The 144,179-nt window shown below is 35.3% G+C and overlaps 3 long non-coding RNA genes across 6 annotated transcripts; 1 reads left to right on the plus strand and 2 right to left on the minus strand.

The window, feature by feature from the left end:
- Positions 1-12,533: 12,533 nt before the first annotated feature.
- LOC122199174 lies at positions 12,534-16,319 on the minus strand. 2 transcript variants are annotated; one of them, XR_006193393.1, is made up of 4 exons: positions 16,179-16,319; positions 15,859-15,926; positions 12,934-13,070; positions 12,534-12,571 (listed from the first exon to the last, which is right to left on the minus strand). It is a non-coding gene; the product is annotated as an uncharacterized LOC122199174 (long non-coding RNA). The 2 variants fall into 2 exon arrangements; XR_006193394.1 differs by lacking the exon at positions 12,934-13,070 and having other exon boundaries at positions 12,536-12,571.
- A 33,417-nt stretch (positions 16,320-49,736) lies between these two features.
- On the minus strand, positions 49,737-83,306 carry LOC122199180. Of its 2 annotated transcripts, XR_006193399.1 has the most exons (3): positions 83,180-83,306; positions 82,819-82,915; positions 49,737-50,037 (listed from the first exon to the last, which is right to left on the minus strand). It is a non-coding gene; the product is annotated as an uncharacterized LOC122199180 (long non-coding RNA). The 2 variants fall into 2 exon arrangements; XR_006193397.1 differs by having other exon boundaries at positions 82,819-83,306.
- LOC122199179 lies at positions 83,296-105,500 on the plus strand. Of its 2 annotated transcripts, XR_006193396.1 has the most exons (5): positions 83,306-83,348; positions 90,721-90,781; positions 98,424-98,508; positions 100,828-101,072; positions 105,358-105,500. It is a non-coding gene; the product is annotated as an uncharacterized LOC122199179 (long non-coding RNA). The 2 variants fall into 2 exon arrangements; XR_006193395.1 differs by lacking the exon at positions 90,721-90,781 and having other exon boundaries at positions 83,296-83,348.
- The last annotated feature ends 38,679 nt before the right edge of the window (positions 105,501-144,179 follow it).

The raw sequence follows: 144,179 nt of genomic DNA on the forward strand, positions 1-144,179 counted from the left end.
TCTCAGGCTTATTATACACAAAACCATCATCTCAGATCTCAAGGATGTACTCATTCCCAATTATATCAGAGATTTCCAATGCTGAGAAGAGCTTCACTAATTCCTAGGATATTTTTTCAAGTTACTAGACCTTGAAAAGTCTTCAGAGGATCAATCAATGTCCAAGAAAGTAAAGTTTGTGTAGCTTGACTGGAGGTTTGGATGTCAAAAATTATCTAGAATATATGCATTTTGTACATCATCAGAACTCAATGATGAAGAGTGTTTCCTTCACTTTAAAAAAAAGTATTCATACTAAAATATGTTCTCTTAACTTTAATTTTATTGTATATATCATATAGAATTTTTCCTTGGGGCTATAAAAATGTCAGGTTTTTGTTCTCTCAAGAAGAATCTTTTTAACTTTTCATTATGAACTCCACCCACAAGGGCTCTTTGGCAGATATCAAGAAATACCCTAAATTGTAGTGTTGAGATAAAGATCAAACATTTCTATTAGAAACAAAAAAGTTTTTTGTAGGATATAAATTCAAACTGAGAGATTTAAATTCTGTATACCTGATATATGTTAATAGAAGCAGGGATAGATGCCTCTGTTTTGTTAAGAATTAGAATGAAAATAGGGGCACCTGAGTGGCTCAGTTGGTTGAGCGTCTGACATCAGCTCAGATCAAAACAAGATCCCATGGTTCATGGGTTTGAGCCCCACACTGGGCTATTAGTGCAAAGCCCTTTTCAGACCCTCTGTCCCCCTCTCTCTTTGTCCCTCCCCAACCTGCACACACGTTCCCTCTCTGTCTCTGTCTCTCTCTCAAAAAAAAAAAACACAAAAAACATTAAAAAAGAGAATTCAAATGAAAATATACCAGTATATTTCAACTGAATAGGCAGTGGCATGAAAATCTACAACATGCCTAAACTATTGTTAAAGAGAAAGTAATCTCCTGGGGAACCTGGGTGGTTCAGTTGGTTGAGTGTTTGACTTTGGCTCAAGTCATGATCTCACCGTCTGTGAGCCCAAGACCCGCGTCAGGCCCTGTGCTAACATCTCAGAGCCTGGAGCCTGCTTCAGATTCTGTGTCTCCCTCTCTCTCTGCACCTCCCTCACTTGTGCTTGTGTGTGTCTCTCTCTCAAAAATAAATAAACATTGAAAAAAATTATAAACAAAATAAAAAGTAATCTCAAAAGTTATAACAGAAACTTTATTCAATTGATTAAAGTAGTCCCTAAGAGTAGTTTTGTTGTATTTCGGTTGAGTTTTGTTTGCTAGTTTTGTTTTATGGTATAACAGAATAAAAATGACATTATAAGGAAAGGCAATATGTTGATTGATAGGAGGAAAAAGTGAAAAATAGACATGAGAAAAAAGGGGGGCTTTCTTCAAAAATAAAGTATTTTCTGTTAAGCCTCTCTTCTAAGCCCTGATCCTGTAAAATACTACCACAATATAAGCGGGCCTCAAATTTTAGGATTCAACCCCAGTCCCCGGGGCTTATTTAACAGAAAGTGCTCTTTTTACCTCTTTTATTCTCACTTCTTGGGGGTCACCCTTGACTGCACGTGAAGCAAAGAGCTCTAGAAACACTCTAACTTCCTTTACACTGTTGTCAACTCCAGGGGCCTCTCCTCTCTCTCTTGCCATTCCTGGGTGTGGTTTGCAGAGTCCATTGCGGTTTTTTGGCAAGAGTGTGAAGCTTCTGCAGTTTTCATAAAATGAGAAGAAACAAACATATAATATTGTCTGAAGAAGACAAGAAAAGAGAAGCCAGAGGGTTTTTTTAATCTTTTTTTCCCCCACTACTACACTACAGTTCAGAGAAACATTTCTTGAATATAGTAGGTACTCAATAAATGTATCCAAGGGAAAAGATGCACATTCATACTTCGCACAACCCTCTAATCGCTAAAATACAGGTCACAAATGGTTGTACTCTAAGCCTGACATTGTTTTGACATCAAATATCCTGATATTCTTTTCATATCAAATAAGGTGCTAAACACTAAATACAAAGCAAGCAAAAACCCATGAAAAAACTCAACACAATATTTCTATATATGAGATATATCTATACAGTTTCATGTGCTTAATACAAAGTCATTAAATCCCACTGAAAAAAATTACCTATAAAAAAATTAATTCAACTCTGCTTAATCAAGACTAAATAGCATTCTCCCAGCTCACATCCCCGATTAAGTGGAGTCTCCATTCCTTTTATACCTTCTTAGATTTTTATATTTTGTAGATTAAGCCAGTTTATTGCCTCTATAATAGTCCAATTATAATAGTCGTCAGTGTAATCTTTTCGAAGGATTCCTTTTGTGAGCAAATCTTAGACCACTACCATCTCTTACAAACCAGAAGGGAGGTATTTGAATACTGTGATTATTTCAAATTATCAGGTAAGGTAGCAGGAAGGTAACGTGTGTTACTATCTTTGTAACGATAAAACCCTTTCCTTAGCTAGTATGGCGTAGAACAAATGGGTTACATATAGCCAGACTGTTTTCTGTCCAACTGCATGTTTAAGAGAGGAGGCAGGGTCCATGCCAGCAGGAGGGAAACCCCTCAGCATAGATTTCCCAACCTAAGACTTGTTGTGAAGGTCATGTATGATGTTATATAATTGTCACCTTGAAAACTTCTTTGATAGCTTGAACTTTACGACTTGCAAGCAGTGCTGGGCTGCCAAGTAGAGCACATTTTCCAGGTTTCTGAGTCCACGCTTGAGCTAAATAAAGTGTGACAAATCCCCTGAGGCCAGCCCAGGCTTTTCATGCCATGAGAACCTCTGACTCAAAAGTTACACACTCTTAAAGTAATATAAGACTGCACAGCCAACTACAGAGGTTGCCTGCAGTAGGAAAGAAACTCTCCTGAGACCATGTCTACATGATATCTCCAGAATCCTTCAGAAGTGACCATAAAATAAAACCTCTGATGTTTTCTTCCTAAAAAAAATAGCTAATTAAATAAAATGAAGAGAGTGTGATGGTCTGGATTTTGAATTTTTTCTTTGTCCTTGCCAGCTGACTTACCTGACATTTGCAGGAAACCAATTTGAGATGAATTGATGACTATACAAAGCAAGTTTTAACCCTGAAAAACCAGCACTGAACCAGCATCTCCTCATATCCTGGGGTGCTCGAGACATGAACTCTTGACTGTAAGCCTTCTCAACTCCCAGTAAAAAAACACAAAAACAAACAACAAACACAAAAGCTTGTTGCGTTTTGAAATGGTTTTTTTAGCTACCATAATAACACGGGTGGGTTTCTTAACATTGTTTGGCCAGCTTTTAAATCTAGCTTTCTCTGACAATTTGTTATGAAAGTGAAATGAGGGTGTGGCTAGCATATCCATCCATCACCAAAAAACTTTTTTTTTCATATTTCAAATATCAAAACCCAGGAAGAATTAGCATCATTGCAACTAGCTGGTTAAGAAATGTTAATAAAAGTGGTGACTAAAAACGTACATTATTGGTTTTCTTTTAAAAGGGAGCTACAGCATTCACGCACAGTCTCAGAGGCTGGGACAATGAAATGGCTCAATGTGAAGCCAATTTTTGATACCACATTTTTCTACCCATTTTTCACATAACACATAATAATTTGGCAATTATTTTCAGAGTCAACTTCAAGTGTAGCCAGTGAAATTAACAATTATGCCGTATAACCACTGGGTTTCTAGGTAAACCTCCCACCCCCTTCCCACTTTAGGCCCATCCAAATAGGTGTTGCATCAGGAGCCCCATGTCTCTCAGACCTGCCTGAAACCTCAGGAGTTTATTCAGAGGAGAAAGTTCCATCAAAGCAGGAATGGATATGAAGATTCACCATGTGACAAATAGAGAGCCAACTGTACTTTATATATTATTTAATTACATTAGACAGGTATTAAAAAGAATATTCTGCCAGCAAATAACTTCCCAGACATTTCCAGAGGGTGGAAAATGCATTTTTTGTTGAAGTAAGTTTGAAAATGTATTGTTATTGTTGTTGATTTACCAGACACATTTACATATTAAAGGCTTTGGAAAATTTGCAGTAAGAAAAATTGTGTAATAGAGTTAAAGCAATCATTTTTCCAAATGCATTTGACAAATGCATCTATCTCACGTTTTTCAAACAATACTTATGAGCATCCTATTGTTTCCTGTCCCATGAAGCGGGAGCTGGGAAAATCAAGAAAAGAATATTCCTGACTTCTGCCTGACTTTTGGAATCACTCCATCCCCAGGACTTATTACAAAGTGACCAAACAATACTAAAGAACACTTACAAGCTAATATTTTCTCAAATTTAAAAGGAAATAATCCAATTCCAATTTTATTTTTATTTTTTTTCTTTATCCAATGTGGGGCTTGAATTCATAACCTGTATCAAGAGTCACATGTTCTACTGACTGAGCCAGCCAGGGGCCCCACTTCCAATTTACTTCAGAGATACAAGGAAATGAAGAGTGTCACTTCCCACTGTTCCAAAAGAAAACACTGGACAATCTTCAAACTAATGGTTTTCTGAAGCTCATCAAAGAACTGAGGTCGCAGAACAAACTAACCTGAAATCTGGAGAGGGTGCCATGAGGTAGAAAGAAACTTAAGCAATTCCTTATGCAGGTCAGATGCCACTGGCCATCATATAAGTAGGAAAGAAGATTCAGTAAGAATTTATTTATTTATTTATTTATTTATTTATTTATTTATTTTAGAGAGAGAGAGAGAGTAGGAGCAGGGGAGAGGGGCAGAGAGAGAGAGAGAGAGAGAGAGAGAGAGAATCTTAAGCAGGGTCCACATTCAGCATGGAGCCTGAGGCGGGCTTCATCTCACGACCCTAGGATCATGACCTGAGTTACAATCAAGAGTCGGACATTCAGCCAGCTGAGCCAACCAGGTGCTTCCAGTGAAGAATTTTTAATAAATTGCTAAACCTCTGTGGGCTCTCAAGACAGTGTAAGGCACCTGAGGACCACGGGCATAGGTAGGATTCCCAACCACATTCAGGCTTCCTCTCTCAGGAGCTCCACTAATTGATCAATGAGAATATCAGGATGAATCCTGAGAAAGCTTTCTTCATGGTGTTGGCTGGATGAGGGGACACATACCCACTACAGATACTCTGTCCAGATCCAATCCTTATGCACTAAAGAAAAAAAAAAGAAGAAAAAGAAAACACCTTAGGAAGGAAAACAAAAACAGTAGCCTGTGGGCTCTGGTAGAAATCTTCAGTGGCTAGAGGAAAGGAGAGAAACCCTGTCCATACCCATTTGTCTTATATCACCTGAGGCACAAAAGCCTTAATCTACAGGAAGGAAAGAAACGAAAACTGAAGGCCTGGCAGACACTTAACTGCTGAAAGAGGGGGATATGAATAAAAAACTCTCTATCCTTGGGGGAAGAGTAGTGGTATATGTTGGGTCCAAGCCTACAGTAGAAGAGAAGTAATGACAGTTGTGCAGGCTTTACCTGGAGACCCAGGTTCAAGTTCCAGTCTAATGGGTTCAATAAACTGCCTAATATTAAGGCTCACTCAAACAAGAGAGTGCATTCCTCACTCCCATCACCCTTCCTCGCTAACAATTATTAGGAAATAATGGCAGTAGAATATGGCTGAAAGTGCTGCAAGGCATAGAATCTCTCTAAGAAGCAAAAAGACTTAAAATCAAGTTCAGTGCAAGCAGAGAGAAAAACATGTGACACATAAATCAATATCATAAACACAAGATATCACTGGAATAATTTGAAGCTTCTGGTGCAGTGATGTTAAGTATAACAATATGCTTCAAACCCCACTCCTGATCCTATTAGCCACAATACTCCCAAATTAAAAGTTTACAGGAAGGAAAGGCATATTCAGCTCCAAACATAAACATGAGATACATCAGTATAAATGGTCCTATACACCATGTCTGGCATGCAAAAAAAAAAAAAAAAAAATATGTTGCATATAAAAAGGCAAGAAAAAACACAGTCTAAAGAAATAAATCAACCATCAGATCAAGACTCATATAGGACAAAAATCTTGGAACTTTCAGGTAAGGAAGTTAAAATGCCACAATTAACAGTTAAAGATTTTGATTAAAAAATGTAAAGATATGCAAGAACAGGCAAAGAATTTCAGCAGAGATAGAAACTTTAAGAAAAAGTCAATTGGAAATACTAGAAATCAAGAACATTAGGTGGAGGTAACGAATGTCTTTGAAGTGCTCATCTGCAGACTAAACACAACCAAGAAAATAACCAGTAAGAATGAAAATAGTTCAGTAGATATTATCCAAACTGAAGACTATAGAGAAGTTAGTGGAATGGGATGGGGGGAGAAAACACAACAGAGCATTCATTAACAATACCATATGATCTAAAGAATACATCATCAGAATTCCAGAAGGAGGAAAAAACAAAAAAACAAAACAGAAAAATTATCTTAAGAAATAATGGCTGATAATTTCCAAAGTTAGTAATAGTGTTAAACTTCAGATCCAAGAAGCTCGGGTAAAGTCAAACAGGATAAATACAAAGTGCACACACAAGTATATATCTTCAAACTGTTGAAAACAAAGACAAAGAGGAAATCTTGAAGACAGCCAGAGAAAAGCATATTTACAGGTTCTGGGGATTAGGAAAGGGACATCTTTGAAGGATATCATTTTGCATAACACAGTACTCCTCTCTCCAGGAGGTGAATCTTAATTAAATCCACCCCTCCTTTAAGGGTGGGCTCAATTCAGTGATCAATTCATGCTAATAGTGTGGAAATGGAAAAAAGAATAATTATGCAGTGGAGAAATCATGCAGAAACCATCGTAATCAAGTGATCAAGTTTAACACCAACAGTAATCAGTTATGTTGATATCATGTACCCTCTGATGTTATGCAATGAGAAGGTAGCTTCACCTCTGTGGTGGTCTTTTTATTTATTTCTTTTAAAAAATTTTTAATGTTTATTTTTGAAAGAGAGAGAGAATGTGAGTGGGGGAAGGGCAGAGAGAGAGAGAGAGAGAGAGAAAGAGAAAGAGAGAGAGAGAATCCAAAGCAAGCTCCAGGCTCTGAGCTGTCAGCCCAGAGCCCAACACGGGGCTCAAACCCACGAACCATGAGATCATGACCTGAGTCGAAGTTGGATGCTTAACCAACAGAGTCACCTAAGTGCCCTGGTGGTATTCTTTTTGAAAATCTATAACCCCAATCTAATAATGAGAAAATCCAAATGGAGGGCCAGTCTATAAAATGCCTCATGAGTACTTTACAAAAATGTCCATGACATTAAAAACAGAGAAAGATTTAAGAAATTGTCCTAATTTGCAGAGATTAAGGAAACTTCATGAACACAGGCCATGCAGTAAACTAGATTGGATTCCCTGGAATACAGGAATGACATTACTGGAAAAACTGATGAACATTATACAAAGTCTGTAGTTTAGCTCACAGCATTGCACCAGTGTTAATTTCTTAGTTTTGATGAAATGTTTTTTTAAGATGTGAACTTTAGGGGAAGCTGAGTAAAGGTGTCTAATAGCTCTCAGTACTATCCTTGCGAGTCTACTGAAAATCTAAAGTTACTTCAGGATGAAAAATTTAAAAGAAGAGAGGTAATCACTTACTCCCCTTCCTGCCATATCTAATGGAACTTTATAAAAAGTCACTTGCATTTCTATTTCTCTCATATCTTGTTTAGGATTACAGCCTAAGGAATGATGACAGCTATGGGTGCCTTTCTTCCTTTGAGACTTTTATATTTTACAAATGTATCAATGTGCTGAATCAGAAAAAAAACCCACAAGAGTTCATAAGCTCAATTAATTATGAGTAGGATCTTTTTTCTCATACCTTATTCATCTTCATTGCAGTACATAAGCCCAACATGATGTACCCCTACCAAGAACATGTTTCTTTTCCACTCAAATGGATTTTTACAATTTGACATTTCTCTTTCCTCTCTAGTCTTCTCTTCTTGTCATATTTTTAATATTGCATGCTTTTTTCCAGCCTCTATACCAGTGCTATTTAAAGAAGATTTTCAGTGAAGTAGTAGTTTGACTGCTCCTGAACTGTAGCATATACTACTAGAAGAACCAAAGGTGTTTTTTCAAACCTTGCTGTACTTTAAATCTTAAGACTTGTCATAAAAAGACAAAACTTGGTGACATCGGTTTAAAATCTATGCTTGGACTTTATTGTCACATCATTTCTCGTATTCTGTTTTTGGAAAATGCCTTCCAGATTGATGAATTCAAGGGAAGTATTACAATAATCATATTAAAAATATAAATATTTGAAATAGGCAATATGCACACAGACAAAGCCAACATCACCTCAACTTTCCATGACATCAAAGAACTGCAAACTAGAATTTAAGTTAAATTGACTCTAAAGCCCAAAGATTTCAAGTCTGAAAATTAAAATTAGATCTATTAGTTTAATTGATATGTATTAAAGATCATAAGGTCCCATATAGATTCTCATATGGAACAAAGTGTGGCTAATTGACCACACTTAGCATCATCTGAGAGTTTATTAGAAATGGATACACATTTGCCACAACATGGACAGACATATATATATATATATATATATATATATATATATATATAACCTAAAAAGTAAAACAAAGAAACAGAAACAGACTCATAAATACGGAGAAAAAACTGATGGTTGCCTGAGGGGAAGGGACGTGGCGGGGAGGGGGCTGGGTGAAATAGGTAAAGGGGATTAAGAGATACAAACTTCCAGGGGCACCTGAGTGGCTCAGTCAGTTAAACGTTGGACTTTGGCTCAGGTGATGATCTCACCATTCCCAGGTTCAAGCCCCACATCAGACTCTGTGCTGACAGCTCAGAGCCTGTAGCCTGTTTCAGATTCTGTGTCTCCCTCTCTCTCTCTCTCTCTCTGCTCCTCCCACACTCCTGCTTCTATGAGCCTATTTTAAATTCTTCAAATAGGTAAAACAATGCAATATTTGTCCTTTTGTGACTGGCTTATCTCACCTAACACGATGTTTTCCAAGGCCATCTATGTTGTTGCAAATGGTAGCATTTCCTTCTTTTTAAATGCCAAATAATATTCCACTGTATGTATATATTACATTTTCTTTATTCATCTGTCAATGAACATTAAGTCTGCTCCCATATAATATCTTGAAATGCCATTTTTCTAAATTGTTTTTTAGATTTAAAAAATCACCCTATCCAGACTAGCCTCAGTTTACAAAATGGTGGCTTTGGGGAAAGGTTATAAGTTGATTATTTAGAATTTAGGATCCATTTACTTTACATGCAAGGTTTGTGTTTAACTTAGAATTTAAGACTGTATATTTTTAGTGAAAAAGTTATCAACATTTTAACATTATAATTAAATGAGGCAGAATGAAGCAGAATGACAATTTATATGGGTAATAAAAGTATTAAAGCAGAAATAAGGAAGGATTTTGCTACAACTTTTAGAAACGTTAAAGGAATGCAGAAGTTGGTAACACTCAATGATTATTCTTCCTAATATTAAGGTAAGGGTAATATCTTTTTTTTTTTAATTTTCCTGGAACTATATTTACACTAATTAGCCATGATAATTAGAATTCTCTCTTTCTCTCTCCATGTGTGTGTACGTGTGTTTATGTGTGTTTACTCTCAAAATTAAGAGGAAAAATAAAAGGCTGACCTTCCTGAGGTAATGGTGCTAACAGCCGTTATTGACCAAGCAAGTTAGGTTGGGGGGCACCTGGGTGGTTCAGTCGGTTGAGCGTCCAACTTCAGCTGAGGTCATGATCTCACAGTTCATGAGTTTGAACCCCACATTGGGCTCTGTGCTAACAAGCTCAGAGCCTGGAGCCTGCTTTGGATTCTATGTTTCCCTCCCTCTGCCTCTCCCCTCCTCACATGGTCTCTCTGTGTCTCTCAAAAAAATGAATAAATGTTAAAAAAATTTTAAAAAAAGTTAGGAGGAAGAATATATGAAACTATGTGAAAAAGAAACTGCTTTGTGATGAATTTACCTTTTCTGGGAGAGGTAAAAGGCAGAGAGATAGGGAAAAGGAGAAAGAGATTACAATACAGTAAGACTCCCATTGTGGCTTGGGGAGAAGGAAACGAGGGCAGTCCATATTAGAATCTTAGAGGAAGGTCTGTGAAGCTTGAATACACACTTTAAATATTTTGTATTTAAAATTTTTAAATGTAAAGAGATAGTTTTCTGTCACAGAACTCCCAATATCAATGCCCAACACATGCTTCATGGGTAGCAGTAACACTATTCTTAGTGTCACAAATAACCCTTAAATCTTATATCAGCATCAGCGGCAGAGGCAGAGGGTCCTTGAGATATATCTTATTTATTCAAGAAAGGCATGGATTCTAAAAGGTTGAGATAGACTTCTTTAGATAATAAGGGAAGAGTAAGCTTTGAAACCAAATTTCAATTTCAGCTACCAGGAAAAGCTGTCAGCCTAAGTCAGGGAGCTGTCTGGAATGTGTCCGGGGGAAAAGGCCTATCCACCTGGCTCTCCATATGTATCACCCGTCCCAGAGCTACAGGACTTAGCAGAAATTGAACTGGGGGAAATCGAACTGGAAGAAAGGATGAGCCAGACTTGGCTGAAAACGGTGTCTGAAGTGGGCAGCACAGTGAGCTCCGGACTTCTACAGAAAGAGGTACTGAGAACAGTGTCAGAGAGGACTCCAAAATACTGAACCCTGTGAAAACTGGGTGAGGAGCCAGCCAAATACTTCAGATTAGGGCAGTGGGGGATCGGGATACAGAATTTCTGACATTTTGCCCAAGTCTTCACTGCTCACAGGCAGCTCCTCTTGGCCTTGCTGGGGTGCTTATCTCTAGTGTATTTTCGGGGAATTGAACATCCTCAAGAATTTGGAGGACGTAGTATAGGAATCATACAAGGCTTCCAGGGTCAGTAAAATGCTGCTGCATTGTTCATGAATGTTCTATTTGAAGTAACTTTATTGAAATGATTTCCTTTTTCACTGTTTCAACCATAACACGCATATGGAAAATTAATGAAATGCTCTCTTTTCCTAGATAAAAACTGCATTATTATTGTAAAACACGAGCCTTTAACAGTGCTGTGGAAAAAGAGCTGGACCAAGAGCCAGGAACCCGGCTCTGCCATTGTGCTCCTGGGCATTTCACTCACACTGTCTTAGATTCGGTTCTCTCAGCTGTAAAATGAGCAGGTTGGGCCAGATCATCTCTGAGGCCTATTCCACATGCATAATTGTACAGATCCATCATTATTATCACTACTTAATGTGAGCAGCTATCTTGTCAGCGTGTACATATTCCAATTCAAAGCTGTTGGCTTAATATAATAAGACTTTTTAAAACATCGATTTAATTTCCATGGGAAGAAAACTGAAGTAATTGATTAAACAAATTTTAAAATAATATAATTTAGCTTGCTGGTCCTTTTCTTAGAATGGAAAAAATAGTTTGATTTCCTATAAAATCTATTCAAGTTGCACCTTCTTCCAATATTTTGTTACAGATTTTCCCTCTGCCAACAGCAGTCACCCATTTTAATTGAATGGAGGAAAACAGTTCTGATTGTCTATGTCATTCTATTGGATTTTATATCATTGAATTTCAAGCCGGTTTCACTGGGACCTGCCAAGAGTGGCTTATGCCAACCTCTGAGTCTCCTTGTTACACTTCTATCCTGGGTAGCATTGTTTGCCTTTTTGTCTGCTCTCTGATTAAACTGACATCATTTTGCCTTTTGTGACTCTGGTGTCATTTTCTGTTGACAGTGTCTAGTAATGGTAACAGACTTGTGTCCTTGTGGAATGGGTAGAAGTCATTGATTGGTTAGGTGTATTAATGCAGGCCTGTTAAATGACATGCAGACTTGTCTTTGTGCTAAGTGGCAGCTGAATGGGTGCCAGTGAGAGAGGTTATTAAGCACAGATAAGAAGCAGCACCTCTATTCACTGGCAATGTCACTTTCTCCCACTTGAGGAGAGACATTTGTTCAAGACATTTTTTTTCTCCTCTCACTGACGATATTTAAGGCAGAAAGTTGCTAAGGTGCTGCTGACTGCAGAATAGATTGTTTTGAGAAGGTGAACTCTAGAGAAAGATCCGTTTAAAACGGTTATTCTTGAAAACCATATTGCATTGAATGGAAATGTTTAAATAAGAACAATTACATTGTTAACACTATCAGAAAACAAACAAACAAGCAAACAAACAAAAAGCATAGAGGCCCAGTGACAAGATGTGCCATCGATCATTGCTGTATATCATTTGGAAATGAAAATAATTTTAAAACGATTTTATCTTCTGGGGTCTTCAAAGAAATAAGAAGATAGCAAAATCTAGTCAAGCCTGTGAAATTTTTCTAAGTAATTAAATTAGAAATAAAGTGATGATGGGGCGCCTGGGTGGCTCAGTCAGTTGAGCGTCCGACTTCGGCTTCAGCTCGGGTCCTGGTCTCGCGTTCTGAGTTCTAGCCCCACGACGGGCTCTGTGCTGACAGCTCGGAGCCTGGAGTCTGCTTCCAATTCTGCGTCTCCCTCTCTTTCTGCCCCTCCCCTGCTCATGCTCTGTCTCTTTGTCTCTCTCTCTGTCAAAAATAAATTGAAAAAAAAAAAAAAAAAGAAAGAAAGTGATGAAAACTATCTTTATTTTTGTATTATTGTTTAAATATCCAGGCATAGATTGCATATGGTCTAAGTTAACTAGGGATGTGATAGTATAGCATTAGGCTGTAAATTACAAACTTGTGAAAGTCTTTCTATTCACAAGAAAACATCTTGACCGGTCTTTCTTTGTAAATTGAGAAAGGCTGACATTTTCTATGCAGCTTTAACTGATATTTGCCAGGCTTGTTATTTGTGGGTTTTTGCTGTACTTTGAAATATTCCACAAATCCTAACTTAGAATCAATCACACCCTTCAGTAGTTTAGCCTGTTGCAATGATTTACCGCTTCTGCTGTCTTCCTTCAGTCTCCAGCTTCACGTATATATACACCCTTTTCTGTCTTCGCACAAAGCAGTTGTAAATGTTTGTTTATAAAATGTATCAAATTTAATTGGTAAGTTCAAGTCACTCTCTTAGGCACTAGAGGCAGAGACAAATGCACAATATACATCAATCCTCTATTTCCATTATGTAACCTCTTTCAACTTCCATTCTATCTTCTATAAAATGAGGATTACAATAAATCAGAGAGTTGCTCTACGAATTAGCTGAAAAAGTGGATAGAAACATCTAGTTCACTGCCAGCCACAGAGTTGATTATTAATAAATGTAAAAATATCTTTATCTCCAAATCATTATGAATGTGTGAAATCACAGCATCTTGGTTCTACTCTATTTCACCCTGAATCAGATTTGCCCAGTAACTATTCCTTACTGATAATAAATGAAAGCTCAAGATAGGAGAGAAGATCTCTGATATGTTTATCTTTTTGTTCTACAAAAGGCGGAAGTCTAACATAAGAACACACATAAAAATATATGCCTCTTATTTACTCGGCGACTGATATTTCAAATGCACTGCTTTGTTTCATGTCTCATCTCAAACCTTTGAAGTATTATCTTTATTTTAAAAATAAAGAATCTTAGCTGTGAGATGTTAAGTAAATTCTGTAAGATATCCTGCTTGGGAACAAACCTGAGCCTCACGTCTCCTAATTTCAAGCTTTTTATTACTTAAAAAGTCCTTTTGAACTATGCTCCAGCATCAACCTCTAAAGACATTACAGCTGTTTGATACTGAGCTATCAGACAGTATTAATAATTTCAAGGAAACTAGCAGAAAGGAGGCCCCAAGAAAACAGTGAGAACTGAAGACACAGACATTAGTCATGGCTCCCAGGTCTTTCCTTTCTGCGTCTGACATTCTTTCTCTGGGCCAAGTAATAGAAATTATTTCTAAGTGAGGTTTTTGTCACCTCATACAGCAACAAGTGTTTACATTACCAATGTTTCCATTGTATAACCCAGATAGTTGTATAACTTATGTGACATCAGAGAGCCACAACTCATAAATCCATAGATTTTAGGATGGGTTACTGTAAACAATCCTAAACCAAGGACTAAGGGCTCCCCTCCTGGCAAATAGAATTAGTCTATTTATAAGAAGGTACAATTACCAGCGTGCTTACACAGATACTAGACAGGATGACTTATCTTTCTTCCCCCCCCAAGTGTGTCACCAGATGTGTATGTTTACTTGCTCTCCAACCCAGTTTATATTATTGAGAATATTAATTCCCTTTCAGAGAAATGATACAAAATATGTGTGTGTGCGTAAAATAGCTTTTTAAATATATTTCTTACAGAATCATAGGATTGTAAGTTTGAAAAAAAAAACATTAGCTGATCTGCCCTTTCATCTTATTGTTTTGAGAAAATTAGAATAGTTATTCTTTGGATCAATTTTTTCAGCACTAAATTCACTTTGCTTTGTATTTCATCCAGTTTGTTCATTTATTCATGCAACAAATATTATTCTGGGCCTAATATACAGCAAATCAGACAAACATCCCTGCTCTCGAGATATTTATATTCTACTGAGGAAAACAGACAAAAACTCAAGTAAGGTAACATCTATCTATACATAATATAGCATGTTAGATACTAAGTAATAAGAAGAATACAAATTAAGCAAGAAAAGTAGAGAGTAAGTTGGCAAGGGCCAGGATGGGGAGACAAAATCTAGATACATTGGTCAGGAGAGGTCTCTGTGAGAAGATGGTGTGGTGTCAAGAACGGAAGGAATGAGGAAGTGAAATGTGTGTCTTACTGGGGAAGAGAATCCCAAGCAGGGATCAGCATGTACAAAGGTTCTGAGACAGGAGAACCTCTGTTCTGGAGGAATGGCAGTCTAGTGTGCCTGGAACAGAATCAGGTGATAGATCATAAGGTCAGACAAATAATGGGGTGCTATGTCATGCAGGATGAGCACTGAATATGTATCTGTATTCTTCATTTAACTGAAGTTTCTAGAAGTCAGTGTCTTTTTAGCATGCTAAATCTATTCACCCAACGGTCTTGAATCTATATGCCTAACATAATGTCTTCCTTATAAATCTCAGATCCAAGTTTATTGGTTGAAAGAACAATGTTTTAAAATCTAATTTTTTTGACCTATTGAAATGAGATTTCATTAGTTCATGCCGAAATTTTAAGACATAATAATTATTTGAATAAATACATAATTATATCACTTTCAAAATTGTTAACTGCCTTGCGAACTACTTTATGATTTTCTGCATATTCTCTTGAGCATAAAATTTCAAAAACTTCTTGGTCATAGAGGCTCACATACATGTCCAAATTACAGAAGCTACTAATTATTTATTAGCCACTACTCTATATGCAACTATCTTCCCAGTTCTATTCTCATTTCCCAAGATCTCAGGTAAGACTTGGCTTATATATTAAATGCATGTTTGGGAGTAAAAACTAGTTCTCCCTAATTCAGTTGGGATTCAGCATTTTTAGGTTTGATTAACCACAAATCATAATGCTTCTCAGAAATTGATATTAATATATACATCTCTTTATACTATCTTAGATTCTGTAATATTTTCCAGAATATGCAGTATTGTTTCTTGTACTTTTAAAACTTACTCTGATAAATATAAATGAACACACGTCTCTTTTCTAGCTCTCAACTATATTGTGCTTCCTAACGACATAGTTTACCATTATCTGTAATAATAAATCAGGCTTAAAGAATTCTGGCTAAAACATTGCCAGAAACAACAGAATGCAGAGAATGGCAAGATGCCATAGTGGGCCATATGACTTACAGTAAGTTGTCTGAAGAGCAGTTTTTAAATATTCTTACAATCTCCTTATGCACTTTCTCCTTTGATGCAGAGGAATGAATACTTACTCTGAAAAAATAACCTTTGTTGAATGTTTCTTCTCACACATTCTGACATCTGCCATACAGCTATGGTGCTGAAATAGGATTTCACATCAAGTATTTATATAATAATATATAACAGTAGAAAACATTATTAGAGACCATTTACGAAGACCCAAATTGCGTAACATTTTCGTTTAAAGAAAGCTTAGCAATTCTATGTAGATAATATTAGTTATCTTACCTCTGTAATAAAAATGTACTAAAAATTAAATTTTACATCCTGTAATAGAACTATTAACACACACACAAAAAAAATTGCACACCAAAAATACATGAAATTGAACCTGAGTTGTTTCACTTGGTGCGTGTTACTCTACTTCATACATTTCTCCCAGTCTGGCACATTTGAGAAATGCCTAGAAAATGTCAAATTAAGAAAAAGCCAATGCGGCATCTTCATGTTATTCCGATCCCTGCAATTCTCATGTCTGGGTGACATAAATGGAATGGCAGCTGTTTCTTCAGTGCATTTGATATATACTCTCAGAGTCATTTCCTGATGGATATTTTGGTTGTTACATTTCCAGTTGTTGCAGCAGCGATGATGACTCTGACACTCTTCTTTCGAGGTAATTAAACTTTCAGCCCATCTGTGCAGTAACTTTCATAATATTTTCAAAGGGCACGGAATGCTTTTAATATTTGTACCACTTCACTGTTACTTGCTCAGGGACCTATTATCTAGCTGAACATTGTTGAAACAAGTTTTTCAAAACCTGGCTAGTGAAAGGGGACATGAAAATGTCACATGAGCAGGAAAGTAATGCAACTGATGCTGAATTTTAAAATAACCCGAAGGGTACCGTGTTTACCAAAACCGCAGTTCGCAGTTAGGCATTTTATCTTTGACTCTCTATGATGTCGAATCGTCAAGTGAAACGACGAGTTCTGAGTATGATCTTTCTTGTTCTGGAGATACTGTGTGCTTTGAGAAGTTTTTAGCTTTTGTGTACTACAGGAAGAGAAGTTAAATTAGTGTTAAAATAGTGAAGAAATGATGAGGTAAGTAGACACAGAAAGACGATATGTTTATAAGACCGGAGTGTTTCAAAATCATATACAGCATAAAAAAATAATGATTATTGTCTCTAGAAAGTAAACTTTAATGCATCAGTGTCTAATAACAACTTAGATGTAAACAAGGTCTAATAGAGAAGAGGAACTTTTATATTTTGAAATGTGCTCTTAATTGAGTCACTTTTTTCTTGTTATCAGTATTTATTGTAGGAAGTTTAAAGATAAAGGTATGAAGGGGCACCTGAGGGTCTCATTCGGTTGAGCATCCCACTCTTGATTTTGGCTCAGGTGTGGTCTCACGGCTCCTGAGGGGAAGACCCAGGTCGGGCTCTGCACTGACAGCACGGATCCTGCTTAGGATTCCCTCTCTCCCTCGCCCCCGCTCATGTGTGCGCACTCTGACTCTCTCTCTCAAAAGAAATAATAAAATAAACATTAAATAAAAGTTATTAAAAATTCGAATTTTAAAATCTTCTCTAACTCCAATATTCTCATTAATTACTATTATCAATTTAATTTTGTACATACTTAAGTAGACACAAATTAGCAGTCCCCTAGGCATTTTGTTTTACTGCCTGCTGTTTTATCATTAACATTTCGAAAGATAAGTCACATTTCTTTCAATGTCAGCATAGACTTTCATCAATTGGAAATAACATGTATCATTTAGTGGATCCCTTTTTATTGTTATACAATGTCTATTTTTGATGACCTGTCCTTTTCTATGACTTTTCTTATTTTATATTTAGAAATATTATTCTTTTATAGACAAAAGATATATATTCATCCATATTTTCTTCTGTTTATAAAAATATGTTATTTAACTAAAAAGTATTTAATTTATTTAAATTTATTTTTGTGAAAAGAATAAATCGGTAATTTCATTTTTTTCCCTAAACTGTCAGAATGATCTAAATGCCATTTATGTTATTTTTTATTCTTGCCTCTAATTTTCCAGTTGCTTTGTTTATTAGCACTTTCACACTTTATCATTCTTCTTGACTCATTTTCAATGATTTATAGATCATTAGCATCAAAATAGAATATCAAAACTTTTATAAATATGTGACTAAAATCCTATGATAGAACATTTATAAATACTAAACACTTATAAATAACTAAAATCCTGTAATGGAACACTAAATCGTCTTTATAAAAAGAGAACACAAAGAACTTTAAAATGTATCATTAAGTTTTTAGATAAATATTAGTATGTTACAAGACAGTGAGATCAAAATGAGTGAATTCAGTGTATATGTTAGCTTCCTGGTATGTTCAAGCTCTGCTGTGTACATGTGTCCCAAAGGTGAAGAAGATATAGTCCTTTTCCTTAAGATACTTTCAAGGAGATAATGCCATTTGGAAAGGTTGTGATAGAATTGATGTACATGTAGGTGATGTGAAAGTAGTTCATTCAACTCACCTTGGCTGTCAGGAAAGAACTCCTGGAAGAGACACATCTGAACTTAATGATAAAGGATGAATAAGAATTTTCCAGGAAAACAAAGGTAAGCCAGATACCACATGAATTAAGCCGTGGAAATGTATAACAAAAAGTTTAAGGGAACTGGAAATAGCAATATTGTAAAACCACGTGAGTTCAGCTATTCTCTGATAGTTTGGTAACCAGAAGCAGAAAAGAAAAGCGTCATCATACCCAAATGCCTGTCTGGCTATCATCTGTCTGTCTGTCTGCCTCTCTATCTATCCAGCCACAAATCTTATTTTTGGCCAAAACAATAATTGCAGAGAGAATAAGACAGAAAGAGAACCTATAAGAAAAAGAATATGAATAAGAAGCATTACAATGTTTGCTAACACAGAGTTGATCAGCATAAACTAAAATGATATTTTCTTTTAGTTGTTCCTCTGCTTACTACTTACTAGATGTATAAAAGGAAGCTTACTGAACTTTGTAGAGTACTGGCAATCCAACAGTACAGGAATAGAATGGAGGAAAACCAGCAAATGCCCTCCTGTAACATGGTATATGCAGCAAGAGAGTGTTTTATTCTAAAATTTTAAATAAAATACTCTTAATTTATCTTTAAATCAAAATGCAAGAAAAAAGGTCACAAGAATAGAGTAGCTTAAGTTAGTGTTAGTCATTCTATATATAATATTATACTGGGTTTGGTGAGGAAATTGAAATAGGAAATTATTCCTGATCTTGTGGAATTTACAATATGTTCACTTATTATACAAACGGAAAAATAGTGAATATTGTCTTTATCAATGTTGGCTTTGTTAGGAGACACATACCACTAGTTTCAAACAAACTCCATAATTTGTAATTTATTAGAATTTTGATATTTAATTTTGAAATTCCAATGAGTGCTTTCATACTTAAATATGAAATATATGACATATATAGTTAATTTCTATCATAATGGCTGCATTACTCTTAAAAAAACATACATGAAACACCTTATGTTGACCATCTTATTACTCTAAATTTTTAAATTTACTCTAAAAATTACTTTGAATTTTTGTCTTTATTTTTTAAAATATCATTAACTACAAAGTGATGCCATTATGTAGGTTTTGTCATTCTAACTTTTTCAAAGAAGTAATAAAGATACAGCCCAACAAAAGTAAAATTATGCTGTGGAAATGGCTTATTCTCCTACTCTTTGCTCTTGATTTGTGGGTAGATTAGCTCATTCTAAATCTTCTCTCTCTCCTCTGACATTTCTCCAAGGTGTCTACATTGTAAAGGAGACTGGCTTTTCATTGGTCCCAAACAATCATGACATAATTTCTTACTGCCTTATCCAAACCATCTAAAAACACTCCAGTTAATTTTCTTATATAGAAAGAGATAGAATGAAAACAAGTGACTGTTATACACACTCTGATTTTAACATGAAATTCCACTGCATTTTAGGTGAGTTTCATTGAACTGGAAACAGATGGCTACAGTAAATCAGGTTGTAGAGCAGTTTGCACTATGCAGTACAGGATTTGTAGCACGAATCTCACAAAGATAAGACATTGTTTTATAATCAGATTCATGGAAAGTCACTATTCATCCCTTATCTCATGAGGAAAGGGGATAACGTGAATTAAACAGTTGATTTAAAATATACATCTAGAGAAACACAATCACTAAATATTTGAATCGCTTAGTGGGCTGACAATCAGCAGGCCCGTTCTTCATGAGGAATGCAGCAAACAGGACACAGTTACTTTTCTAATAATGTGGATATACTAGTGACATGCTATCTGGGGAGTAAAGAAAAGGCATTTGTCCCTGTTCTTTTGAGAAGTAACGAGATACATCTTACCTCCCCTCTCAAAAACAGACTTCAAATGATTAGGCACAAAATGTCATAATAGGCATAATGAGTATTCGCTTTACAGAATTTCTTTAAGAATCCTATGTTACAGGGGCGCTTGGGTGGCTCAGTCGGGTAAGCATCTGACTTTGCTCAGGTCATGATCTCACGGTTGGTGAGTTCAAGCCCCTCGTCGGGTTCTGTGCTGACAGGGCACAGCCCACTTTGGATCCTCTGCCTCCCTCTCTCTGCGCCCACTTGCACACATGCTCTCTCTCAAAAATAAATACAAACTTTTTTTTTTAAAGTCCTGTGTTACAGAAACTTAACATTAATCTAGACTCCTTTTTAAGTATTCTTTACTTTACTTCCTGAGTTAACACCAGAAAAGACAAACTATATTTGTCAAGAATCTGGTATTTAAATGAGTACAAATATTAACAAAATTTACTTTAATTACCTTAACATGTTTTCAGCATTAAATGCAATTCATTATTTGAAACAATTTTCAACCACATGCTATTTTTGTAGCTTATTCACTAAATTTTACTTACTACATTTAGCCAAGTTGACAGAAAAGAAGTTCACAGCAGTGGCTTTCTTCATGGAGGGAAATTCACTTTATTTCTCCCACAGGGATCTCACTAGAGGTTCAGCATTTACATTTCTCAGGAATCTTAATATTCTCAGTGGGGTCAAAATAATTGTTTTAGGCATTTAGTGCTTGAATAAATCAAGACTGGCCCAAATTATCTGAACACGTACAGAAGTCATGCCAAAACAGCACCATTCCGTATTTTAGAATACATAGTTATCTATAGTCTTCTCTTGTTCCTCCCACAAAATCTAAAAGCTTGGTTCAGCCTAAATTTTACACATTGGCTTAACTTAAACTTCCTGTGCAAATATGAAAATGTATACATTTTAACTAGACATATTTACAAATATTTCAATGAAATATTTCAGGGATTGCTAATCAAAAAATAAATTATGTAATGTGGTAGCTTATTATTAGAACTATAGAATATTCATAGGAAATCTGAAAGTAAATATCCTTTCTCATAACCAAGGACGTAGCCAATATTCAAAATTTCTGATGGTCATACAGCCATTGAAAGAGGCACCTCAACTGGTGAGCACTATTATTAACAGCTTTATATTCTTTATTTATGTCAAGTAAAATCCACATTGTTCATTACTATGATGCCTGTATTGGTGCCTGTATTACCCTCCTGAGCACACAGTTTGAGGCACTGCATGTTACAACTGATAACTCTTACTGAAAGAGGAAGAAGAGGTGGGGGCAGTTTTCAAGGGACCCTACCTCCCTTGATATGGAAACTAAAGGCATAGTGGAAGGCAAAGCTAAAAACTAGGCAGTAAGGGATGAGGACCATTCTCTTCCATGGGGTGACAGATGGGATGTTAGTGACGGGTGCACAGCCACATTTGGCAGTTATATGGGGAGGAAGCCCAAGAAAGTTGGGATCATAGGGAGAAAGGAGGTTTCCAGGCAGTTTCCCACAGAACTCAAGACACATTTTGGATTCATTGTGACTAGGTAGGCAGGTGGAACTAGAAATGTGGATTAACCTAGTTTAAGGAGACAGTGATAGAATGAACATACTTGTGCTTTCTCCTATTCAGCTAAGGTCTCCCATTAGTATAAAAATATCCTTGTGACATTTGCTAGTGTGTCTCTTTACACAGAAAATGAAGTGTATAGAGCTAGATAGAATATTCCAAATGTGAGACGATTCCCATGTAGTGCAGTAGGATTACCATATCCTTTTGTATTAATAAATGCATTCAATTCTCTATACATGGTCCTGGGTGTTTTCTGTATATAGATCCCTTCTGTAGTTCTGCAACCCATAAACCTCTGAGAAATGAAAGCTCTTTCATATGTGATGCAAACTTGTTTGCACAAAACCTGATTTGACTCATGAAGAGGTATTTTATGGTCTTTATTAATCCCATCTGATGTGAATATTGGCAGCTTTCACTACAAAAATGTCAAGCTGCCTTGTAACTCATTGGGAATATTTCAGTATAAATACTATTTCACTCTTCTGAAATTGGAAAAATTGTGAATTCTAAAACACTTCTGCGTCTGAGGGTTTTAGGTAGGTGATTATAGATATGAACTCACCCCTTTAAAACTCACAAAATTAAAACATGAAATAGGTACCATTTCTGCATTACATATATGTTGATGAATTGCTCAAGGTAATAGAGCTAATTAATAAACTTTCTAGAATGTAAAACACAGCAATCTGGTTTCAGAGTCCATTCTTCTCCTTCTGAAACTTCATGATCACCTGACATGACCTTATATAAAGGTCAATATCCAGTATGATAACATTCTGTTCAATGGACATCATTTAATGTGTATTTTCTTGGCCAGTGAAGTCTTTCATGTGCCCCAAGCATTTGCACGTCTTTTTTTTTAATGTTTATTTTTTTATTTTGAGAGGGAGAGAGTGGAGGGAGGGCAAAGAGAGAGTGGAGGAGGGGCAGAAAGAGAAGGAGAGAGAAAATCCCAAGCAGGCTCCACACTGTTAGCGCAGAGCCTGACACAGGGCCTCGATTCCACAGTGTGAGATCATGAGCCGAAATCAAGAGTGGAACACTTAACCGACTGAGCCATCTAGGCATCCCAAGATTTTGCACCTCTAATAGCCATTTTGTCCAAGGATTTGATTTCTTTAAGCCTTACTGGACATCCTAAAGAAATGTTCAGATGATGTAATGAGGAGTCCTTAATACTATGATTCTATTCTGGAAGCAATAAGTAAGACAAAGAAGGGCAAGGTGTTCTTGATTTGTTTGTTTGTTGCTGTTTTCCAAAACATCTCACTTAGCTATGTGGGAAAATAAAAGTAAGATATTGGAAAATCTCTTTCTCTTAAACCAACAGAGAAGAAAAATATTATGCATTCATTTTTAATTGGGAGGGATCTTATTATATTTTATTTAGTCTAAGTTGCTTTTTAGTCCAAATTTTGAAAAGCTCCAAATCTCCCTTACTAGAGGTAAATTCTTAACACCACCGACATCATAGAAGAAAATAATTTCATCTCAAGTCACATATTATATTATACATATATACACATATATGTGTATATATGTATATATTACACATATATTACATGTATATGTAATATATGTACATATATATTACATTATATATGTACATATATATATATCTGCATATATTCATATATATATTCTTAGTGCTGCCACAAAAATATCACGGTGTATATAACAGCACGATAATTACATAGTAAGCACTTAATCTTTTCAAGAGCTAAATTTGAAGTATGTAACTCCTTATGGAATATAACTCAATAATGCATTAGTTTTACATGTATTTCTATTAACTATTCTATTTTTTTTCTTTCCAATTATTAAGCTTCTCTTTCAGCATAACTTCAGGCTACAAATACTCTTTTGTCTATTGCCTTTAGTAGATAATTTATATTCTTGTGATTTGTTACATTTGCATGTTATGCATTTATAGTTACATTACCCACTAAAAAAAGATTAGATTGTTGGAGAAGTTAACAAGGTTATGAAACTAGTGCATTGATTAAGAGGTGTATTCATTTATTCAAGAATTATTTATCAATTTTTCTACCATTTGCTATGTCCACCGTCATCACTAGGAATAAACTAAGAAATTAATACAAAATGTCCCCTCCCCTCACACAGCTAATGGTCATTTCCCTATTCCATCAAAGACACCTAAATAAAACAGAACTTCTTAATAATTTCTGTCTTTTTCTTCCTAAAATAAATTTCTCATTCTTAAACCTCTGAGGTCTCTTTGATAGACATATTCATATTGGCTTGTTATAAGAATTCCTATTCTTTTAAAGTGGACACCAAACTGTCTTGATTATTACAGCTTTGTAATATACCTTGAAATCCAGAATCATGATGCCCCAGTTTTGTTTTTCTTTTTCAGGATTGCTTTGGCTATTTGGGGTCTTTTGTGGTTCCATACAAATTTTAGGATTGTTTGTTCTAGCTCTGCAAAAAATGCTGGTGGCATTAAATGTGTAGATTGTTTGGGTAGTATAGACATTTTAACAATGTTTGTTCTTCCAATCCATGTGCATGGAATGTTTTTCCATTTCTTTGTGTCCTTTTCAATTTATTTCATACATGTTGTATAGCTTTCACAGTATAGATCTTTTACCTCTTTAGTTAGCTTGATTTCTAGGGATCTTATTGTTTTGGTGAAATTGCAAAAAGGATTGATTCCTTGACTTCTTTTTCTGCTGCTTCATTATTGGTATATAAAAATACAAAAGATTTCTGTGCATTGATTTTATATCCTGCGGTTTTGCTGAATTCCTGTACTCTAGTAATTTTTTGGTGGAAGTCTTTCAGGTTGTCTACATAGAGTATCAGGTTGTCTGCAAACATTGAAAATTTGACTCCTTTTTGCCAGTTTGCATGCCTTTTATTTCCTTTTATTGTCTGACTGCTGAGGCTGAGCAGAGAAAGGGGAACCCTCTTGCACTGTTGGTTGGAATGCAAATTGGTGCAGCCACTCTGGAAGGCAGTATGGAGGCTCCTCAAAAAACTAAAAATAGAACTACCCTACAATCCAGCAATTGTTCTATTAGGTATTTACCCAAAGGACACAGAAATACAAATTCTGAGGGGTACATGCACTCCAATGTTTATAGCAGCATTATCAACAATATAGCCAAACTAAAGGGGTGCCTGGGTGGCTCAGTCTGTTAAGCATCTAACTTTTGGTTTTGACTCAGGTTGTAAGTCTGAGCCCCAAACTGGACTCAGGGCTGTTCATGGGGCCTGCTTAAGATTCTTTCTCTTACTCTCTCTCTCTGCCCTCCCCCTTGCATGGACACATGTGTGCTCTCTCTCTTTCTCAAAATAAATAAATAAACTTAAAGAAAAAAAAAAAAACAAAACAATAGCCAAACAGTGGAGTGAACCCAAATGTCCATTGACTGATCAATGGACAAAGATGATGTGGCATATATATATGTATATAATCATTATATCTATCTATCTATCTATCTATCATCTATATGTATATGTATGATCATGGAATATTACTCAGCCATCAAAAACCAATTAAATCTTGCCATTTGTAATAATGTGGATAGAAATAGAGTGTATTATGCTAAGTGAAATAAGGCAATCAGAGAAAGACAAATACAGCATATGATTACATTCATATGTGGAATTTAAGAAACAAAACAGATGAACATATGGGGGTGGGGGGGAAGAGGAGAGAGGGAAATAAATTGCAAGAGACTCTTAACAATAGAGAACAAATTGAGGGTTGATGGAGGGAGGTGGATAGGAGATGGGCTAGATGGGTGATGAGTATTAATGACGGCACTTGTGATGAGCACTGGGTGTTGTATGTAAGTGATGTATCAGTGAATTCTACTCCTGAAACCAATAATGCGCTGTAAGTTAACTAACTTAAAATTAAATTTTAAAAAATACACCCTATTGGAAGAGGCTGAAAAATATTCTTGTGACAACTATTCTTTTTTCAGTTTTGTCAATGTTTGCTATGTATATGAAGTGATATTGGGTAAATTCATCTTTTAAACTATTTTGTTTTTCTGAAGAATTAATCATTTTATAATTATGATCTCCCTCTTTGTCTTCAGCAATGTATTTTGGTTTGAATTTCATTTTGTCTAATATTACAATAAACACACTTGCCTTCTTATGATTAATGTATGCCTAATGTATTTTTCCAACATTTTATTTCTTTGGTTTTCTTTGCCATATTTTTTATTTTTTAACAAATACCATTGATAATTTTAGTTTCAATTTAGTGTTTGCAATTTTAGGCAACTCTTGGCATTATACCACATTCCATTTTATCAGTCATTAGTTATCAGTTCATTAATTCCTTCCTCAGATATGATAGTGTTTCTGTCACCATAATCTCCTTCATTGGATTCTTTTAAGTTTTTAATTCCAATTAGTTAACATACAGTATTGTATTAGTTTCAGGTGCACAACATAGTAATTTACCACTTCCATACATCAGCTAGTGCTCTTGTACACTCTTTAACATCATCATCTATTTAACCCATCCCCATACCCACCTACCCTCTTGTAACCATCAGTTTGTTCTCTATACTTAAGAGTGTTTCTTGATTTGCTTCTCTCTCTCTCTTTTCCCCTTTGCTTGTTTGTTTTGTTTCTTAAATTCCACATATGAGTGAAATTATATGGTATTTGCCTTTCTCTGACTTATTTTGCTTAGTATAATACACTCTAATGTCATCCACGTTGTTGCAAATAGCAAGATTTCATTCTTTTTATGCTGAGTAATATTCCATTTTACATATATATGTGTGCACATATACACACACACGTACCACCTCTTTTTTATTCATTCATCAGGCAATGAACATTTGAGCTCTTTCTATAATTTGCCCATTGGGGATAAAGCTGTATAAATATTGAGGTGCAAGTATCCCTTCAAATTAGTTTTTTTTAATTAGTATTTTTATATTCTTTGGATAAATATCTAGTAGTGTAACTGAAGGATCTTAGTTTAGTTCTATTTTTAACTTTTTGTGGAACTTCCATACTGTTTTCCAGAGTGGCTGCATCAGTTTGCATTCCCACCAACAATGCAAGGGGGTTCCCCTTTCTCCACATCACTATGTCGTACAACTGAAGCTAATGATGTGTCAACTATACTCAAATAAAAAACAAAATAAATTAATTAAGTGCTAGGCTTATTAAATCAGCAGGCAATATTATGAGAAGATATTGTACTCCCAGTTCCTCAATTTATTCATTAAAGACATCACAGTATATCTAGCTTTTGTGTTTCTCCTCATTGTGAAAATATAGATGTGATACTCTCTGTACCTGTTTACATGCTGCTGAAATTGAAGTTATTGGATAATATGATAGCTTAAGTTATTATCCATGTCTCAGGATAAAAAAAAACAAAAAAACAAAAATTACATTTTAATCATACCCTGTCTTATATGTTGCCGTTGGCATTTTAAACTATTCAGTATATTACCATTTATTAGCACCTCCTATACAACATACTAAGCAGAAAAATAAAAATATAAATTATTTTCTCTTCCTAAAAAGTGCACAAACAAGAAGGGACTAGTAAGTAAGTAAACACCATGAACATAATATGATATGCTAAAATACAGATACAAATAAATTACATTAAGAAAAATTCCACATGGAATTTCCTAGGAAGCTTTTCAAAATCCAAGAAGTAAATATTCCTATTTCTACTTCTAACATTTCTTAGCAAAGTTGTTTGAATATGGTAGGAGAGAAGAACCCAAATTGTAGTATAAATGCCTTAAGATTTGCTATTCTGGAGATATGCAGTGGGTTACTTCACTTTACTGTTCATATAACTTTCATTATTTTCAAAATCTCTTTTCTCTCCATCCTATTCCTTGTTCTTGCCCTATTTCCTTTTCTCCTCTTTTCCTTTGTCTTTGCTTTTCAAATATGGCAAAGGCAGTCGCTTTTTTTTCCTCAGTGATAGAAATCTTGTTGACCCTTGAACAAGAACATTAAGTTATTCCAACAAACTTTGAATTGGGCAAATAATTTTACCATTTTTATTATTATTTGGTACTTGTTTTACAATTACGTAATGTAGTCAAAAGAAAATTAAATTCTGACTTTTGAAAACATTTTTTCTCAAGTGTATAAACAGATGAGAAATCACCACAGGACCCAATTAAATATTGCAATTGGTTATTGCAATAAAAAGCTTCCAGGCTCCACTATTGCAATAAGAACCTTAACAAATGTGTAGTTTAATAAATATTTGCATAAGTAAAGTTCCAGAAATTTTTTTAGGAGAGTGGCCCAAAATAACTAATAAAATCATCATCATATTTTTTTTTGGAGGGGGAACAGTAGAAAATGAATAGATTTACTATTTTATGAAAGTTGATGTTGGGTTTTTAGGATTTTTTTTAGCCTATTAGGGAATAAATTATGCAAATTTAGAACTTAGAGCAATATCTACCAGGTAGCAGTAAATGTTTTAAATAATAAATCAGTCTATACTGATTTTTACCAACTTCATACCAAAAAATAATTTAATGTAAAAATTTTTTTCTGTTACAAAAATATTTACTTTATATAGTTACATCTTTTAAATTTTCTATAGTTCCTAGCATGAGTCTAAACTGATAGGAGGATTACATTTAAAGAAAAAACATTTAGAGATTATCCTACACTATTCCCTCATACTACTGTGATGGAAAATTAGGACAATGGAACACAAAAATATTATCCATGACTTTTATTAGAGGGAAAACAAGAATGAACACATACTGCTACTGACTTATTTATTTCTTGTATTATTTTAATTTTGTTTTTATTTTGTACATATATTATTAACATTATATTGAGTATTCTTAGCTCATTTTTCAAATATTAGTTGACCATATATGTGTAAGTTTGCTTCTGGGCTTTTGCTCCTTGTCCATTGGTATATGAGTCTGTTTTTATGTCAGTGAGAAACTGTTTTGGTTACTATAGTTTTTATATTTTGAAATCAAGAATTATGGTACAGGTTTGTTCTTCTATTTCATTATTGCTTTAGTTTTCAGACACTTTATGGTTCCATACAAATTATAAGATTTTTTTTCTATTTCTATAGAAAAATGCCATTAGAATTTTCTTATTTTGCATTAAATTTATAGGTAGCTTTGGGTAATACGGATATTTCAGCAATATTAATTCTTTCAACCCATGGATACGGAATAGCTTTCCATTTATTTGTCTCTTCCTCAATTTCTTTTATCATTGTCATAGTTTTCACTGTATGGGTCTTTCACCTCGGTTAAATTTATTCCTAAGTATTTTATTGTTTTTAATGTTATTGTGAGTGGGATTGTTTTCCTTATTTTTTTCAGATATTTTGTTGTTAGTATATAAAAATGCAACTGACTTTGTATGTTCATTTTATATCCTTCAACTTCACTGAGTTTATTACTTCTAAGAAATTTTGATGGAGTCTATAGGGTTTTCTCTATGTATACTATCATCTGCAAACAATTTTACTTCTTCCTTTACAGTTTGGATGCTTGCCCTTCCTTTCTTCTTTCCTTCCCTTCCCTTTCCTTCCTTCCTTCCTTCCTTCCTCTCCTCCTCCTTCTTCTTCCTCTTCTTCTTCTTCCTCCTTCTCCACCTCCTCCTGCTCTTCTTCTTCTTCTTCTTCTCCTCCTCCTCCTCCTTTTTCTGCTGCTGCTTCTGCTTTTCTTCTCTTTCTCCTCCTCCTTTCTTCTCCTTTTTCTTTTTCTTCTTTTTATCCTTCTTCCTCTTCTTCCTCTTCTGCTTCTTCTGCTTCTGCTTCTTCTTCCTCCTCTTCCTCCTATTCTTCTGGTTCTTGTTTTTTTTTATTTGTCTTGTATGTTTTGGTTTTGGTTTTGGTTTTTGGGTTTTGTTTTTGTTTTTATTTTGTTTTGTTTTGTTTTGTTTTTATGATTGCTCTGGCAAGGACATCCAGTGCTATGTTGAATAGGAGTGGTGAGACTGGATATCTTAGTCCTGCTCTTGATGTTAGAGAAAAAAATGAGCCTTTTAGTATTGAGTGTAATGTTAGCTGTAGGTTGGTCATACATGGTCTTAATTATGTTGAGGTGCATTCCTTATATACCCAATTCGTTCAACATTTTTATCATGAAAAAATGTTCAATTTTGTCAAATGCTTTTTCTACATTTACTGAGATAATCATATGATTTCATCTACCAGTCATTAATGTGATGTATTACTTTTATTGATTTGCCTATGTTGAACCATTCTTGCATCACTGAGCTGCTATATCCTGCTAGATAATGGTGTCTGATCCTTTTTTATGTGCTGTTGAATTTAGTTTGCTAATATACAATTAAGAATTTTGTGAATTTTCTAGCTTCCCACTTGATATTGGTTTCTCATTTTATATCTTGTGGTTAAACAAGATATTTGATATAATTTCTATCTTCTGTAATTCATTGAGACAGGTTTTGTTGCTTTTCATTTGATCCATCTTAAAAAATATATCATGTACACTTAAGAAGAATGCATATTCTCATGTTTTTGGACAAAACTCTCTGTATATGTGTGTTAGGTCTGTATATGTGTGTTTGTTTGTTTGTTTATGTTTATTTATTTTGAGAGACAGAGGGAGCACAAGAGGGGAGGAGTAGACAGAGGGAGAGACAGAACCTCAAACAGGCTCCACACTGTCAGCACAGAGCCCGATGTAGGATTCTATCCCACAATCCATCAGATCGTGACCTGAGCCAAAATCAAGAGTCAGACCCTCAATTGACTGAGCCACCCAGGCACCCCTGTTTGGTTAATTTAATATTATTCAAGTCCACTATTTCCTTATTGATTCTCTGTCTGGATGATCTATTCATTTTTGAGAGTTGGGCAATAAAGTCCTCAACTGTTATTCTATTGTTGTTTATTTTTCCTTTCAGTTCTGTTAGTATTTGCTTTATATATTTAGGTGCTTTGATGTTGGGGTACATGCACATATTTACAATTATATCTTCTTGATGAAGAGCTCCCTGGTCTGGCAGGGCTGGTGGCTGTGTTTCACAGTCAAGTGGGCCACTGACTGGATTCTGCAATTACCTCCAGTCAGGCAAGGTCACAGGCTCTCTTTCCTTGTAGGGTAGTACCACTGGTTGTATTAACTATTTGGCAGGGTTGCAGACTGTGCTATTTGTGTAATCACTCCTGGTTGGGTGGGCTGAACTCCCTGACCAATGTTTCTACTGACCTGACTCTGTTCAAGAGGGGCCTCACACTGTGCCTTATGATTAGGCTACACTTTAGGATGTGTCCCAGAGTTTGGTGGCTGTACTACACTTTGGGGTAAAGTCACTGGTCTTTTCTGTAAAGTTTATTATCAGTTATGCTGCTAGACATTGTGATATAGAAGCATAGGTCCAAGTTTCTATTCTGACTTTAATTCATGAACACACACATATTTTTTTTATTAAAAAAGAATTTGTGCCAAAACATTATCTAGTAATTCTTTTTTTAAAGTAATCTCTTCACCCAAATGTGTCTCAATTTCACAATCCCGAGATCAAGAGTCACAAGCTCTACCGACTAAGCCAGCCAGGCACCCTGATTAATTCTTATGATTAGGAAACTATAAATTCATTGCAAAGATTAGTACTTCCCTTAAAATAAATATGGATTTAAAAACAATAAACACGTTTTAATTTTATCCCGTGCCTTTAAACTTAATTTTTTTAGACTAGTGTGTAAGAAGTAAACAGTTTTAATAGCTGTATTTCAAAAACCACCTCTTCCAAGGAGTGTATATTCTTCCTTAGCTTTTATGCATAGACAAGCAATGTCTCCACTGTTAATAAAGAATTTCAGGTGTGTCTGGGTGGTTCAATCGGTTAAGCATCCAACTTTGGCTTAGGTCATGATCTCATGGTTCGTGGGTTCCAGCCCCACATCGGGCTCTGTGCTAACAGCTCAGAGACTAGAGCCTGCTTCCGATTCTGTGTCTCCCTCTCTCTGCCTTTCCACCACTAGACTCTCTCTCTCAAAAATAATAAACATTAAAAAAATAAAGAATTTCAAAGGCATATTGATTTTATGAAAAATTGTAGATACAGAAAAATATGATTTTTATTTTATTAAATCCCATTTAGGTTTTTCAGAAATGCCATATGCACAAAAAAAATAATAATACAGGAAAGATCATCCAAAGTTCTCTAAGTATCTTTCTCTTCCAATAATTTTACAGCCACTACTCAGTGACACAAGTTGTCATTCATCGTATTCAATATATTCAGTTTCTTCTGATGCAAATGTCCTTATAGCATTCACAGAAATAAAGATGAAGTCCTCATTGACAAAATACAATAATAAATCCCATCTTATTTTTGTAGCACTTTAGAATTTGCTATTTGATTTTATATATGTGACACCATTTGATAAGAAATTTCCTGTTTTTAAGGCAAATTGATTCTCTCTCCTTCTCTCCCTCCATCTCTCTCTGTCAATCTCCCTCCATCTCTCTCCCTTTCTTTTTCACCCTTCTCTTCTTCCCCCCTGCATCAAATTTATATATGTGAAGTTTGTGCCTATGAATTTCAGATGAAAAATTCCCAGAACTATTCTTTAATACCATGCAGAACATTCTTTAAAGTTGAATAAATACACTTGCATGGCATTGGAATACAAATGACTGACATTTCTGATACTTTGCCAATATGTTAGAGTGTAATATTTATTGAAAGCTACCTTCTTCTAACCTAACCTTGTAAGCTCAATAACTAAAATGGAAATGGAAGTGGAATGATTAAGCCAATTCTGGTGTTCATGGCAATGTAGGAAACTCCCTCAATTTCCTATGTATTTATGTAAATATAGCTTACTTTGTCTTGTGGGCCTTATCATAAAAACAACTTTTGACAATTGTTTGTGTGCAATGACATTTTTGTCTTGTTTAAAAATAATCAGAATTTTTATATTAATATTTTCTGTAAGTACAATTTTATCTCTCTTTTTTTAAGTTTATTTATTATTTATTTTTGAGAGACAGAGAGCAAGAGCAAGGGAGGGTCCCAGAGAAAGAGAGAGAGAGAGAGAGAGAGGGAGGGAGAGAAAGAGAGGGAGGGAGAGAGAGAGAGAGAGGGAGGGAGAGAGAGAGAGAGGGAGAGAGAGAGAGAGAGAGAGAGAGAGAGAGAGAGAGAGAGAGATTGAGAATCACAGGCAGGCTCCGTGCTATCAGCACAGAGCCCGGCACGGGGCTCAAACCCATGAACCATGAGATCATGACCTGAGCAGAAATCAAGAGTCTAATGTTGAACCAACTGCGCCAGCCAAGTATCCCAAATTGTCTCTCTTTTTTCATAAAAAATATATCATATAAACTACTAAAAAAATTACTATGTAACTTTCTGTCTTATGTAGCTCCTTAAATTTTTCAGTCTTGTAGAACTTGACAGAGAAACAATGAGGAATCTGTTCTGCTTGGTAGGAAAATGTTGATTTCTTTTCATTGAAGTTCATTCATCTCACAGAGTTAACTCTTCCTTAATATGTTTGTATGTTACAAAAAGGCTGATAACTCCATTTACAAACAGATATACTTTATGAGTGCATACTTAAGTCTAAACTGACAACCAACAGTCTATATTTTGTTGAACTTTTTCAGAGACCTTGCCATATTTGAGATTTTTTTCTCTACTGAACTCAGTTTCTAATCTAGATCTTTTGTAACAGACTCCTATCTGACTTCATATATGAGCTTGATACATCCACAATTACCATGAGTAAGTCAACTTTGTCAGCAAGTTACTCTAAAAACAAAAAAGCTTTACTTACATTAATCCATTGCTCAAAAAATTGTGATGGTTTCATACCAGACATATCTTCCCTATAAGTCAAACTCATGGAATCCAAGACCCCCTACAGTCAGGCTCCAACTAATCTTCTAACACTTACTCCATCACACTCCATTAGACAAACCCTCAGGTCACCCTGCTTTCTCAAAAAACAGACATTCCAGATACAATTTTTGTGATTCTTTTATATTTCTAACCATATCAAATTTTTATAAAACCTATCAGGACATTTTGCACGAATATCCACAGGAAAAATATAAAACAATTGTGCAGAAAAAATGAAGATTTTTTGCCTTTATGGGTCATTTCTCTTATGGATATGAGCTAGCTACTCAATAATGCTTGCCTACTACCAATGATATTAGCATATTTACTAGACAGATTACGTATGAGAGAAAGTATTTGATATCCTTATTATCTGCCCCAGATAATGGGATCAATCCGCACTCAACAATACATAGTCTGAGCTCAGAGTCTTTACTATAATTGGAAAATAAGTGGCCTGCTTGCCAAAAACTTAGGAGCCTCTGACTATATGATGTGATTTAATGAGTATTTAATCCCACATCTTACCACTGAAGAGCTTCAAATTCCCTTGATTAGTACACATTTATTGTGAACTGGAATTTTAGTTTTCCTATTTATCTGTTCCCAGATCTTGCATAGTATTTGTCATATAGCACTTAGTCAACACATATTTGTTAATAAAATTCTCCTAAGGTGTTTTTAATCTGCATATGCATTTCAATTAGATTTAGTTATTATTGCCTACATTGGTAAAACTTGAAACTAATATATCCTCCCTGGCCAAGGGTACTGGGAAAGAGGGTAGCTAATTCGTGAAAGTTAGAAGAGGGACAGGTCTACATTATGGAAATTTCTAGGAGGTCGTATATTGGGGTGGAGGAACCTTAAAGCAAAGCGAGGGAGGCTGAGAACAAAATGAGTAGCCTTGATTCAGTGGGAAGATGCTGGGTTCCTATTTTGAAGATAGAGTAAAAGGGGAAAACTGAAATTAGAATTGTGCTATGGACTGAATTGCATCCATTCAAAACCCATATGTTGAAGCTCTAACCCCTAGTATGACTATATTTGGAGACAGGGCCTTTATAGAAGTAATTAAGGTTAAAAGAGGCCCTAAGGGTAGGGTTCTGATCCAATAGCATTAGTGTTCTTGAAAGGAGAGACAACAGAGACTTTCTATCTCTCTGCTGAGTGAGGACTCAGTGAGAAGGCAGCCTCCTGCAGGCCTATTAGAGGGCACGCTCTAAAACCCAAACATGCTGGCATCCAACTCTTGGAATTACAGCCTCCAGATTGTGTGAAAATAAATTTCTGACGTCAAAGCCACCTTGTCTATATTTTGTTATGGCAGCCAGAGTCGTCTAACACAAAGTGTAAACAAAGCCAGAGGTTTACGATGAAACACAGCAGATTAAATTCATTTATTTACCTCAAATGCCTTCCAAAATGGAAACATTCACACACATGTGCGCACGCACACACACACGCACAAGAAATATCAAAACCTGTGGCAGGAAAGCCCAAGTGCTGGCTGCATTTCCAAAGCTATGCCCCAGAGAACAAGGAGGGAAAGCACCCTGACATGGAGAGAACTAAGAGAAACCTCACCACGGCTGTTGTAGGCAGGCGTGTGTACAGGGGAGGACGTATGTGAACGGAAGGCAGCCCTGCCTCCTTGTGAGAAAATAAAAATAGGAAAGGGGTTGTTGGAATTTGGTTTCTGCTTCCTCCCACTCTGCGTGGGACCAGCAATGCCAGAATCCATACCAGCAGTGACTCAGGTCTCTGGGCCAGTTTTTTCTGGAGTAAGATCACAGCCACACAAAACCATGGATGGATGGGGAGCTGAGAAAAGCGGGTGTTGGGGATCTAACATGCTTTGGACACGGGCTGCACCACCTCTGTCTTCTACACACCTCCAAGGCTGGTAAGCCAGAGTGAGGAGGGCATCCTTTTTATTCTGTGTCTCTTTGCTTAGCTTGGGAGAACGCCTTGATCTGAGGAGTTGCTAAGAAATGATTATCTCTGGTTCTCTGGTGTTTCTGTGCTTCAGCCTATTCAGCACAAACTTGAATCAGTCGGGGTTCAAGTAGGAAAGGTCAGCAGTTGTTATGGCACAGGAGAACAAGGCAATTGTTTTAGGAAAGTTACCCAGAACCGTTGTGGAAAGAGCCGGGAAGTGAAGATCTGAAAGGAAGAACTGGAGGGTCAAGGTTACTGAGTCAGTCATTCTGAAGGGGGGGCTGCAAAGGAGGAACATAGTTCAGAAGCATATTGGGTGTATGTTGTTACTGAGGATCCTCAGCCAAGTGTCCAGCGATAGGCCTAGAGCTATTGTTGCTCAGCAGAAGCAACATGTTGGTAGAAGATCTGAGAACAGAGCTGGGGAGAGCAAGGGCAAGCTAGACCCCTGGTGACCTCATGTGTGTCTCTCACGTCTATCTGTAAGGATGTCCAGAGAGTGATGGTGGCTTCTTCACTCCCACCTTCCAAATCTTGCATAAATTCCTCTTTTGACCAACTCTAATCTAGAATCAAAGAGAGCAAAAGGTTCAGGGAAATGCAAGTTTGACTTAGCCAAATGGACAGAATACAAACCACTATGCTGCTCTTTGAGATCGCTGGACTTGGCACAGGTTAGGGCCTTGCCTGACTGAATACTAAATAAGCATATAAGCTCATAAGTTGGTAAAATCTTACAAGTCAAAATAACCAGGCATTTGCAGAGCACAACTATTTCAAATGAGAGACAACATACTGTGTTTGATTGCATATAAAGTATAAGTATTGGATTAGAGGGACTAATGATTCAAAAATAAGCCAAATAAACATGAAAAAAAGGGGCAAGAAAGATATCAGCAATACGAAACTAGAAAAAAAGAAAACAGAAAAAAAAGGACAAGCATATCATTAGACTGAAAAATGTAATGATTGAATCAAAGAAGACATTTGTTAGATAAATAGTGGAGAAGAGGAAAAAAAGAATATACAGTGGAAAGATATGCCTGAAGAATAAATTTGTGTATCAAAGGGAAATTTGAAATGATGCATTGCTGAAGTATTTGTTGAATCAGGGATACAGTGTGTTTTAATATGATGAGAGAGAACCTGACGAAATGTGCTGGCTGTCCCAGACTTCTCCATAATTTATCCGTATCTCACCATTACCTGTGTCCTTATAAATTATTAGCAAAATTTGATTTCTGACTTGTGGGTCTCATTTAGCAATCCTATACTTTATAGTATTTTGTGATAAGCCTTTTTATTCTTCTCTGACTTAAATATATACATGTATTTACCATATACATATGTATTATAAGAAATATACAAGTTTGGATGTGCATACATATGTACAATTGACCCTTGAATAATATGGAGGTTAGGGTTGCTGAACCTTCATCTGCACAGTTGAAGATTCAAGTATAACTTTTGACTCCCCCAAAACTTCTTAATTGATAGCCTCCTGTCGACTAGAAGGAGATAGATGATAGAAACTGATGATAGAAACGATCGACTAACACATATTTTTAAATGTTATTTGTATTATATACTGTGTAACAATAAAGTAAGCTAAAGAAGAGAAAATGTTATTAAGAAAAATTGTAAGGAAGAAAAAATACATTTATAACACTGCACTGTGTTTATTGAAAAAAAATTCACCTAGAAGTGGACCCATGAATTTCAAACATATGTTATTATTATTCCCTTTAATGCAGACTATGTAACTATCAAAAGTAGCATTATGCCTACAACTTAAAAATCTTGAGATATTAAGTGAGAAAAGCAACTTACAAACCAATATATTTAGTACATACCAAATTTTGAAAAAAAATCTATATGTGAATATTCTTATGCATGTGAGTATTCTTATACATTTTATATATTCATTAAAAATTTCTGGAAGTGCAAATATTTTACTGTTATGAATCATGGGTTTGGGAGGAGGAAAAACAGCTCTTTATTTTTATTTTAAATAATTTCAGGTTATTTTAATTATTTACTTATAACTATTATTGATATTTGAGAATATTCCTATATGCAAACAAACAAGGCAGAACAAATAAAACCTTCTAAATTGAGGGTCAGAATTTCAAGTTTTACCTGTCTCATATAGCTAAAATCTCTGTGATTTTATTTATTTTTATTTTTTATGTTTATTTGTTTTTGAGAGAGAGACATAATGTGAGAAGGGCACGGGCAGGAAGAGAGGGAGACACAAAATTTGAAGCAGGCTCCAGGCTCTGAGCTCCAAGCTATCACCACAGAGCCTGATGGCAGGGCTCGAACTCACAAACTGTGAAATCATGAACTGAGTCGAAGTCTGGCGCTCAACCGACTGAGCCCCCAGGGGCCCCTCTGTGTGATTTTAAGCAAGGTGATGTTCCTACTTGCGTGTTTGTTGTAATTCTTGCCTTGAAAGTTTTTCAAGGGTTAATATATGTGTACTTTGCAAATAAAAAGGCAATTCACCAGAAATGCTCATTTCTTTACAAAATAAAAAGAGAAGGAGGAGGAGGAATAACTCCTTTCTCTAGGATATTTTTGCTTAAAGCCCTTGAGGGAGTTAGAATCATTCCAAAAAGCAGATTTTAAATAAAAGCAAATTAGTACAGTGCTAAAGCTATAGCTTTACTCGCCACCCACTATCAAGTGTTATTTGTGGAATTCTATTGTATAAAGATTAACAAGGGAGAATACAGATGGGCAGAGCTGCAATTTTATATAGATACGAAAAATGAAAAAGACCTGTGAATCGCAAGTTGACTGAACTTCATTCAAGATTATTTTACACTTGGGCAGAACCGAGTGGATCAGGGGGACAGTCAGTCCATGGAGACGCTTCCCTATTGTTACCTCTCTGTAAAGCACTTCTGTCATCAATTCCATGCTTAGAAATAGTCCCTGCCAGTGGAAATTAGGAAAGTAATTTTAACAGTGGGAATCAGCAAGTAAAACTCATCAATCAGTAGTATTAAAAGAGAGAAATATAATCATGGCAGAAAAAAATGGGAGTCAGACCCCTGAGGGCAGTGGGAGTTTGGTATAAAGATACATATGATGACTTGGCAATAAGGACGTCGTCGTGCAAAACAATTCTAGATTGGCTGTCCTTGTCAACTCAGAGATGTCCCTAGCCTGTGGTCTTATAATAAGATCTCATTTACAACATAAAGATATTCAAATCATGGTGACTGATAAACAAGAAATCCACTGTATGACTAGATGTCTTTTCTGAAGTACTCCTGAGGATATTTACTTTGGCCCCTTAAACAGTTTGCTTTGCTGTACCAAGAAAGCAGAAATTCTTACGTGACCACTTGCGCCAAATTTTGTAAATGCTGGCCTCTGGAAAGTCCACTGTTTAAGCTGCATCCACAGCAGCCACGGTGCCATCTGTCACATGGAAGTCAGCATATGCTGCTGGACCTGAATAAAAAAAAAAAACTACGGCTGGCCCCAGCTCCTGTGGTCCCTTGGTATACAGCTTTCTCCAACACCAATGCACATTTCTGCTGATTGACCCAGGTGGCTTCTTCCTCACCAAAGAGTGGATAAACCTTCAGTGTTGAGCCCAATCTGTGAAAAACCAGAGCAAAGGCTCAGGGCCAGAAAAAAAAAAAAAAAAAAAAAGTAAGTCAGAGGGAATAACTCAGGATTTCCACATAGCCATTTTCCCAAAGGCAGAGGAACAGCGAGCAGGTGCAGGGAGAACAGGGAATGAGGAGAAGACTTGAACTGCATGTCCAGAATCTATTGTCTTCCCAAATCCCCTGTAATTTCTTTACATCCAAAACGTCAGGAAGAATTTATCTGACTTCTTGCCAGTGGGTCTAGAACTCAGATGTGTTTCAAAGTGGAGCTGGATGTTATCTTCCCAAGAATCACTGCTTTTCCTGAAAATTAATTAAAACGCGGCCTTGCTGCAACTGCAGACACCATTGCCAAAAAGAAAAAAAGTATCCTATGGGCCCACTGTTTCCCTTGCTGATCTGATGCCTCTCTCACCACCAAACCTGCTGTAAATTTCGCATCCTTCAGAATAAGAAGGGAGGAAAGAAACAGCCTCTCCCTTCCAGTATCAAGTTACTTTTTTGTGTGGCTTCAGGAAAATGATCCCAAAATTGATTCACAGTAGGAGTTTACATGCATTAAAACAAAACAAAACAAAAAACAAAAACCCTGCACCCAACACATTAGAGGGGATTTTTCACAAAGGGACTCAATAGATCATTGCAAAAATGTCAAGAAAATTTACTATCGTGCTTAAGGGCCAGAATCCCTGGTTTATATCTTAGCTCATCATCTATTTATTAGCTGTGTAAACCTGGGTAAGATCCTTGCCTTCTCTGTGTCTTGTATCTTAATCTGAGAGCAAAAGGAGTGTTAACAGTATAACACAGGCTGTCGTGAAGATGAAATAAATTAGTCAATTAAAGATGTAAAAAAAAACACCTGCAAACGGTGAATGTTCTATGAATAGTTTTCTCACTCTGGGATAGGTTTATTTCACAAGTTTGTCATGTTCAATTTTATCTATGGGCACCTTGTAATAGTAGCCACCATAAGCATATCATATCACAAGGGGTGACAAAAGAGGGAGAGAGTAGACAGGTTATGCAGAGGAGAAAAGAAAATGTAGACAAAAACTTGACACTATTCTTGAGACAGTATTACCAAAATCTGGCACCTCTGGGTCACAAAAAGCATTTTCCCCAAAAAACAGATTACAGTTCTCCATCCCTTCAAGCACAGTAGTTACATTGCGGCATTTTAAAACTAGGACTGTTGCACAGTAAAAGAATAAAATGTTACAATCTTATGTGTGTTTTGGTTGCGTGGGTGGGTGGTAGTTATTGTAGCCTTCCTGAGAAAACTGATAGAGACACAAATGCATTCAGTAGCTCAAGTCTTGCTGAAGGACCATTCTGCCCACTAAAGATCTCCAAAAATAACTCTCTAGCAGAAGACTTTCAGAGAATTTTTCCTTTTTCTTTGTATCAGGCAACTCTTCCCAATTATCCTTTTGTGCTGTCATTTATAAACAGTGAATAGCTATGAAAGAAGAGCTTTTCAGCAAAGGAAAGCAGTGACATCCAACCCTTAGTTGCCACATTCTATTTTCTGACTTCCTTATTTGAGACAGTCATGAAACTGCCACGATTTAAACTATGAGAGTTTGGGGATTGTACTTCAATAGGTCTCAGGAAAAGTTTATGGATACTTTTATTCAATTCTTTCATTGAATGATAAAATGTTTTATCTTCATTGCACAAAATGTAAAATGCAGAAGAGTGGATGGAAGAATTAAGTCACCTGCAGTTTTATAACCAGATGTAATCACTTAAAAATTAGTGTGTTTGTGAGAAAGAGAGTTTATATTCATACTACACATTATGTTTAATGCAGTACAACTAGGTTAAAATTAGATATGATAGATGATAGATATATAGATAGATAAACTAGAAGATTGGTAGATAGATGAGTAGATTGACAGAATGCATTATATGTGTATTATAAATGGGAAGAAAGAAATTGGGATCATTCTAAAAATCAGGTTAATATTATCTATTTGGTTTTCCACATATCATGAGGAGTTTTCTACATATTTAGGCATGCTTTGAACATTAATAGCTACAAAAATGTTATCATATTAATATACCATCATTTACCTGAGCTGAATTAAATGACTTAATTTTTTTTTTTTTAATGTTATCACTAACTTGCAAGTTTATTTTTTTTTTCATGTTACATTTTTTTTTATTTTATTTTTTAATATATGAAATTTACTGTCAAATTGGTTTCCATACAACACCCAGTGCTCATCCCAAAAGGTGCCCTCCTCAATACCCATCACCCACCCTGCCCTCCCTCCCACCCCCCATCAACCCTCAGTTTGTTCTCAGTTTTTAACAGTCTCTAATGCTTTGGCTCTCTCCCACTCTAACCTCTTTTTTTTTTTTTTTTTCCTTCCCCTCCCCCATGGGTTTCTGTTATGTTTCTCAGGATCCACATAAGAGTGAAACCATATGGTATCTGTCTTTCTCTGTATGGCTTATTTCACTTAGCATCACACTCTCCAGTTCCATCCATGTTGCTACAAAAGGCCATATTTCATTTTTTCTCATTGCCACGTAGTATTCCATTGTGTATATAAACCACAATTTCTTTATCCATTCATCAGTTGATGGACATTTAGGCTCTTTCCATAATTTGGCTATTGTTGAGAGTGCCGCTATAAACATTGGGGTACAGGTGCCCCTATGCATCAGTACTCCTGTATCCCTTGGATAAATTCCTAGCAGTGCTATTGCTGGGTCATAGGGTAGGTCTATTTTTAATTTTCTGAGGAACCTCCACACTGCTTTCCAGAGCGGCTGCACCAATTTGCATTCCCACCAACAGTGCAAGAGGGTTCCCGTTTCTCCACATCCTCTCCAGCATCTATAGTCTCCTGATTTCTTCATTTTGGCCACTCTGACTGGCGTGAGGTGGTATCTGAGTGTGGTTTTGATTTGTATTTCCCTGATAAGGAGCGACGTTGAACATCTTTTCATGTGCCTGTTGGCCATCCGGATGTCTTCTTTAGAGAAGTGTCTATTCATGTTTTCTGCCCATTTCTTCACTGGGTTATTTGTTTTTCGGGTGTGGAGTTTGATGAGCTCTTTATAGATTTTGGATACTAGCCCTTTGTCCGATGTGTCATTTGCAAATATCTTTTCCCATTCCGTTGGTTGCCTTTTAGTTTTGTTGGTTGTTTCCTTTGCTGTGCAGAAGCTTTTTATCTTCATAAGGTCCCAGTAATTCACTTTTGCTTTTAATTCCCTTGCCTTTGGGGATGTGCCGAGTAAGAGATTGCTACGGCTGAGGTCAGAGAGGTCTTTTCCTGCTTTCTCCTCTAAGGTTTTGATGGTTTCCTGTCTCACATTCAGGTCCTTTATCCATTTTGAGTTTATTTTTGTGAATGGTGTGAGAAAGTGGTCTAGTTTCAACCTTCTGCATGTTGCTGTCCAGTTCTCCCAGCACCATTTGTTAAAGAGACTGTCTTTTTTCCATTGGATGTTCTTTCCTGCTTTGTCAAAGATGAGTTGGCCATACGCTTGTGGGTCTAGTTCTGGGGTTTCTATTCTATTCCATTGGTCTATGTGTCTGTTTTTGTGCCAATACCATGCTGTCTTGATGATGACAGCTTTGTAGTAGAGGCTAAAGTCTGGGATTGTGATGCCTCCTGCTTTGGTCTTCTTCTTCAAAATTACTTTGGCTATTCGGGGCCTTTTGTGGTTCCATATGAATTTTAGGATTGCTTGTTCTAGTTTCGAGAAGAATGCTGGTGCAATTTTGATTGGGATTGCATTGAATGTGTAGATAGCTTTGGGTAGTATTGACATTTTGACAATATTTATTCTTCCAATCCATGAGCAGGGAATGTCTTTCCATTTCTTTATATCTTCTTCAATTACCTGCATAAGCTTTCTATAGTTTTCAGCATACAGATCTTTTACATCTTTGGTTAGATTTATTCCTAGGTATTTTATGCTTCTTGGTGCAATTGTGAATGGGATCAGTTTCTTCATTTGTCTTTCTGTTGCTTCATTGTTAGTGTATAAGAATGCAACTGATTTCTGCACATTGATTTTGTATCCTGCAACTTTGCTGAATTCATGTATCAGTTCTAGCAGACTTTTGGTGGAGTCTATCGGATTTTCCATGTATAATATCATGTCATCTGCAAAAAGCGAAAGCTTGACTTCATCTTTGCCAATTTTGATGCCTTTGATTTCCTTTTGTTGTCTGATTGCTGATGCTAGAACTTCCAGCACTATATTAAACAGCAGCGGTGACAGTGGGCATCCCTGTCGTGTTCCTGATCTCAGGGAAAAAGCTCTCAGTTTTTCCCCGTTGAGGATGATGTTAGCTGTGGGCTTTTCATAAATGGCCTTTATGATCTTTAAGTATGTTCCTTCTATCCCGACTTTCTCAAGGGTTTTTATTAAGAAAGGGTGCTGGATTTTGTCAAAGGCCTTTTCTGCATCGATTGACAGGATCATATGGTTCTTCTCTTTTTTTTTGTTAATGTGATGTATCACGTTGATCGATTTGCGAATGTTGAACCAGCCCTGCATCCCAGGAATGAATCCCACTTGATCATGGTGAATAATTCTTTTTATATGCTGTTGAATTCGATTTGCTAGTATCTTATTAAGAATTTTTGCATCCATATTCATCAGGGATATTGGCCTGTAGTTCTCTTTTTTTACTGGGTCTCTGTCTGGTTTAGGAATCAAAGTAATACTGGCTTCATAGAATGAGTCTGGAAGTTTTCCTTCCCTTTCTATTTCTTGGAATAGCTTGAGAAGGATAGGTATTATCTCTGCTTTAAATGTCTGGTAGAACTCCCCTGGGAAGCCATCTGGTCCTGGACTCTTATTTGTTGGGAGATTTTTGATAACCGATTCAATTTCTTCGCTGGTTATGGGTCTGTTCAAGCTTTCTATTTCCTCCTGATTGAGTTTTGGAAGAGTGTGGGTGTTTAGAAATTTGTCCATTTCTTCCAGGTTGTCCAATTTGCTGGCATATAATTTTTCATAGTATTCCCTGATAATTGTTTGTATCTCTGAGGGATTGGTTGTAATCATTCCATTTTCATTCATGATTTTATCTATTTGGGTCATCTCCCTTTTCTTTTTGAGAAGCCTGGCTAGAGGTTTGTCAATTTTGTTTATTTTTTCAAAAAACCAACTCTTGGTTTCGTTGATCTGCTCTACAGTTTTTTTAGATTCTATATTGTTTATTTCTGCTCTGATCTTTATGATTTCTCTTCTTCTGCTGGGTTTAGGCTGCCTTTGCTGTTCTGCTTCTATTTCCTTTAGGTGTGCTGTTAGATTTTGTATTTGGGATTTTTCTTGTTTCTTGAGATAGGCCTGCATTGCAATGTATTTTCCTCTCAGGACTGCCTTCGCTGCGTCCCAAAGCGTTTGGATTGTTGTATTTTCATTTTCGTTTGTTTCCATATATGTTTTAATTTCTTCTCTAATTGCCTGGTTGACCCACTCATTCGTTAGTAGGGTGTTCTTTAACCTCCATGCTTTTGGAGGTTTTCCAGACTTTTTCCTGTGGTTGATTTCAAGCTTCATAGCATTGTGGTCTGAAAGTATGCATGGTATAATTTCAATTCTTGTAAACTTATGAAGGGCTGTTTTGTGACCCAGTATATGATCTATCTTGGAGAATGTTCCATGTGCACTCGAGAAGAAAGTATATTCTGTTGCTTTGGGATGCAGAGTTCTAAATATATCTGTCAAGTCCATCTGATCCAATGTATCATTCAGGGCCCTTGTTTCTTTATTGACTGTGTGTCTAGATGATCTATCCATTTCTGTAAGTGGGGTGTTAAAGTCCCCTGCAATGACCACATTCTTATCAATAAGGTTGCTTATGTTTATGAGTAATTGTTTTATATATCTGGGGGCTCGGGTATTTGGCGCATAGACATTTATAATAGTTAGCTCTTCCTGGTGGATAGACCCTGTGATTATTATATAATGCCCTTCTTCATCTCTTGTTACAGCCTTTAATTTAAAGTCTAGTTTGTCTGATATAAGTATGGCTACTCCAGCTTTCTTTTGGCTTCCAGGAGCATGATAAATAGTTCTCCATCCCCTCACTCTCAATCTAAAGGTGTCCTCAGATCTAAAATGAGTCTCTTGTAGACAGCAAATAGATGGGTCTTGTTTTTTTATCCATTCTGATACCCTATGTCTTTTAGTTGGCGCATTTAATCCATTTACATTCAGTGTTATTATAGAAAGATATGGGTTTAGAGTCATTGTGATGTCTGTATGTTTTATGCTTGTAGTGATGTCTCTGGTACTTTGTCTCACAGGATCCCCCTTAGGATCTCTTGTAGGGCTGGTTTCGTGGTGACAAATTCCTTCAGTTTTTGTTTGTTTGGGAAGACCTTTATCTCTCCTTCTATTCTAAATGACAGACTTGCTGGATAAAGGATTCTCGGCTGCATATTTTTTCTGTTTAGCACACTGTAGATATCGTGCCAAGCCTTTCTGGCCTGCCAAGTTTCAAAGGAGAGATCAGTCACGAGTCTTATAGGTCTCCCTTTATATGTGAGGGCACGTTTATCCCTTGCTGCTTTCAGAATTTTCTCTTTATCCTTGTATTTTGCCAGTTTCACTATGATATGTCGTGCAGAAGATCGATTCAAGTTACGTCTGAAGGGAGTTCTCTGTGCCTCTTGGATTTCAATGCCTTTTTCCTTCCCCAGTTCAGGGAAGTTCTCAGCTATAATTTGTTCAAGTACCCCTTCAGCACCCTTCCCTCTCTCTTCCTCCTCTGGGATACCAATTATGCGTATATTATTTTTTTTTAGTGTATCACTTAGTTCTCTAATTTTCCCCTCATACTCCTGGATTTTTTTATCTCTCTTTCTTTCAGCTTCCTCTTTCTCCATAACTTTATCTTCTAGTTCACCTATTCTCTCCTCTGCCTCTTCAAGCCGAGCCATCGTGGATTCCATTTTGTTTTGCATTTCGTTTAAAGCGTTTTTCAACTCCTCGTGACTGTTCCTTAGTCCCTCGATCTTTGTGGCAAGAGATTCTCTGCTGTCCTGTATACTGTTTTCAAGCCCAGCGATTAATTTTATGACTATTATTCTAAATTCACTTTCTGTTATATTATTTAAATCCTTTTTGATCAGTTCATTAGCTGTTGTTATTTCCTGGAGATTCTTCTGAGGGGAATTCTTCCGTTTGGTCATTTTGGAGAGTCCCTGGCGTGGTGAGGACCTGCAGTGCACTTCCCCTGTGCTGTGGTGTATAACTGGAGTTAGTGGGCGGGGCCGCAGTCCGACCCGATGTCTGCCCCCAGCCCACTGCTGGGGCCACAGTCAGACTGGTGTGTGCCTTCTCTTCCCCTCTCCTAGGGGCGGGATTCACTGTGGGGTGGCGTGTCCCGTCTGGGCTACTTGCACACTGCCAGGCTTATGTTGCTGGGGATCTGGCGTATTAGCTGGGGTGGGTAGGCAAGGTGCACGGGGGCTGGAGGTGCAGGCTTAGCTCGCTTCTCCTTAGGTGATCCACTTCAGGAGGAGCCCTGTGGCAGCGGGAGGGAGTCAGATCCGCTGCCGGAGGTTTGGCTCCGCAGAAGCACAGAGTTGGGTGTTTGCGCGGAGCGAGCAAGTTCCCTGGCAGGAACTGGTTCCCTTTGGGATTCTGGCTGGGGGATGGGCGGGGGAGATGGCGCTGGTGCCTTTGTTCCCCGCCAAGCTGAGCTCTGCCGTCCGGGGGCTCAGCAGCTCTCCCTCCCTTTGTCCTCCAGCCTTCCCGCTTTCCGAGCAGAGCTGTTAACTTATGACCTCCCAGACGCTAAGTCGCGCTTGCTGTCGGAACACAGTCCGTCCGGCCCCTCCGCTTTTGCCAGCCAGACTCGGGGGCTCTGCTTGGCCGGCGAGCCGCCCCTCCGCCCCGGCTCCCTCCTGCCAGTCCGTGGAGCGCGCACCGCCTCGCCGCCCTTCCTACCCTCTTCCGTGGGCCTCTAGTCTGCGCTTGACTCCGGAGACTCCCTTCTGCTAATCCTCTGGCGGTTTTCTGGGTTCTTTAGGCAGGTGTAGGTGGAATCTAAGTGATCGGCAGGACGCGCTGTGAGCCCCGCGTCCTCCTACGCCGCCATCTTCCGGAACCTCTCCAAATGACTTAATTTATTAAACTATTTCTCTACTGTTGAATGTTAGGTTGTTCTATTATTTTTCAATCTTAACTAATGCTTTGAAGAAATTTCTGGAGCATCAAACACAGTTTGATTCTTGATTATTTATTTAGGATTTATTATTGAAAGTAAAAATATTGATCAGAGAGCCAAATTTCCCTCCAGAAAGCTTGAACCAATTTTCATTTTCTCCCACAAGGATATGAGAATACTGAAGTGTATTAATTACTAATTTTAGGGTTAGCCAGTTGGGAACAGGGGACATATCATCTTATTGTTTTCTTTTTCTTAATTCGCATTTTAAAAATTATTGGTGAAGCTAAACATTTCTGTTTTAGTCTTTTGCTCTCTTTTAAAAAATTGAATGCCATTATACTTTGGAAGAGTTCTTCAAGCTTTTTAGAAGAAAACAGGTTTGAAAATGTTTTTATTAATCAATTGTCTGTTAGTTTTATCTGTGATGACTTCTGAAATATCAGCGTTAAAAGACCAGGTAAAACATGACTCAAATAATTTCTGTGTGTCTGGGATATTCACCTGTATTTTCTGGTATTTGTATTATTCTGTTTTTATAAAAAGTGTTATTTAACTTATTTTAAACCTCTGGAATTTATTTGGGTATATGTTGTAAGCAAATAAACTAACAAAAACTCCCCAGATACCTACTATTTCGTGCAACTTTTTATGTCTAACCCGTCAGTACTGCTCAGATTACTGTTGTTTTTGAGGCTGCATTTTCTGCTCCATTTACGTATCTGCAGATTTTTACGCAAGCTGATTTTTTTTACATTATTCTATTTTATACCATATTTTAACATTTTGTTGGGAAATCATATTTCCTTATTTTCCAAATTCATCGTTATTTTCACTGCTTTAACGACACTAGCCACCATCCATCTGACAGTTCCCTGCTCCTTCTACTACAATAATTACTGATTACTCTGAAGTTGAGAATTATTTTGACAAGTTCCAACAAAAAAAAAAACCCGTGGAGAAGTGATATATATGTTTCATTACGTCTATAAATTAATTTGGGAAAATTGGAAATTCTTACACTATTTAGTTTTGCTTATTGTGTCTAATTTACCAAAAGACAATTTTCATTAGAACACATATCTACTGATGCCTACGATGTACCAGATACTGCTCTAAATTTTGGGAATACAGAAGCTGCAAAACAGATTAAAATCTCTGCCATGGAGAGTTTTACATTCTAAAGAGAACAGAAAGACAGTGAAAAAACTAGCAACAAGAAAAAAGTTAAAACATACTATGCCAGACGTTTGTAAAAACCTGTGGAAATAAAACAAAAGCTGTGTGTTGGGTGAAGAGGAGACACATCAGTGAAGAGGCAGCATTTTCTTGGGGGTTGTGAAGCTGGGAAAGGCAGAAGTTAGTCAAATATTTGGGGAGGAGGCATTCCAGGCAGAGGGAACCAGTTAAAACTTTTTTATTTTTAATGAAAGTTTCCTTCAAGCTTTATCTTCTTTGGGTGGTCTCCAATCCTTTCTTGCAGCTATTTTAACGTATTTTATATTTTTTACTGCTAAGAAATATAATTGTTGTATCATTAGTATTACCGTTATTACATCCTCTAGGTTACCACCATTTATAGAACAGAACTTGATTTTTTACTACTTTCTATTTATTTTGGGGGGGTGTATTAAAATGCATTGGTATTGAGGCACCTGGGTGGCTCAGTCGGTTGAGCGTCCAACTTCGGCTCAGGTCATGATCTCACCGTCCTTGAGTTCGAGCCCCGCATCAGGCTCTGTGCTGACAGCTCGGAGGCTGGAGCCTGCTTCAGATTCTGTGTCTCCCTCTCTCGCTGCCCCTCCCCACTCATGCTCTCTCTGTCTCAAAAATAAATAAACATTAAAAAAATTTTTAAATAAAATGCTTTGGTATTAAAACACTATTTCAAATACATTTGCATGATAGCTAAGTAAAAATGGTGGTTCTTCCCAACCTTCCTTATCCTCTACACTTCCAGAAATAGGAACTTACCACTGTTACCTATTTCTTTGGGTGGTTACATCCATATTTCTAAATAATAGGCTTCTAGTACTATTTATTGAATTTTCAGTTTTAGCTACTTAACAACCTCCTCCCATTCCCACCCTTACATGTACTTCTAACAGTGTCTCCAATATAGTCGTATTATGGTTTTTGTTAAACCAATATCTTGTGATTTTTGTTATGACTCAAGAACTCTTCTTCAGATCTATACAACTCAGTTACGATGCTTAAATGTTTTTCTTGTCTGACCTCTCTTTTTCTGTTCGTGTGTTTTAACATATGAATCATTATCTAATTTGTTTGTTCCTTTTTTTCTTCTGTAACCATCATGATTCTTTCTCTCCAAGACTCCAACAAACCTTTCACATTCTTTTCAATACAATGGACACATTGGAAAGTCTATCATTTTTGTTTTGTTTTATTTTGCTTGGGTTCAATTTGTCTTCTGGCTCAAATCTCCCCGGAGCCCTCTGTCCTCCTGTTCCAGCCTCAATGGTGGTGGATCCTATCTTCGTAGGATCTGTCTTCACCATCATCCTGAGGATTCAACTTGCCTCTTTTCTATGTTGGATCCTCTATATTCTTGCATTTATAACTTCCTCTTTCTTGGTTAATTCTGTCTGGGGGAAGCTTATCTTCAAATAACCAGGAGTCAGCAACCTGTGGGCCTTCAGGCCAAATCTGGTTCTCCATCCATTTTGTACTAGACAGAAGTGGAAATAATTTTTACATTTTTAAATGTATAGGGACAAGAGAATAATATTTCATAGCATACATGTGACAGTTTATGAAGTTCAAATTTCATTTTCCATAAATAAAGCTAATTGGAACACAGCCATACTTCCTCATTTATGTATTGTCTATAGGTCGTTTCACACTACAAGGGCGGAATCCAGTGGCTGCAACACAGATCTGATGGTCCATACAAAATGTAAATTATTTGTTATGTGGACCTTTAGACAAAAGCAAGTTGTTGACCATTGCAACAACCTAAGGATGGGGCATGATATTAAGTTGTTTTGGAAGTTTTGCGTTTGAAAATGTTTCTATGCTACCCTCAGACCTAATTTATAGTTGAGCTAAGTACATATTTTTAGCTTAAAATCACATTATTTCTTCAAATTTAATTTTTTAAATGTTTATTTATTTTTGAGAGAGAGAGAGAAAGAGACAGAATGAGAGTGGGGGAGGAGCAGAGAGAGAGACACAGAATCTGAAGCAGGCTTCAGGCTCTGAGCTGTCAGTGCCAAGCCCAACAAGTTTTTTGTTTGTTTTAATTTACTTTTGAGAGAGAGAGACAGAGAGACAGAGAGAACACGAACAGGGTAGGGGCAGAAAGAGAAGGGGACAGAGGATCCAAAGCAGGCTCTGTGCTGACAGCAGACAGCCCGATGTGGGATTCCAACTCACAAACTGTGAGATCATGACCTGATCCAGTCAGATACTAAACCGACTGAGCCACCCAGGTGCCGCTCCTCTCTATGAGTTCTTAAGTTATCAAGAGCTCTGAATTTTCAGAATAATCTGTCTTGCTGTGGATATTCTTAATTTATTTTACTGAGACCTCAAGGGGTTTTTTAATCTAGTAATATATTTCCTTCACTTCTGGTGATCTTCTCTGAAATATTTCTTTGATGATTTTCTCCCTTACTTTTCCCCAGTTCTCCTTTCCTACAAATCTTTTCATTCAGAAATCAGGCCTTCTGGTCTGATCTTTTATAGTTTTTGCTTATTTTATTATTCAGCTCCTATTATCCCTTCCTCTATCTTTTTGTTATCTCTAGAATTTTGCTTCGACTTTATTTTCCAATTCTCCGTTCGTTATACATGCACGTAGAGTGTATGTAAATATATATAATATATGCCACCTATATAGTATACATTAATATTCAATATCATTCATTTAATGAATACTTTTTTTTTAAATATCTTTCTGCTTTCCTTTATGGCTTCACTCTCTTATACTCTAAGGGTACTTGTAATTCAAGTTTCCCTCTACTTAGTTTTTGCCTTTTTTTTCTTTTGCCTGTTAGCCTCTGTGTAACAAAGTACCCAAAACATAGAGGCTGTATACAGACACACACACACAAATATGCATATATATACCCAAATATTTTATGTATTGTTTGTTTGTTACCCCACCGTTTTCACAGGTCAGGAACAGGTTAGGGGGTGCCTCTGGCTCTGTGTTCCTCAGGAGGCTACAATCAGGGTGTCTGTAGTGGCTACCACATCTCAAGAATCAATTGGAGGAGAAGTCCCCTCCAAGCTCTCTTAGGTACTCACATATTTTTAACTTTATAATATACCCTATTTCTGAATTATGTAATATTTCAATGATTATACTGAGCTTATTGTTTTATTATCAAACTAACAAATTTTTTTAAATGTAATTTACAACAGCTTATGAGTATCAGCACTTCATGGTCACCCCTTGTAAAGCCCTTTCCGAAATTTTGAGTTTTTAATGTTAATTTGTTCTGCAGGGAACCGAAATATGCATTCAGTTTATATATTTTTTTCAGGATGGTAACCACATGCTATAATGATCATCTTGTGTTTCTGAGAATATCAATATGTGTAGGCTTTAAATATTAATTAAAACTTACATGAACTTAAAATTCTCAAGTAACATTTATATGTATATATATTAGCATACAGTATTTCAGAAAAGATTATAAGCCAAAATGAAATTTAATTCTTCATAGATATATTACTTTGCTTTTTTTTTAGTTGAATGAAGGGCTTTCTTTATGCTTATAATTAAAAATTTGTACATGCTTGAACTAGGGTGAAAATCTATTGATTGATTTTACCTGATTCACAATAAAACCATTCAAATAGTGGATCTATGTTATTGTTTCTTTTCCAGAAAATTTTCTTTATTTAATTCTAATGGGTATTGATTCTTTTTCTTTGAGCTCCTGGAACTTTTAAACTGGATTGCAGGCTTTGTCTCCCATACTTACCAACTTCTCTCTCATATTTTAATCTCAATTTCCTCTTTCACATTATGAAATTCTTTCTCAGATTTGTCTTTTACAATGCTATCATGATCCAAGAGATGAATTTTATTTTTCACTGCCTCTATTGGAAGTTTATATTATTGATTTATGTTTTTAGATTCCTTCCAATGTAACTCTCAATGAACTCACATTCAGTATCAATCCTTTACTTTCTGGTAGGATCCTATTTCTGTTTATAGGGAAGAGGTCTTTTAAGGATTCTAAATAATTGTTTTAAAATTCAAATCTATTTATTGTACAACTTTCAGAGGCATATTCTCCCCTGGAATTTTTAGTATGGCATTGTCTTTTCTTTACTCTGAAGAACTTTCTATATGCCCCATGTTGATTTTTATTATTAATCATTCTTGGATGAGGATTGATAGCTCTAGTCATGATCTTTGCCAACCAAAAGGGTATGGAGGCTGCCCTTGTGGTATTTATTGCCCAAGGGTTGCTGGTTGAATCCTATTCCTTATCCATATCTAGAAAACTGATTAGTACATACATCTCTTGACAAAACTCTCAGCATTGAACAAAATTAAATAGTGTAAGTTTCCTTTGCTCTAATACCAGTGTGTTTCTGTGATGATTTGAAAAATGATAAAGAAAAAACTGCTGCAATTCCTAGAAAATAAATTTCTCTTATAAAACTCTTTACTTGCATCAGAGCATCCTTTCCTGTGAAATCTGTACATCCTAAGATTCACTACATCATGCCTAGTCATCCTGGACGATCTATTCTTTCTTTGTAATTTCTCAATGCCCGAGACATTGATCATATTGTGTGCATCCTTCTATGACTCCAGGGAAATGGAATGATATATATCTAATCTCTCCCTTTGTCTATGTCTCATACCTGCTTTCAAACATGTGCAGTGTTATTAGCCAAAATATTTTTCATGTCCTGGCAATGAGTTATCAGCCAGTCTCAGTTTCCAATGTTGTGAGTTTTATGCTTTCCATGTCTTGATAACTATTTAGCATGAAGAGATGAAGTCTGAGAACTACTAAGACAGTATCTTAAACTGAACATTTGGGTTTAAATCTAATATCCAAATATCTCTACCATATTGATAGAATATACATATTACTTTTATTTATATATTTATATACATATATACATACATATATATATATATATATATGTATGTATATATATATTTCTGATGCTGCTCATTTGGCATCAATACTGATTTTCCTCAAGAATAAGAAAGTCTATTTTTGGTGTGACTGCGTGTGTTTCATAGATCCTCATCTAGATTGTAATTTAAAAGGTGACATTGTTTCTTCTTAGCATAACAATTCCACCAATTTTTGTCTTACTAGGAATAGTAAAATAAATGCATCTAAATAGAAAAATGTTGTTTGGATTTTTTCACTTTAACATATTATCACTTTTATTTCTCAACCCCCTACCCCAAATTTTAACAGTTAATTAGCACACCATGTTACTTGTGAAGAGGAAAACATTCTTTAGAATGACAGGTGGCTGGGTCCCAAGTCATTAGAAACTTATACCATTTCTTTTGGAGAACAAAAACTAACAGATAAAATATGCAAATGATAATGCCGGTTTAGTATTCCATTTCTGGTATTTTTTCTCTCTTAAATCAAAGTGTACTTATAAAATGTAATCTTACAAAAAGATTGTCTAAATTTAGCAAACAGCACAATGTTAAGCTATAATTATTATTATGAGTATCATTTCAAATTCTGTGTATTCACCTTGGTCAAAAACTATAATACTGGCAACTTGAAAGTTATGTTTTTAAAATCATATAAATATGTTTTAAACTTTATCCACAATCATCAACATTTTAGCTTGCTAGTAATATGCTTTAAAATAAGATGTATGATAAAGAAATTAGAAAACAACTGATATCAATGTAAAAAATTAGTTATTTGGTAACATAAAGTTATTGACATAATGTGACGTTCTACTGTCTTAAAATACACCTATGCCTCAAGGTTCCTGCCAGTAACTTTCTACAGTTGAGGAAACATCCCTGATTTGCATTGACATTCAATAGCTTCCCCCAGGCAAATACCTGCAGACAATCAGCTGTTGATGCCTGTCTATAGGCAGAGGAAAGCTTTAGAACAGTAGCTCTGTAAAATCAATTATTCCCTTGACTGTTACAAGAAGGACATTAGAGAACCCTGAAGATTATCAGCTCCCATTTATACAGTTCTTTTCATTCCAAAGATTTTTGCAAACGTGTCGTTGATTTTTAATATAATTTAGAAGACAAATTAGTCAATATGTTACTAAACTCTAGGTTGAAATCCTACTTCCTGGTATATATGACTTTCTCAGTTCTAGTATACCAAACTCCATTTATTAGGCACTCAGCATGCACTGAGCACTGTGCTTGGTCCAATGGGTCTACACAACATAAATTTTTATGAATAGCTTTGAAGTTAGAAAGAATTGCAATAGAATCCTGTCTGCCTTTTGGCTGCATTCCCTTTACCAAATTACATAATCTCCTTAGGAGTTAGAGTCTTTAGCATAAAGTGGAGGTATATTGTCTAATTCCTTGAGTGGTTATGATGATTAAATTTTATAATCTATTTTAAGGTCTCAGCCCAGTGGCCAAGTAATCACTGTAGAAAAGGCACTGGATGAATGCAAGTCATTACTATTACTGAACTATCAAGAATCTCTTAGTATCAACTGTGAAGATACAGTTAAATAGATATTACTATTCTTACCTGACGGGTCCTTAAAATATTTCAAAGGAAAAATTCAGAGAAATGTATCTCAAAAGTTTCTTAGTAATGTTAAAATAGATTACAAATTTGGACTGACATTGATAAAGAATTTATAAATACATTCTTGTATGATTCCTTTATTAGATGGTATTTTCAATGCTATTGAAGCATTTATGGGAAAGTATGTTTAAGAGTAGAATTCATTGAATGAGACAGATAACTACACACAGTTAAATCTCTGAGATTAGGTCTTTCTTTTAAGGGAGAAAAAATATACATATTTTAAAAAAGGTATTTCTCATTCATGATATAAACCAGAAAAGGGGAGAATAATTATAATTATTAAGAGTCACAAAACGTTATTGCCAAAAGCTAGTTTGTGTCAGAAATAAATATTCTCTGGGGTGAAAATGATACCATTAGCTAAGTGAGATATTCATCGTCTATAGTCTCCAGAAACAGACTTGGAAAATGTTTATTAAAAAATTAACTGAAGTACTAGATCAAGACTGGTAAAACCCATAAAAACTTACTATATGTTACTTCATTTAAATTTTGTTTGAATGTCATTTTCTTTATATATAAATACATTTTCATCAAAATTATACTATATTTAATAATAGTAATTCATCCTAAATGCAAAAAATAATTACTTTAACATGTATAAATTATTTTTACTTTTCTGATACCCTTTGTGAATAATGAAAATAATGAGCCTAATGTACTGTAACATTCAAAAATTTCTACCTGTCAAATAAATTCCATTAAGATAGACATGATTCAAAGTAGTTTAACCAGCCTTGAGAAGACATGATTAACAAAATCATCTTTATTAGATGCATTAGTAAAATTTAATATCTTTAGAATATAACATAAGTAATGTTGATGAGATTTTAGGAAATAAATAATTACTATTTATTTCATTTTCAGTTTAGAACTAAGTGAAAAATAAGACATATAGGAGATCCACAAACAGAGATGGAAATGTCAACTTTTAACTGATAAGTGCATTTGAAAGTGTGGCTTTAGACCTGTTGCTCAAATGGCTTGATGATGGCTTGATACAAAAACACATTCTACAGAAAACACTCTTACCCATTATTCTACCATATCTGCTATCTTTTAACAGGTTAACTGCACTAAATCAAGAAATCGAGACTGATATGAAACAAGCATAGAAAGCTAGATAGCCCCCAAAAAAGGCACATTTCTAAGAACTCATCTCAGTTGTTATCAAGAGAGTAGAAAAGAAAGAACCTGCTGGAACCTGGGGCCAAGGGTCACAGAGAACAGTGGGCAAGGGGGTATCTCCCTGAGAGCAGAATCAGGGCTTACTCAAAGCACCTACCTCATCCCTAGTGCAATATTTTCCCAGTGGGATTTAAAAGTTACTATGGATTTATGACGGTGGAATGTTTTCTGTTCTTCTTCCTGAATGAGAGTGTTCGTTGCAATCTTCCCATCCTTGTTTCACCACCGAATGCTTGGTGTATGTACAAAGGGAGATAAAGTGATGGAGCTACATACGACTTGACATAGAGAACACTGTGTATTATCAGAGATTCTGGACTTCTGAGCCTGATGTAGTGATGGGATAGAACCTTAGAATTGGTTCTAATCCCCCTCATGGAGAGGGGATGAGTGTTTTCTTTGATGGTTATAAGGTAGAAAAGGAATATCTGATGGTCAGAATTGTTACTAATTCTGGTCAATGGATCATGAGTGGAAGTAATAAGTGTCACTTTCAGGTTGAAGCAATGAAAAGACTTCACCATGTACCAGGTTCTGTGTTCCTTTCCTATAACAACTCTGGACCATTGTGGAGGCACAAGACAGACAAATTCTTTCATCGCAACTAGGAGCTGTCCTAGAGAGTCTCAAACTCTTTCAGAATTTCTTTGAATGAAAAACCTCTGTTTAGGTAAAATCCTGAAATTTGGTGATTTAATTTTATCTTATCTATATAAGATTTATCTTATATAGCTATAAATGTTATCTGATATATCCATAGATTACATATATAATAATTTAAATAAAATTAAGCTTATACGTATAAAAAGATGGATCAATGGAAAGCACTGGTAAATTGGATGATTCACTGTTTCTTTGTTTTTGTTTTTGTTTTGTTTTGTTTTGTTTTGTTTTCAGAATGAGAAATCAGAAGAGGTATTCTTGTAGAAGCCTTGATATCTGGGAACAAGATGTTAGGAGGAAGAAACTTCTACACACAAGCTTGGGATATATTATTATATATTAATTGGGACATTAGCTTTACAAATATATCTATTACTTACTTAGATAACATTTTAAATATTTAAGTAAGCAATGTTTAAATTTGTGTGTGTGTGTGTGTGTGTGTGTGAATGATCCATTAATTTTACGCTAAAATACATAGACATGTTTCTATAATTAGTGGCCATATAATTTATTCTCTAAACCTTGACATTTTTTAATGTTAAACAAGACATAATTAATAATTATGCCAGAATAATGGATGTAAACTGGGACTCTTCTGGGAAAACTAGGACATATGGTCATCCTACCTGGAAACAATTTCCAAGCCCTAGAAGGTCCTTCGACTTCCCTCTCCCCTTCCTCCTCCTGGAAAACTAAACAACAAAAGAACTTTCTTCCTTTCTTAAAATATATTGGCTAAAACTATAGACTGTCATTCCACTATTGGAGTTTAGACTTAAAATGCAAATACTCTTGGATAACATATGGATTAGTACACACATTCTCAGAGCGGGTTACAATGGGTTGTCATTGGTAAGATGGAGGGGCATGAGAGGACAGGAGGGTATCCACAGACGAAAACAAAAGGTAATGAGTAATGACTGGATGCACCAAAGATACACTTCACTTACTTTAGTCTTGCGAAGAGCCAGCCCTGTCTGAATATATAGTTCCTAAAACTGAATTATCATTAACCTTGAGAGAAATTTCATGGTGCATGTTTTATTGTTCTCATTTTATTCCTAATTTCAAACTGAGATCTACTGCCAAGCAACTTTTCTTTCTCCTTCAATAATTACCTGAAATCCAAACTTCTACATGAAGTTTTTCAGTGATTAAGTCATTTAAAGAAATTAAACAGTCTTGAGCAATAATCAGTCAGAGCAGTTATCCATTTTAGATGAGTCATCTGAATAATAAATGTTTAAAAAAATTCTCTTCAATGGCACTTTTAGCCTGCATTTTTTCTATAATTGCCTTAATCCCTCAGCACAATTACTAAATGTCCACACACTTCTTTTACGATTTTACTACCCAAATCACTTGCTCTTTCTCATCAGCTTTGCAAATTAATAGTATATTAAATGCACCAGGGTAGCTTACTTGAAAGGAATGCTAAAGTGAATTTTTCTAAGTGGCTAATAAACGCGACTTAAATGACATTTAGTAAGTTTTAAGATTTCTTATTCTACAGTAAACCTGTATTTCTTTCTAAATTGCATTCTTCTTATGACATTGAAATTCATTAATGCCAACAATTGTATTAATAATGATAACAATAACTACCCATTCATTCAGTCCCTAGTATGAGGCAGGTGCTGTGCTAGGGATTTTCTGTACATTAGCTCATATTTGGCTCTTAAAATAAGGCTGTAAGCTATTTTCATCCCTATTTTAAACTTCAGACCTTATACACAAATCAGGAATCTCCTACAATAATGTGCTTTTACGTATTTTCTTTCAAAATTCATAACATATACACAAAAACTCGATGGAGGCATAGAACATGTCTGTCTATCATAGTTGCTCTGCACTATCTTTACCTCATTCAAGGATTGTAAAGGTATCACGTATCAGGAAATTTTCTTAATCATAAATGTTAAAATTTCAGGAAATTACTTTCTATGAAAAAAACATATAAACTAAAATGTAGAGTAACAGAGCTAACTCAAAATAAACAAAATTATGTCTGTTTTAATTTGGTAATAACTGTTGTGTGACTTCAGTTATTTATATATCTCCATGCTTGTATTTCCTCATCTGCAAAAGCATGAGATTACTACTCAATTTTCATTTCACTCCATATGGAAAAAAATGTAAACTAGAAGAAGAAGCACAAACGTACAAATGAAGAGAATAATTCTATGACAGATACTAAAATGGACTATCAGCAGACATTTCACACTCAAATTTCTCGCTAATAGAACCCCAGGTTTGTTCTGTAACATTCTGACTGGTTGCAAGGAATAAGCCTTGACTGGATATGAGCCAATCTTAGCCGATAGGGTTTTTTTTGACAGCTCTTTACTTTCTCAATCTCCCTTGCCAGTTGGAATGGCTCTGGGACCCATCCCCGGTCCATTATATGTTGTCATGTGGAAAATAGCCTTCATGCAATGGTAGCCTCTACATACACTCAAGGTACGTTACTCTGGAAGCCTTGGAGCCAAAAGATTTACAAACCAAGTCAAAATGCTTAAATCTCAGGGATTATCAAACACAAGCAAAACAGGAGGACCATATTACCTGAATCTTATATATGAAAAGTTTGTATGTCTTGTCTCTTTCTCTACCACATCAATCTTCTCTGCCTATGGTATAGCTACAGGGACCAGAGTGGATATTCTAGCAGCTTCACCAAAAGACAGAAGGTGTCCTGGGCCCGGGATACTTGCTCCATTGGAGACTTAGGGAAAAAGTACACTTGGACACTGGGCCAAGGTGATAGCTTGACAAACTTCTTGAAGAATAGCATAAGATGTATTTGTGTTTCTTTTAGCAAAGAACTCATGGGGCCAGAATGAGTTTTACCAGTAGATGGCCAAATAAGACCTCATGAATATTTAGTGTCTGAATATTTTGAGACACTTGTATATCGAGTCACATACATATTTAGTATATCATACATATTTAGTATGCAGGTGCCTCATGAAGATTAGGTATCTCTTGGTCCTTCCATCCTTTTCTATCTATGTTTAACACACACCTGCTGTACTTATTAACTATTTATCTTGTAAGTAACATATCTTATGAATTCTGCCTATGTCTAACAAACTCTGCTTACTGGTTACTTATCTATAATGAAAATGCCTCAAAGAGTTTTACCTATGTTTATAAACTACAGACTTATTCATCTGAGAGAATTGAGTATTTTCCAAAGGAAATGCGTATTTCAGATGTAAGGGAAAATTGCTTGAGGGCATATGGGGAATGCGGTTCTTTTAACAGATAATATCAGACCTCACTTTTTCTGTCTCCCCACTTCCTTTCTGCTTGGGACGCTGGTATAAAGGCATGACTCTAGGAACTGTGAGGGCCTGGCTGCTTCTATGTTGTTGAAAGCCAACATGCTGGAGAAAAAGTTGTCACAGGGTGGAAAAAATTGTTTCTGTGTCCTTAACGTGTTTGAGCCATTGAATGAAACCTGGGAGTGCTTCTTGTAGAGTTTTTGTGGCATAGCACCATGTGCCCTCAGGATCCAAGACACCATTAGATTTTCTTTGCACTCAAACACACCAAACTGATTCAAAGGCCTATCATCACCCTTCACACCAAAGTTCATCAGGGAAACCACAGCTATAAGTAACAGTGTTTTGAGCTAAAAAAAAAAAAAAAAAAAAAAAAAAAAAAAAAAGCAAGCAAGCAAGGCATGAGGAAAAATGCAAAGGTGTTTATCAGGACATTTCTCATAAATTCATTGCCACACATAAAGTTTTTAGAGGCATCCAGTTCATCCTTTCTAAAGCAAATATAGAAGAAAAGAAAAATTGTTTTATTTTTTGGTTTTACTTATATGCATGCGTGTGTGTGTGTGTGTGTGTGTCCTCATGGCATGTTAAAACTATCCCTGTTACTTTTTTGTCCATCACACACACACACTATCTCTCTCTCTCTCTCTCCATATATATATATTTATATTAAAATAAATAAATATAATATATTAAAATAAATATTTGGTTATATATATATTAAAATAAATATATAATAATATAAATATTTTTATATAATCTGCAATAAAGATGTAACCTCTGTATCCAGTTCCTTGGAGATATATATATATATATATATACACAGATCTACATATCAATCTATATATATATATATATATATACACACACTAACACTGTTTCAACTATTTTATTTCACATATATATCTATATCTATATTCATATCTATCTCAATTAATATATATTTCATGTATTATGTGCATATATATCTAAAGAACAGTAAACATATATATGCATGTATGTGTGTGTTTATCCATTTACCATTGGAGATATACAGATACTGATATAGATAAACACATACACACACACACACACACACACACACATATAGACATTCATCTGTGGGTATGTGTTTGTGTGTGTATCTCTTCATGGCAAGCTAATACTATACCGGTTATTTATTTCATACATGTATGTGTGTGTGTTGTGTTAATAAAATAAATAATCAAACTAGCATTAGCTCACACAAAGAAAATATGCCTTCTTTTCTTTTATCTTAGAACACAACACAGTACTTGATATAGTGGGTATTCAATTAAGGGCATATTTGAGTGATATCATTGGATCTTTAAGGAAATATTAAGGTCAATTTAAGTATAATTATTAAGAAAAGGTAACAACGAATTTGAATAAAAAATAAACCTACATGAAAATTCAGAAAATAAACTATGAAGAAAATAATGCCAATTACCTGTAAAAGGTAGTAAATGTTTAGCTTTTGTTACATACAGTACTGTGTAACACCAAAGATGATATTGGAATAATGACAGCTGGTTCCACAAATAAGTAGCTGTAACAGAAGGATATCATCACTGTTGAAAACTCATAGTGGTCTTCCAAATGTTCAAATGTTCTCTTTTTTTTTTTTTGAAATTTGTTCCAAAAATTCTTAAAGAAAATAGTACAGTAGGATACAGCCACTTTTTAAAATATAAAACAGATGGTGATATTAGACATACATGGAAAAGATTTTAAACTTTGTGTTAGAGATTAATGCACTGATAAATTGAAGAGTAAATTAAATAAAAGACAGTAAATTATAGGAGTAAATGTGCACCAAGGAATGTAGAAGACATTATAAGTTGAGTAATAGATTAAGAATATAGAAGTTTGTGAACCAATCATGGCACCAATTACACATGAAACCTTGTTGTCCTGCCTTGTTTTGGTTTCTTAGGAACTCCTTTTTCTCTTCTTTATTTAACAGATGTGACCCTTCAAGTAATATTTACTAGTATAAGGTGGGCACCTGTCCCTCACTAGACCAAAAGTAATCCATCTCATGATGGGAGAGACAGTACAGAGAAATAATTTAAAAGGCTCTGAAGCCAAATTTTCCAATTTCACATCTGCTCCTGATACATACTAGCTGTCTGATTTAGGGCAAATAACTAAACTCTCTGTTGCTTGGTTTCTTCAACTAGAAAGTTTAAGTGAGCTAGTCAACAATAGGTATATAAGAGTATCCCTTTAAAAAAGGATTCCAGTGGCACCCAGGTGGCTCAGTCCATTAAATGACCGACTTTGGCTCAGGGAATGATCTCGTGGTTCATGGATTCCAGCCCCCATCAGGCTCTGTGCTGACAGCTCAGAGCCTGAAGCCTGCCTCAAATTCTTCTCCTTCCCCCTCTTCTCCCTCCCCCCTCAAAAATACACATTAAAATTTTCTTAAGGATTCCATAAATATAAACAAAAATACATAAAATAAAATTCCCAACTTAAACTCTTGAAGCCAGACTGCTATTTTAAATGATAGAAAGATAAAAACGTAATTACTTATTATGAGAAAACATAATTTTCCTATTCTTCCTGCCAAATACAACTAATCCCCTAGATATTATATATAAAACAAAGGAAGACTGAAAACTAGAGAGAAGAAAGTAGACCAGTTAGAGATCTTGGTATGAGAAACATCCTGGGGCTCCTGGATGGCTCAGTTGGTTAAGTGTCCAAACCTTAATTTCAGCTCAGGTCATGATCTCATGGTTTGTGAGATGGAGCCCCACATCAGGCTCAGTGCTGTCAGCACAGGGCCTGCTTGGGACTGTCTCTCTCCCTCTCTCTCTGCCCTTCTCTGTGTTCTTTCTCTCTCTCTCTCAAAAATAAATAAACATTTGAAAAAAGAAGAAAGGGCACATGAATGGCTCAGTTGTTTGAGAGTCCAACTTTGGCTCAGGTCATAATCTCGCAGTTCATGAGTTGGAGCCCCACATTCGGTTCTCTGCTGTCAACACAGAGCCTGCTTTGGGTCCTCTGCCCTCCTCTCTCTCTGTCCCTCCCCAACTTGTGCTTTCCAAAAAATAAATAAACATTTTTAAAAAGTGATAAAAAAAAAAAGAAACATCACAAAGGTGAGTTTCCAGGATTTTTGTTTCGTTTTGTTTTATTTATTTATTTTTTGCCTCAAATACCCTAGACTGGAAACTGGAAAAGCTGGTAGCCCAGAAATGCCAATGGAAGCAGAAGAACAACTATTTTTTGTAACCAAGGGGAAGGAAAGGAGCAGCCTCAAAAGACAGAAAACTGGGGCTTCTAGGTAGCTCAGCCAGTTACGCATCTGCTCTTGATTTTGCCTCAAGTCATGATCTCACAATTCGTAAGTTCAAACTCCACATCAGGCTCCACACTGACAGCATAGAGCCTGCTTGGGATTCTCTCTCTCTCCTTCTTTTGCTGCCCTTCCCCCCTCTCAAAATAAATACATAAAGTTAAAAACAAAAAAAGAAGACAGTAAACTTTCAGCAACTACCCTGCTTTAGCCAATGCCACAGGAAAAAAACAAAAACAAAAACAAAACAAACAACAAAAAAAAAACAAAACAAAAAAACTGTTGCCTCACCCTCATCCACACCAGAAAATTCTGAATGGTTGCCTAGAATTCCATCCTGCAGAAGCTATAGGGGAGGTACCCCAATACATCTGCCATGATGGTGTCAAAGAAGGCTAAGTAGAGAGTTGGGAAAACTTCCTCCCCTCCAAATGCTAACAAGCCCCCTTCCCACCATTCAAGGTATGAATGGAGACCACCCGAGAAGGTCGGGCTTCCAACGCCACCCATTAGTGTTGAGGCAACCCTTCTCCTGCCTGCAGGTATGGTGTCAGAGGAGACCGACTAGAGAGTTAGGACTCTCACCATCTTAGCAGTAACCAGTCCATGTCCCTTCCATGGTGTCAGTGGTGGTCACATGGAGAGCAGGAACAGGGAGGGCCTTCTTAGCCCCTCAGAGCCTGAGGCCTCAGAGGCACCTGGGTACTTCAGGTATTTCATACTGTTAAAGCAAATAATTTTTTAAAGTGCTGAAGTATTAGCTAAGGGAACTATCAAGTGTAATAGGGGTATTTTTTCTATTCTTCAGGGGTTTTCATCACTTTCTTCAATTCAGTGAACTTCCTATTCATCTTTTCAGTAAATCCCTCTTATATTATGGATGCTACAATGCTCTACATTTTCTACACACACTAACAGTTGTTTTTTTTTTCCCCATGTGATCCAAGCTCCACCAGTCATTCACACAAGATGTAAGAGACAAAAATGAGCAAATTTTGAACCTTCCTTAAGGAAATCAAGGCCAAAGGAAGAGGCATTTAGCCATTGTATATATGTTCGTAAAAGAATATATATAGTTTTACACTCAAGTTCAAGATATTGTAAAACATCAATGAAATAGGATCCACTGTCAACTTCCTAAGGACATTGATGTAAAGAGGAGGGCAGATGTCAGTATAGATGGGAAGATACCTTCCAGAGGGATGCCAAATTCTTTTCTTGCCCAAGAAGAACAATCCTGGGCTGTGGATGGACATTTGTGCTAGGTATATTATCTTATGTTATCATTCAAGTTCTAAGACACGCCTAGAAATTCTGTGTACTGCCTATTATTTTCTTCAAAATTGTATCTATCAAAATTGAATTCTGTTGCCTACAACTAACAGTGACCAATAAGTAATTGGTAAAAGAAATGGTTGCAAGAAAAATAAGCTAAAATACATGTGACTCTAGTGTTTTTCTGACCTAAAGTTTGAAGGCAATGAAAATCTGGTTTACATAATCTGAAGAAACACTGATAATCTCTGGCACACAATAATGAAACATTATTTAAGTGATTAAATATGGGTAGTTGGAATGAAAAGCCAATTGAAAGCAAAACTTTGAGTGACTGTTACAATAGACACTTTTGAAAGACTGTGATGTGAGCTGACTGCTTCTAAGCTTGATGGAGAACTTAAAGAAAATGACTCACTTAATTAAATTGTTGAACAAAATCATGGTCAGAGAGCCACTGGGTTTCTTCTTGTAGAAGCAGAGCTCAATGGCTGAATATCAGATGTTGAATCTGCACTTCAGTGGTACTGAAATATACTATGAGATATACTCACAGCATTTCCAGAGGGTTTTTTTTTAATTTTTTAAATGTTTTTATTTATTTTTGAGGCAGAGAGCATGAACAGAGAAGGGGCAGAGAGAGAGGGAGACAGAATCTAAAGCAGGATCGAAGTTCTGAGCTGTCAGCACAGAGCCTGATGCGGGTCTCGAACTCATGGAGTGTGAGGTCATGACCTGAGCTGAAGATGGACACTTAACTGACTGAGCCACCCAGGCACCCCAGCATCTCCAGAGTTTTTATAGGAAAATGGAAACATTGCTTAGGAGTGAGTGGGAAATTAAGAAATACACTGGAGACATTCATTTGCCTTTGGATACACTAAATGAACAAATTTACTGAGCTTCCCTTCTCTGTAGAAATGGTCCTTCTTCAATTATTGGATGATTCTCTAGCTGAAAAGTCTGTAATGACCATACCTGTTATTTGACAAAAGAAAATAAGTTTTCCTCATGTCCCACTTATACTGCTGTGCATAGTCACCAAGCTCATAACCATACCTGGCTGCACATCGGAATTACCTGCAGCAATTTAAAATATCCTGCTGTCTTGACCAGTTAAACCAGATTCTCTGAGGCAAAGCTCAGGTATCTGTCTCTTTTAAATGTTCCCCAGGAGAATCTTACTTATCCCTTCCCCCCAAATTTTATATTTAGAATATATATAAATATGTTTTATATATTATATATCTGCATATACATTATATACAAATATATACATATGTATGTATCTATATATTATATGTGGGCATAATATGTATACACACTCTTCTTATTTATTAATATTGTTAAAAACATGAAGAAATGCATGGGTATATATTCTAAGGATGCCGATGTTAAATTAGGAAATAAAGAATATAAATTTAGACCTGGATGAATTTCTTGATATGAGTACACTTAGAGGTTCTGGATTTCACATATTAAATAAATTATATAAGAATAGTTTTAACCATTTGATTAAGTGGCTATTTTGTGTAAACACGGATGAAAATAAGAAAAGCTGCCATTGATAGTCTCAATTTCAATGTTTTTGGTAGTATTATGAATTCACAATGATCAAAAAAACAGTACCTAATCACCAGAGCAAAATTAGTGGCAGAACTGGAGTGTTATTTGGGATGGTTGGTTAAGTAAAGATCTTCGGTGGTAGCTAACTCATTAAGATTTGATTTTCTTGGGAAAAAACTGTTAAGACTAGAAAGAATGACAGCCTTACTTGACCCCCAAAATACAAAGACAAGGACCTCCATGCAATTACAATATTTGAGTTCAAATACACAGAGTATATTAAATGAAATGAATGTTAAGGTGTCTTGAGGTAGGTCTCAGTAATAACCTCTCAAGAATATCTTAAAAATCTCACTTCTAGTAGTCTCCAAAAGAATCTTTAGCTATATGTTAAGAGTAACTGTGCATTGGGAAAAGAAAATATCCAGAACTCTGCAAGATTATTGGATACTTGCTCTGAGTTTATCCTAATCAATCAGGATCACAAATGCCTATGTTGATCTTTTGGTCAAAGTGGGGACTTCTGGATGTCAGGTTATTAACTCAGTCTCACGGGGTCTATAAAACAATCTTGTGGTTTTGTTCTCCCCAAATTCCAAGTGAATAGTAAATTATACACACACACACACACACACACACACACACACACACACACTGAAAGAGCCCTCACTTTTACCTTCCTGATCTGTGAGTGAACATTAGCATGGTGAAAAGAGTAGATTTGACTTTTCACACTGAACAGTAAACTAAAAGCAATGTAGTAACCTTGGTAAGACAATTAAAGTTCATGTCGCCCTTGAAGATTTGAAATAAATAGTAGTGCTGATACGTATCACATTTTATATAAAACTTTGGCTTGACTTATACCAAAGACAAATGAATTTAGAAAATGACAGCAAATTATTGTAAGCTTAATCAGGTGGTGATTTCTGCTGAAGCTACCATTAGAGATGTGATTTATTTTTTTCTTTTCTGGAGTAAAAGCGCAGAGTGTCTAGAACCAAAAATTTTCTTCATCTAACAGATTATGTTTACCTTATTACAAAAGAAGAAACATCAAATGGAGTGTTCTTCCACCTGGAGGAATCAGCAATATATCTGTATCATATATTCTGGGCCATGTGGCATCTCTGATGCTGTGATATAATTCCTTCTGCCAAGACACTGACCATCTACCATTTCTTGGTACATCACTACAGTCCAATATAGCTGGTATCCTGAGTATAAGATCACATAAGCATGAAGCTGGTGGTAGCTCTCATGCCTCGCACAAAAGATAAACCTTGAAACCTTAGGAGTCTGACATCTTAGTAAAAGTTCTGAGTCACATGGAGTGTGGCATGTTGGAATGAATACTTTATAAAGATCGAAATGAGACAAGTCGTTGCATCATGTAACCCACTTTCTATGAAGATCCCAGAAGTGTAGGTAGAAAAGCTACTGTAAAACTTCTGCCTATCTAAAAGTCAGAATGCCTTTGGAATTCATGGGTCACAATTTGATTTAAAACTCAGACATAAAATGGATGGAGTCCTCATCTCATCTAAAAGCAGGAGTAAATATCCTTCCCTACCTCCACTCACTATCATCTTTTAAGGATTATCTTCTGTCAATACAGTTTGGCAAAAAAAGGATTGTTTTCTTTTCTGGCTCTTTACAGGTCCCAAATTTTAGTTGTCTTTTGTTTGTTTGTTTTCCTGCTAACTTGTCCCTTGTTACTACTCTGTATACCAGCTTAGACTTCCGCTTTCTTTCCTGATGATAACGGCATAGAATTCCCAGGCTACCAACTTCTTTTGCTATTCCCCGAAGTACCACAAAAATAAGAATTTGGGGAAAAACATATTTGACTGAAGACTTGGGATAATGGCAAATGTATTAAAACGGTAAGTTACGATGTTAACTCTCATTGTTGTGACAGCTTCCAAATCTCAGTGATTTTACACAATAAGCCTCAGTTCTCTTCACAATTGTATGAGTTGGGTGACTCTTCTGAGTGGCTCTCCAAGAAGTAACTCTGAAAGTCAAGTTCCATTTACATCATTGTTCCATTGCCCCCTGGAGCACCATCCACAATTCAGGGAACCTTTGCATTCAACTGTCCAAGAAAGCAAATTAAGTATGGAGGATGCCATAAGGCACTTTATAGCCAGGACAAGAAGGGGTGTATTTGACTTGCAACTACATTATACAACCAGTGACATCCTCATCTTCCATCCAAAGAAGGCTGGAAAATGTAGTTACCATGTGTTCCCAGGAAGAAAACCAAGATTGATAAGCATCCAACTAGAATATGCCCTGGAAAGTAACTATAGTAAATACATGAAATGGGAGAATTTAATATTAGATAACATTATTCCATAAAATAAGGCTCTCAATTCAATATAGAATTTCTTGAACCCTGGTTCCCCCTCATATTTTTAGGACCTTTCTCTTTTTTACCTTCTTACACCTCCTTACAACACCAGCAGCTACTTCCAAAACTCATGTAACCATATTTTGCAAATTATTTAACTCTTATTTTTGCTTACACATTTCCCATCTACCCTTTGTTCTCACAGCCATGCCTTTGTTAAATAAATAGAACCATTAATATTTTTCTGAGGCAAAAAGAGACATTCTCCCACAGAAGTATTTTTTCCCTAAGCCAACCAGCTCAAAATGTAGATAGCTTTTAAAAGAAGCAATTTTTCTTGCTGTCATAGAATTTTTCAAAATCCCTATACCTTCTCTTCATATAGGAAAAGCTGTCATCAACATTAAAAAGTGGCCTGCCAAATGAGAGATATTGCTAGAAAGACAAACTCATAACAGTTGTATCTGCTATTCAGGGATGCTGTGCAAATTATATGAGAGAATATATGTAAGTGCCATGTCACAAACTATGTGCTCAGTCAATTTTTTTTTTTTTTTATCTTCTTTCTTCTCATCCTGTTCTTCCCACTTAGACCTTTTCCGCTTGGCTCTGACCTCCACAACATTCACTTCTATGGTTGACTTCTTCAATCTAATATTTATTACCTTCTCTGGAATGTAAGTGGTCTGGACTTCTAAGAACACTGCAAATAAACAGCTAAACCTTAGAGATATCCTTTTCTCAAGTCTGCTTCTATTTTAGGGAAAGGTGACCACTTTTTAAAAATTCTATTCCATATGACAGCTCCTTAAATATACTTGCTTCTCTGACTTATTTTGTTGTTGTTGTTGCTGTTCCTTGATGGGTAACAGACACCAGAAACATACCCCAGTGTGACTTTTATGCAATAAAATCATTTCCTAAGATTAATACGGCATACAATGTTGAACAGTCTGCTTTTCATCACATCTCCATCCTGGTTAAGAAACAAAGAGTTGAATCTATAATTTTACATTTTACTACTATTACTTATATTTTTAAAACAACTACTTAAGGGGCACCTGGGTGGCTCAGTTGGTTAAAGCATTCAACTCTTGATTTTGGCTCAGGTCATGATCTCATGGTTCATGAGTTGGAGCCCTGCTCTGTGCTGATGGTGCATAGCCTGCTTAAAATTCTGTCTACCTCTCTGTCCCTCCCCTGCTTTCTCTCTATCTCTCTAAAAATAATAAAAACAAATTTTCTAAAATAAAATAACTACTTAAAATAAAGACCACAATTTTCTTTTATTCAGTATGGCCTCAGCAACTTACATAGTGGCTGGCAATGATCACAAATGCCTTCTTTCTTATCTATCCTGCATTTGTTTAATAAATATTTACAGAAAAGGGAAATTCTGCTAAATTATACTACAAAGAATATTGGTAGAGGTTGTTAGACAGTGATGTCTACAAAGCTCTGTTTATAATTAGTTATGATAGCAATCCCTCCAAATCTGTATGAACAGCTCAAATTGTGCACATCACTTACAGAATTTCTCCCTGTATCGAAAACCTTTCCCCTTTCTAGCTTCACAAAAGTGCTCACCCTTTTTCTTGAAAGACAATCTCCAACTGTATGCAAAGATTAAGCAAGCACTTGTTAAGCCTGCCTACCCAACACCAAATTTCTAAAAATAATTTTAAAAAATTCAAAAACACCGAAGTGCGTTGGGAAACAAGAAGAGAAGTTAGTGTCTCATAAACTATGCATGATCATTCATACAGAGAAAATAGGCAAAATTAATATGAAGAAGAAATCCAAAGCTTAAAATGTGTGCCAATGTATTACTTCTGTAAGTAAAGGCTAGTGGAGAGAAACTGCAGAGAAGACAGGAGGTGATGCAGTGGCAGCCAAAGCTGTCATTAGTTTGATTACGCCCACAGAGGTGGCCAGGAAAAATCTCCCCTGTCCATTGCTGACTTGTGTCAGGCAATAGCCATGGAGGCAGACACCTACAGGCAAAAGAACAGGGTTAAGGAATTTGAGCAGAAATGGGGTACTCACTCCCAGAAGATTTGGTCCTTACCTGCGGTGCCCACTGCCTCTCCCACCCCTCTGTCACTTTCCTGGAAAACAGATCAAGCAAAAGCTATAGTTCCTGCTGCCAGGTCTTTACCTGCAAGCAAGCTGTGTAAAGGATACTACAGGAAAGGCAGTCTAATAAATGGAAATCTCACCTAGGAAAATGAGAATACCCGATAGCCAGCACTGAGAAACAACTCAACCAACACAAGAACTAACACTTGAGGAATCAAAATTAATAGAGCAAGCAGAAAAGATGATGATTTCCTCAAATTACAGTACTTACAGGAATTAATGACGTTGGGTAATGTTCTAGTTATAGAAGAAACACTCAGAATCAGGATTTGGAAATGTCAGTATATACAATCAATCAATTTCATGGTAATATATATATTTTAAGTATAAATATATGTATATATATATGTATATATATACATATACATATATGAAATTGGTTAGCAAGAATAAAATTTAAGTAGCCTCTTGTAATGACGTATTAAAGAATGTGCCATTTTCTCAGGAAAAAAAAGTTTCTGTGGTTGAATCTGATCCAATTTTTCCAAATTATAGATGATGGCCAAGTCCAAGAGAGAGTTAGTGTTCAGAGTAAGAGCCCTCTCTGCAGGCCATGGTCACCAGGCATCAAAAAGGACCCCTCATGCTAGATGGGGTCACCTCTCTGCAAAATCAATACTTCCTTTGCACATCTGTCTACATCAACATTAGCAGAAGCCAAGTGGAAGCCTGTATCTCTTACTTATTCTAAGAGCCTTCCCGAACTCAGCATTCATACTCCCTTCATCACTGTCTGTGTCCCTTTTGTCTAAAGTAATCATGCCGCTCCTCCTTGTTTATGACCATCACACAAGTAGCTCCAGACCCTCAGATTTCCCTTCATCTCCCAGACCTTAATTCTACTATTTCTATACAACTGCCCCTCTGATCTCCTAAAACGCTCACTATATTCTCTGAAACTCGAAGCAAATCGTCACCAAACTCCTCTTTTCTTCTCTTCCTTCTCTTTTTCTTCTTGGAGTAACTGAAGTTTGGCTCCCTCTGATGCTGCTGTTTGTCCTCAAGCCTATCCAAGATAGAATTTATTACTCTCCCAAAGCTCTCACACGGCTAGGTTGCAGGTCAAGTAATTACTGTTCTTATTCTCCATTATAGCATCTAGAATATTTTGGCTTTTGCTTCCTCAGAATATCCAGCCTAAACCTCAAATAATCAAACTACACCTCCCATTACAGCTTCTTGAATAGCTAACTGAGTTACTGCCTCACGTTCCTAGATTTTAGCTCCAGGCTTAACGTCATATTCTCCAATACTACTCTTATTATATAATATATGGTGATTTCAATCCACATACATCTTCCTGTTGATGTCTTCACAACCTGATTTCTTGATCTTCTGTCTTTTTCTTACTCTGTTTTCCATTCTATCTCAGCCATTTCTTTCTTTGATCCTGTCTCTGACTCTGTCTTACCATTATCTTAATATCTTTTTTAATGTTTATTTATTTATTTTGAGAGAGAGAGAGAGAGATAGAGAGAGACAGCAGGGGAGGGGAAGGGAGAGGGAGAATCCTAAGCAGGCTCTGTCCTGTCAGAGCAGACCCCCACATGGGGCTCAGTCTTACAAACTGTGAGATCATGACCTGAGCCAAAATCAAGAGTCAGACACTTAACTGACCGAGCCACCCTGGCGCCCCTCAATACCTTTCTAAGCACAGTTTAAAATATTCAGCTCTTCTGTTGCCATTTCATGTCTTTCTAGATTATTTCCACTAACACTCCAACACCAACAACTTTGAACCCACTTTCAGTCAACTTATCTAACTTATTCATGATGCCTCATTCTCCACATGGCCTGTCTTCTCACTTTACCCAACTTAAATTCCACAGTAAATCTCTTTCGCATATACTACCCACTTCATCACTCCTCTCTGTCTTTGTCATCCTCTTTTGGTGAAACCACAACCCTAGCTAAATCCATCTTTCTCCGTACTCCATGCTGAATGTGGTTGAGGAAATTCACACTGTGATGAGTGGTCTCACTTTGAATGTAGCATGTCTTTAGGTCTCTCCAAGGGTCTCTAGTCCTAGTCCAGTTTCACACCTACCCACTGAGACAACTCTTTCATTCTTTCTTCTCTTTTCTCAATTTCCAATATCTTCTTTCTCATTTTCATTCTCAATCAATGATTATATTGAACAATGTCATGCTTCTCTGAGAAACATTCTGATCCATTTTGTTTGTTTGTAGGCCCTTAACTTCAGAATGCTTTCATGTCACACAACAAGCACCTGTTTTTTTTTTTTTGTTGTTTTTTTGTTTTTTTTTTTCCCAGAGGACTACCTGAGAATAATGGAGCCTGTTTTGTAACAAAAGTACTGGGAATTTGCCACCCTTGGAAATCATTTAAACAATGACTGATGAATACTGTTGTATGAAAGTCCAGCTCACTTGCCTTTGATCAGGACAAGTCTTAGGCCTAATTTACACTCCAGAATTCCCCTACAAGATCGGGCTGAATATTTATGGGACTATACCTGATTGATTCTTTTTTTTTTTTTTTTTTACTTTTGCTCTTTCCCTGGCCTCCTCCCAGCTATCTCTTAATGGTCTCTCCTGAGAATACTTCTTTAATAAGTTGCTTTCACAAAAATCTTCAGCTCAAGTCTTCTTCTGGAAAACAACAAACAAACAAACCTAAGACAATGGCTTTGAAGAACTCAGAGGAGTTCTACAAGCTATCACCCCATCTACTTATCTATCCACCAGTATATCTTAGGATTTTTCCCATTAAAATGGGAAGACTATCATGTACTCAACTCATGCACTAATTCTCATCTCCTCTTACTTCCTCAAGAATATCAATTTTTAGCAGATATCTCCTGCATCAGCAGGTTTTCCCTCCCTGATGCACCATTTCCATCAGTATCTGTTGTGGGTTGAATGATGCCATCCAGACAGATATGTCCATATCCTAATACCCAGACACTGAGAATGTTACTTTATTTGGAAAAAGAATCTAAGCTGATGTAATTAAGTAGGGAATCTTCACCTGAAAGCATCATGGGTTCACCAGATATGCCCTAAACCCAATGGCAAGTTTTCTGAAGGCAGGATGTAGATACAGGAATGGGAACAGGCAATATGACCAGGGAGGCAGAGATTGGAGTAACAGAGCCAAGGAGGCCAAGGAACACCTAGAGCCACCAAAAGCTGGAAGAAGTGGGGGAAGGATTTTCCCCAGAACCTCCCAAGGTAGTACAGTTCTGTTAACACCTTGATTTCAGACTTCTGGCCTCCAGAACCATGAGAGGACAAATTTCTGTATGTTTTAGACCACCCTGTTTGTGACTATTTGTCTCAGAAGCTAGAGGAAATGAATATAGTATCCATATATGTTATTTATTTCTCCCATGAAAAAAATACAAAAATGACAAACTTTATCTTAGCCCATTTTCTGTTATAGTTACTATGCCATTTTCTTTCCTTTTACTATGAACACCCTTGAAAGAATTGTCTCTACTTGGTACTTCTAATTTCTTTCTTCTCTTTTTTCTAATGAACCCATTCCAATAAGGTTCCCACCTCCACCCCCATATCACTACAAAGAAACTGTTCTTATTGAAGTTACCAAAGACCTCACTAATAGATTCTAAATCCAATTTTCATTTCTCAGCCCTTATCTTTCTTGACCTATGAGTAGTAGCCTTTGACAAAGAGGATCACTCTCTCTTCCCTTAAATAATTTTTCCACTTACTTCCAGGGGATCTCACTCACCTGTTTTCCATCAACCTTACTCTTGTTGCTTACTTCCCGTCACCGCAACATCTACAATTTAAATTTCTCTAAGACTTACTCTTTGAATTTCATCTTAAATATTAATATAACTCTTTGGGTAATTTCACCCAATTTTGCAGTTTTAAAAAATACCTATATGCTGATTTCTAATTTATATTTCTATTCCAGTCCTCTACTCTGTACTTCAAATCCATATATTAAACTTTTTACTTAATACCTGTACTCAGAAGTGTAATAATTATGCTAACTGTAACATGTCCAAAGCTGAGTTCTAATATTCATTCTTAATTTCTTCTTACCTCCTAATAGTCTACATCTTAGCTAATGGCAACTTTATTTTTCCAGTTATGTAGGCCAAAATATTTAAGTCATTTTTGAATGTTTTTAAACGTTTATTATTATTGAGAGACAGTGAAAGATAAAGCATGAGCATGGGAGGGGCAGAGAGAGGAGGAGACACAGAATCTGAAGCAGGCTCCAGGCTCTGAGCTGTCAGCACACACAGAGCCCAATGCGGGGCTTGAACCCACAAACTGTGAGACCATGACCTGAGCCCAGCTGACTGAGCTATGCAGGTGCCCCTATTTAAGTCATTTTTGACTCACCTTTTACTTGCTCCTCAAACCCAGGAACTGATAGCACTTAACAGTTCTTCAAATGAACTTCAAATGAATAAGCTCACTTTTCACATTACAACTGCCAATATTCTGATCCAAGCTAACAACTTCTCTTATGTGGATTACTGAAATAGCCTTCTAAATTGTCTTTCATCTTCTGGCTTTTTCAGTGTCCTCTAAAAATGGCAGACACTGTGCTACTATTTAAATATAAGATAGCTAATGTTATGTCTCTGCTAAAAACCATCCTACATCTTCCCACATCACTCAAAGGAAGGAACAGATTTCTTCAATGACTTTGGAGTACCTACATGATTTTCCTGCTGCCTCTTACTTCTGAGATCCCATCTCCTACTGCTGTCTCTCTTGCTTACTCCCCTAAACTGTGATTATTTCATAGTATATCAAATAAGCCATGCACACTCCAACCACTGAGAGTTTCTTTCATACCTCTTCCCTTCCCTTCCCTCCCCTTCCCTCCCCTCCCCTCCCCTCTCCTCTCTTTTCCTTCCTCCTCTCCTTTCTTCTCTTTCTTCTTCTCTCTTCTCTTCTCCTCAGTTGTTCATCTCCATATTAGTTCCTTATAAAGGGCACTTTCTCATACAGAGCTACTGTGGGGTCCTTGTCTAAAATTTCAGTTCTCCTTCCTGCATTATTTTTCCTTCTTAGCACATATCAGCATCTAACATTCTATATATTTAAAATTTTTATATTGTTTGTTGTTTGTCCTTATCATAGCTTTTAAAATTCATGAGGTCAGTGATATCTGCCAGTTATTTTTACTTTTGTATCCCCATTACGTGGTATGTTGTAGGGACATAATTAATAGCTACTGAATGACTAAATACAGTGATAGAAAACATTAGCCTTGAGAGGTGAAATATCACAGACTAAAACATCAAAACAAAGTCACCTTATTTACACCCTTTTGTAATTTCTGGCAATAACAGGAGATTCTCAGGAGACACAAATATTACAGATAACATTTAGGTAAATTCAACTGATATTTTAGATTAAGCATTTAATGCCATAAAGTATTTAGATCCCCAGTATTCATTTATAACAATCTACTTCATTTTGACTCAGGATTTTATATTTTTCTAAAATAATTAGTATTAACTCCATGCCAGAACATGCCATACTGTATAGTAGACAATTGAAACATTTCTAATAAAACATTTTTCAATGTTTGTCACTTTTTTGAACTGCTAAACTTATTATGATTAATGCTTATTACTTTCTATCAGAAAATATATAATATTTATTTCTCTTTAACAAAAGTACAAACAATATACTCATATTAATGATTTTACCTAAATCATGCTACAAGCAAAAGATATCTTTCTTTTAAAGATTTTAGGAGAAAAATATTTCTATATCCCTCCTGATGATAATTATGTTTCAATATTAGCATCAGTGTCCTATATCATTAAAAACTGCCTCTGGTGTCAGTTGAGGTCTCTTTCCAAGAGCTATACCTGAATTATTTTATCACGTAATAATTTATATCAAAATATTTCATTAGATACCACCACTTTCTTATTATACAATATAACTAATTCTAAAGAAGAAATACTGTTAAAGAACTGGGGAAATCTCTGAATGTCAATATATCTCGATTCTAGTTTAGATTCTTTCAGTAACTAGTTATGAAACTAGTCATGATCTCACAGTTTGGGTTAGAGCTCCACGTTGGGCTCTGTGCTGACAGCTCAGAGCATGGAGCCTGCTTCGGATTCTGTGTCTCCCTCTCTCTGCCCCTTCCCCTACTCTCTCTCTCTCTCTCTCTCTCAAAAATAAGTGAACATAAAAAAAAGGAAAGAAAGAAAGAAAGAAAGAAAGAAAGAAAGAAAGAAAGAAGAAAGAAAGAAAGAAAGAAAGAAAAGAAAGAACAGGGGGAAAAAGGAAGTACCTAAAGACAAATACAATTATCTGGAGAAAGTATGCGTTTTATAGATTCAATGCACTTATTGTAGAGATAGTCACCCTCAGTTTTTTAGTTTTTATTAATTTTGTTAATAAGTACTTAGTTTTTGGGGTACCTGGGTAGCTTAGTTGGTTAAGCATCCAACTTCGCTCAGGTCATGATCTCTCAGTTCCTGGGTTCGAGGCTGCGTCAGGCTCTGTGCCGAAAGCCAGACCCTGGAGCCTGCTTCTAATTCTGTGTATCCCTGTCTCTGTCTGCCCCTCCCCCGCCTCTCTCTTCATCTCTCTGTCTCTCAAAAAATGAATAAACGTTAAAAAATAAAACAATAACAATAATTACTTAGTTTTTCATGGAACAAATATTTGAGGAAAGCTTGGATACTTGTCATGCAGGAAGCATTCTGCTTGACCTCAAAGGTGCAACAATGGAATGGATAGACATGGTCAGTGCTTCGAATATTCCAGTGTCTTTACAACATGAAATTAATTTAAAAAAAATTAAAAAAAGGGAGAGAGAAAGAAAGAAAGAGAGAAAGAGAAAATATTCTTCATTCTCTCTCTCTTACTACTGGAGTTTTCTTAGATAAAGGAGAAAATAAACCATCCACTATTAAAGAGTTAAGGGCTTGGATCTATATAGAAATTAAGCAGTTCCTTCAGGAAAACAATACTATCATGGCCTCTGAGCCACCTAGATCTGACTTCTGTTCCTGATGTTTCTTTAATGATTTTTTACATAAATGTTTTATTTTAGAATAGCTGTGGACTTATGGAAAAATTGCAAAGATGGTACAAAGAAATGTCATGTACTCCACACTCAGTTTCCCCATTACTAACATTTATATTAGTATCGTATAGATGGTACATTTCTCATAATTAATGAACCAATATTGATACTACACATTAACTAAAGTCACTACTTAATTCAGATATTTTTAGTTTTGCTCTAACCTCCTTTTTTTTTTTCTAGGATGAAGGACACAACACTACATTTAATTTTCATGCCTATTCAGGCAATCTTCTTTCCTTTGCAGAGGACTCCTTTGTTAGAGAGAGGGCTCAGGGTATATTTCACAATGATTACTCTTACCCTCCTGTTGGAAAACATGTACATGAGAACCGGGTTGGTTTCTTGAGTGTGTTACCTCCCACAAAGCAGTCCCAGGATTTTCTCACTCTTCAACTAATGTCAAGCACTCAGCCTCGTGCATTTATGGAAAATCAACGTTGAGCATTCTTACCAGTTCATGACTTCAGCAGCTTCTACTCCTGGTAGGCAGATCTTGACAGTGACTTCAAAGATTTGCCTGTCTCTCCAAATTTCAGGGTGTCAGTTTGCTCTGCAACCTCAATTTTCATATGGGTCAAGGAGAAAGTGTTCGTTTTTCAATTTGTTAAGAATGGGAGTGACAACATCCCAACTGTTTACATGATGTAGCTGATATCATGTCTTTGATTTTATGCAGTGTCAAGGCTGAATATGTTTCGCTGACTTTTATAGTTCTTAAAGATACATCCTAGAGGTGACGGTTGTAAGAAACACTTAAACTTTAGCTTCCTTCTTGTAGGAACATTTACTTCTTTTCCGCTGTTTAAAGTAGCATTAGTTTCTTAAAAGACTTCTGCTAAGGAGAGTCATTCTATTAGTAGCTATTAATGAAAAGTCATATCTAGATTGATGATATATGTATAAATAAGCAGAAGAATGCTCTAGTTTTTTGAAAAGAATAAGCAAAGAGGATGTTATTCCTGTATGGGGGGGAATGGGGTACAGAAATGCTTTTTTCTCTTTTTACAACCATTCTTTCATTGAGAAGATCTTTTTTTAATTTTTTTTATTTAAAAAAAATTTTTTTTAACGTTTACTTATTTTTGAGACAGAGAGAGACAGAGCGTGAACAAGGGAGGGGCAGAGAGAGAGAGAGAGACACAGAATCAGAAGCAGGCTCCAGGCTCTGAGACATCAGCCCAGAGCCCGACGCGAGGCTCGAACTCACGGACCGTGAGATCGTGACCTGAGCTGAAGTCGGACGCTTAACCGACTGAGCCACCCAGGCGCCCCTGAGAAGATCTTTATGAATCTGGAAGGACAAGGAAAAGAACTCTATTTTTGCTGAAAGTGCACAGACTTAAGAATTCTGCAGCTTAAATTTCCCAATTTCATGTGTGAGATGAAGGTTTCAGCTTTATCCTCTGTATACTGTGGATGATAGTTGTACCCCACAGCCTTCTTGTGATTAGATTACGAAATGGGCGTATAGCTCCAGAATCGGTACACGTAGTTGGTACTCAATAATTAGTTTCTCTTCTTCTTTTTTTTTTTTTTAATTCAGTTGGCTACCCTTTCCATCCTATTTCACATCTTTCTGAAGGGACATGAGTTCTTACCGTCTAACTTGACCTTTAATTTGCCCTTGTGAAGAAGGCAAAGTTTGCCAATAGGGAAATGATACTATTTTGAGTTATTAATATAGTCTGGCAACTATGCTACTGACTTAATATTCATTATCTTATTTACTCTCACAATATTCCATGTTTATTTTTTGCAGTTTTGGGTCCAAAGACCAAGAAATGTTAACTGTTTGTCGATGATCACATAATCTAAAAAGTGGCTAAACCAGAACTGCAATCAAGTTCTATCAGAAAACAATAATTATGGTTTCATAAACAATCTAAAATTTCATAAAATAAATCTTTCATATATTAATGATGTCCATTTTCAGGAAATGGACAAAGAAAGCCAGACCTGCCTGAAACATGAAGACAGAGAATTGTATTTTCTGAGCCCAGATAACAGGCAAATGCAAACTCAAGAAAAAATTTGAACAAAGTACGTTTTGCCTAATGCAATTGTTGTGAACAAGTGAAGAAGAAAAAACTGAAACTTGAAAAAGAAGCTGATTGCATTTTTTCGTCAGTGACATCTTCATAAACAATTGAACAGAATTATTTTCAATGGCACCTGGGAAATAAATTTCTGAAACAAAATTGTAGAGTCTCCATATAATGTGATCTTCCAAAATGTCTGACCTTCCTGAGCTAGCATCGAGACTAAGCTTAGTCAGCTTATAGGCTGCTGATTCGGTAAGCCTTTTTAAACTAACAGAATAACTAAAATGATAGCTTAAAACTATCTAGATACACAATGAGTATGAGATTAGCAGTTTTCTTCTAACAGGTTAGTTTTAGTTGGATTTGACATTTAGCTAATACCTCTTCTTTCATCCAACTGTAATTAACACTTGATCTGTAGTCTTAATACATGTACCACAGATGCCACAAGGCCAGAGTGGAACTTTGTGGATTGATGGATGGCCTGCCAATGGAACATCTTATTTTAATGACGATAGGCCTAAGTAAGCTTTCTTTTATCCTGTCTTACTGGACTTATTGGGGTGTGTATTTTGCAACTTGGCTACATTGAGGTTCAAATTCTCCTACCCTGAGGTACTATATATTTTAGCCAGTTATTTAATCTCTTCAAGTTCCATGGATTTCTGAAAATTTGAGTAAGATAACATTTTCAGGTCTATTAGAATGTCATAAGACTTGATTTTCTCTTATATGAGAAGTTAAAAAAAATAATCTTGGGGCCTGTGCTTTTCATTAGATTGCAGAAATTTTCTTTTGAAAAACCCAAGTTTTGTGACAGAGATGAGATTAATGTCATAAGCACTAAAAGCACACAGACTCCAAAGTGTTTAAATCCGGGTCTGTCCCTTATAAACTCTATGTCAGTGGAAAGTTGTTCTAACCCCAATGAACTTCAATTTCTTCACCTGTGAAATAGAGATAAAAGCATCTTTCTTATATGGTTATTGTGAGGAATGTTTTGGGCTTTTTTTTTTTTTAATGTGTGTAAATCATCTGTACTTATTAAACCATGACCAGTATTATTATTCAATTAAAACAAAACAGCTTTCTTCTATCCTTACTATTGCTAAAAGCACCAATGTAATTCTATTATTCTCTTATGACATAATGAGAAAGAATGCAGTATTTCTGATTTCAAATATCTACAGAGGCAAGCAATATAAATCGGGTGAATCTGAAGTGCAAAATGATATAAACAGAGATGAAGAATGTGTAAACTGGAAAGTGTATGCCCATTGAGAATCTTTTCCAATTGAAAAAGTTTTAAATGCTACTTTGACCAAACAAATGAAATCTGTAGGATTAATCTGGCCCATTGTTCCCATTGTAAGTGGCTTAACATGTTGCATAAGGGAGTTAGAGTGTAAAACAAATAACTTTGTCCTCTATAGCATTTTATTTTCTTTTTTGGCCCAGGGAAAATGCTTCCATATGTTAGAACTTATATTGTATATTCTTCAAAGATGTGTGGCCCTAGAGGTTGTAAAATAATTTCAGAAATCACACATATAGTGATTCTAAATCCACATAATAACTTTTAGAATAACTGTTGTTGGTAGGTGACTTATACCATTTTTTTTTCTGCAGTGGGAATTAAAAACAAAACAAACATATGAGAAATCCATATACTAGTAACTTCAAAGAATTATTTGTAAGGTTCTCTGAGGTCAACCCTAATTCAAGACCAAGGAAAAAGGGTAGAAAGCAGCAGAAAGACATGCCTGTCCTGTGATGAGGACACATCATGCTCCATATACTACTCAAATATCAAAAGTAGGTTATCTATTAAAATACAATTTTTGATGTTGCCTTTATTATAGGAAAATGAGTTTGTTCCTAGTATTTTCTTAAACTGATCCATTTCTAATTTAATCAACTCCCAGGTAAATTTCCTTCTACTGGATAAACCTGGAAGTTTTTTAATCTTCAATCAGTCTTTTGTTTTATACAGTGGGTAAGTTGAGAGCTGTGGGGGGAGATCTCCCAACTCAAAAACTAGCCCCTCAGTGTGGCCCAGGAGCTCTTCCATAGTTTCTTTGCCATTATATCCAAAACCCTTTTCAAAACCTCTCTGCTCTCATCAAATCTCCAAACCCATTGCTCTACTCTGACTTAAGATTTTCACCTTCTACTTCACAATGAAAAAAGAAGTACTAATAGTCAATTCCACTCACCCTTAATTAGGAGAATTCATGGAGCTCCTTCTTCCCACCTGACGTACCCTCCAACTCACCTCACGACATAAACAACCCAACAAAAACAACTAACGATAAAGAAGGGCTCTGGTTTCTAAATAAACTGGTCATATTTGCAAATTGTGTAAGATGCCTCTTATTAGACATTACCCTTGTCCTATCTGTCCCTTGCAATTGACAAGTAATTCATTTTGCTTCTCTAATATCTTCTGTGCTTCTCTCAATCATGGTGCCTCATAAATGCTTGACTGAAATGATTACTATTCAAGTATAAACACCAGAAATACTTAGATACATTTTGAAGGATGAAAATTTACAAGAATCTTTAGTCATAATTCTCTGAAAATGACTTGAAAAAGAATATTCTGAAGTTTAAATCTAAACTGGGTAGCTTAGAATTAAAACATCGAATGTCCCCTTAGACATAAAGGAGATGCAATAGCTACTCAATTGTAGAAAAGACTGTACTAAAGATGAAAAAAAAATTGAATTAGGTTGTCTGTCTTTGTCCAGTTGAGTTACTTTTTTTTTTTTTTTTTTTTTTTTTTTTTTACTTTACTTACTCTTTCTCAATTACATGGGGAGAATTACTCTTTCTTCAATTACGAGTAACAGAAGCTCCACTTCCACAAATTCCTTCTGAATTCCGCCATTTTTGCTCTGGGTAACAATCAGAAAAACAAACAAACAAACAAACAAAACACTAGGCAGTTTTCACAACAGGAACATTATTATTCAAGTCTTACTTAAAGGGTGGCAAGGGGGTGAGAGAGGAACCAGAGGAAAGAAATAAGATAAGGAAAAATGGAAAAGGAAATCAAAAGGAAGTAGAGGAAATAAGGGAACATAGAAATGCTAGAATAATGGAAGTAGAGTCAGCCTGGAAGTTGGGGAAAGGAGAGATTTACACCTAAATTTATTTACAGACAGATCATGTGTCCTTGAGGAGTGGCAGCAGATGCCGTCTCCCTTTTTCATTCTAGAAGCCTCCACTCTGTTCCATTTAGTGTGGTCACTGACAAATTATATTTACTTACCAACTAAGTAATCCAGCAGCATACGTAGAGGTCTTCCCTCACTGAATTGCCTTAAGGTATGAATTAAAATGTAAACCTGTGAAGTATCAATAAAGCTGACATAAAACTTTTTGTTCCCAAAGATAGAAAGCAAAAAGAGCATGGCCTTAGGGTAATATACTATGCCTAAAGGCTAACCGCGTCTCCTGCCACACATTATATTGGAGTGTTATTACATTTTGTCTATTAAAGGCATAGTGCCCTTGGGATTTTACAGGGTTTTGAACATAAATCCTTCTGCAGCTCGAATTTAGTTGATGCAGAAGTATATACCATGGCTCTAATGCTCATGAGTGGGACAAAATACCAAATCATATCTTGAGATGCCTAATGTGAGTGTCAAATTACCAGCCTCCACCAAGCAAAAGGGAATGCTAATTAAAAGGGTAGGACATGTTCCAGTTGTTCTAATCAAAGAGAGCTTAATCCTTCCATAAGCTGGCTGGCTTTGTTGGAGGAAATTCTGAACAACCTTGTTACTTTTGATAACTGTAAGCCACTGACTCATGGCCCCTTGACAGCTAGCTGAGCATGTAATAACATTTCTCTGTATTTGGGGACTGGCTTAGCTGGCTTTATAATAGATTATTGTGGATGTTAAAGTGAAATGTTAGTCTTTCTTTAAAGCTCTGTATTCCCCAGTAATTAAGGTTATAAAAAGGGCACTGAGCACAATATAGTTTCAAGGTCGCCAAACACAGATATAACAGCCTTCAGTTTGTGTAAATAAGGTATTAACCATAGGTTTATTCTGCAATTGTGTCATGAAAAATAGGTTTTTCAAGAGCAGTTTGATGGGAAAGTATTTTGAGGTGAATTTAAAAATGCTTTTTTTCTCTTTTAGTTCCAAAGAAATTAATGAATAGAAGGGAAAGCAAGTGACATTACAGAAAGACAAGAAACAGAAAAAGAAAAAAAAATATATATATATATATATATATATAATTTTAAAAGTTGAAAGCTATCAGTTAAAAAGAAAAAAACAGATACCTGAGCAGAGTTTCATCCCAAAGCATTTGAGGTTATGGGTATAACAAGAACCTTGAAGAAATCACCACCTTTGGCATGAAATGTCTACAGAGACCACACAAACAAGGATTTCACTTTCACTTTCAAGGCAGTGACAGTTATTGGCTATTTGTGTTTCCAATTCATTGTAAATGGAAAAAGTTAAAGAAAAAGTTCACCCAAGAGAGCCATTTAACCACTTATTTCAAAGGAAGAAATTGATATAGTTTCACTTAACTTTACAGTTTTGATACTTACCATTTGAATCAGATCCTTATGTTCATCATTAAAATAAAGAGAAACGTTACATCGCGTGTTTCATAGGAAATACTTCTTTGTGGTGTTCAATTGCCATATAATTTGAGATGAAAAAAAAAAAAGAAAGATTTTCTATTTAAGTACTGTAAAGGTAAAACAACTTCCTATAGAGCAAAAAAGTCACACTAATGGTGTAGATTACTATTGCAGAAGGGTCCTCGAGTTGGGAAAGCATAATTTATAGTGTCAGTAAGGCAATCATATTTTCATTCTACCAGATAAGATCAGGGCAGGTACTCCCCAAGGAGCGAGCCTCTTTGCTTCAATTTTAAACTGATGAAAGGGAGGATGTGCAATGCTTTATAGTGCAGACAAAAATGTCACATCAGTAATTGCTATGCAGGTGCGTAAGTACATGCCAAATAAAACCATAAATTATATTTCTCATGCATTAGGCGTTAATTGTGTCAGTAGTTAAAAGAACAATTACCACATAATATGTACCTTTTTAAAAGATAGAAATACTCAGGAAAATCATTCGGATAACCTTTTGTGAAGAATTAAGACTTCCTTTGAAGGTATTTTACATTTTTGTGCCTATCTTCTAAGCAGAAATCTTTATTTTAGTCAAATTCCTGCCATCAAATGCCATATATAATATATCGAAGGCTTCCAAAATGTATCAAATAAAACTATAATTAGGGATATAATGAATTCATTTGAAGTTACATGGTAGAATAAAATGAAGCTTGCATAATTTTCAGGAAATTAAAGCCATCGTAGACATCACCAGCCCCTTTCTCTCTCCCCACACAAATTTACTCAGTTCCTCCTTTAGAAGAGACAAGAATTTTAATAGCTGTGTACCTCACGCCTGTAAACCTGGTAACCTTGTTTGGGTTGCTCCTCCCATCTGCTCTTTCCTAGGCATAATTTCTGTCCCACATTCACCCAGTCTTTGCCAACCAGAGCCTTTTTCTGGTACTGTTCAAACACAACTTAGGGAGAAGAAGTGTCTTGTTCCTCTGTGGCCATAAGGCAATGAGGATACAAGCACTGGGCTGATAATGCTGAGGTTCAAGTATTGCTGAGAAATGAATGCACAGAGGAAAGCAAAGACAAGAGCAAACAATGGGAAACTGATGGTATTAAAGTTTCCAACATCCTTAAGGGCATATCTACCACTGACTTTTCTGGAGTTCAGTTTGGTGCACTAATTACCAACTCCTTTTGGTTTATGATACTTTGGGTTTTTTATACCCATAAACAAAGGAAATGTGGGAAACACATCTGTGTTCCCGTTGGACTTTGTTGTTGTTGTTAAGCTATTTTATATTAATTGCCTAAGATGCCTAGAACTTGCATTTGAATATGACTCAACCATTTCCCAGATAGATCTCAGTCAAGTGTCTAAACCTCTCTGTGATTCAGTCCCCTTATATTAAATTAGGTAATAAGTATACCTGACTCATGGGAATGTTATGAAGAGAAATGAGTTAATATATGTAAAGAACTTAGACCAGTAGCTGGCACAAGATAATTACAACAATAATAAAATAATATTAGGTTTTATCAAGGCCACTTAAATTGATTATGACTTTTAATCATAACAAAAATCCATATCAGTTGCTTTCAGTCTTCTCATTTCACAGATAAGAACAGTGATTACAGTCATAGTCCTGGCACTGAATTCCAGGTTTCTCTGAATCTGATTATTGTGTTCTTTCCCTTTTATGAGGCTACTTCTCATAATGTTAATATGAAACTCATTTCATTATATTATTGTTTATTATATAAAAGTCCATTTCTTCTGCTAGACGATAAATCTTGTGAGGATGGTAACTATATTAAATTCATTTTGCTAAATGAAGTACTTAGCAATGTACTTGTTCTTCCTCCCTCTCCTTCAATACTTTTCCTTCCTTCTCTTCTGTCCTCCCTTTCCCAGGTCAAATACCTATGCCAAAGGGCCATACAATCTACTGGAAATGATTTGGACTCAGTCTCCTGGCTCCCAAAGTTTCCTTACCTCCACAGAATATTGTCACCCAAACAAAAAACATATTTGCTTATTTTCCTGTGACCTGTGACTGCCCCCTACTTAACTCTCACAGGTGCTATTTCATGAGGTGATCTCTTCTCACTGGTCTGGATTTTGTATGGAGTCTCTGCTATAACTCAGCTTTGCATCTATAGCTCATTTCTCTCCAATCTTCATTGCCCTTGATATGTTCCACAAAGATCACCTTGCCTTTGATTCTAAATTCCCAGCATAGAACTACTATGAATCTCTACTGTGGACCTGTTATACTTGATTACTAATGACTGATAACTTTCACTGTCAAGCTGTATTCCTTCCTGCTAGCCCCAAGATAACACTTCCTGCTCCAGAGAGCAAATCCTCTCCCTAACACACAGCACTACACATACCTCAGAAGGCCATGTTTTTGTCACAAAGCCATGAATTCATAACACATGTAAAGCTAGAAGTGTTGAGGTCAAAGACGGCTCGGTAATATAAAGCCAACATGTTTCTCAAAGGCTGAGGAAAAGCCTAGAAAGTTGCCAGTGACAATTTATAAGTGTCAGATCACTTACAATTGTACTCAGTAAAGGTGGCTTATATTGTAGGACATTCTCCTTTACTTTTAGCAATATACTTTTAGAAATATCTTTTCACCAAACCAACTTTCCTAATGTTTGCAACATCTTTCCAGTTAGCATGTATGATGTGTTGAAACATCTATTATCTAGTACTCTGAAATTTCTCTAAATTTCTCTAAACTCTAAATGTCTTTTAGTCAAGTCGTATATTTATTTGCAAAAATATATTTACTTATAACAAAAAAAGCTAAAATATCTGCTAGACAGGGGCACCTGGGTGGCTCAGTCGGCTGAACATTTGCCTTTGGCTCGGATCACGATCTCATTATTCATGGGTTTGAGCCCTGCATCAGGCTGTGGGCTGACAGATTGGAGCCTGGAGCCTGCTTTGAATTCTGTGTCTCCCTCTCTCTCTCTGCTCCTCCCCTGCTCACACTCTGTCTCTCTCTCAAAAATAAACATTAAGAAAATTTTAAAAAATAATAAAATATCTGCTAGATAATAACAGACCAAACTAAATAGCCTCAGAGTGTCCAGAAAATTACCTAATTCATTTTAACTTATGAATTTGGAAATATCTTTAAGAGTTTAACTAATACATTTTTTTTTCACTGTAACATTGTGACTATCATCATCACAGTGGAATACTCCAAAGTGGTAGGTTAGAAACAAGTAAATAGAAACGATGTACCCTTTCTCAATACATTTTAAGTGATAAGGAATAAACACAAATAATATCTAAGTTAGCTTGCTGTAGGACTTCATGATAAACAAGTAACAGAGGACTACTTAGAGACTGCTGGTAGGCGTGTAAATTGGCATGACCAATTTGAAACACTATTTAGCATTACTACTAAAGATAGACATTCCTATATCCTATGAACCACCAATTCCACTTCTGGCTACACAACAAAAAAGAAATTAACACATATGCCAAAGATTGGTAAAAGAATGTAAGTAGCAGCACTATAATACCTCCAAACTGGAAACAACCACAATGGATTATCAGAGTAAAAATTTTTTAAAAATAATAAACTGGAACATAATATACTAGAAAATACTATAAAGTAATGATAACAAAAAAATAAATGCAACATTCAAAAATATAAATATGCTTCACTTATGTAATATTGAGGGAAAAAATGTAGGTTTAAGAAAGAGTATGTACAGTATAGATCTATTTATATAAAGTTCAGACAAAACCAATCTATTTTGTTAAAAGACAGGATAATGATTATCCTTTGGTGGCATGTAGATATTGAAGTTGATTACAAAAAATTCTTCTAGAAGATTGATAATAGTTACACGAGTATATTTGCTTTCTGAAAATTCACTGAACTGTGCAATGATGATATCTTCACCTTTCAGGTTTTATGCTATCCTTCAATGAATAGTTTACCTGAACTAGAAAAACAGTCACAAAGTGAAATATTAAAAATGGCAACTTCTAAGGGCACCTGGGTGGCTCAGTTGGTTAAGTGGCCGGCTCTTGATTTTGGTTCAGGTCATGATCCATGGTCATGGGATCAAGCCCTGTGTCAGTATCCAAGCTGAGGGTAGAGCCTGCTTGGGATTCTCTCTCACCCTCTCTCTATGCCCCTCCCCTGCTCGCATGGGTGCACTCTCTCTCAAAATAGATAAATAAACTTTTTGAAAAAAATTAAAAATGGCAACTTCTACATGAGTTTACAGAAGGGTTCACTTAATCCCAGAGAAGTCGAGCAAGGGCTTGTGGAAAATATGAAGACTAAATGGAGTCTTGAAAAAAGTATAGGAGTAATTCCCTGTAATTCATCTTGATAGTAGTATCTGTTAGAATGCAGTTTAACTAAAAATAACACAGCAAAAAGAAAAAAAAAAGAAAGAAAAGAAAAAAAGAGCAAATGAATCAGTGTAGCTTAAGCAAGATAAAAATGTATTTCTCTCTCATTAAAGAAGAAATTGAGAGATTGAGTCCAAGTGAGGTATGGCATATCCAACATGTTTGCCAGACACCAGCTCGCATCTTGGTTGTATCACGGTGTACAATGTTGGTGTATGGCTGGATTTCCAAATTCCTCATGATCCAATATGACTGCTGGAAATACAGCTCTCAGAGTCTTGATGCTGAGTGGGCAAAGGAAGCAAAACAAAAGGAAAAAAAATGGACTCTTCAGTTGAATAATTTCCCTTTAAACCTTTGTCTAATGGGAGCTACATTCCCATTTATATCTCATTAGACACATGGCCACAATTATCCCAGGAAGAAGTTGGAAAATGCAGTCTTTCATTCTGAGAGGTAAAGTACTGAGTTAAAAATGAGTCTGTTATTAATTGAAACAGGATAAAAGAGTTTGCGATAGGTAGATAAAGTTCTCTGCCACAGTTGAAAACAGTAAATTGGTATCACTAAGGACCCACATTGTAAAACACCAGTTTTGAGGCATAGAACTGATTTTGAAATAAACAAATGGCCATCTCTGTGACCTTAGAGGAGAGTAAAGTGTGGTACCTGTCTGTGGAAGTGTAGAAGTAGCAGGATTTGCAGGTCTTATTTCTTTCTCTTTTTCTTTTCATTTTTCCTTTATATAGCCTCATCCAAAGAAAAAGATAAATAGCTAGAACAAAAAATATTTTCTTACATGATTTCATATTTAAACATTTGAAAGAAGCTTTTGTAAATGTTTTGAAATATCTCTGCGTCCAAAGTTAGCCCTATGTAAGGAGGGACCACTATTAATGATAAGATTCTTTGTTTTTTGAAATTCTGGCCACATCTTTTCATCAGAGATACTGATCAGGGCAATTTTGTCTTATAGGCTTTCCCTGAGGTCAAATGCACTTAGAGATAACTGTAAATGGTATTCGTTGCAGTCAGACTGAGCTGCTCTAGCAAAAATACCATAGACTGGGGGCTTATTAACAACAGAAATTTATATCTCACAGTTCTGGAGGCTGTGAGTTCACGATTAGGGTGCTAGCATGGTCAAGCTCTGGCGAGAAACCTCTTCCAGGTTAGAGATTGCTGGCTTCTTGTAGGATCTCCACAAGGCAGAGTAGAGAGAAGAAGGAAGCTCTCTCGTGTGTGACTCTAATAAAGATACTGGTCCCACTCGTGAGGGCTCCACTGGCATGACCTGATCAGATCCGAATAACATTCCAAAGGCCCCACCCCTCCTAACACCGAGGGTAGGGTTTCAACATAAGTATTTTGGAGGGGATGCAACCCATCAGTCCATAGCAAGCACTGAGAAAACGTTTACACTAACCAAGCTACAGAAATATTTCAAGGTACTCTGCCTAGTTTCTTCAAGTACAAGATTCTAGTTCACAGGAATTACCTGAGATGGGTAAAAGCCCCTACTAGACTGCACATCCCTCAAAGTCAAGAACTGTTCATACTTGTGTATGTCTAGAATCTAGTAGAGTGCCCAGCGCTTAATAGGCTTTTAAAATTCGATTATGGAATAAGTGAATTGGATTCTGGTAACAAAAGTCAGCTGTACTCACACAAAAAATGTATTCTCTCCCTGTATAAAGTGAAACTAACTGTGTATGAAGCGAAATGTGTCTGCTCAGCACATCTTGAATCCAGGTAGAGGTAAGTGACCACTTCTCGCCAATGGAATGTGAGCAGAAGATGATGAGTAAATCCCTGGGCCAGGGCTTTTGAAAAGCAGGTGCACTGTGCTCTCTTCTTCTTCAAGTTTGAGGTAGAGATTTTGAGATATAGAGACGGTGCAGCCATAAAATGGAGCAGAGCTAGGTCATTGTATCACCACATGGAGTAGAGCTACTCCAAAATAAGAAAAGCTACATTGGATTCATTGCTGAGCAAGAGATATTCTGTAGGATGAAGCCATTGAGATTTGGGGATTTATTTGTTAAATCAACAAACATAACCATAACAAAGGCAAAAATCACTCCCTAAAAGATAGAATATATAAGTTTGTGTTCTAAAATAATGTGACCTCTGAACAAGGGAAAGAATATAGGCTGAAACCTTTCATGTACCAGCATCTGCACTTGTAGCTTGTATCGGCCATGCTGCTTTTTTTTCTTTAGCGAAGATAGACATATATGAAAATGTTCTTGCTTAGTCACTGCCATCAGTACCTGTAAAAAAGAACTATTAAAACTCTATTAAATACAAATTCTTATATTCCCTACTTTGAGGTCCCAAATCACGTGAATACTTCTGCTAATTCAGGATTTCTCGACCTCAGTATTATTGACATTTGGGGTCAGATAATTCTTGGTATAGGGGATTGTCCTGCATATTGTAGGATGTTTAACAGCATTCCCGACCTCTACTCAGTAGATGTCCATAACACCCTGCCATTTGTGACAACCAGAAATGTCTTCAGATAGGAGGTATTGCCAAATGACCTCTTGTGGGCAAACTCCCTCCTGATTGAGAATCACTTGTGATCTGAACCATCATATGCCATTCCAAACCATAAGTATGTATTGTCAGAAAAAGACACCTGTTGGATTGTTATGCAGCATGTCTCATTTATTCAAATTGAGTAACCTCATGCTAACATATCTTTGTTGCTTTCTAGTTAAAAAACTACAAAATACAAAAATCCATAATAGTGAATCTGTTTAATCTAATTTGGGATTTGATGAGAACACATCTTTACATTATATCAATGTATGGCACATAGTATACATTCAAAAAAAAAGACCTGTTGATAATATTTTAACCCCCTCCTGAGCTAAACATTGTACCAAAATACATATTTGATGTGGAGAAATACAGTTCATTCATTTATTCAAGAAATACTAAGTTACTAAAGACAAGTTTTATGCTAGGAGCTGGAGTCACGTAGAAAATTTGATAATTATGATAGTCACTTGAAACATTTTCCAGAAAGACTGCATTACTCCATCAAAGCCTTACAAGGCAGACTGTGCATGTTATGTCCACATATTTAAATCTATAAAAATAAAGGTTTGCAGTTGCTTTTCCCTAAAAGTCTATATAAATATTATGCAGCAAGAAAAACATCAATTTTTGCATTTTATAGTCTTGATATTTAATTAAGAATCTAAACATGAGTATTAAACCAAATTCCTGAAACATACGTTTGCATAATGGTAGAGCCATCATAGTGTATGTAATAGAGATTGAAATGTAAAACTTTTTAAAAGTTTATTTATTTATTTTGAGAAAGAGTGAGAGAAGAGAGAGAGAGAGGGAGAGAAACCCAAGCAGGCCCTGAGCTGTCAACATGGAGCCTGATGTGGGGCTAGAACCCACGCACTGTGAGATCATGACCTGAGTCAAAACCAAGAGTAGGGCGCTGAACCGACTGAGCCACCCAGGTGCTCCTAAAATGTAAAAGTTTTTATAGGATTTCATATCTTATATTTATCACTCACATCATGGTATTTTGAGAATAATTTTATCAATCAATTTGATTGATTCTTTTTTTATTCTTTAAGCTAAAATGATTACTAATAGAATGCATGCTCCAATAGTTCAAAATAGGAAAAATGAAAGAAGACTTAGATCAATATAGATATGTTTGAAGTCTTTGATATGTCCCTTTCTTAAGATTTTGAGAGAGTTTCTGATCGTTTGTTTTACTTGTTTTTAAAATGAACTGAAAATAAATTTCAGGTCAAGGCTTAATGATCACAACTCATAGCCTTTTTGGAGTAGAACTTGCATTTCTTTTGTACCAACACATTTTCTAACACTTGTCACTTCCTACAATGTGTTTAAAGCTAACCTAAGGAGTTTCCTATTTGTGAAGGTAGTGTTAAGAGGTTCCGGCTGACCTGAGTTGTTAATATCTAGGCAATCTCTAGAGAGGTGAAACCGTTGGGGAGTTTGCTCCAAATGCCCCTGTCCACTCCCAGAGTCCTTCATAGGACACAAGTACTTAGATAATCAGCCATAGGGGAGGAGAAGCAGTCAAACCCACGTAATGAAATCCTGCCTAGGTGGCAGCTTAGGAGGCAGGTCTGGGAGTGACAGCAGTGTCCAGAAATTAGTAGGTCCTCAATTAAAAGTTGCTAACTGAAGACTGAATGCTTGAATACTAGAATGGGACCTTTCTAAAGTGGATTCTGTGGACTCTATTAGTACCTGGCCCAGCTAGACACATTTTGAAATAGACACATTTGGTAGCTTCAGAGCCTGCTTTGCTCATGAGTGATATCTCGAGAATGTAGGACTGCGTTTAGAAATCATACTGCTAGTGGCAAATATAAAAGTACAAGTTAGAAACTAGTTCTTAATTGTTACTAGAAATAGAGGTTTCCCTTTAGAGCAACATGTTCCAAAACAGCTTTTGAAACATTTACCTAAAACATGAGCAAATAAATAGATTTTACAACCTTTGGGGCATTTTCAGTCTGTTTATATTTTTAGCCATTCCTCTCCCATTTAGAATAAGAACACCGGTTCCCACCATTCCATAACTGCAATATTTACTCTGGGACTTAAGAGTCGCACACAGTCCTTTAGCTGCTGGCAGTTTTGTTGATAGATAACCTCTGGTGTTTCAGGACTTGGAAGCCTCAATATTCCTGCACTTGAGAGCTTGGTAAGACTCTGCCTCCTTCCACTACACACGAAATTGTTAATTAGCTGATTATCCTAACACCTTAGCTAACACTCTTATCTGAGAATACCTTCTGCTTACACTGGCATGATACAAGGGACAGTACCTTGCTCCTGGCTTCTCTCTGCCAAGCCTTGATCCTTCAATCCTTCTCCTTCCAGACAAAGCAAAAATGATGGAGAACAGGGGTAGAAAAGATGAAAGATCTCCTTACTCTATAGTTGGTGTAATCCTGAACCAACTTTATGGTTTTGCCCTACTGATCATGATCATATCATAACATGAACAGTATGGGAAAGAGCTTCTGCAAAAGCCTTCAAAAAAGCTGATTTTTCCCTCTCCTTTTGGGGAGAGGGCGAAGTGGCCAGCAAGTACATCACTTCAATAGCGCAGGTAATTTCAATCAGTGTTACTTTGATCGTCTTCCTCTTCCAATGTGATTCTCTTCCACGAATCTTTTCAAACCTGTCCCTAACACAAACATACATATCTATGTATACATACACAAGTATGTACACATACTGACAAATCCTGAACGGTGAACAGTGAAGTTTTCTCTTCAAGTACCTTCTAACTCACAACTTCTCTTTCTTAGAAATGCCTCAGGTAATAAAGTGACATAAAAGAGGCAATTACATGGCATTTACCACATAAATACTAATCTGGGGGAAATAAAGAACTATTAAGAGTCTATATTTGGAATCTTTGAGCCTACATTTTATCAAAGTAAGATGCAAGGACTTTAAAAGAATGAGATATGTTTTTATTGGACAATTGAACATTCATTTTAAAGAGGAAAAAATGTATTATCCTTAACATATCTATAAGAGCTAAAGTTTAGGTCAACTTTATCCAGCTCGTCAAGGTCAGTTATTTGATAAACAGTGACTGTTTCATCCTTAAAAATCCTGCTTTTGATAAATAATCTCCAGGTAATAATTGTTACTTCCACTACCTTATAAAGACTTTTTTTTTCTGAGTGTGGGGTCAAACTAACCTTTCACTAAATCAAAGCAGTGAACCAGATGCTTAGAATAAGGATGATAATTAAACCATGGCCTTGTAAGAACAAAGGATCATTTGAAGAAGGCATTTATATGCCGGAGTCATTTCTTTTGTTCTTGTTTTGTTTTGCATCTCATGGTAATTTAATTCATAAGAGGTTTGAAAAACATATTGATAATATTTATTATGTGACAGCATATCAACATTTCAGAAAATCTTCCTGTACCTTGGGATCAATTTACCTTTGTTTCCAGTTTTGTGGCAGTTAAATGTACTTAAATTTTCAATCTTATAAAAAGATGGACAACAAACTATGTAGGTTTCATCGATTTACAATGATTATTAATAAGTGTTTCCCTGTAAAGATATTAAAGATAATTATTGATGTGAGTTTGGATAAATATGATTAGGTCAAAATATAAAATTCCACACATTCACGTTAATAAAGCCAAGATTTAATCATCATTTAATATTTATGTATAATTTTTGTGTATAAAAAAAGGAAAACACATTTTTGTGATATGTTCTCCTTTTTACAAAAGTACTATAGTCCTGCTTATATTCTTTTATTCCTATTGGACAAAGAAAGAAAATAAAGCATAGCATATCAAAATAGTCTGAAAAGCACAGTTCCTCATATACTTAAAAGAAAGAACCTCATCTCTAAAATATAACCTTAAGCATTAGAAATTTTCTGAACCAGATTGTCATTGAACACAGTGAATCCTAACAGATGAAAATAATCTTTATTTAATTATTCAACAAATATTTACCATGCACTTCCCATATGCTAGGCACTGTGTTATTTAATGTAAATGTAGCAGTAGATCTTCTGCTGAAAGTGAAAACATCAATGAAAATTCCAAAAAAAAAAGTCCTTAGAACATTTACAGAATGCACACAAAGAGTAGCCCACAAAGGAAATTAGGAAATAATCAAAAAGAAAAGAAGACAAATAATTCATTGTATAAAAAGTATCCAGCAACTTCAGATATTGCCAGTAGGTCAAATGAAAAGAACATTAATTTTTATCTATTGGAAATAAGACAGAGTGGGGAATTTACTGAAAGAAATTTTCCTGCTATGGCGTGGCAATGATGGAGTTGTCGTGGTTTGAGTGAGGGACATAAGGAAATGGAGAAAGCCAGTGTTGCAAACTTTTGAGATGCCTTGAAGAGAAGAAAACTATAGTAAGACTAGAAAGCCAAAAGATTGAGGGGGTTTAATGGGAAACCTTGGTAACTTGATGTTTATAAGCTAATGGAAAGGAGTCAGCAGGGAGGGCAAGAATGAACATATAAAGAATAGAGAAAGAAAGAGCATAAAACTGAGAAGTAGTGTTGCGTCCTTTGGCAAAGGAGAGTTAACAGTCTAGATGCAGATCAGTATATTAGTCTGGTGGCAGAAGTAGAGACTGATCTATTAAATGGGAAGACATTAATTCAATAATTATGTCTTCTACACTGTTGTAGATATTACTGAATGTAGGAGAAAAGGAAAGAGGGGGATGTGAGGAGAGTTTCGGGAGATTTATGGGGACTTATGCAAAAATGTTTAAATAGCTATTTTAAAGAATGGGAGCAAGGAGTGAAGAAGGAATTGTGAAAGTTACAAGTTGTGATTAAGGTTCAAGGTGAGGTTGGGTGCCATAAATCTGTAGTGTCACAAATCTACCTCATTTTGTAAGCATCTCCAGTAGTGCTCACTGACTAGGTGTGTGTGTAGAGAAGGTGGGCACTTTTTCCCCCCAGGCATTGTGATCAAAACATCATAGAGAAAAAGAACTGTTAAAAAAAAATAATCAGAGAATGTTTGACGTGATGGGTAAGGAATCTTAGATGAGGAAGAAAAAGATCATGAGAAGGGAAAGAAAGGAAAAATAGAGGGTTTAAGCAACAGGAGGACTTCATAACAGGTGAAGAAAATGTAACCTGATACTAACTGAGATGAATAAGCTGATTTGTGATTTGGGAAAGGAACCATTCAACTCAAGTGTTAATTGGTTGGGAATTTCCAGGTGATGATAAGATGGAGTGTAGGAGAATATTGAGTGAAGATAAAAGTCACTAAAGGCTAAAAAAGAATCACAAAATGGAAAAGGTAGGGCACTGAGTCCTGAAGTCAACCAAAAAGAATTTATATTGTTTCTCAGTGTGTGAAGCACTCCAAATAAAGTGGATAACCAAGGGAGGTATTATAACCCATCTGACAAAATTGACAGTCAAGAAAACACCCAAGAAAATAAACACCCAAGTGTTTGAATAACACTTCAAAGTGGATATAAAAGAAAAAGGAAATATTTCATAATGGAAAGTGTGTGGGATTTGGAATCTGATAGACTGGCATTCTAACCCAGCTCTACCATTTACTAGTTCTGCGCCATTGTCTAGCTAAGCATAGGCTTTATCAGTAGTAAAAAGGGGATTCACTTCATATATATCTGTTGGTCTATTTCTCCATGCCAGAGAATGGGTTAAATGGTAAAATAATTGTATCTTGTGCTTCAGATTGTTGTCAGAATGAAATAAGGGAATGAGTGTAAATTCAGATGTGTTAATAAATAAATATTGTTATTGTCTCATTATTGTTCTAATTTCTAAGATCTTTTAAAACTCATGTTTCAACAATAATAATAACAACAGTAGTTAAGTACATGTTTTATTGCTGCCATATGAAGACACTTAGAGGTCGTTAGGATAATCTCAATATTTTTATCTTTGAATAAAGTATGCATTTCTAATTCTGTTGAGCTTATTTAACAATTGGATTGTTACCTACTCTTTGGAGGGTAACATGCCCCAGGATTTTACTTAATTAAGTGATTTATTTGTAAGAAATTAATTTGCAATTATGACACTATATGGTTATAGCATGTCAGTCTCTTTGCTACTGAAGCATAATCTACCCTATGATTTTTAAAAAGTGAGTAATTAAATATTATTATATATTTTGTTAATTTCATCTCAATATAAACAAATATTGAGTTATATGCTCATATAACTATGAAAGTTTAAGAGATATATGTAATTCTTTGCAAAGATTGCGATTCAAAATACTGTGTGGGTCTGATGTATCTATAAAAATGCTTTGTAATTACTTTGAAATTTAAAATAATTTATTGTTTAAGTGGGAAACATGCAGATTCTTAATATTTACTGAAATTACACAATTCAAGTGGGTTCATCATCTGTTTTCAAAACAATTATCATTGTGATGGTAGTGACTATAACATTGTTAAATCCTACTACATCCCAATGGTACCTTGTAATGAAAAACTGGCTAACATTTTTAGATTTTTTTCTGGCTGGATAGGTTGCCTACTGGGAAAAAAAAAACATAAAAATACTAAAATACTTCTGAGAATAATCTGTTCCTTACTAAAGCAATTTTTAATTATTGCTACATTCAAGCAATCTACCCATGCTTTCTAGGCTAATTGGAGTTATAAGGATCCCCTTTCAGTGTTGGGAAAAGTCCTTTTAATCGTAATTGGTCCTATGACCTCTGGTCTAGACCACCACTGTGTGGGAGCTGACACTTCCTTCTCTGACTAAGCACCAGCAGGTCTTTTGATTGTTTGGTGCAGATGGCTGGGAATCACAGCCGGTAATAGAGGTAGGCTGCAGAATTTATAATCACTTCTTTTCTTCTTTTAACCAGCACACCTTTCCACATTTGTTCAAAACCTATTTCCTGCAACGTGGAGACTATGAAGCTAGTATGAGAATAGATTATCACACTTTGGGTATGTTCTCCTTAATTATTCTCAAATTTCTTTTCTAAATCACCTACTTTAGGGTTTACTAAGAGTGACGAAATTCAGAGTGTGGATTAGCATTTTAATTTTACTAAAGAGCACTGGCAGTTTAACACTGGGATTCATAATACTCCTCCTTCTCACAAAGAGCCTGTTTTTAAGCCTAACATCAATCTACAAAACATAACAAGCAGGATTATACAGAAACACACATGCAGAACATTTTCATCATAACAGATGAGTGGCTCTCAGAGCAGACAAGAACCCATAGGGTATTCACTGCCATGACTCACTTGTCTTTTCAAAATCCCGTCTCTACTCTACATGTACAATTTTAGATCTCACTGCTTCCCAGCATGAGCTGAGATAGAGCTGCTTGCTCTTTTTAAGTATACTCTGTTCACTTTCTACTCTAAGCTCTTTTTTGTACCATTGCCCCAAATTTATGGGACTACATTTCCCTTCCCACTCTCTTTTCGTATCTTAACTATTTTTTTTTTAATTTCAGTTTTATTGAGGTATAATGGACAAAAAATTTAAGATATTTAAAGTGCATATCATGGTGAGTTGAGATTGTGAAAGGAGTCTCCCCAACAAGTTAATTAACACATCTGTCACCTCACAAATTTTCTGTTCCTTCTTTCTTTTTTTCGTTTCAGTGAGAATATTTAAGTTCTACTCTCAGCAACTTCAATTACACAATGCAACTATAGTCACCATGTTTTACATTATATCCTCAAACCTTACCCATTTTTTAAAGCTTTATTTATTTATTTATTTTGAGAGAGAATGAGAAAGAGAGAGAGAGGTAGAGAGAGACAGAATCCCGATCAGGCTCTGTTTTCACAGTGGGGCTTGAACTCACGAACCATGAGATCATGACCTGAGCAGAAATGAAGAGTCTGACGCTTAACTGACCCAGGTGCCCCAGACCTCATCTTTTTTTTTTTCCATCAATGTTTGTTTACTTTTGAGAGAGAGACAGAGCATGAATAGGGGAGGATCAGAGAAAGGGAGACACAGAATCCGAAGCAGGCTCCAGGCTCTGAGCTGTCAGCACAGAGCCTGACACGGGGCTTGAACCCATGAACTGTGAAATCATGAACTGAGCTGAAGTTTGATGCTTAACCGACTGAGCCACCCAGGCACCCTGACCTTACTCATCCTATAGCTGAAAGTTGGTATCCTTTTACCAACCTCTCCCTACATTCTATCCTCCTGCCCCTAGCAACTACTTATCTACTCTCTGCCTCTATGAGTTTGGCTTTTTTCTTTTTTAAAGATTATACATATAAATTATGCCAAGCAGTATTTGTCTTTCTTTGTCTGGCTTATTTCACTTAGTATAATGCTCTCACGATCCATCCATGTTGTTGCAAATGACAGGATTTCTCTCTTTCTCATGGCAATATTCCATTGCATATGGATACCACATATTCTTTTATCCACTCATCCATTGAAGAACACTTGGGTTGTTTGCATATCTTGACTATTTTTAGAGAACTTTTTGAGGTACCACTTCCACCAATGCTTTGATGATCTTTCCTACCGGGATTTCTCATTGCTTCTTAAGTATTTGTTTCAGCAAATAGACATTTTTTTTTTTCAGTAGTAGTAGGAACTATTACCTTCCAGGGCAAGGGGAATCCTTGGCTAATTCAGAAGTAGGCATATAATATATTCTTAGTTTTAAAAAGGGGGTGGATATTTCTACCCTTGTATTCCTTTTTCCAACACAACCAGCAGGAATGAGATAGATGCATCCTTTCAAGCTTTTACCTCTCTTTACCTCCATTGTAATGCCGTCACAGAGAGCTGCAGTTGTAAGTAAGTCTCAGCATGCCAACTGTTAGGTCCCAATTTTATAAGAAGAAATTCTGCACTTAAGGATGATACCATTCTGTGAGCCGGCTCATTTCCATTTTCTGTAGCAAAGAATGTGAAATATTCTGCCTTCCCTGGACAAATGTAGGCCATACATAACCACTTAATTTCCTGGTCATAGAGGCAGAAGCTTTTGTCTTCTGCCATGTAAGTAGTCCTGGACTATGCTTGGTCCCATTGACCTGACTTGTCAGTTCAGTTCCTCACCTGTATTCCCTCTTGCTGAGGCAAACTGAAGTCTTCCTCTGAGGGAGAAGGGGAAAATATGAAAGAGAGGAATAAACAGCTCATCTAAGTCTCCAAGCCTAAACTCACACTCAACATTAAAAGCCAGAGAAACTCAAAGTTCAGTGAATGTCATCAGGTCTTCATATAGTTCTTAACAAATGAATAATTTCCTTTCCTATTGTTCTTTTTGCACAGATACCGCTTCAGAGAACTCTGAAAAGGAAGAGGAAGAAGTCATGGGGTGCAAGCAACAGTCATGTTCAAATGGGAATAACACTTAACTTCTTAAAATTCCACATTTAAATACTACAATGAAAAGGGTTTAAAATACTTTCTACAAGTTATTTTGAATTAAAAAATAATTCAAGCCACAGGGACAACCATTACAGTAAAGATGAAATACTGCTTCAATACCTATTCGGACATGGAAACTAGCTCAAGTGAGAATTTAACAATGATTTTTTGCTTTTATTGGCCCCTATTTACCTTGACTTCTTTTCTCTTCTGTTCTCCCTATTTTGTATCAAAATATTAGATGCCAATGGTGAAAAAAAAAATAATTTTGTAATGAAAAGTTTTCTCATTTCAAATAACATCCTACACCCAGTCTAGTATCCTGTGTAAGCACTATTTACATGTTCGTTTTGTTTTATTATGTTGTGTTGTGTTGTGTTGTGTTTTTTAGGGTGGATAAGGTTATAGCTCTAAAAACATTATTATAGCAATGATTGTGGATTTAACTATCGGTGCTTTATAAGGAAAAAAACACCTAACTTCTGGTTCATCCAAATAATAGTCTTAATTGATTTTACATTTTTGACAAGCACATTATTATACTGTGGTATGATTTTTACATGTTTTATTGATTATTTTTGTAACAATACATAGTATTCTTAAAATTCAGTTTCTTTTTCCATGAAGTTTATATTACTCTTTTTATTTCAGATTACCTGTCACTTTTTTCAGTCAATAAATATTTCTTGAGTATCTACCATATTCCAGAATCTGTTTCAATCAAAGAGGGTTCAGCAGAGAGCAAAATAGGTAAACAAAAAACCAAAAATAGTCTTGTCCTCAAGGGCTTACATTCTAATATAATAGCTCCAAATTTCAATGGCATGAACACCATGTGCCTGACAAATATTTCTAGCATCAAGGTCAAATACAATCCCTTTTCCTGTTCCCCATCAATTGCTCAAAAATTCGCTATACTCCAATTTATTAAATACTAATTTTTCTTCAGTTATTTGTTTCTGTAGAAGTGTCTATTTTTTATTGGTGATGAAAGAATAATGTGCCTTCAACAAGTATTAAATTTAGGCACCTCACAGTCATCCTTTGTACAAAATGAAAGGCCTTCCCCCCTTCAGCTGTTTTCAGAACACCTTTCTAAGGTGTTCTCATTATTGTATAGGATTCTATAGGTGAACTCATTATTGTATAGGATTGTTGCTCAGATATCATATTTTTAGAGTCAGTATTTCTTGAATTCTCATATATTTAGAGTCAGTTTTTCCTAATACCCCTATATGTATCCTTTGGAAAACTAGATAGGTCTTTTGTCAGCTTTTTTTAAAAAAAATATAAACTATATATATATACATACATATACTTATATATACTTGATATATGTGTTATAGATACTGAGAGATATATGTCACATTACTGGATTAAAAGATTAATGCAATGTTATTTAGCAATTATGTTATATATATACATATATGTGTATATATATGTGTGTGTATATATATATATATATATATATATATATATATATAATTTGCCCAAGACATACCAATTCATTAGACTTACGTGCATTTAATTGGAACTTATAGGTGGGTTGACACTGATTTCACTATTCACACTTTAACATAAGTAATTTCATATACTTTATATTAAACATGTTTCGTTGTGGTGGTGGTTGTTAACATCCTATATATGATTTTCAATCAGCATGAGCTAGTTGTTCATGAAAATCTTGATTTGGCTGTAGTGGTAGTGTTATTGTAGCAGGAAACAAATAAAAGAAGAAAGAAATGATACCTATCTTTGTGACAGGAGTAGTTTTGCAACCTGCCCTGAGCTACTCAAGAAGTTCAGCTCCTAATCTTCCACAGAAACTGGAAGATAGGGATGCTATCTTCCTTGATGTTTACATTTCAAAGAGGTGGCTCTCAGGTCCCTGAGAAAAACATTCTGGGTCATAAAGCTGACAAAAGACCAATATAGTTTTTAACAGGACATGTAGATATTTCATGGAGAGAAGAAAGTACTTACACATTTTCTACAGTCATGCCCTAAGAAAAAGGAGGGGAAAGTCTCTTTCCTTATTTTTCAACAGAGAGAAGTGAGCCTGTTTATTATTTTATTTTATTTTTATTTTTTATTTCATTTTATTTTATTTTAAACGTATATTTATTTTTGAGAGACAGAGAGAAACAGAGCATGAGCAGGGGAGGGGCAGAGAGAGAGGAGACGTAGAATCTGAAGCAGGCTCCAGGCTCTGAGCTGTCAGCACAAGAGCCCTACACGGGACTCAAACCCACGAATCTTGAGATCATGACCTGAGCCAAAGTCAGAGGCCTAACTGACTGAGCCACCCAGGCGCCCTGAGCCTCTTTAAATTTTTACTTGTCCTTACATTTATATGAAATGTCTGTTTGTATATCATCTTAAAGAGACCTCTCAAAGTGGTATAAACTTGAGGCAATTTGCAAACCGGATATACCCTCAAGATTGTCTCATTGCTTCATTTTTCTTAAATGGGTACAGGAACAGTCCAAGTGATCATAGAGAATATCTTTTAATAAGTGACAAGAGGAGGCGCCTGGGTGGCGCAGTCGGTTAAGCGTCCGACTTCAGCCAGGTCACGATCTCGCGGTCCGTGAGTTCGAGCCCCGCGTCAGGCTCTGGGCTGATGGCTCGGAGCCTGGAGCCTGTTTCCGATTCTGTGTCTCCCTCTCTCTCTGACCCTCCCCCGTTCATGCTCTGTCTCTCTCTGTCCCAAAAATAAATAAAAAACGTTGAAAAAAAAAATTAAAAAAAAAAAAAAATAAGTGACAAGAGAAGAAACACAGTTACCTTCTTTTTTTTTTTTTATCTCTTTATTAAAATAAAGCCTCCAGCAAAAGACTATGTCGATTTTATAAAGCAGTGACTAAAATGTTAGCTATAAGTGTTTTCTTCAGGAAAAAAGAAGAACCTATAAGGTTTATTCCAGGAAGTGTGAAAGTCAGATGAAAGAAAATACATGGTTTAAATAGTAAGGGAAGTAAAACACTGATTAGAAATGAGAAACCCTGTAAATAAAAATGGGAGGTTTAATGATTTTTGCCTTAGTTACTAAACCCCTTATAATGCATGTCATTAGAAAATGATTTAAATATCTGGTGAAGACACACAAGGGGGCAAATTCCAAAGGTGGTTTTGGACCCTTATTAAAAATGCAAGGAAATCGTAACTCTGCATTACAATAGTAATTAACTATGGTTAAAGGCACCCTGTAGAGATGCAATTACCTTTAAAATAATTCTGCAATTTAAGATGTATATTTAATGCATTTATTTTTCAGTTAATTGATAATTTGCCAGTTTAATTAATGTGAAGTCTCCCACTACAAGATATAGGGAACATTTTTCATTCATTTGAGAATATTGTATTGCTATTTCTTGCAAATAATACTTATAATGACCATCTTCTTTGGTGAAGCTAAATATAATATCTTTAGAAAGTAGGTGAGAATAAAACAGATACTACAAGGCATCTTCATTTATTGAGTCATTTAAACTTACAATAGTTCATAAGGACGATAATAATTCTCTTTGAAACAAAATAATTATCTCCACATTTTTAAAATAAATTGACTGTAGTTACTTTATAATGGGTGGAATGTCCGGAAATAGAAATTTATAACAAATTCTAAACATACTTATATTTCTAAGTGGCTTACCCCAGGCTCTATTAACAGATTAGAAACATTTCATGATTGTTTAATGGAGGGTGGATTTCTATTAATCAAATCCTGCTTTACACCAATTCCTATCATTAAAAAAGAGGCTCATTTTGTCAAAAGTAAAAATTGCTGCTGGAAAATTTAAATGATAAAATTAAGGGTAGAAAATTTAAATATGTATTAGAGAGAAAATGATAATTATACATTTAAAAATCTTCATAGCAAAGCCATTTACAAAATAAATCTCAGGGTAAGCACATGCTTCAATATTTGAATTATTTACAGTAGGATTACTTGTTTTCATTGATTTGAAAATTGTAGAGCATGTAATCCCTAACACTTCATCGACTTGGTTAAGTTTTTCACTAGCCTTAAATTATTTTATTACTTCTACCTTTGTACCTTGAGTGACAATATTGCTCTTCTTCTCTCCTCCTCTGTCACATGAACTCACTGACCTCTTTTGAAACATTTTCACCTAATAATATCCATAGAGTCTGAGACAGTAATATTGGCGAGAAAGCCCAAAATAGAGTACAAACCATTTCAATTATTTGACAATGGAGGGGGTAGGCTGAAGGCTCATGTTTACGTGGATCGCATAAGAAAGTAGCATGGTCTGTAGCTATAACAATATTAAAGAAACCATCAAAGACTGCTAAAATAGCTATAATCTCTCAGTTTAAAGGGATAATTACTTAACATAAACATCTGATTCAATTGTCTAATTACTTAAATACAGTTTTTTGTTTTTGTTTTTGTTTTTCATCTAGCATTTAAGTTCCATAGACGGATGGAAACTGAGAGATTCTGGGTTTTAACCTTACTCTCTACTCCTTGCAAAGATTCTGTGAGTTTCAAGACATTCTTTTAAAAATTATTTTTGTAGATATCATCAAGACAGGCACAACAGAAGAAGGAGGTTTAGGGAATAAAAACGTGATTATTTAGTGGAAGTCTATTTAGTAAATGGCGACACCAATTCAATGTCAATTCTCAAATTGAGAGAAAAATTGAGGGATGTTCCAGACAAAATCTGAACAGATTACCTGTGAAATTAAACAAATTGTTGTAACATTTATATGGAAGTTCAAACAGTCAATTAGAATCAATACCTATTACGGAAGAAGAAAGAAGTGAAGAGACTTCCGACAACAAACTAAATATTACAACATATTACAAAACTATTTAGTCAAGCCTGTGACATTGGCACAGAAATAGAGTAATAAAGCAATAAAATAAAATACAGAGAATATAAAAATGGGTTTACAGATATATAGACACTAGACTTACGACTTGTCTTTACAGTGCAAAGGGAAATTAATAAATAAATAAAGGAGAATAACTTCATGACATTTGTGTCGTGAAAAATGTTTTAAACTGACAGAAAAAGCAGAAACTCTAAAGAAAATAACTGACAAGTTTAAATACATTAAAACTAAGAACTTCTTACAAACAAGAGCTATTAAGAGATTGTAAACAGCTATAGGGAGACTGAGTTGATGTTTCCAACTACTGACAAGTGGATTGTATCCAAACTATACACAGAACCCCCCAAAATCAATAAATGGAAGACACACAAGCCAATAGGTGAAAAACAACTTAAATGCAGATTTTAAGAAATGAAAATTCAAAAGACCTATAAACATAGAAATAGGACACCCCTTATTAGTTATCAAGAAAAATAAAAATAAAATCACAATGGCATTCAATTGCATGCACACAAGTGTGGCTAGTCCTGAAAAGTGTAACTGTTAACAAGTTTGTTGAGCAAAATAAATTCTCCTATACTATTGTAGAGGAGGGCTTTTTTGTGTGTGTTTATTTTTGACAGAGAGAGAGACAGAGACAGAGACAGAGCTAGAGCATGAGCAGGGGAAGGGCAGAGAGAGGGAGACACAGAACTGGAAGTGGGCTCTAGGCTCCACGCTGTCAGCACGGGGCCCTGCGTGGGACTCAAACTCACAAACTGTGAGATCATGACCTGAGCCGAAGTCGGGAGCTTAACCCACTGAGCCATCCACGCACCCCTGTAGAGGAGTGTTAATTGGTAATGTTCACTTTGGAAAAGAATTTGGCATTATCTGGTGACAAAAGCTCTTTGACCAAATTTTAGTCAGGATCCTTTGAGCCCAGTTCAGGACTAGTCCTAGAACTTGACGTGCAAGTATCCTCTAAATAATTTTCATGAGAATCTCCTCACCCACGATATATGACCATCCTTGATATCTGATCCAAGTTCTCATTCTCTACTCTTCATGTTTAAGTCCCTGGTCAGCCCTTACCAAGAATCCTGATAGGTCAGTTTAGCAAGAATTCCCCTATGCTTGATGTCTCTTGTTAGAAATTTTTCATCCACTGACCCCATCACCAGGTTTCCTGGTTATAAATTCCCACATGTGCTTGTTATATTTAGAATTAAGCTCAAGCTCTATTCCCTACTGCAATAGAGTTGACTCCTACTATAGTAGTCTTGGATAAAGCCTTACTGTTTTAACAAGTATCGTGGTAATTATTCTTTAACATTGGTCAGGTAAATGATCTGCATACCCTGTGACCTTGACCATTCCTTTTTAGCTGTATACCTTGTAGAAATGAGTTCTTGAATGTGCCAAGATACTAACATCCAGAAACACTCATAGAAGCAGTGTTTGTGATTACTCCAAATAGAAAGCTACTCAAATATTCATTAAACATAGAATAAAGAAATGCAATATTTTCAAATAACACAATAAAAACAAGCATCAACTACAAGCAATAACATAGATGAATCTTGAAAAGCAATATTGTGTGGGAAATCAAATAGCCAATTTCTGGGTTAGGAGATTATAGGGAACGCATTGCAAAGTAGAACACTGCTTTCTGGCCTTGCCGAAAACAGCAGCCATGTATATCCAAGGGTTAGGTCCTGTCTGTGTTCATAAGTTCCTTAGACCATGTTATCCGATGAAATATCTTAGCCTGTTCTCTACCCTGTTTTCTACATCTGCTCTTCTGTAGTCTTGGGAATGCCTTAACTTGTTTTCCTGCATGTTTTCAATACATTCTTACTGGCATGTAGCCCACTGACGTATTCCACATTGTTTCTCTAAATGTATGCTTAATAAATATGGGAGCTTGAGAGCAGCTAAGGGAGGCTGCCCTTAGTCTCCCTCTCACCTCTCTTGACTTGTATAGAGTCTGGAGTAATTCTCTCTGCCGCCCTCAACTTTGCAGGGCAAAGCCGAGAGCCAAACCCACAATACTGAGCAAGAGAAGGTAAATTGAAAGGAATGTTTTCTGCAAAAGTAATTCAAATAAAGTTAAAAAAAATAAGTAAGACTAAACCACAGTAGGGTTACCTACTATGAAGGTCCTTTGAAATGTCAACCTGCTTAGGCAACAGTCCCCAGTTACTCATTCAAACAATATTTTATAGATTTAGTTAAATCCATAAGCAGTTGATTTTCAATAAGAGATTATCCTAGATAACGTTTGTGCCCTGACTCAATCAGTTTCACAGTCTTAAGGACAGAATGGAGGTTTCTCTAATAAAGAAGAAATTATACTTGTGGCTCACAGTTTCAGCTCACCCATCCTGCCCTTCTTAAATGGCCAGCCCTATATATTTTAGACTTACCTACTCAGCTCCCACAATTGCATAAGCCAATTTCTTGCAATTAATCTCTTAATGCATATCCTATGACTGGTTCTGTTTCTGTTTGAACCTTGACTACTACATACATATATAATGCAGGCATAATTAGGTAAAAAAAAAAAAAAAAAAACAACAAAAAACTATAGAGAAGAGGACAGAAGTGATAAAATTAAAGGCCAGTATGAATTTCTTATGATTAAGAAGAGATTCACATAAAGATCTCTGAGTGTTGGTAATACTCATTTTTGACTTGAGTGGTGGTAAGAAGTTATCGTTACAATCATTTATTAACCTATTCATATAGTTTCATCTATTTTTCTAAGTTTCCAGTTTTAATAATTTCAAAACTCCAACTTTTGTGTATCTAATTTATGCTGATACTATATGGGAATCCATATTTCTCATTTAATTTACTATTGGGCAATGATCTGTGGGATAATATATTACTTTTTTTTATTTCTTCCCAGATTTTTAAGTGTTTTTTACAGGGTACATTATGGTGCTTCTTTTTTTCTCCATCCTGTGAATGAATCACTCTAAGTACATGCTGTGAGACTGAGCTGTTATATTTCTATAATGTGTATGAAATGTGGTTAGTGAATATTCTGTTTCAATGTTATGAGGTATAGTGACCATTTTGTCAGTTTAGTTTGTTGTATTTATCATTTTAAAAAATGTTGAAGCTTTTTCCTGAGGAAAAAAATTCTTTGAATAAAAAATTGCTACTTTTGCTCTTACTGACCCATATCCTACAAAGCTGATCTGCATTTCAATGCTCTTTGAAGTTAGCATTTACTTCTATCATATATATATATATATATATATATATATATATATATATATATATATCTTGAGGGAGAGGGGAGAGGGGGAGAGGAAGAAATACCCTGAAAATGAAGAGCATACAGATTTTAAAACTCACTTGAAGTTTAAAAAGTATTTAAAATAGTTCTAAAATAGCCTGCTTTCTATAAAGTATATTTTGAAATTTTTAACAATAAAATATAGAATACATATTTGTATGTTGTTTTTAGAATAGACTAAAGGAATAATCTCACAAACATTCAAAACAAACTATAGCAGAATGTCATTTTGAAGTTTCCAAAAAATTCACTCACTGTAAACTAAAAATAATGTTTATATTAATTTATTATTAGAACTAATGTATTTAGTTACATTTATATTCAGATTCCAAACATTCAGGAAATCATTCAAATTCCAGGTGTATAACTCACATCTGTCACTAGATTCTTAGTGTCATACTGTCAAATTCAGAAAGGCAGTCCTTGAATTAAATACTCCAGTTCAAGCTTTAACATAGGGATGAAAGTTGATCTAACTTGACAGTTCTCTAGAAATAATCATTCTGACATGTCAAAGCTGGTACATGTCCAGATCTCTACATTATTCAAAAATGATGGGATCTAGGGAAAGGAAAAGAAATGACACAAAGGCCTACACCCAAGAATTAAATACTTCAAAAGCAAAAAATGGTATAATTCATATAGGGTTGGTTTCAGAATGGAGGATGAGAATATAGAAGTATACATCCTTACACTTACTCAATATTTTTCTCAACCTTTTCCCACACTCAATAAACTTTATAGATTTGAGAAATTATGGGAAAAGGTGGATAAGACAGACTTTTGACATTTAACTTCTATAGTCAGTGACCATTTGATGTAGATTTGTTGGTAATTAGTAAACAAGCAATGGTACAAATAGATTAGAATGCTAATCATCTTGCATCTAAAGTTTTGACTTAACTGTCCTTTTAAAAAAATTTTGCCTTTGTATTTTGGTCCAAGATATTTTGAGGAACCCCTGATTACGCTGTATTGTCTATCTGCTTTGTTTCTTTGGTTATTTATGTCATGGATCGATTGGAGCTACCGGTTGTTTCTCCCATTTGCCCCATTCATAACAACAATGACTGAATCCATTTTGGAATTTGATGCGATAAAATATCAGGTCAAAGGTTTTTATTTCTATTCACAGATGGAGTTAATGATTTCTCCAACTACACCATTTGAATTAAGACCTTATCTGCAACAATCACCTCTAGAGTTGATATGGTAATTCAGATACGTTTGCCCAAATGAGCCTGAGATGTCTGTGACGAGTCCACCATAACGGCACTGCAGTCAGCCTATGAATAACAAACTAGCTGAGCTGAGTCAGCTGGGTCATCTATTGCTCTCTGCTCACAGAGGAGAGCTGGAAGTGATAGATAGCTCCATTAACTCCGCCTGACTAATGCACACTTGGGGAACACCAAATTGGGAACATTTTTTCTATCTTTCTGAGACAAACTGCAGGGATGCAGTTGGTTCATTCTCCACTTGTAATGAGGACGATATTTGGAAACATGAGTAATAGCAAAAGAAAGCAGTAAAAATAATGTTTGATATCATGGAATGGCATTTGATTTTTAATGAACACATTTCAGTCTAGACTATCAAAATATTTTCTCAGCATTATTTACAAATATCTGAGAAAACTGCCATACAATGTCACATATCAAATAGTAAATAGTTTTACCTTGACTAGAATGACAATTTTCATAATATTAATATGTATATTATAGGTCCCATCTTATAATGGTTTAATATTTATATGAGAGTGTTATACCGATCAAGGAATAAATAAAAATTTACAACAGAATCACAATTCCTTCCTAATTTCCATTATTAAATGTACAAAGATATCATTTCTTTTTAGGTTCAAAGAGAAAAATTAAAAGTTGAAGATTAAATACACTAATTCCTCAAATTATTTATAATGGTTTTATTTGAGATTGGTGTTAATAAATAGGCTAATGAGCGTACAAGGCAAAGTTGCTTCCTTACCACTTGCAGTTTGAAATGAATTATTTACAAGAGTTAAATAACAGAAATTGACAAGATTTCTGTGGGGGCAATTCCTTCTTTTATTCACATCACCAGCCTTATGTAAGTTATTGAAATTACTTCAGTAATTAAAAATGGTAATGGAAAACAAATCAAAGTGCAAAGCACTTGTAAAAACAAAGGAAAAAGGGAGTCATTTCAAATTCAGTGTTGTCCTATTAGATGTCATTGTAATTATAATAAACAATTAACATTTTCTGAAGGATTTATAATAACTCTATCTCATCTTCCCCAATACATGATTTCCCTTACATTTTCAATCTATTCTCCTTTATGAAAAAAAAATCATTTTTTTTCTTAATAGATTTGAGGAACTATTTAAGGCACTGAGAATTCTAAGATGAATAATTTCATCATCTCTGACCTTAAGGGGGAAAAGAGAAAGAAATAGAAATTAAAAATGTGAAAATAATATTCATTCAACAGATGGAATTGATTACCTAATATATTTCAAGTACTATGCTTGGCTCTTGCACTTGATAGAGAATAAAGTTAGATATATTCTATGGCTTCATGGAGTTTAGGGTGTATAGAAAGAAACAGACATAAATTAAATGATCACACAGAAAAATAGAAAATATCAAAGGTGTAAGAACCTTGAAAAAAAGAGACATACAGTAGCCTCCCCTTATCTGCTGGGGATATGTTCCAAGACTCCCCCCCCAGTGGAAACCTGAAAGTGCAGATAGCACTGAACCCTATATATACCGTGTTTTCCCCATGCATGCAAACCTATGACAAGGTTTAATTTACAAATTAGGCATGGGAAGAGATTAACAACAATAATTAATAATAAAATAGAATAATTATAACAATATACTGTAATAACAGTTATGTGAATGTGGTTTCTCTTTTAAAATATCTTATGGTACCATACTCACCCTTTTTGTGATGTGAGATAATAAAATGCCTATATGATGAGGTGAAGTGAAGTCAATGATGTAGGCATTGTTACATAGTGTTAGGCTACTATTGACCTTCTGGCAATAAGTCAGAAGGAGGATCATCTGCTTCCAGACCATGGTTGATCACAGGTAACTAAAACCACAGGAAAAAACAAAACAAAATGAAAACATAGATAAGTGGGGGACTACTGTACTGCCAAGGAAACCTACTAATCAGAATTAGGATTCGCTTTCATGAAGACAAAGCAGTTGAATTGATATTTGTGAGATGAATGGGGGTTTACTGAATGAAGGGTGGAAGAAATATGTTCAGGCAAAAGAAAGCATGTGGTAAAAGGGGACATGACACATGTGATGAACAGAAAGATTCCAGTGTGACCAGAGCCCCGACAAATTGGAGAAGAGTGGTCCAAAACAAGGATGGAGAAAACAGGATAAGACAACTGGAATAATACAGTGTTGTACGCTTATAAACTGTTAAGAGGGTAGATTTCATATTAAGTGTTCTTAACCCCCCCCCCCACACACACACATGCACATGCACACACGCATGCACACACAAAGGGACACAAGAAATCTTCTGAAGATGATGAATATGTTTATTACCTTGATTGTGGTGATGGTATCATGAGAGTATACATATGTCCAATTTCAACAAAATGTATACATTAAATATGTACATTTTTTTGTACATTAAATATATCTTCATAAAGCTAGGAGACAAACAGACAACATAGATACCAAAATAAATGGAAAAAAAAAAAAAAACCTAGCTCAGACAAAGCAGAATATACCAGTTTAAAATATTAGGCTTTTCCTGGCTCACAGAAAGCAGAAAGATTTCAGGTATGGACTAACATGGTTAGATTATCAGGTTTTAAAAATATCATTGCGTCTGAAATATGGAGATAAGATAAAAGAAAATCAAAGACCAATGAAAAGGCTGTAGTAGTCCAGATGGAAAATGATGGTGGCTTAAACTACTGAATAGGAATGAGATGGAGGGAAGTGAATGAATGAAGATATTTGTGATGTAAAAATCATAAGATTGGTGATAGATTAAAATAGAAAAGGACATAGAGGGGGAGAAATCAAAATCAAAGTTAGCTTTCAACAAACAAACAAACAAACAAATCCTTAAACAATGAAATTTGATGAGCTTCTGAGTTGGTGAACACATCCAAGTTCTGGGAAGGTGGCAAACACCAGTTCCAAAGGGATCGAGGCTCCTCAGTCATGACATCTCAGTGCCCTTCCTGACTCACTGGCTGTTTATCTGTGACTTTTATAATAAAGTTGGTACACATAAAAAGAAAAGTTAACTTTCAAATTCGTGGCTTGTGAAATGAAATGAACAGTGTCTCTATTTATTAAGAGAAAAATAATTGGAGCGAAGCCATGTTTGGGAGATTGACAAGGAAAAGCAAGATTATTAGCTACTTTTTGGACTTGTTGGTTTGTGGTACTTTTGCAATATACACATGGAAATGTCAAGAAGGTAGTTGATTATCTCATAGATTAGACCAGAAGCAATTTGATAAATATCATAGAGGGCATAGAAGAAATTATGACAGGATTTAGAAGAGAATCTGGGACAGAATTTTGGGTATTTCCAATATCTTAACAGTTGCATACAGACATACAAACCTGTAAAGGAAATGAAGAATTTGTTGCCAAAAAAGACATTAGAAGAATAACAAGGGCATGATTTCATAGTCATAAAAGCCTATGGAAAGGAGATCTTTCAAGATAAAGGAATGTTGAAAAATACTGAATACTTTTCAGCGGTCAAATTATATGATGACAAAATATATATGTGAGCATAGTGACTAGCACAAATGGTGTCTTTGGAACAGAATATTTGACTGATGGTAAGAATGATCTTCCTCTAACCAAAGTTAAGAGGAAAAGCTGAATTCAAAAGAGAAAAAGAAGTGATATTATAGGGTTCTTGAGACCAGATAGATCTGAGGGGTAGGTATGGACTGACCTTACAGAGGTCAAAGGACAGGTCCTCAATTTTACAAAAAGGCAGGGAAAAGTTGGGTTTGTTTGTATACAGGTTGATTTATATAGTAGTAGGAGATTTAGAGCACTCTAATGTAATAACATCTAATTTCTCTGTGAAATACATGTCAAGTCATTTTTGGGGAGGAAGTGGAACTTGAAGAATATTTATTTGTTTGGAGTGAAGCAGGGAGATTCACAGGTTCGAATTAGATGAAGAATGTTTTACACTGCAGAGCATGGAAAAGGAATGAATGAATGAATGAATGAGATGAATAGAGTAATGAGATGAAGTTGACAAAAAGATTATGAAAGTGTAGTTAAGGGACACAATTAACTCAGCTAAAAATCTGTGAAAGTCTCATGAAAAATGATTTATGGGCTGAGTCTAGAAAGACAAATAGGAAATTATCAGGGAAGGGAGAAACATTATTAGCAAAGGAAGCATCATTTAGAGAAGCAGGCATTAGAGTACCTTCAAGAATTTCAGTGTGAGGGCATCTCGGTGGCTCAGTGGGTTAAGCGTCCAACTTTGGCTCAGGTCATGATCTCATGGTTAGTGAGTTCAAGCCCCACATCAGGCTCTGTGCTGACAGCTCAGAGCCTGGAGCCTGCTTCAGATTCTACGTCTCCCTCTCCCTCTGCCTTACTCTTGCTCTCTCTCTCTCTCTCTCTAAAATAAATAAATATTAAAAAAAAAAGATTTCAGCATGGCTAAAGTCAGCAGTGTGCCAGAATGGTTCTGCCATGCTTCCACGTAAGGCATGCAGCTGGTCTGTGGCTCTGTTTTAGGTTCTCTGACAGTGGTGGCTCTTTTCTCCCCCACCAAAAATATCCTGGCAAAGACCCAAATTTAGGTGAGAGAATCAGTGAGGAAAATGTACTTACCATGTTATTCTTGCAGGTTGAGTAACTTACCCTCATTCCAAAAGACAAATTAAGACAGTTACTCTCTCAGAACAGTTAATAAACTAACTGAACTTTCTCATGGCTGTTCATAAAAATGAATTCAAAGTGAAAATATGATATGTGCATTCTTTTCTATCACTTTTTGTTATTCTCATTTTTACTATCATGGGTTTTGTGAGTGATGACTTCTGAAGAAGTAAAAAAAAATACAATCTATTTTAGCACTGCAATTAATGACATTAGAAAATTGATATTAATTACTAAAGTGAATTATACTAATAATAATCTAATTTTCTCATATGTAATATCCAATGAGAGGATTAATGGCTATTGTTTAATTCGGTTTTTTTTTGCTAGTAAACTTAATGTTTTTATGTCAATTTTTATTACCGTGTTTATTATTCTTGGGAGTTTTCATACATCAACCATGTGTTTATGGGTATGTTCTAGAGCATAATTTTCCGATGATTTGAATAAATGATTTGAAAACATAATTCAACACTATCATTATTCACAGCATAAGTGCTTTGTTGTATTCCATATTTACAGATATGTATCATGTTGACACTGTGTGTTCAAACATTGAGTTGCATAATGATACAAAATTTGAAATGGCATTAATACTCTGTCAAACTTTTGATACAAGACTAATAATGAAATAGGTTTGCTATATTAGCAGCTATAACATATGAAATTCCTAAAACTGTATAATTCCTAACGATTTAAGAGATCCTTTTTGTCATCTTTTAATTTTCTAAGGTGCATATTCTTATCTAAATGCATATATTGTTTTATTTTTTAAAGTGTATTTATTTATTTTGAGAAAAAGAGAGCATGCTCACGAGTGGGGGAGAGGGACAGAGAGAAAGGGAGAGAGAGAATTCCAAGCAGGCTTCATGCTTTCAGCGCAGGGCATGACGTGGCACTCCATCCCACAAACTGCAAGATCATGACCTGAGCCGAAATCGAGAGTCGGAGGCTTGACAACTGAACCACTCAGGTGCCCCAAAATACATATATTGTTTTAATGTATTTTTTTTCTCTTTCCTTGTTTGGTACTCTGTGTTGACTAGACATAAAAGAGCCAGCTCGAAGTGGTTACTTCATGAATACATAGGGTTAAATGTGTAATTTGTCAATGGCTTTTAATTATCTTAAAACAGATTTCACATTTTTCATTTTCAATTATTTTATGTTGTCTTCTTCACGACATTGAATTTTAGCCAGGTTCTTTTCAAAATATTTTTTCGTAAGAGCCAAAACACAACACTTAATTTTTAAATAATATACGAATGTAATCGTTACATACATCATTTGGAGCGTTTGGCTACACGTGAAAGACTACATAAAATTGGCTTAAATCATAAGAACGTATATTTTTTAGTTAACTTCCAAAGTCAATGGTCCAGTTGTTGATTCTGTGAATGAGAGACCCACCCATTTCCCAGTACACCCCATTCTTCCACTAGGTATCTGGATTATGTGGGTGATGCCCTACTCACAGTTGCAAGATGGCTGCTGCAATCACAGCATCTTTCCCACTCAGCTCTCTCCATAAGGGAAGAAGTAGCAAATAGAAAGAAAGACAGGGGCCCCTGGGTGGCTCAGTCGGTTGAGTGACTCTTGGTTTCTGCTTAGGTCAGGATCTCACAGTCATGGGATAGAGCCTTGCATGGGCTCTGTGTTGACAGCATGGAACCTGCTTGGGATTCTCTCTCTCCCCCTCCCTCTTCCCTGTTTGCATTCTCTCTGTTTCTCTCTCTCTCAAAATAAATAAATAAATAAACATTAAAAAATTAAAAGGAAAGAAAGAAGAGAGAGAGAGAGAAAATATTTTTCTTTGTGTAGTTTTGGAATGGGTTAGTATAATAAGAATAAATTTAATTTTTATGATACTTATTCATGGAGTAGGCATGAAGTACTTGAAAATATTGTTTCTTAGTTTCTTACTAATAACTTGTTTCATTATATTTCATATACCTCAGGTGTTCATTCTTCTTTCCTTTCTCTCTCTCTCTCTCTCTCAAAATTATTTCATGCTGGCCTCAAATTCTGTGCTTCTAAGTCAAAACCCAATCCAATTATTTTCTTATATCAAGAAGTCAGCAGTTGTTTTCTGTGCCCACAGACACAAAAATAAAAACTTTGCTTCTGCTATGGTGAAATACACATTTTAGAAGATATTTGAACTCAAATAAATTTTTACTTCTTAATTCCCTCCTTCTGGAAGGTCAGCTTCTCCATAGGAAACTTTTCCTTGGTCTTTTATTTTAAATTTTTTAATGTTTATTTATTTATTTTGAGAGAGAAAGAGAAAGCAGGGGAGGGGCAGAGAGAGATGGAGAGAGAATCCCAAGCAGGATCCATGCTGTTAGCGCCGAGCCCGATGCGGGGCTTGAACTCACAAACCATGAGATTATTACCTGAGCCAGAATCAGAGTCGGACACAACCAACTGGGCCACCCAGGTGCCCCAAAAACTTTTTCCTTGGTCTTTTTAAAATGCTTGACATTTTCTAATATTACAAAAAACAAAAACAAAGTTTAATTGCTCATGGCACGACTTTCATACAGTAACTTATTTTTTTATTTCTAATTTCCAAATGATCTCTTTTTCATTAATACTTCTGTCATTATCTATTCCTACTGTCTCCGACACAACATCTAACTACGTGGTCTTCTCTCAATGCTCCCAAGCATGAATACCTCAATTATTTTTATTCAATAGCTTTATTTGCTCACACATCTAACATTTACTGTTTATCAACAGTTACATTTATTGTTTATCTAACAATCTAACATTTATTGTTTATCACGCCAATTGCTGAGCTATGGTATTATGTGATATGCATTGTTTTGTTACTAATAATTATGGTTTTTAAGTATACAGACTTCCAATTTACCCTTTTTTGGAATCTATATTCTTATAGTATCTTTATCTAGTGCCATATTTCTTTCCTTTGAGATTTGTTTATATTTTTCAATTGACATTTGAGTGAAGTAATCTTTTATTAATCTATGAATTTTATTTTCTACAGCATCTATATATAATTTCAGCAAAATATTAATAGCTTATTTTGTCCTTGTAATATACATAGTAATATTATTTAAGTAGATTTTATTTTCCAGTTTACATGTAAAAAACCCTAATTTTCATAACACTGCCAAGTGTCAAATTTCAGATAACAATGTGAGTTTAGGTCAAAGTTGGGTAATATTTTCATTCTTGACAAATGGATTTGGTTTGCAAAAATCTAAATTTATGTTTACATATGCTGTAGTTTAGTCTTTAATTGGAATATTTCCAAGATAGGCTATTTCATATTATAGTATTAAACATATTACCATCCTTTAAACTGTTACAAGTTATTTAACAAAATATGTGGGATCCAACAGACTTATTTGAGTTTAAAGTTTACCAGGGTTAAACTGATAGTTTTACATTTTATAATTGTTATTCAACACATGAAGGCAATAAGGCTCAGTAAATGTATCCATACAAATATAAATGCACACACACACAGACATGTAATGTTAATATAACATTTTCTTGAAACACATCCAATACTTCACAGTCTGTTAGGCTTAAATTTAGAATCTAATGGTATAATTAAATAAATGATTTGGTCTTTTACTTGAATATCACACTCTACTAATTAGTACCCAAATTCAAGAAGGGTACCATACACATATTAATATTTCACTTTAACTTACTTTGTAATGGAAATTGTTGGGGGAAAAACCTTGACAATTAGAATCCATTAAATCTTTCACTTGTCGATTGACCCATTTTTAGAGGATGGAGACATCAGGGGTGGGACGGAAGGGATGGCAGTAAATGAAATAACAAAAGGGATCAAGCCAAGTGCCTCTCTGTACCAGAGTAAAATCTGATTATAAGAGACTGTCTTACCAAAGACAGAATTATCATTTTTCTAGTTTTCTATTTTTGTAATCATACAGTGTACATTAATGGTACAGGATAGACATGATTACTTGTGATCCTGCAGAATGGCAGGATAAATGAAATAGCAGAGCATTTTATACAGATAATGATAGATGTTTTCTATACCTCATATGACTTGCTTCATTAATCTAGGGTAAAATATAGCCACATTTCTTGTTTTTCCAAATAATCATTTTACCATTACCTGCCTTATTACTGGGAAGTATGGTATTTCCTTCATCAGGGCTGTCCCTACCCAGTAGTTGTTGTTGTTTTTTTAATCTTAATTGAGTTATTAATTCTTAAATGAGGGTATATTCTGCCTTAATACAGTGAGAGAGAGAGAGAGAGAGAGAGAGATAGGTTTGTTTTCGGATAAATCCTCTTCTGCTATTTCCTTTCCCTATCCCACAGTATTGTTGTTGAGTAGCATACTCTCCTGGATGCTTTGTCTACTGCATGCATGACACTATTAGTCCATTTTCTTGGGCAGAACTATTGGAAACCCTTCAGGGCTTGCAAAATTGAAATTATCTTATATCTTACATGCACAGTCACTTTTCCCTAAACCTCAAATATCACAATGACAGGAGTATCCAGCATCACTGAGGTTGTAGCATCGGTCCAACATTATTCTTTAAACAATACTCTCCCAAAAATTACTTAAAATTTTTGAAACTAATTCTTCAACCTAGACTTGCCCTTTCCTCAGTAGAAGTTTATTATTATTATTATTATTTGTTTGTTTCCTGTGTGCCTTCCTGGTAATATATATTGATTGGGGTGCCAAAATCCCATTCATTTCTCCAATTTTAAATATGATAGGATGTTTGTTGATGCCGTCCTATGTTTCCCATAAGATCCTGGGGCTCTTTATGGAAAAAAAAAATCCACCATTTCCCAAAAGTGGCTCTGCATACCAAGGGGATGGCAACTTTTGTGAAGGTAATCAATGTCTTAAGAGTTCTTATTAAACTTTTACCTTCCAGGATTCTACCAGTGTAAATTAAAGAGAGAGAGAGAGAGAGAGAGAGCCATGTCAGTCCCCCCATATAGCCTAAGAAGACAGTCTTAGTTTGCCAGCTACTTATGTAGTTTACTTATGTACTTAGTTTTCATTACCTATGTGACACATGGAGGGGAGGAATGTATGCAAACATTTCTTCAAAACTATGCTTTAACAGTATTCATAACCAAGCTGATGTATCAGACAAAATAACTCTGCTCTGACACATTTAGGAAGATAAAGGAATCTGAAGGAAGATGCATGATAGATATGTCATGACTCTTATTATGGCCTTCTCGAATTTTCTTGACTTAGTCCTCAATTGTCAATGGTTTTGCCATCCATAGCCCACTCTAACCCATTTTCTGGATCTCAAAGTGAGTAGAATATGAAAATGGAGGAATTTTGTGAGAACACTAAATCAGGAAACTCTGAAAAACCGCTGGATAAATGCTTTAATCTATTTGCAAAATCTGTGTGTGCAGTTGGCGCCCTGCTGAAATACATAAAGTAGGGCTCAAGTAAGGACTTTAAGTCAGCTCCTGCTCAGTTGCTCAAGGCTCTACATGGGTTTGCACTTAGTCTGGAAGCGCTGATGCCCTTTCGCCATTTTTTTTCCCATGGAGGAAACTATTCTTTTTTTCAATTAGTCTACCTGGGAGACAGGGATGCTTTTAATAATTTGTACAAGACCCCTTCTGTATTAACAGAAACTTGATTAGTGTCTTTTGTGATGATAGTAACAATCTTATAGGGCCTATTGGCTAAATTATTCATCCATGACATGGAGATGTACCTCCCCAAATATCTCTAACTTGTCGTATTTGAGATTCAAAAAATTTCCATGAACCACTTATCAAATAAGAAAGAATAAAAGTAGATCGGTTCAAGTATTATTTAGAGTATTAGCCAGGCCTTGACAAGGTCAAAATGAAATGTGTAAGTAAAGAAGTCACCCAGCCAACTTAGGGCTTTCTTGTATCGAATTGCTTATTGAGGAGAAAAAACAAAACAAAACAAAACACCAAGTATTTCTGAGAGTTTATTCATTCGTCCATCCTCCATCTTCAATTTGCCTGTTTAGACAATACTTATACTTCTCCTACTTGGGCAACAACACATCCACTCTTGCTGCCAAAAACACAGAACATCTGAAATCTGTTTTTAAGCAGTGTCAGTTTTTCAAAGTAATAGGCACAACAAGAAGAAAAGAAACATCTGCTATCTACAGATCTTTTTTTTCCTTTTCCTCCCAACATCAATCTAGCAAGTCTTTGGCAAGCAGTTCCTTGCACTCTAAGTCACAGAAATGTCAAAGGAGAGTGGAAATGAGAGTGGATACCTCTGTTGAAATGTCACTTTGAAAGTAAATAAAATCAATTGAAAAAAGGCCATCTGAAAACAAGAAAGTTACGGTCAGGCGATGAGTCGCGCTGTATTCACAGGCCGTTGAGGAAGCCACATACTGAAATGACACTTTTTTCTAAAGCTTGCTGTATGCTTATTTCTTGAAATACTAAAACATAATAAACATGAATACAAATGTAAAATTTAATGACACTTGTCGCCTTGAAATTAATTGACTAATTGAAACTACTTTCTAGTGAGCCTGAACTAGTATTTTATTTTATGCTTTATATATATTTTAATGTTTATTTATTTTTGAGAGAGAGCACAAGCAGGGGAGGGGCAGAGAGAGTGGAAGCACAGAATCTGAAGTAGGTTCCAGGCTCTGAGCTGTCAGCACAGAGCCCAATGTGGGGCTCAAACCCAGGAGTTGAGAGATCATGACTTAAGCTGAAGTCAGATGGTCAACTGACTGAGCCACCCAGGCACCCTTAAACTAGTATTTTATTTTGTTTTAATGTTTATTTATTTTTGGGAGAGAGAGAGAGAGAGCACGAGTGGGAGAGGGGCAGAGAGAGAAGGAGACACAGAATCCGAAGCAGGCTCCAGGCTCTGAGCTGTCAGCACAGAGCCGGACGCAGGGCTCAAACTCAGGAACTGTGAGACCATGACCTGAGCTGAAGTCGGATGCCTAAGTTACCCAGGTGCCCCATAAACTAGTATTTTAAATGAAAACAGTGATTATATGTAAAAAATCGCAAGGGTTTTCTATTTGTAAAATTTCCTTCAGAAATAATAGTGCTAAGGGTCAGAGTATTTCACTATGCAGTGAGGTATAAAGCTTGCAAATTCAGAATGTCCAGGTTTAATCTTTCACTTCATCACTTTGCTGTGTGACTCTGAGCAAGTTATTTACGCTCCTGGTGCTAAATTCCTGATTTGTAGGTTTAGATAATAATAGTAACTAACTGGATTTTTGTGAGTACTAAAAACAAAGCACTTAGCATTGTGCTGAGCATGCCTGAATACTAAGGTGGTTTTTATCATTATTAATTAAAGAATCTCTCATGCTTCAGTACTGCTCCTTCTATCATAAACCTACACATAAAGAAGCAATTTCCTGTCATTTTCATTTACTGCACTGTTGGTATGACCAGAGGTGCTGACTGCCATGCTAAGCAACCAATGGTGTTGCGTAGACAAGCTCCTTATAGAGCTATTAGTAAACCTGTTACAAATGGAAAGGACTTCAGAATGCAGCCCCAAAACTGGTGATTAAAGCTGTTATGTGGCCTTCAAAGAAGCAATGGTAGCGAAATTGTGGTCATTATAATTGAAAGAAGAAATGATCAGGCAATCATTATTGGATGTCATTTTTTCCCCCGAACTGTACAGTACTCATTATCTAGAACTAGTATAGAAAACTCCTCCGAGAAATATAAAGGGCCTCCATAACATCCGTTTCTACAACTTTTCCAATTTCTCGTTGATATTATGCAGATTTGTGCATACCTAGGTGAAAAGTTAAGAAACAGTACCGACTTCAGGTGATTTGTCTGGGAGTCTAGGAGCAAATTTACATGGCACTTTTATTAAAAATTTCATGATGAGTTTTTTTTTTTATTTATTACTTTTTAACTTTTTTTCCCACATCTTCTTCTTTCCCCTGGGTACTTTTTGCCAATTATGAAATATGGTCATTGGTGCAGGCTATATTAAGATGAAGAGTGTCTATGAAGTTCCTCTCCTCCTTAGGTCTCTTCCATCCTCAGTATTCAAATAGATGTACGTAGACACTGACACTTGGGAAGCCAATATCTGTTCTTCAGTAGAATCATCTTCTCCCCCTAATACTTGAAGAAGATTTCCTTTGCTAGTTTTTTATAAAATGAGATTCCTACAGAAATTGAATACTTCAGAGTGGCATTCCTGAAGCAGTAAATCCACCTGGAGACAATACTTTATATAAGTTTTCAACTACAAATGATCCATGCTTTTTATGAATAAAGATCGTTCACATCTAACCCTCTGCCAAAGTTTGTTGACGTATCTGACATGAGCCGTCTTATAGTCAGCCAAATAAGTCAAATGAAGTTATTTGTGAAGTTTGACTGGCTGGGGCTTTCACCCTATGCTTTTCTGGCACCTGGAAAAAGTGACATGATGACTAACTTCTGCCTTTCTTTGTAGAGCTTAGTCCATTGAGTCATGTCACTTGAGCTGGGAATCATGTACACCTATGACCTTTCCCGAAGGAGCATGGAAAGGAAGACTTATAGAGACATGTCTCAAGTGATAAATATTTCTGAGCCCTTACATAATATTTTTTTCAAATATTTCCCCATGATATATTCCTAACCACCATATTTGGAAACCAATCTTAAACAACTGATTGCTTTTGCACTGTAGTACTTAGGGAGATAAATTAATTGCCTTTGGATGCAGTATAATTTTCAATTTTTAACAGTATTTTTCAGTCTATAGCTCTCTTTATATTTTACTGTTATCCACATATACAGTATTTCATTTGCAACCCCCAATAAGGCAACTTCTGTTGGTTTGACAAAATGCTGCAGAGAAGTTCCATTTATTGATTGTTTAATATCAGATTTAAGAGTTCATGTGCAAGAACAGTACTGTCTTTATTGGGGACACTTAAAGTCTCCTTTTCAGGATGATTTTTTTTAGCTGCAACACTTTTTAAACTAAAAGAAAGGGTATTATATATGATAGATATATGATAGATCTAGACAATCTTGTGTGTTAACAAGCTGCTTTTTTTTTTTTCGGGAAGCCTGATAATTAAGGAGAGAATAAAAAAGAGAAAGTGAAATTCAATGCTTACTGTATAACTTTAGATAAGCAACTCTTTGGTTAGATCATTTTCTATTAATTTTCTGCTTTTTCTGTCACACACATTGAGGATGTTAAATTCATTGATTCTATAGTCTTTCTTTTTTGATCAATTATCACAAATACATGTTCTGAATCATTACTAAAATTATAATAGTAAAAAGATCATATTTTTATCATGGCATCTCACATAATTATAATTTTTCTAATGTCATTTTATATTAAAACACTATTATCCTCTAGGCCTATCAGATTACTTACCACTCTATAAACATGCCTTGTAATTTTATGCCTATTTGCACAGAATCCTTGACCTTGATTGCTCTTGACCATTTTTCCACTTTTGAAATCTTATTCATTCTTCATAGCCCTGTTCAAACATAATGGTTTATATAAAGAGTTTTTCCTGCTCTCTGTTTCCATAATGTTTATTGTACACTAAGTATAGTATTTGGTCCAGTTTATCTTGTATTTTTAAATATTTGAAGAATATACGAATGCACTTCTTAATATATTTTAATAAATTTTTATGATGAAATTAACAGAGTGAGTAAAATTTTAAGAATAACATTCAAAATCACATGAAAGAAATGAGATGACTCCATAATTACCTGCTGGAAAAAACATTAGGATATCCAAGCAAAATATATATCAATCAGCACTCAGAGCCAGGTTTGAGATGGCACACTGTTGATCAACAGTGGTCTGATTTTTTTAAAAAAATAACATTAAATGGGAGTAAAATGAGGGCTGAAACCATTTCTGAAGCACTCATGGGATAAGCTTATGACGATATATTGCAAATATCCCAGTCCCATCGCTTAGGAAACTTCTGTGGTAAAATGGATGTATTTGGCTCTTATAGATATTACATTTTCAATTTGTCTCATGCAGTTTTGAGATTTGATGTTCATCAAGAAACCTTTTTATTGTGACTTGTCTTTCTGCAAAGGTTTCCTAAAGAGAAAAATACATTCATCATGTCACTATTGAGTCTTGTGGTCTGTGTGGCAAGAATGTTTTATTGCAAAGAAACACATTAACATTCTGCTTGTACATCAGACTCATGAATTTGGTTAATAATATATGTGTGGATCTACACAAGGCTGAGAAGAGGTGCATGCATCACAGGAAACATATCTGTGATTCTTCTTGGAGGTAAGCCAATAGGGTTTAAAACCTGGAGAAGAGTTGTGATACTGATGTTGAGAATTCAAGAATCTTAAAATTTTATATACATATAATTAGTTTTACATTTCTTCCTTATGATTTTTTAGCACATTAGAGCAGGTTGCAGATTCTGTCTTATATGTTTGTTATCCCAGTGTCTAACATAAATCTTGGTCTACCGTCCCCCAGTAAATATTTACTAAATTGATTCTGTGAGTCTGGCATGCTCTGTTACTGTCATTTTTAACCCAGTCTTTGATGGCTAAGCCATTCACTGATTCATTCATTCAAGGTGTATTTGTATGCTTTCCAAGTACTAGGTAGGCATTTATCTGACGTTAATTTCTAAAAATCCTTATAACTCCTCAGAAGCAGAACAATTTACCTAATGATCTATCTATATTTAGTTTTCTTTGGCAAGTCATAAACTGGTTTTCCCACAATATCCTTCTTTATTTTTTAGTAATAAAGACACAAAATTGTATCAGCATACATGGCCAGATAAGACTATGTTTGTTAGGCTCAATTTCAGCAATATTGAGCCATGTGACTACACCCAGGCTGACAGGATTGAGCAGGAAGTGGTCAGTTCGACTGCTAGGCCATACCATTAGAGGCCGGGAGCATGCCATCCAAGGTCTCTTCTATACTTTCTTTTGGTTGAAATACAGATTTGAGAAATGGAACCTAGGTCCCTTTTTGACATGACGTGGAAGCAGTGTATCGAGGGCCTCAGATTAATAAGGTAGAAGGATACTGGGTAACTACTATCACGGAGCCACTGTCATTTCAGGACTGAACTATTAATTGAAAGAGAAATTAAACTTTCACATTTATTAGCTACTGCTCTTTGGCCTTTGCAATAGCAGCTTATCCAAGATACTAATAACTACCACTGGATTTCCTTTGGACTTTAGAATAGCATTTCGAAAAACGTTCAGCTTTGCCTGTTCACCCTGCTGCTGCAGATGTAGACTGAGGAGTCAAAACAAACAAACAAACAAAAATTGTGTACTGATGGGTGGAAAGATGGAAAGGTGGAACAGCTCTGTTTCTACGTTTCCATCTCTCAGCCTTCTTTCCTAGTCTCCTATTCCTACCAACCACCTTTGAGTGCACCAGTCTCCTCCCTCATTCCCCCAAAGCAGAGCAGGAATCTTAGGCAGAGACAAAATGAACTTTTCTGAAAATTATGTTAGGAAGATGCAATCAATATTATTAAATAAAATATAGAATAATAAAATGAAATATTATAAAGTATAAAATAGTTTGAAGAAACAAGTGGATTTGTTGAATTGGTATATAGGTTACCTATCTTCTAAGAAATTAGGTTTTAAAAATTTTCTGTTTGCTTTTTCCCCCTAGAAATAAAACCACATTTCTTTCCCTGTGCATTGCTTACTATTCCTTCCAATAAAACTTACAAATGCTTTCCAATGTCAGTTGTGGGACCTGGACTTAGCCACCTTGATTTATCTACTTCTTTAATAAATATTGTATTGTTTTTGCCTATCAAGTAACCCATATCCATTCTTCTGGAAAAAGCATCTTTTGTGTGTGTGTGTGTGTGTGTGTGTGTGTGTGTGTGTGTGTCAAACTTAATTGAACTTCTCACTGACTCTCCAGATCCCCACTCTACCATCATAGACATTTTTACTAGTCTCAAGTTGACTAGTCAGAGTTCTAAATCACACTTATTCACAGTGATTTGACCAATGTTGGATGTGCAGTGCAAGAAAGAAAAATCAGAGGATCAGGCTGTTACTAGCAGACAAGGTTAGTCCCAATATAAAAAGTTAAAGATATCTGTGGCCTTCATAATGATAGTTTTCTATCTCTAATGAATAATCATGACTCTTTATGTATCAAATAGTGTATGTCATAATTCATAAAGAAAAAGCCACCAAAATATAGAAAAATACAAATGTGGTATAAGACTGTAGTTAGCACCTCTTGGGAAATGAAGATAAAGTGGATAAAAAATGAGCAAGCCAGCTCATCCGTCAGTTTGCAACAAATGTATCACTTTGGTGGGGGTTGTTGAAAATGGGGGAGGATTATGCAAGTGTGGGGACAGGGGGTATATGAAAATCTTTGTACTTTCCCCTAAATTTTGCTGTGAACAAAAATGCTCACCAAAAATAAAGTTTTAATTAAAAAAAAGTACATGCACATATATGCACTCACTTTTCTCCACCCAACCCTAGTATTTCTAAGATACATATGTCCACATAGTTTTTTTCCCCCAAAACTTAGCCTAAAACCTGCAGCTGCATGGGGAAAATGGATAAAAGAGAAAAAGAAAAGTTGGAGATGCTGAAATTGCAGCATGTAGCATTAATTTGTTTTTCTACCAACTTAGTCCTTACATGGAACATTTTGTAAGTAAAAAAATTCAACCTCTTATGAACCGAAGGGAGTCAATTTTGTTTGTGTTCCAGGAAATATGATAAGATATTGCTCTCAAAATAAAAGTGAGCTTATGAAAACCCATTATATCATAATTTAGGAGGTGAATTTACTACAGATGTATTAAAAGCAGTTCCCTCTGAAGGACTATAGCAATGGATAATTTATAATATTATAATTACAGTTTAGGTGACAAAAAAGTCAATAATTTATAAAGTAGAAATATAAACACTTTTTGGAATAAATATTATATCTACTCTAAATAAAACAGAAAATAATAAAAAATAGATATTTCAAACAAAAAAAATTATTACAAGGATCAAAAAGGAAAAAAATAAACCTAAGAAATATTTGTGTTGACTTCCATTTCCATAAAGGTGGTATTGTAAATGGCTTAATATCATTAAAAAACATCTCTTTATACAACCATGAGCTATCAAAAAATATAACAAATTCTCAGACAAAGATTACATGAAGACAAGAACTCAGGGTAGTAAGTAGAGCACTAATGTCAATTTTTCTTGAGGGAATTTCCCAAACTTAGTGAATATAATCATCAGTTACTTAGCTTTGTAAGCTTATGGAACAAATATAGCTCAACATAGACCAGGAGATAACATCTCAAATATCCACACCCTAGTTTAAGAGCAAACTAATAACAAAAGTAATGTTATCACCTCCAACCTACAAATAAAATGCAATGCAAGAATTTGTAATAAGGAGCTAAACTTCACAGGGATAGTTCTTAAATTCACTGTAGCTGAGCGGCCAGAGAAATCTCAACCCCAGAATGTTGTCCAAAGTCTCATAATGTTATTTCTGTTGTGTACCTTATAGAGGTAAAAGTAAATCTTTCCTAGAGTAGCCCGACTTCATCCCACACCTTTATATTTTCACAGTTAAAAATTCCTAGAAAATAAACTATACCTGGCAAATAAATAAATATCACTAAAAACAGGTAGACTAATAGTGTTATGCATCAATTACATCTCAGGAAAACTGGAAAAGAAATAATAAAATAAAATACTAGCTAAAAAAAAAGGACACAGGTGCAAATTAAGGTAATATGAATTGAAATGAATAGAAAACGACACAAAAGTAGATCCACAAAAAATCCAGATATTGGAACAATCAGTAGATTATATGATTAACACAAAAAATCTTTCAATAAATAAAAGACAGATGTAAAGTATCAGTAGAGAGCAAGTAAGCTTGACAAAAAGAGAACTCTAGAAATAAAAAGTAGAATTACTAAAATTAAAACCCAAGTTAAGACAACGTTAAACTAAAGACACTAGAAACAAAACAGCACATTTTGCATGACTCATTTTAAATAAATTTACAATCGGACAAAACAACTCTATAGTATTAAGAGTCAGGAAATTGGTTATCCTTGGAAGGGATCAATCTAATATATGTAAGGGGCAGCTGCAGGGTTTTCTAGGGTGCTTATTCTAATTCAGATTACATGGGTGTGTTATTTGTAAAAGTCACTGAGCTTTATACTTAAGATTTTTGTAGTCTTCTGTGTTTAGTTTATGCATGAGTTATATAAATATAAAATAAATATATATAAAAATAATATGCCAATCAAAATGCCCTGAATAGCTGGGGGGACAAATAGCTTTCAAACTCTTCTATGAATATACTTAAAAAGTGATTTTTAGGTAGCTGGTTGTATATTTACTTTTAAAAAACCTGTTAATTATGAAATTTTAAAAATATATACAAAAAGAATGGTCTAATAAATTGTCATTTACCAATAGGCCAATTTAACAATTAACTCATGTTCAGTTTGGTTTCATTTGTACTCCTACTAATTATCTTCCGAAAAGTTATCTTTGAAGAGATACTTACTGAAGTTGTCCAGAACTGATAAAAGACACCAAAATACATATTCAAGAAGTATAATTAATCCCAAAAAGGATAAAGTAGAATAAATCTACACACAGAAACAACTTAAAGGAAAAGCGCAAAAAATGAAAAGTACAAAATAAGATGGTATAAATAGTATATATCAGTAATTAAAATAAATGTAAATTGGGCCACCTGAGTGGCTCAGTCGGTTAAGCATCCAACTCTTGATTTCAGCTCAGGTCATGATCTCACAGTTTGTGAGTTTAAGCCCCACATAGGACTCTGTGTTGACAACTTGGAGACTGCTTGGGATTCTCTCTCCTGCTCTCTCTGTCCCTCCCCAACTCACTCGTGTGTATGTGCATGCTCTCTCTCTCAAAAATAAATAAAAGAACAAAACTTAGAAAAAATATTTTAAAAAACGTAAATAAATAAGTACTGAAATAGTTTCAGAATGGATAAAAGAATAAAGCTTAGGTATATGCTATCTGGAGAAAAAAATCAAACACAAGAATGCAGTGAGGTTAAACAATAAAAGTAATAAAGTAATGCACAACAATGCTAAAAACAATAACAAAAATGTTGTAGTAATATTAATACCAAGCAAAAAAAAGACTTTAAAGAAAATGAGTCCAAACCAAAACAAAATAAAACACCAAAAACCGTGCAAATTTTATATTATAATACCATTACTTTATAATGATAAAATTTTAAATTCATCATTAAACAAAACAAATTTAATTTACATGCAAATATAACATAGCTTCAACATTTACAGAAATTATAACAAGAAACAAACAATATCATCTTAATGAGAGATTTTAATATACCTATTTAAGGGATTGGTAGAACAAATAGTGATTTAGTTAAATATATAGAAAATTTGAATGAGAAAATTTTAAAGGTAATTTAAATGTTCCATAAAACATCTGAACCCAACTAAAAAATATGGTTTCTTTTCCAACATACATTGAATATTCATTTGCTGTGAAGCATGCCTCGGCAAGTTTCAGAAGTTTGGAAGGTCATAAGATAGAATGTCAATAAGTTAGAAAGTAAAAATAAAATAACTCCTAGGGGGAAAAAAATGTTAAGAAGTTAAGAAAAAAAAATTCTAAAGTCTCATGAATCAGAGTCACAATGCTACTGTAAATTGGCAAATATTTACAAATTGAAATTAGTAACTTCAAAGGTTGTTAGCTGAGTCTATAATATTACCTAGATGTAAACTTATGGCAAATCAGGTGTTGACAGGCTCTGGTATATGGGTCAAATCCAGCCTGTTGCTCTTTTATACACCTATTGAGGTAAAAAAAAAAAATAGACACTTTTAAAAGTTGAGAAAAAATACATAGATATGTACAGAGTCCATATTTGGGCACATAAATTAAAATATTCACTATGTGCTCATTTTCAAGAAAAGTTTTTTGGCCCCTGGCTTAAATGCTTATATAGAAAAAATAATAATAATAAGCTTAGTAGAAATACTTCCTAAGAAACTGATAAAAGACCAGTAAGCAAACCTAAAGAAATTGAGAAAAACAGTCAAGATAAGAGTAGAAAGTAATAAAACAGAAATCAAACATATGGTTGCTATCAACAAAGCCAAAGTTGTTTCCTTGAAAAGTCTAATAAAACTGACGAGCTTCTGGCAAGACTCATCAAGAAAAGAAGAGAGTAGGCACACATAAACAATGCTAGAAATAAAATAGGGTATACAACTCCGCTTCTTCAGACCTTAAAACGTTATTAACAGAATACAATGAACAAAAGAGATATTACTACAGGCCTCAGAATGTTAAAAGATAATAAGAAAATACTATGAAAAAAATTATGCTATTAACGTAAAACACTCGTGATACTAGATACAAAAATTCTAAATAAAATATACACAAATAAAATCCAACCATGCATGCAAAAAATAATACATCATAACCTAGTTGAGTTTATTCCAGAACTGCAGGTTGATAGATAAACACGGAAAATCACTAATGTAATTCACCACAACAAATAAAAGAAGAAACACATAATTGTATCAATACAAGCTGAAGAAAACATTCAGTAGAAAAAATATATATACATATATTTTCATTATTTTAAAAAAGATTTTTATCAAAGTAAAATTAGGAGGGAACTTCCTCATCTATAAAAAAATCTCATTAAAGTTATGTGCAAAAAAATTATATAATATATTATATACTGATGTTAATTCTGTTTAATATCAGAAGTAGGCCAAAGCAGACTATTATTACTATTGTTACTATTATCAGAACTTCTATTCAACATTGTTCTGGCAAGCCTAGCCAGCAAAAAATACGGCAAGAAATAGAAGCGAAAGGGAGAAGCATTGGAAAGAAATAGGCAAATCTGTCATTATTTTCAAATAGTATTATAGTTTACATAGAAATTCCGAAGTAGTTTTATATAAAATTTTTAGAATTAAAAAATCAGTGACATTTCTATATAGGAGGAACACAAATTGGATACTGAAATAAAACATAGCATATTATTTAGGGTAAGTAATGTTAGTTTCTGTAATAATCAACATCCCAGTCTCTCTAGCTTAACAGAATACTGATTTATTTTTCACTCATGACAATAATTCAATCAAGTATTCCACAGATAGTCTTGCAAGTTGCATTCATGGACCCTGCCCCTTTTTAAATCATGCACTATCATCTTCTAGGACTTCTTCAGACTGCTCTGCTAAATCTCTATAGGTAATGAGTAAAGAGCAAGAATTGCTGTGATTATTTGAGAATAAACCTACACTTACAGGTTGCTTGAAGGGAATTTTGGAATTGCAGCTTCTTATATGCCTTATAAAGCCTTATATCGTCTTTCTATGATTAGCAAGATTAAGGATATTCCTGGTTATCTAATACATTCTACTACAATAATTGTGGTGGTGGTGTGGTGGTGGGGGTGGTGGGAGATACTTTATTTATCTATCTATCTATCTATCTATTTATTCTACACGTAGAACTTGGCAAACTTCTTCTTGAGGAAAAACTTCAAATCCTACTGAAGTCAATGTACTAATTCAATGTTCAGGATCTCCATGGGATGTGGCTTCATCTCTTTCAAGTTTAGATTGTGGCTCAGAAATCTATCAAATAAAACATGTTATTTGACTCTATTCTCATCACTGCCCAGCCCTACTCCCAAAATAATAATAAAATAGGGACAGGATAATCACAATAAATCCTCCTTTTTTGTGGCTGGGTGAAGAATAGATCTCCAAAGTTGCTCATGTCCAAATTTCTGAAACCTGTGAATATGTTACCATCTTTGATAAAAGACCCTATGCTGATGTAATTAAGTTAAGGATCTTGAGATGAATGGGCTCACAATAATCACAAGATGGCTTACAAGAAGGATACATGAGGCAGAAAAGAGGGAATGTGTTGTAATGATGGAAACCAAGAGGGAAAAGACATTGCTTCACTGTTGGCTTTGAAGAAAAGATAAGAACCAACATATTATTACACTTGAAAATGTCAGAAGATGCTTAACAGGAAGTTGTAGTAAATCTAAGGAATTCCATCTCCAGATAAAGAACCTAAAGATATATCACCCAAATATGCAAAGACATATTAAGAAGGAGGATCCTTGCAACATTTTTTGGAAGAGCAAACGACAGGAAAGGAAGTTAACTTCCATTGATAAAGAACTGAGTAGGGGCATCTGGGGGGCTCAGTCAGTTAAGTGTCAGACTCTTATTTTGGCTCAGGTCATGATCTCATGGTTCATGGGATCGAACCCCACATAGGGCTCTGTGCTGACACTGCAGAGCTTGCTTGGGATTCTCTCTCTCTCTCTCTCTCTCTCTCTCTCTCTCTGCCCCTCCACTGGCTTTCGTGTGCACACATGTTCTTTCTCTCTCAAAATAAATAAAAATTTTAAAAAAAGATAAAAGACTGAACAAATATATTACTATCCCAACCACATACAATATTCAGTAGAAAATTATTCAGTAGATTAAAAGGAAAAAAAAAACTTTGTTGAGAGAAAGAGAGAGAGAAAGAGAGAGACAAACCAAGAAAGAGACTCTTAACTATAGAGAACAAACTGATGGTTGCCAGAGAGGAGGTGAGTGGGGGAATGGGTTAAATAGGTAATGGGGTTTAAGGAGTGCACTTGTGATGAGTGCCAGGTATTGTATGAAAGTGTTGAATCACTGTATTGCACATGTGAAACTAATATTACCCTCTATGTTGACTAACTGGAATTTAAATAAAAACTTATAAAAAAACTTTATCAAAATATACTAGTATGGAGTGATCTTCAGATACATTTTTAATCTTAAAAGAATATGCTATATGTATAATATGCATCCATTTAGAAAGAAAGAAAGTTTTGTATTTATGAGTTTAGAAAATATTTTGAACTATTTATACATATAAAAACTGCTATGTTGTTTTGGAATGAGGATTCCAAAGGTGGAGTGGTGATGGAATAAGAAATAAGGTTATGTTGTATCTCATTTAGAATTGTTTGCAATTTTCACTGCATTTGTTTCTTACTTAAAAATTTAAAAATCACAATCAGACAGATATAGACAAATAGATGGTGGATGAATGAACAACTAGATAGAGCGACAGACAGATAAACGGACAGAGAGAACAAAGTACAACAAAACCTTTTGGAAGATGAGTCTATGAAAATAATCTCATTCAACAACCACCGCATTTTTCTTCTACTCATTCTATTTATTTTCCAAAAGAAACTAGGGAATTTTCTTGTTTATCCAGACTTTCCCGATCACTACCCTCACATATACACAATACTTCTAGCAAACTATCAGAAGTACTTTGAATACTGAGTCTTCTATTTATTGAATAGTTACTGAATTTGTCCAAAAGTATACATTTGGCCTAATGTGAAAAGAAATTCCACTTTATCCTACATAGCTACTCTGATTGTATGGCAGCCACAGGTCCGGATTCTATTTTACCTAGGCATTACAACCCCTTGTTCATTCCATATATAACCATTGCCCGCACAAAACTTTAATTATAAGCAAAACAAATAAAGATTAGTAAGAATTTGGATGGCAAACTAGCTTGGTCATTCACCAAATATTTATTGAGAGCTTACAATACATGCATGGCATTCTGTTGAAGAAATAAAGATTCCTTTTTAAAGTTCATACTCTCAAAAAGTTCAAGTATTTAAGTAGGGTAATAAATACATTCACAAAATAGGATAATAAACACATACACAAAGATTATAATGCAATGAATGCTATAAAGAAGACATACACAGAGTATTAATAGGCTCACAAAACAAGGGCCTTACTCTGCCTATAAAATGGTCATGGAGAGTTCCCTAAGAGCTGACCTTTTGGGACAGCATTGAAGAATACTTTGGAATTTATCTAATAACCAAAAAAAAAAAAAAAATCTAGCAAAAGCACTGAGGTTTAGAGAATATGACAAACTGGATAAATAGTACATAGTTTGCATGGCTGGAGTAAGGGCATATGGAATAGTGGAAAAATGGTAAATCCTTAAGTTGAATCCTTAATAGTGAATCTTTGTCAGGCAGGCTTCAAAGTGTGTATTTGTGCTTTAACCAGGAAAAGAGTAGAATGTGAACATTTGGAAGATAGGGGAAAGGTCATGACATAACCAAATTAATGTTTTGGAAAGACTACTCTGGCAGCAACACGGAGAGCAACATAAAAAACGGACTGAAGTAAGGACAAGACTGGAGTGGAGATATATGTTTTCCTGCTTTTGAGAGAATTCATTATAGAGGCTGGAGGGTAGAGTTACATGGAGTCAGGGGCAGTGTTGCATATGAGAACGTCGAGGCTTTTAAGATCATCTGGTTCCACCACTTAATCAAACAAATTCTCCAAGTATTACCCTCCATAAGTGCTTATCTGGTCTGTGTTTAAAGCCCAGAAAAGTCAGAGAATTGATTCAATACCTTCCCTGATAGTCGATTACATTTTTTTGATTTTTTGAACAATTCTGATTTTTACCAAAATAGCATTGCGGCCAAAGTCAGAATATTCATGCTGTCATTTATTTCTGTTAACTTCTTTGGTGATTAGCATCCAATTTCTCCCTTTCCATCTCAACTCTGCAAACCACTCAAGCAGTACGTGTTTTTCCTCCTTGCCTATCAATTTCTCCTTGTATAGCATATATGAATAAACTATACAGAGTGAACAAGTTGATTAGAGTTGACTTGTGATGTTGTAATGAAGAATACTCATTTATTAGATTAAATATAATTTTGTACCATCTTAAGAAATGGGTTAAATAAAACTGGTGGATGAACCACTTACAGACAATGCAAGATTTGAACAATATATTCACTTTTAAAGGAGAAGAATAATATCCTCTATGTAAGGAAATATGGGTAATAAAAGCCAAAAATAACTAAGGCCAATAATTAAAAATATAATTTTTAAATTCTTAAAAATGTCCTTATTTAATTTGTGGATTTTTTAAAAATTTAATTTTTTTTTATTATACTCACATGCATAACATTGTGAAAAGTACTATTTGAGATATTAAAATGTACCTGTGTAATGTAAATAAGTTTTCATTGACAACAAGATACTAGTAATCTTTTTTTTTTCTTTTTAATGAACACTTAGCTCTGGAAACAAACATGTAAAATGACAGATAAGTTGGTAATTTCTTTTCAAACCTGAAGATATGGACTATGAGCTACTATATATAATCATAGATATATATTAATTGATATTAAAAAAACAGGAATTGAAGTTTCTAGGAGTTCAAAATATTGACGGTAAAATATAAACAGCACAATACAAACTCAAATCCATTTCTTTGACTTCCAAAAAATCTCTTTTAGATAGACTTTAAGCCTGAAAAAATTAATTATATGACAGGATTACATTGTTCATTTGGTTATCAAGAACCTTAATACCAAATTTTGTTTTATTTGAGAAAAATAATGCTTGTCTGAAAATATCTGCATATTTGTGTTCCTTTTTCTAACCTCCTTATCTGATTTCTGCTTTTTATAACTTTTCTTACAAGTGGATTTTAAGTCATGTAAATAATTACCTGAGTAAATGTGTGTAAAATAGATTATCATCTGTGTAAATACATATCTGAATGGGTATTTAAAAAGGAAGAAATCTGGGGCGCCTGGGTGGCCCAGTCGGTTAAGCAACCAACTTTTGATTTTGGTTCAGGTCATGATCTCATGGTTCCTGAGATCAAATCCCATGTGGGGTTCTGCACTCACAATTCAGAGCTTTCTTGGGATTCTCTCTCTGCCTCACTCTCTGCTCCTACCCAGCTTACAGGTGTGCATGCATTTTCACTCTCCCTCTCTCTCCAAAACAATAAATAAATAAAATAAAAAAGTAAAAATAAAAAGGAAGAAATATAGACCAAGGGAATTATAATATATAAATTAAAATATAATGTTCAGGGGTGCCTGAGTGGCTTAGTTGATTAAGTGTCTGACTCTTGATTTCAACTTAGGTCATGATCCCATGGTTCAGTTCATGGGATCGAACCCTATGTCAGACTCCATGCGGAGCCTGCTTGGGGTTCTATCTTTCCATCTCTCTCTGCTTCTTCCCTGCTTGCACGTGCATGTGCTGTCTCTCTCTTTCAAAATATATAAACATTTTTTAAATGTTTATTTATTTTTGAGAGAGAGACAGACAGAATGTGAGTGGGTGAGGGGGAGAGAGAGAGAGAGAGAGAGAGAGAGAGAGAGAGAGAGAATCTGAAGCAGTCTCCAGGCTGTCAGTTGTCAGCACAGAGCCCAATACGGGGCTCAAACTCATGAACCACCAGATCATGACCTGACCTGAAGTCAGATGCTTAACTGACAGAGCCACCCAGGAGCCCCAAAATATATAAAAATTTTTAAAAATTAAAAAAATAATAAGGTTCTCATTTATAAGTTTTTACTTCCAAACAATTTAAAATGTTGATATATCTTTTTAGTAAATAGCATCTCATGATCTTGAAAATATGTCTTGTAATATGCCTTGTAGTTGCATCCATAATGATGAGAAACCTGTGGTATTCAGGGAAATTGACATTATTTTAGTGTGTTATTTAAGGACAAAGTTTAATATAAAGTAAATTCATTCATATGGGTATAATTAAAGGCCTATCCATACAAAGCGAAAAAAAAATGTAGCTGAGAAATAAAGAGTGTTTAAAGCCATGTAAACTGCAAATTTCTATATAAATTACTTGGCATCCAATTTTTGTTAAATATTTAATGTTTCTAAAGTGGGTTTCTGCTTATACATCTGTCTTTTTGCTTTTCTCTATAGAAAACGTGGAGCAGATGGGGACAGTGAGACAATATAAAGATAATTCTTCTTCCTGAATGTGAATTCACTAAATATTTAGGATCTTGGCAGAGGCAATAGAGTGCCATACACAGAATGACAGTCCTATAATCTCTCCATCTATAGACAACAGCTGTTTTATATATTGACATATTTTTCCCAATTCTTTTATATCCACACATTACAAACTTGAAGCACACATGTACATGTATATGTCAATATACGTATATATATATTTGTACACATGCGTATGTATCCAGACTTTCTCAATTAACATTCTATCACAAATATCTCCCATATATAATATTCTATTATATTCATATTCATATCCATAATGTATTTAACTATAAATTGTTAAAGATTCTTTTTTTTCTGCTATGTAACTCTGGGATAAATATTAATCTTTGCCTCATACCTAGCAACATTCTTAACATACATAGCTAATAGTATATTATTATACTATTAGTATAATAGTATATTAACTGAGGCCATGAAAAAATAAAAACTTTTAGGGTCTTAACTCCTATTGAAATTTAGTGTGTTTATGTTTGTATACATAAATAAAAGTAGGAAAATCAATACATCTCAGAACAAGACTATTTTAGAAGCCTTCTTTTAGATGGTAAGACTAAAATAGGTTGGGTAATCACATATAGCATTTATACCACTTCAATAAATGTATTAGCACATCAGTAAATGAAAACGCCTTAAAAGCTTAAGATAAGATGGATCCCAAGCCTAAACACAAGCAATAATTGAGGCAAACTGCATCCACTTCAGAGGGGTTTCTATTTTTACAGTGGAATCTAATTTCCTTGCATACAGCTTGTTGCTGATTTTAGAGACTCCTCAGGTGACATTACAAGCTACATTAAAAATTTAAGACTTTACAAATGAAATATTAACTTGCATATGCAAAAAGTATTATAGAATGAAATAGCAATAAAGAATGGTGATGTGTAACTACAACTGCACTAATACAATGATGAATAATTTGTGCACAACTAGAAGAAGTTGGAAGAATCCTTGTCCTTGTTTTTCCCATATTATCTAACTAAAGAGATGTATGTAGTGCTTCTGAATATCTAAGTATATAGAAATTATAAAATAGGTTTAAAAGTGTCCATCAGGGTGTGGATACTTCAAATTTCAGAATACCTTCACTGTAAAACTCTGACTTCAAACTCACCGAAAAGAAATCATATTTTTATTTTACAGATTCTTGAAAAGGTAATATTGCTCTAGACATGAAGGATTTTCTTTAAGAGTGGGAAGAATCATCTGGTATCCACATCCAAGCAGGCTTCCTGACACCAAGTAAACAATAAACTCTTATTAGTAGAAATGCTCAGGCTCTACAAAAGTATATTCTACCATTACAGATTGTCTGATAGAACCTAATCCTTTGTACATGTGAGCTGTTTGAAACAGGGAATCCAGACCTTAAACTTACCTGGGAAATTGGCATCACAAATTTCTATACCTCCAAAATTCAGATAGTAGACTTCTCCTTTAAGGGCAGACCTGAAACATTACACACACACACACACACACACACACACACACACACACACCAGAAAAGGCTAAGAGGGGCGCCTGGGTGGCTCAGTTGGTTAAGCATCCAACTCTTGATTTCAGCTCAGGTCATGATCTCACAGTCTTGAGATCAAGCCCTGCATCAAGCCCTGTCTGTGTCAGGCTGCCCAGTGGGCATGAAGCCTGCTTATGATTCTCTCATCCTCTCCTTCTGCCCTTCCCCCACTCTCACTCAAGCTCTCTTTCTCTCAAAAAAAAAAAAAAAAAAAAGAAAAGACAAGACAAGAAAAAAAAGGAAAAGGTTAAGAAATGCTAAATGCATTATCTAAGCAATTTCACAATAACATCAGATTCTATTTTGATTTAACTGAACAAATAATGTTGGTCCTCATACATATTATTAAGTACATAAAAAGGAGCATTTAATAGCTGTGTTATTACTCTTTCTAAAATTCTTGTCAGAATTCCCTTCTATTTCTCACCAACAGAAAATAATTTGGCAGCTACCTATGGTTGACTACGGCTTGCTAAGAAAAACCCTGTACTGTTCTTCACCTACATCTAATTGCAGTTACGCACAAGGTCCATCCACATAGCCAAGTAACGGGAAGAAGAATGAATGTTATCACCTGTGGCTTCTTGATTCAGGAATCAGTGAAGAACATGTTTTTGTCTTTGTCGGGAAGAGATTCAACTCATTCTTCTAACCCTATGAATGATCATCTTTATCAAAAGGTACAGACACCCACCAAGAGGGGACATATATTGTCGTAAGTATTTTAGGGACCATTATCTAGGTGTCACTAATACTATCTAGTGACTACTTAAGAAATCTATGGCATTCTAATTATCCAAGCTTCAAATCCATTTTTTTTCACCATTGGTGAATTCATTTCAGAATTATCAAATTATATTAAGATACATATTCAATAAATAATTATTAATTACTTATTTTGTGAAGGCACTTTATGTGAACACAAAGATTGTTAAACCACTGCTCCTTCCCTCAAGAGACTCAGTGTAGAGCTGGATGAGACAAAAAACAAACAACTACCAAAAGAGAAATGTTTCCTCTATCTACTAGTGAACTTAACAGATAAGAAATGTATCTGGCCAGCCAAGAACAAATGCCCCTTTAAAGGTATCTACCACCAACAAAGCATTTATTTTCATTGACAATTCCTCGATATATTTTTGATAAAACTTCATTGAATACAGGAACATTTTGATGTTTATTACCCTATTGAATTCCCTGACTTTAGAAATATCTCTATGTAAATGGTGTGCTGGGAAATGTACTTTACTCTCTATTCACTCTCTGAAGTAGTCATTCATGGTTCATTTGACCACTCTAGGGTTCAAGTTCTTTTATCTGAAAACGAGAATGCAAATTACTTCATAGATATAAAGCCTGGCATCAATGCTATTTTTAAAAACCTCATGATTCATTAAAACTCTTCATAGTCTCTGTACCCCAAACCTCTAGGTGCTTAAGTGCCACCAAAGCTTTATCAACAAGTACTCACATACCACTCACAGGAAACACTCACACTGTGAAGGGCATGTGTTCACGTAGTAAATGCCAAATGTACAGAGCTTTAAATAATTATGACATGCACACTTAAAACAGATCCCCATTGTCGGATTTAGTAAAGTACCACCAATTTGAATGTGCACTTAACATCTATGCACATATATTACCTGCAAAACTGACAGAATTTCAAAACAGTATTAAAATATATATATATATATATATTTTTTTTTCCAACCAAAATACATCTTCACTGAGTGATAGCTAAATAGGAAATACATAGTAAAGTAACAAAAATGCAAATCATGCAAGAATTATTAATTTTAATACTGAATGCAATATATCATATTTAGCAGCAGAAATTTTTGTGGTTGTTTTATTTAATATGCTGAGTATTTAAGCAAAGGAAGGATCTTAGTAAAAACACCTACAGTGGTACAAAACCATTGGGAGATGTAAAAACAAAACTTACAGTGAAACTAATTGGACTATATGGAGTATGTAAGAAAAGATTGATCAAACTTTGTCAAAACTTTAAATACCACCTCAAGACCAAGTTGAACTTTTCATGAATTTAATGCACATGTATTACTAATTCACCTATAAAGCTTTTCCAACTCCTAAACTAGATGATTTTACTTTTAAGCATATAATGAACTAAAATAGGAGAACTACTTAAATGGTGAATCAATATGTGTCTATAGTTATAGAAGTGGTTCTGGTGCTCTTTCCTAATATCAGCATCTACTAAAGAAGCACAATACATTGAAATTTTTTTTCCTTTGGGAGGTAAGAGATTAGGGAGCCTCATTCTTCTGCCATTAGAGGACAGAGTGTCCACATATTATTAATGTCCACCTAATGAGATATTTAAATCTCAGGCATGTTGTTCATATGGGGGGTAAAAAAGATTGAAATAGATTTCCAAGTAACTGAGAAACCAGTATGTAAAGCATTTTTAAATCTAGACTTTGTTAATATATATGGAACTGAATTTTCCAATCTGTCTCCTATCTGTGACATTGTTCATTTAAATAAGTTATTCTCCATAAGGGTGACATGGGTTGCTGTATAATCTAATATCTTCCGTATTTCCCATCTCATCCCCATATTCTAAGATAAACCTTAGGTAGAACTGGCTGAATCTTATCTCCTTTAAATCTACTTCACAAAGAATGGTTCTGAGACCATTACACCAGAGCTTGTATGTAGATTCTATGCTCTTACTCAAATCTATTTAATCACTAGGACTGAATGTCAATATTCTCTGGTCCAATCAACCATGGCAAGTATTCCAGGATCAAATGAAACAAAGTATGCCAAAGTGTTCCCAAGGAAATATATCTGGCTGTTTATTTCCTCAGGAGTTTTGTGCATATGGTGATAGATACTTGGAGTTTCATGGGCCCCTTTCAAATACAGCAAATGACTACAATATATGACAGAACATCATAAATTCTCTCAGAGAATGGTTTACATTTGTCTTGATGCTTAGAGGAGGAAGATATTACTATTTGAAACAGTAAACTTTCTTGGGAACTTTTTGAAAATATTAACAAATTACATTGAACAAACCACTTTCACCATAGATGAATGTTTTTCATAATGCAGTAACTGCTTAATTATGCAGAGGAAAATAGATTTTAAAAAAGATTGGTGCAAGTCTTGGTTGCTTGCAATATGTGATTTGTTGTCCTTAATTGGTTACTAAATTTGTCAAATATAAGTGTGCCAAAATTAACCAGCCTGAGAAGCCAGTTGAAGGCTGTCATATATTAGATGAATTTCTCATCTCTTTATAGTCAATGTCCATTCCTCTGTTAATCAAGTGTTCATTAATTATACAATACAGTTCTCTGAAGTCCATATACAAGGAGAGATAACTGTGTTTATTGTGTTGACAACAATAAAGGAGACAACGGGATAAATTTCATACCCAAGACATTCCATGAGAGGATCTAAAACTACTTCTCCGGCTCCCTTTATATTCTACTTACTTCCCCATATGGCATTTGACATTGTTTAGTGGACCTTTAGATCCATTGTTTAGATCCTTTCCTATCTCCTTGTCTTTGTACTGAATGCTGTGCCAAGATATCTTCTTCCTGGCTTCTTCTTTCCTATCCCCAAGTTTGGAAATCTGTTGATCACCTTTTAAGACATAAATCAAATAAAATTTCCCTATGTATCTTTTCTCACAAGTCTAGACCACCATCTACTGTGTTGTAGAATTTGGTATATATTATTACTATACATTTATCTTATTATATTTTAATAACATTTGCCTTGCCTGTTACTCCCACTAGACCAGGCACTTTTCCAGAACAGACACAATATAGCATCCATTCTGGAACTCCATTAGCACAGTGCTTCATACAAAGTGTGCTCTCAACAATGCTTTTTGAATGAAGGAATGAATTTTTCATTGATTAGGCATTAAGATAAATTCATCTATGTAAAGACTCCCTTTTATTTTTTTATTGCATGCCTTGTAGCAATGACAATAGCAACAAAACAACAGACATTTATTGAGGATTTGTCTAGTGCTAGGCACTGTGCTAATAGCTTTACATCCATTATTTATCTCATTTAATGTTCAAAACAATCCTCTGAAGTGAGTACAATCATCATCCCCATTTTAAGAGAAGGAAACTGAACAAAGAGAGATTACACATTTGGCAAATGGTAGTGTCACAATAAAAATTGAGGTCTTATGACTCTAGCACTTGCCATTTTGAACAAATACAAAAAGCAACCTCTCACATGATTGATAGAAGAGCGAATAAAATGCTTTAGCCAGTGGCATAACTAACCAAACATCTGAAAATAACTCCCTATTAACTTCAAAAATAAATGACTCTTCATAAGAAAGTCTCCACTGCTTTCATCTTTCCCACCCTGCACTGTATTTATTAATGCATTGCAGTTGTGATAAAAAGAGATTTCATTATTTACTCTGGTAATACTCAATTTATATATGCCTACTTTATAACTATGTAGTCTTAATTTATCAACTATCTTACCACTAAATATTTCTTTCAATGAATAATTCCCATTTTGCTTCTAAAAAACTTTGCATTTATTGTGTAAGGCCATGGAATATAAAAACCATCAAGGGACACCTGGGTGGCTCAGTTGGTTAAGCCTCTGACTTTGGCTCAGGTCATGATCTCATGGTTGGTGGGTTCAAGCCCCATATTGGGCTCTATGCTGACAGTTCACAGCCTGGAGCCTGCTTCGAATTCTGTGTCTCCTTTTCTGTCTGC

The sequence above is a fragment of the Panthera leo genome, chromosome A1 (assembly GCF_018350215.1).
Source record: "Panthera leo isolate Ple1 chromosome A1, P.leo_Ple1_pat1.1, whole genome shotgun sequence".
NCBI lineage: Eukaryota > Metazoa > Chordata > Mammalia > Carnivora > Felidae > Panthera > Panthera leo.